At 35.2% G+C, this 142,027-nt stretch overlaps 15 protein-coding genes and 1 long non-coding RNA gene across 25 annotated transcripts in view; 8 read left to right on the top strand and 8 right to left on the bottom strand.

The window, feature by feature from the left end:
• Positions 1-9,260: 9,260 nt before the first annotated feature.
• Positions 9,261-11,758, bottom strand: LOC116178032 (ATP synthase subunit alpha, mitochondrial). 2 transcript variants are annotated; one of them, XM_031497306.1, is made up of 8 exons: positions 11,605-11,758; positions 11,148-11,372; positions 10,937-11,090; positions 10,704-10,890; positions 10,015-10,648; positions 9,697-9,959; positions 9,528-9,649; positions 9,261-9,447 (listed from the first exon to the last, which is right to left on the bottom strand). In XM_031497306.1, exons 1-7 carry the CDS (start codon positions 11,668-11,670, stop codon positions 9,535-9,537), a joined length of 1,644 nt encoding a protein of 547 aa, XP_031353166.1. In that variant the 5' UTR covers positions 11,671-11,758; the 3' UTR covers positions 9,261-9,447; positions 9,528-9,534. The 2 variants fall into 2 exon arrangements, with proteins under 2 accessions (XP_031353166.1, XP_031353158.1); XM_031497298.1 differs by having other exon boundaries at positions 9,261-9,649.
• Positions 11,759-14,609: 2,851 nt separating this feature from the next.
• LOC116159708 (checkpoint protein HUS1-like) lies at positions 14,610-15,892 on the top strand. Of its 2 annotated transcripts, none has more exons than XM_031472753.1 (6): positions 14,610-14,746; positions 14,797-15,003; positions 15,051-15,154; positions 15,199-15,309; positions 15,363-15,540; positions 15,588-15,892. In XM_031472753.1, the coding sequence occupies exons 1-6, from the start codon at positions 14,695-14,697 to the stop codon at positions 15,818-15,820; spliced, it is 885 nt and encodes a 294-aa protein (XP_031328613.1). In that variant the 5' UTR covers positions 14,610-14,694; the 3' UTR covers positions 15,821-15,892. The 2 variants fall into 2 exon arrangements, with proteins under 2 accessions (XP_031328613.1, XP_031328612.1); XM_031472752.1 differs by having other exon boundaries at positions 15,351-15,540.
• A 318-nt stretch (positions 15,893-16,210) lies between these two features.
• Positions 16,211-17,180, bottom strand: LOC116159709 (transmembrane protein 222-like). Its single transcript, XM_031472755.1, has one exon. It carries the CDS (start codon positions 16,904-16,906, stop codon positions 16,367-16,369), a length of 540 nt encoding a protein of 179 aa, XP_031328615.1. The 5' UTR covers positions 16,907-17,180; the 3' UTR covers positions 16,211-16,366.
• An 817-nt stretch (positions 17,181-17,997) lies between these two features.
• LOC116159629 (MAU2 chromatid cohesion factor homolog) lies at positions 17,998-21,470 on the top strand. Its single transcript, XM_031472655.1, has 10 exons — positions 17,998-18,317; positions 18,367-18,546; positions 18,600-18,722; positions 18,775-18,903; positions 18,950-19,046; positions 20,064-20,228; positions 20,276-20,523; positions 20,568-20,773; positions 20,826-21,028; positions 21,074-21,470. The coding sequence occupies exons 1-10, from the start codon at positions 18,093-18,095 to the stop codon at positions 21,265-21,267; spliced, it is 1,770 nt and encodes a 589-aa protein (XP_031328515.1). The 5' UTR covers positions 17,998-18,092; the 3' UTR covers positions 21,268-21,470.
• Positions 21,471-26,066: 4,596 nt separating this feature from the next.
• Positions 26,067-43,401, bottom strand: LOC116180619 (E3 ubiquitin-protein ligase TRIM71). Of its 4 annotated transcripts, none has more exons than XM_031500705.1 (6): positions 43,101-43,400; positions 36,156-36,275; positions 31,531-31,708; positions 31,271-31,480; positions 30,896-31,215; positions 26,067-28,992 (listed from the first exon to the last, which is right to left on the bottom strand). In XM_031500705.1, exons 2-6 carry the CDS (start codon positions 36,245-36,247, stop codon positions 27,651-27,653), a joined length of 2,142 nt encoding a protein of 713 aa, XP_031356565.1. In that variant the 5' UTR covers positions 36,248-36,275; positions 43,101-43,400; the 3' UTR covers positions 26,067-27,650. The 4 variants fall into 4 exon arrangements, with proteins under 4 accessions (XP_031356565.1, XP_031356573.1, XP_031356589.1 ...); XM_031500713.1 differs by lacking the exon at positions 43,101-43,400 and adding an exon at positions 37,259-37,389; XM_031500729.1 differs by lacking the exon at positions 36,156-36,275 and having other exon boundaries at positions 43,101-43,401.
• Positions 43,402-45,135: 1,734 nt separating this feature from the next.
• LOC116159062 (U6 snRNA-associated Sm-like protein LSm6) lies at positions 45,136-45,614 on the bottom strand. Its single transcript, XM_031471955.1, has 2 exons — positions 45,412-45,614; positions 45,136-45,365 (listed from the first exon to the last, which is right to left on the bottom strand). The coding sequence occupies exons 1-2, from the start codon at positions 45,500-45,502 to the stop codon at positions 45,217-45,219; spliced, it is 240 nt and encodes a 79-aa protein (XP_031327815.1). The 5' UTR covers positions 45,503-45,614; the 3' UTR covers positions 45,136-45,216.
• Positions 45,615-46,483: 869 nt separating this feature from the next.
• On the bottom strand, positions 46,484-49,502 carry LOC116160468 (actin-related protein 6). The gene is made up of 8 exons (XM_031473661.1): positions 49,166-49,502; positions 49,035-49,119; positions 48,641-48,984; positions 48,473-48,588; positions 47,786-47,991; positions 47,420-47,734; positions 47,244-47,372; positions 46,484-47,193 (listed from the first exon to the last, which is right to left on the bottom strand). The coding sequence occupies exons 1-8, from the start codon at positions 49,308-49,310 to the stop codon at positions 46,791-46,793; spliced, it is 1,743 nt and encodes a 580-aa protein (XP_031329521.1). The 5' UTR covers positions 49,311-49,502; the 3' UTR covers positions 46,484-46,790.
• A 3,432-nt stretch (positions 49,503-52,934) lies between these two features.
• Positions 52,935-62,035, top strand: LOC116159828 (isoleucine--tRNA ligase, cytoplasmic-like). Its single transcript, XM_031472910.1, has 2 exons — positions 52,935-54,495; positions 59,857-62,035. Exons 1-2 carry the CDS (start codon positions 53,019-53,021, stop codon positions 61,974-61,976), a joined length of 3,597 nt encoding a protein of 1,198 aa, XP_031328770.1. The 5' UTR covers positions 52,935-53,018; the 3' UTR covers positions 61,977-62,035.
• Positions 62,036-63,375: 1,340 nt separating this feature from the next.
• LOC116159623 (casein kinase II subunit alpha-like) lies at positions 63,376-65,131 on the top strand. Its single transcript, XM_031472647.1, has 6 exons — positions 63,376-63,572; positions 63,627-63,889; positions 63,937-64,187; positions 64,236-64,595; positions 64,642-64,790; positions 64,840-65,131. The coding sequence occupies exons 2-6, from the start codon at positions 63,683-63,685 to the stop codon at positions 64,932-64,934; spliced, it is 1,062 nt and encodes a 353-aa protein (XP_031328507.1). The 5' UTR covers positions 63,376-63,572; positions 63,627-63,682; the 3' UTR covers positions 64,935-65,131.
• Positions 65,132-70,928: 5,797 nt separating this feature from the next.
• LOC116158957 lies at positions 70,929-82,678 on the top strand. The gene is made up of 5 exons (XM_031471837.1): positions 70,929-71,026; positions 81,510-81,813; positions 81,869-82,057; positions 82,103-82,327; positions 82,381-82,678. The coding sequence occupies exons 2-5, from the start codon at positions 81,511-81,513 to the stop codon at positions 82,591-82,593; spliced, it is 930 nt and encodes a 309-aa protein (XP_031327697.1). The 5' UTR covers positions 70,929-71,026; position 81,510; the 3' UTR covers positions 82,594-82,678.
• Positions 75,729-83,574, bottom strand: LOC116158958. The gene is made up of 3 exons (XR_004142866.1): positions 83,100-83,574; positions 82,671-82,739; positions 75,729-76,296 (listed from the first exon to the last, which is right to left on the bottom strand). It is a non-coding gene; the product is annotated as an uncharacterized LOC116158958 (long non-coding RNA).
• Positions 83,575-84,287: 713 nt separating this feature from the next.
• Positions 84,288-94,387, top strand: LOC116158956 (O-acyltransferase like protein-like). The gene is made up of 12 exons (XM_031471836.1): positions 84,288-84,463; positions 84,512-84,663; positions 85,026-85,276; positions 87,395-87,501; positions 88,580-88,773; positions 88,821-88,990; positions 89,043-89,211; positions 89,801-89,994; positions 93,474-93,618; positions 93,667-93,856; positions 93,912-94,054; positions 94,112-94,387. The coding sequence occupies exons 1-12, from the start codon at positions 84,394-84,396 to the stop codon at positions 94,304-94,306; spliced, it is 1,980 nt and encodes a 659-aa protein (XP_031327696.1). The 5' UTR covers positions 84,288-84,393; the 3' UTR covers positions 94,307-94,387.
• A 3,593-nt stretch (positions 94,388-97,980) lies between these two features.
• LOC116160109 (O-acyltransferase like protein-like) lies at positions 97,981-105,138 on the top strand. The gene is made up of 12 exons (XM_031473247.1): positions 97,981-98,158; positions 98,205-98,356; positions 98,545-98,795; positions 99,890-99,996; positions 100,989-101,182; positions 101,230-101,399; positions 101,444-101,612; positions 103,622-103,815; positions 104,213-104,357; positions 104,407-104,596; positions 104,646-104,788; positions 104,839-105,138. The coding sequence occupies exons 1-12, from the start codon at positions 98,092-98,094 to the stop codon at positions 105,025-105,027; spliced, it is 1,971 nt and encodes a 656-aa protein (XP_031329107.1). The 5' UTR covers positions 97,981-98,091; the 3' UTR covers positions 105,028-105,138.
• On the bottom strand, positions 101,602-102,902 carry LOC116160110. The gene has a single exon (XM_031473248.1). It carries the CDS (start codon positions 102,698-102,700, stop codon positions 101,636-101,638), a length of 1,065 nt encoding a protein of 354 aa, XP_031329108.1. The 5' UTR covers positions 102,701-102,902; the 3' UTR covers positions 101,602-101,635.
• Positions 105,139-115,510: 10,372 nt separating the features above from the next.
• On the top strand, positions 115,511-125,105 carry LOC116158898 (nose resistant to fluoxetine protein 6-like). 3 transcript variants are annotated; one of them, XM_031471759.1, is made up of 12 exons: positions 115,511-115,604; positions 121,302-121,456; positions 122,278-122,528; positions 123,088-123,194; positions 123,251-123,444; positions 123,494-123,663; positions 123,716-123,884; positions 123,938-124,131; positions 124,182-124,326; positions 124,378-124,567; positions 124,618-124,760; positions 124,810-125,105. In XM_031471759.1, exons 1-12 carry the CDS (start codon positions 115,526-115,528, stop codon positions 125,008-125,010), a joined length of 1,998 nt encoding a protein of 665 aa, XP_031327619.1. In that variant the 5' UTR covers positions 115,511-115,525; the 3' UTR covers positions 125,011-125,105. The 3 variants fall into 3 exon arrangements, with proteins under 3 accessions (XP_031327619.1, XP_031327620.1, XP_031327621.1); XM_031471760.1 differs by lacking the exon at positions 115,511-115,604 and adding an exon at positions 119,798-120,077; XM_031471761.1 differs by lacking the exon at positions 115,511-115,604 and adding an exon at positions 120,554-120,574.
• A 5,119-nt stretch (positions 125,106-130,224) lies between these two features.
• The window catches only part of LOC116160267 (epidermal growth factor receptor substrate 15-like 1), a 22,349-nt gene continuing 10,546 nt past the window's right edge, over positions 130,225-142,027 (bottom strand). Inside the window, exons 8-17 of one of the 3 annotated variants that reach the window (XM_031473434.1) lie at positions 140,818-140,970; positions 140,681-140,770; positions 137,323-137,385; positions 136,953-137,150; positions 136,716-136,904; positions 136,573-136,663; positions 136,457-136,521; positions 136,302-136,406; positions 135,996-136,253; positions 130,225-131,787 (exon numbers count right to left, since the gene is read on the bottom strand). In XM_031473434.1, the coding sequence (XP_031329294.1) occupies positions 131,296-131,787; positions 135,996-136,253; positions 136,302-136,406; positions 136,457-136,521; positions 136,573-136,663; positions 136,716-136,904; positions 136,953-137,150; positions 137,323-137,385; positions 140,681-140,770; positions 140,818-140,970 (1,704 nt within the window). In that variant the 3' untranslated portion in view covers positions 130,225-131,295. Of the gene's footprint in view, positions 131,814-135,995; positions 136,254-136,301; positions 136,407-136,456; positions 136,522-136,572; positions 136,664-136,715; positions 136,905-136,952; positions 137,151-137,322; positions 137,386-140,680; positions 140,771-140,817; positions 140,971-142,027 lie in introns of all 3 variants that reach the window. The other 2 variants (XM_031473436.1, XM_031473435.1) reach the window with 2 other exon arrangements.

The raw sequence follows: 142,027 nt of genomic DNA, 5'->3' as shown, positions 1-142,027 counted from the left end.
CGGCTCGACGTGAATTCCAATAACACAAGTTCAAATCCACCCCACTGACCGTTTCTGCAAGTTTTCTCTCGCGGTTCGACACGAATTCTAACACAAATAACATTCACCCTACGGTAATCTACAGGTGGTTGACTTGACTTCGCTCACGGTTGAACTCCCATTTTTTTAACATGAATCAAACACATCCTGGCCTAAATTACGGGTGGCGACTTAACTGTACTGACCGCTTGAACCTTTGAACCTTCAGGCGCGAGTTTAGAATATTCATTCAAAATATGCATTCCGAATATACACACGTAAAACAGTATTTATTATCTTATTCTATTTACTCTATTTATATCTGAAATAAAATTGCATTTTTTACCCGCTATTGTTATTTTACATAGTTGGTTTCCTTTAAGTTTCCTTACGGTGAAATAAAATACCAACCTGTGCATATTACCCACTCAAAGCAAAATTACATGGGGCACTTCATCAAAAAAGTAAACCATAAAGTGCTGATTATTGAATTCAGAATAAAAATGGCTTTAGGAAATAGTCACTTCTGATGGCACTCACCAAGTGCCACTTCACAATTTTTTTGAACGCAACTTTTAAATAACATACTCCGCTGACTCAAAATTACAACAAGACTCTAAATTTACTGGGTTCTTAAACACACGTGCCAAGTCTAAAAGTAAGCCCTAACTTTACCCAACACTACCTAAATGAAATCTAACTGAAACAAACACTCTTATTTGTTTTTCCCGAGGTTTTTCCCCATTGTTTGTCAATTCCAAATTCTTTGCGTCTTCGAAACCTTAAGATTATATTCTTGAGATTTGGCAAAATCTACCATTCGTTTCAGTTTATAATTTTAACTTTCGAAATTCTTCCGATTTTTGTAATTTACCCACATTCCTCAGATTCGACTCATCTGTCAGATTCTGGAGATTCTTTTTATTATCCATTTTAACGTCCTTGAATTAAAAAAAAATTCTTCAGATTCTGAGAATCCACAAATTCTCTAAATCATTAAGATTTTTCACTTTTTCCGGATGCTTCAGATTAGTTGGAACTTTTTTCATCCCTTAATTTCATCCGCTTCTTTAATCTCTCCGATTCTTTCGGTTTTTCGAGTTCGTCCAACTCTTCAGTTTGTTGAGATCGACAGATTTGTCGGGTTTTTTTTCCAATTTTTACATTTGTTTCCAATTTTCTTCAAATTTCTTAACACAGATCCAGCAGATCTTTCAAATCTAGATCTAGATATATGCGGCTTTGTGAACATTTAAATAGTATATTAAGAGACACGAGCACGCGCAACGAGTTTCATGGCACGTTCCGTAGCGGAGTGCCTTTAAACGTCGCAAGTGCTTTAAAGAACAATTATACACGTGTTTTTTATACTATTTTTTTATTATACTGCAATATACCTAATATAAACATGGGCAAGGGAAATGAAATGAAATCATATTGACGTTATACTCGAATACATATCTAATTAAGTAGGCTGTTTATTCGTGATTCCACGACTTGACGTTTGCTAATTAATAAAAATCACAGTCTTTGTCAATAAAACGATTTCGGTTGGAAAAGATAATACACCGTCCATTAAATGGCTTGTTGCAAAAGCAGAAGAAAAGTGGGTAGGTACAAAATCCAAATCCAGTAATGCCTATTAAAAAGAATACGAAGAGTTATTTTCGTGGACGTGGATGAATAGGAAGCAAGTGCATCGATAATGCGGACATACATTATGAAGGAAATGTCAAAGATATTCAAATCTTTTATCCTTTGGTGCATTCAAACAATCCTGTGAGTAAGAAATGGAACTGATTTGGCAGCATTCCCTAAATTACACGCATTTGTGAAAGCTTCAAACAAAGGAAGGTTTTTTATTTCAGCCCCAGATGACAGTTTCCATGTCCTATTTTAATTAACATGACTTAGTAACCTTTAAAGCACTTGTGTTTTGAAGGCCTGATTTCGCACGCTTTTTGAGTGTACAAACCGGAGATTGTGTAATAAAAAAAATATTAAAACAATGAGTAACAATCAATATTAATAATCTACAGGAAATTCATTCTCATCCTGTAGAATGTCGACAAAATAAGTAATAAAATTCTCTTTATACAGTAACCATTTATGGTTTTACTGTAAGCCCAATAAAATGAGATGCAGTTACTCCAATCTCAGAAAAAAAAACCGTTACAGTACGAACAGTTGTTGGGCAATTTTCAGTCGTAGTGTAACTTCAATAGTGCTAGCAAATATGGTTAATAAACGTATAGTGAGTGAACAGGTATCACGCTCTTTTAAATGAAAAACAAACCTTTACTACTACGCTGAATGGGGGGAGCAGATGAATGAAATATTCGCTTACTACATAATTATAGTTCCAGTTACACCGGAATCTTGTGTACTTAATACATTATAATGCCGCAACCTATTAAATAAAACCGGAAATGCTTTCAGGAAATGCACAACAGGAAACATATTACGCCTTTTGTAGTCATTCTTTGATGACTAATGCGAGGAACTCCATTTAAATCGCGGCCGCGGTGACAACCCAGGTGTTTTATGGATGAGAAAGGTAAACCGTTTTGTGAACTCAAGACAATTCTCCCACCTATTAGAACATTGTTGACATGGATTCGCTTGGCGCCACTTAAATTTCTGCGACGGTTTTGTACAATCATCACCATCACCGGATTCTTTATGAAAAAGCAATTAATTGACAACATTGGTAATTTCGTGACATACCGAACTTTTTAAATTATGCTTTGCTTCTTTTTTTTTCTAAGCGCCAGACCAATCGTCGATCGTCAATTTGGTTGAATGTACCAATATTATTTGCTTTATTTAAGTAATTATAAGTGTAGATTAAGTGCCGATCAAAATCACGAAGTATTATTGTCCGAGAAGTTTAACTTACTTAGTGGAGCTCCCACACTACTTTTTCCCCAGAAAAGCGACTACGTAAAAAAACTGTAGAAGAAGATAGGAAAAACTGAAAAATCGCCACGTTAGTATAACACGCTCGGGGATGGCGCCCAGATGTCGCCGACCCCACATCATGTAGTCCCATCCCCAAAGTTGTTAATTACACGACCCGGTAGGTATAGGTACAGTCCTCGGCTTTCTACAAGCGTTCTTCTGCGGGTCCGCATTTGCTGCTATCCAGCCAGCCGGCCAAACTAAGATTAAAAGCTACCTTTTTACAAATAAATTTGCAAAAATTTGCTAAACCTTATGCTCGAGAGTTTAATATGAAAGATCTCTGTTTCAATCAGAGAAACTACAAAATGATGTCAAGACGATCACAGCGTCGGTGGTAATGAATCTCCGATATGTAAAATAAACTCAACAACAACCAACACAGAACACATTACTATGGATACATTAAAAAATTCCAAATTTATAAACGAATCATTGAAATTTTAAATCTTTGACATTCCAAATTTGTCACGGAACAGTTAATCAAAATTTCAAACGAGAAAAATATAGTGTCGCGCAGGCGTTATTTTGGCCTTAGCACCAGGAATAATAATGGAGTACCCTGTATTATTATTTCAAAAGTACAAATCTGGTGGGTTATTTACGAATAAACACAAAATTGGTTTATTTTACTTGAATTTCTATTTCAATATTTATTTTTCCCTTTAGAAATGGGTAATTTATTTCGGTTTAATTTTTTCGCTTTTGTAAATTATTCAATTTAGATCAGGTGCTAGTAGTAGGCACATCTAGTCAAAGAACAGGTGATATCTACTCGTTGCGATAAGAAGTTTTTTTATTGTTAAGGGAAGTTTAATTAACGCACGTGTTCTTTCGCTGATATGTGTTTAATCGAACTCAAAGTGCGTCCCAGATAAGAGTTTTCATGTCGGATTTTTCTATTCGTGCCCTAGGATTATCTTAGGTGTTAAATAAAAATTTGTGTAGTTAATTCTTTGGAAAAAAGTTGATTGATGCTAGGAGAGAGAGAGAGAGAGAGAGAGAGAGAGAGAGAGGAAAGGACTTCAAAATTCAATTACGACTTCTGTTATCGACTTGTGCGATGAGTCGGGAGTATTGTTTGCTTTATGTGGGGACGTAATATATTTGTTGGATTTGTTTGCAGTGATATTTTTCCACCATCTGATTGTGCCTAAATGCCATATATGCTTATTTCTGAACTTCTGGATATTTATATACTGGAATACTGTTATGTGATGGGTCTCAAAACGCTAGTTTGTATGCAAATATTATACCCCTGTATTATACGAGTATAAGGAGACGAATCACGAACTAAAACCCTAAACATACCCCTATATTGTTATGATGAGTCTTAATGCAGGCGCTTGAACTCGCAACCATAAACAAAAATGGTATATTATGTGTATTCTTCGTACCGTTACATAACAGTCTTATTATAATGTGAAATTTTAAAATGTAAATTAGTAAGAAAGTAAGTGAGTCTATTTCTTGGAAGGTTTTCAGTAGTTCTTTTTCCTTCCCTGTAATCAATGAAGTCGCTAGAGATATTCTGGTGTGATTAGGAGAGGGCAACCCTGATTTGAATTTGGATTTTATTGTTTTTGTTATTAACGTTTTTAATTAAATTTCACCCTCCCCATTTCTTGATCTTATTTGTTAGTTGATCCCTACACTTCCTCGAGTAGGTAACTCGTTTCACAACTCAACGTAGGTCCACTAGACAGGTTTGTTTCTTGACGATCATATGCCGTTTTATTTCCGTTAATTTTGGCGGAAGTTTTGATTTTTTGTTTTCAGTTGCGCAGTCACTGGACGTGGATTATTAACATTATTTAAAAAAGGCAAATTGGAAGAAATTCGAATTTTAAAAATGTCAATAGTTTAAAAACTATGGAAAGGTTAAAGACGATAAATAAGAACAGGATAAGTAAATACACCAAAATGATTCGGTAAGGTAAACAAGAAAATTTAAACGAATTCATCACAACAGGGAACCACCGATTAGCCCCCTCAGAACTGTACAACCTTTGTATGAAACTTTTTTCCAAAAAAGATGATTCCATCAATTATTAAATCGTCTCAAGATAAATGAATCACTTGATATCACCAAACAGAATCACAGCACACACCTACTACACAGAAACTGTACAACTAAAACATACGCGCTTTATATTTTCTAGAAGATTTAAGAAGACGACTTCGTGGGATGAGGTCCAAAGCAAGAATTTTTCGAAATAAACCGTAGGCCCAAAATGTGTTCTTTCCAAACGTGCCAACATTTGCGTTTTCTTCGTTAATATTTTCTCAGGAACCATAACTTGCGACTTTATCGAAGTTTCAAAGTGTGCCTTTTGTGCCCAAAGTAGATTCTGATTTTGAAGAAATTTGGGATTTGGGACTTCTATATCATGAAAATATCAAATCAAAATTAGTTTTTGAAAATTAAAAAAAATTATTGCAATACATATTTCAGAACAAAACGAACACAAAATCGTCCAAGTGATTGCGCATGTGCAAATAGAATTTTCACTAAAAAGAGAGGTTTTTTAATTAACGCAGTTAATTGAATATTAGTGTTCTTCTTCTGCGATGTTTTCGCAATACATTTCTCGTTCTGCCATATTGTATGCTTTTGTAGGCCGGTTGCAAACCCTAGCACAGGATTAAAGTTGCAGAAATTATTTTTGCATAAAAATTTACCACCCTCAATATAGAAATTGACCAGTTTTTGGATTTTTGTTAAAACATTTACTTTGCTGAGTTTTAGGGGAGGGGTTCATTCGAAAAAATTGGGTTATAAGGTTTCTCATACACGCTATGAAATAAAGTTAGCATGTTCATATGTGAAGTTTCGTTAAAAATTTAAATTACCTGAATCTTAATCTAACCTATCGACCTTGAAACCAAGCTCCACCCGCCTAAAACAGTTTTTCATCACACCTATTAACAATTTGGTTTTATTCCAAAAGCGTATTTCACAGTCGGGATAGGTTTCAGCGTCTAAAGGTGAAATGAATTACAGATTTTATTGAATTTAAGAACCGAAGAAAAAGCCGCCACGGGAAAATTCCATTTGCAAGCCCTTCCAAATCCTCTTTAATCAGAACAGCAAAGTAGTAATTTAATTTGTGTTTAAAACTCCAGGAGCCGTGTGTCCTTACCTTCGTAGTCGTACATTTAATTTCCCTTATTTGGTTTCTTGATTGCATTGCTATTCTGAATTATTTCCAGTGACGAAATTGTCCGCTTGCAACTATCAATTACCGCAAGGGAAAAACGACTTTTCCTCGACGGCGGAAAAAGCAAAATTAATGACCGATACGTGATTTTGATTAATTTAGCGGCAGGTAAATGACTAACAGAAATTTTTGTGTAATTTATCAATCGATTGCCTGGGCTTTCGATTGTATTTCCATTTATTGCCGTTTTAGTAGCAATAAATAAAAATAAACCAATCCCCTCACCTACTTTACTTTATGGTTGTATAAAATAACAATTGGCACGTTTATAAAGCGTAAATATAACCTTTCTTTTATCTTCAATGGGCACTTTACGTGCGCATTTGCTACTGACAAATTGAATATTAATAATAATTTGAGATTTAAAACAGGTTTCGCCGTAATAAGCCTGCAAATGGTACATTAACGCATGTTAAAAAGTAGGGGTAGTGCAAACTTTGCAGATACCAGATTTTTACTAACCAGTAGAAATATCTACAAGGCATCATAATTAATTTTAATTGGTTAGAATATAGAAATTAACATATTATCCCAATGCAACATTGAATTAGGCAATTTAACGTATTCATCAATTTGCATATTTACTACCATTTGTTTAAATGCTAGACATGTTTTGACGACCGTTAACAATTTCCTTATGTAAAGTTATCTGTACGAGGAATTTATCAGAAACTGAAAATCACACGTAATTAGCGTGGACAACCAATTCCTTCATCACCGTGAATATGGAGTAGTTTGATTGCGTAAATGTAGATGGTGCTAGATAAAATCCGGCTTTTATGTTAATATCCAAGAATTATTTAAAATACAATTTTATCACAGCTTCTATTATCTTAATGATCATTTTAATTCTACTATTTCAAATTAACAAGATAAAAAAAATAGAAATGATTTTTCAACAAGATACTGAAAATGAATACCTATTTTGTATCTTTCATAATTTGGCCTAATGAAAATTATCTTAATGATAAAGTTTAAACAAACTATGTATTTCAATTTAAGTATAAATGGGAGGATTAATATTATTTACAAGTTAAAATCAAATCATATTCATTATCTTGATAATAATTTTAAATAATTTAATTTATCTTGTTGATCACTTTAAGTAGTAGAATTAAACACGAGGAAAATGAATTTTAAGATCTAAAAAATCAAATGAATCGCAGGAATCAGTTGTTCGCTGATGATGACAGCTTTGCTGCTATAACGCTTTCGAGGTTTTAATATACAGGGTGATTCCTATAGTACCTGCCACCGTTTGGGAGCGTATAGGGGGTGCCTAGGGGAGTATTTGATATAGGACACTTGGGGTCGGAAATCTAAAATAAGGGCGCCAGAACCAAATTATCTTCTGGAATTTCACGCCTGTATGTAGGCAACCCAACCGACCGACGTTTCGCGCGGAGCGATGCAGAGCGAGTTAGCGCGAGGAAGCGACATGGGAGGGAAGGAGGGAAACGACAGTCAAAAGCAACAACGTTTACAAGCGTTCAACGTGGCCACCGTTGTTCTCAATGCACTTCCTACATCTAGCCAACTATTATTATACTATTGCCATAGTGTTTATTCACTTGATACGCGTCTTTGCAGACGGGATTTCGTGGGTTTAAACAAAATTCTGATCAAGTGTCAGCCACACATCGCCGCCTGAGATCGCTCCGTGTGCACCGCCGGCCGGTTGGGTTGCCTACCTACAGGCGCGAAATTCCAGAAGGTAAATTTGGCTCTGGCACCCTTATTTTAGATTTCCGACCCCAAGTGTCCTATATCAAAATACTCCCCTACGCACCACTTACACGCTCCCAAACGGTGGCAGGTACTATAGGAATCACCCTGTATAAACTTCCCTACCCTACACTCAAAAAAATTTTCGTATTTCAAATGCTAAAGGAATAAGTTGTTTGTAATGAAGTGCTTATAGTAGAAACATTTTCTAAAGCGTATCGATTTCGAAATTTATTTCATAATCTAAACTCGCTATAAATACGTAGCTGTAGTTATAAAGAGCATTTCTAATACTTATTTTAAATGAAAAAAGATAAAAAAACAAAAATTTATTAGTTCTCAGTAGAGTTTCCGTATAGTCCCTTAATCTTAATTGTTTAAAATATGGTATTTATTGAATGATACACTTCTTAGTATGATCTTTGGTTGATCTAAGTTTCTGTAATGGTGTTTCAGGTTAAAAGAATACAATCTACCTACAACGGATTTATTTACCCTTTATCGTTCAGAATGTATTTGGTATTTTTGGTGGAATTCTAAAGTTCTGTATAAAATGTAGCATGGCTCTTCCAAGGCACTAAAACTTTTTCTAATGAAGTTTTGCGTTGAACACAAATATAACAAGTTAGATGCTTACTGCATTGATCTTTTGTTGGAAGAAAGCTAGTTTCTCATGTTTCAGCATAAAGTTTAATAATAATAATAATGACATTTATTGGGCACACATTATACAAAGAACAGATATCATTGAATTTATAACTAATTCAATGCAGATATTATACATTACATTACATGATGGGCGATTCAATGGGGCGAAGTTCAGACTGGAATAAACCGTGTTATTCCGTCTGCTCTATCACTCAACCCCCTACATATGAAATTAACTACCCCAATACAAATGAGATTCTGAAAATCTGCCCTATTGTAAAATGGCTGAAAGAAACGAGTCCAATGCAACTTGCTACACCACCTTTCGGCTGATTTGTTTCAGCCGTCTTACAAGACCAGATTTTCGCGAATTAAAAAAAATTCAAGATGGCGGCCGTTCTCAAAATTGTGGTATAATAACAATGTTGCATTGTTATGGAAGGATAGGGGGCAGTGTAAACATTAGGTTTATGTCCTAGCAGAATACCAACTATAAAAACTAAGGATTCTTAAAAGTAGAAATAATAAACATTTTGGAGATGATTTTCAAAAATTTCGCCCCACCAATTACTTCCCCCCCAAATTATGACCCTATTTCTGAAGATTTAATCGAGTTTCAAAAGTATGTCTGAAAAATGATTGTGACTTGTTAATTAATAGGTCTTAATAAAATAAAAACACATCAAATAAAGTGACATTTATATTGAAATAGGTAATATAGGCAATAAACATAATACAGATAACAGTACAATTAAAAAAAAGGGTTATTACTCTTCTTTATTTACGAAATGTTTTCTAATTACAGTAATGATGACTGCCACAATGATCTAAGCTAATTTCATGGGCTTATTTTTAGCCACAGCCACAATACAAACTGTAACAAGTAAGAATCATGTCAAAAAACTGGACTAGCAATAAGCACTTTTAATTTTTTTAAATTATATAATTAACAACCTTGAAATTAACCGGAATATCCCGCCAAGAAATCGACAACAATTTTCTTTAATTTACCATCGGTGGACTCAGAAATGTGGCCCTCTTTTGCGATGGTTTGTAGAACATCTTGGTGACTCGATCTACGACAAACGTACAGAGAGAGTTCTAATATATTTGGGAAGCTTACTTAATGTGTTGAGAGAATTCCTTTTCAAAGCTCGTAATTTTGGATGGGTCCAGTTTGTCAAGATGACCCCTGACACCACAATAAATAATGGCAACTTGTTCTTCGATGGCCATTGGTACATATTGGCCCTGTTTGAGCAATTCTGTTAGACGAACACCTCTGTTTAACAACTGCTGAGTTGCGGCATCTAAATCTGAACCGAACTGGGCGAAAGCTGCTACTTCACGGTATTGAGCCAACTCCAATTTCATGGAACCGGCAACCTTTAAGAATGGAAAAGTTGGAAGAAAAATAATTTTGATTTGAAAGCGAATTTACCTGCTTCATGGCTTTAGTTTGGGCAGCTGATCCTACTCGCGATACAGACAAACCGACGTTGATAGCAGGTCGGATACCTTTGTAAAACAATTCAGTTTCCAAAAAGATTTGACCGTCTGTAATGGAAATGACGTTGGTTGGAATGTAAGCGGATACGTCTCCGGCTTGGGTTTCAATTACTGGAAGAGCAGTTAATGAGCCACCTCCATTAGCATCGCTCATTTTAGCGGCACGTTCAAGTAGACGCGAGTGAAGATAGAAGACATCACCCGGGTAGGCTTCACGACCGGGTGGACGACGAAGCAACAAGGACATTTGACGGTAAGCCACAGCTTGTTTGGATAAATCGTCGTAGATAATCAGGGCGTGCTTGCCATTATCTCTGAAGTATTCTCCCATGGCGCAGCCGGAGTAGGGAGCGAGATATTGCAAAGGAGCAGCATCGGAAGCTGTGGCCGATACAATGATGGTGTACTTATCGGCTCCCGAATCTGTTAACCTCTTCAAAATTTGAGCTACCGTAGATCTCTTTTGACCGATAGCCACGTAGATACAGTACAACTTCTTCTTTTCATCTGTTCCTTCGTTGAAACGCTTTTGGTTGATGATTGTATCAATGGCCAAAGCGGTTTTACTGTGAAATAATAGTTGAACGGTCGCAAATGTGTAAATGTAGGTAATAACCATACCCAGTTTGACGATCTCCAATAATAAGTTCTCGCTGTCCACGACCAATTGGTACAAGCGAGTCTACAGCTTTAATACCGGTTTGCATAGGTTCTTTGACGGAAACTCTGGGAATAATACCGGGCGCCTTTACTCCAACACGGAAACGAGTTTTTGCATTCAATGGCCCCTTACCATCAATAGGATTACCTACAATGTCGTTACTAAAAATTAACTATTAATATTAAAATCAAACCTAAAGCATCAACGACACGTCCTAAGAGCTCGGCGCCGACTGGTACATCGACAATAGCACCAGTTCTCTTCACAATATCACCCTCCTTAATCAATTTGTCATTACCGAACACTACAACACCTACGTTGTCAGGTTCCAAATTAAGGGACATTCCCTAAAATTATCAGCACCCTTTAATTACGCGATTAAACCGTATAATAAGCATCCCTACTTTAAGACCGGATGAAAATTCCACCATCTCCTCCGCTTGTACATTCTTAAGGCCGTACACACGAGCGATACCGTCACCAATACTCAATACTCGTCCGGTTTCGTCGAGATCTGCTTTAGGGGCTGATCCCAAAATACGTTCTTCTAAGATCGAACTAATTTCCGCACCATGATTGCTAGGTGTTACATGGAGCTTACGTGAGGCGACGGCTGCTGGGGCACTAACCTAGATATAACAGATTGGAGTTACATAATGAGTTCAACACTAAGGAGTTGGGTTCTCTTCACATTTTCAATTGTTTAACGTTCTCGTAAATGATTTTATCGAAAATTTGAGGAGTTATGTAAGAATGAAATTGTACCGGTTATGTCACAAGGTTGCAGTGTCAAGAAAAATGTTACAATTGAAGCACATTAAATACTTTCAATAGAAAGAAATAATAAAACGAGAAACTTACCTGCGATACAGCATTTGGTAAACGCCTTGCCGCAGTAGCAGCCAAACGTGCGGATAACAGAGACATTTTTACTTCCCCAGCAGAAATCAAAGATGGAGAGCGGAATACGAGCAGTGCGATCCCACAATGCACGATACAGCGCAATGGCAGTGACGTCACGAGTTGGCACCAATTCAACTTCTTCAAAGTTGTCCGTCGATATCAAAAATCTCGATTAAAAAACGGACAAGATATGCAAAAAGGTTAACATATGAATTTGTTAAAAAAAAGAAGCAGTGTGTATTTAAATATTTACTCAAATAATTCCACAGGGTAATTTATACTTCTACAGGGTGTACGAAAACTCCCATCTAGTTCATTAATCGGGAGTAAATACACAAGAGCTTGATTTTCATTCGGATAATTTTATTTTTACACGAAAGTTTTGTTGCAACAGAAAAAACTAGAGATCAAGTGTGATAAAATCGCGACAGCTTTATATTAGCTGGAGCGATTTTATCATGTGCTTTTGTTCGACAGTTTTTTCCAGGAAGCAACAAAATTTGAGTGAATTAAAAATAAAATTATCCTGATTTAAAACCAAGATCGAGCGTATTTTAGGGAGATTAATAACAATTATATATTTTACGCATTCCTACGCACATTTTTATCGCTGATAAAAAGCTACCTAGCTTTTAATCAGATAAAAATTCATCTGATTGGTTAGAATTTGAAACAATTACCAATCTGATTGGTCGTATATTAATGGAGTATTAATCATCCAAATCGGTTTACGTTAGGGGAGTAAACGGAAGCTTAGCATACTATACGGGGTGGTGACTTGACGAACGCACCATATTTCAATAGTAATTTTTGAATTTCCGATTATTGGCTTCCCTAATTATTTTAGAAATAAAGTCTATTTAGGTTTTTTGTAGAGAAAAAAATTACGAATCCGTACATACTATAGTGTCCTATTTTATAAAGACGGTAATGCCATGGAATTATCAAATCAAACAAAAATTTGTCATTAGTTAGCTTTGTTTGATCTCAAACTGTCATATATGGTAGCACTGATTTTCTTAAAAGCGCCAGTTTTTAATTTCTTGGTTTCAAAGTCCAAAAAATTAAAAGCTATATACATGGATTCGTAATTTTTTCTCTACAAAAAACCTAAATAGACTTTATCTCCAAAATAATTAGGGAAACCAATAATCAGAAATGAAAAAATTACTATTGAAATCCTATGGAAGGAAACGAGTAAAAATCATCACCAAATATGTCTCTTTAGGTGTATCGTATAACGATATCATATTGCGGATCTTTTGAAATGACCCACCCTGCATACTTCGCCATAAAAATAAGTACAGATATTGACTTGTTTGTGTGTTCTGAACTGGTTCTATTGGACATTTTTTTCTAAAAACGCTCGTTTGTAATTGTAACTAGAAAAATTGACCGTTCGTTTGTACTCAGAACCTTGTTCTGGACATGTACTTTCTGTTGCATACATAAATAACGTACGTTGTCCTCACTTTAAAAATTTCCTTGTATTGTTATTACTCCTCATAATTTTGATTTTCCCTGCCGTGTTGTCCGTCCTTGTACTTAGTGCGCACGCAAAAATGTTGGTGGAAGGAACAAACAAGTCGGAATCTTGCTGTTTGCGATGACATGATACTACTACTGTCGTGTGCCGGGCCGAAAGAAAAGTTGGTGAAAACTCTACTCGACCATTCGTTCTGCTCAATAAGCGGCGTAAGTACTCCCTATTTTTTAACGCTCCCAAATATCCAGTACGTTACATAGCTCTATTCTCCGCCGCTAATTGATTCAAACTGCATTTTAATATTACAGTTTTTTTTTTGTCTTAAATTCATTTAACTTCTGATCATACAAAAAAAATTAGGAAGTTCGGTAATTTAATCTCCAGATCAGAAGGATTGAATGTACGTATTTTTCATGATTAAATCATTCTTCCAGCTTTCAGAATATTGTAATAACAAATAAACAATTAGAAATACAAAAAAGAGATTTTGAACGATTACGAAATTTGATACATTTATCTTTTCACGTGCGTAGAGCGTTTTGCGTGAACTGGTAACCGTAGCGTGTAAAAGAGAAAAAAGAAGAAAAGTGGTTCTTTTTAGCAAATAGGTACAATAAGTTTTATCTTTCAAACAATACTTGAAAAGTGAAAACATGATCTGGAGGACAGTGTCCGTGATTGTTAAAGCCGCTTGCCGCTTTACATTAGGCAATTTTAGTACAATGCAAGGCTTGTGCAATGCAATCTAAAATTGCCTTGCATTGCTTATTACGGTTTTACATTTATGCAATTGTGTTGCAACTTTTGTGCAAGTTCAGAAAAGTGTTGCAGTACTGACAACATATTTTTCAAAAATTGAAACTTTTCAGTTTGTTTACACAGAAGGTTATTCTTGAAACTTAATAAAATTGACCATTAGGTATGAGCAAACAAAAGGAAATTAAGCTGGCTACAGTTTGTTATATGGTGGCGCTTGCTATTAAAAAAACACACAAAATAACACACGCGAAACCAAATAAATTGTGGTATTGACAAAATTACTAGAAAAGTTACTAGAACTTGCGCCAAACTTGCAAGTGAAATAGAACTTTCTCTATTTATTTTTCTTGCACCTGAATTGCGTATGAACATGCGCAGTAACGTATCTCTAACTTGCATTGCTCTTGCATTGCACGAAAATTGCCTAATGTAAAGCGGCTTTAAAGCGAATTTAAAATTGCCTATGTAAAGCGGCTTTTAAGCTTAAAGGTTTAGGTCCGATTGGATTAGGTGATTGCATCACGTTGGTTGGATGTTAGATTTTGGCATTTGCATTGGAACATTTTTGAATTTAAAACAAATCAAATTTTTCAATTCTGCAAGTAAAACTAATTTCGTTCAAAATAGGCCTTGATGGTTGCATACTTCACGCACGGTGTTTATTATTGCATGTGAGCTACTTTTAATACCGCCGTCAGAGGTATGTGAAACACGCGCCGTAACACTTTGGCGCCATAATTTTAAAGAAATATTTTAAGGTTATGTAAACAGTTCTTAGTTAGTTTTGTACAATAGTTTTTAAAATGCGGTTCCGTGCGGTGTTGGTAGATAATGCTGCAATGAAAGATTTTTTAAGTATATTTCCTTATGACTACGATTTACATAACTTAATAATATCATTTAAGCGACTGTAAATAGTTTATCAAAGTTATCAAAGGAATGTGTGATGCGAATTACCATTCGACATGTATACTTCATCATTCCCGACGATGATACCGGACCTAGAAGACCTCTAGTATGGTGCGAGTTACCTGTAAACTTTTACTTTAGAGAATTTAATTTGGAGGGTGTTTCGCACGAACAGAATGAAATTTACCTAGGACTTTCTACTGGTATGTTAACATTTTTCAGTATAATCAATTTATCCGCTGTATCTTAGCAATGTTGCTGAAATCCCTATCAACGGTTAAACAAAATGCAAAATCATTAAAGGTGAAACTTACCAACAAACAAGCTCCCTGTCTCACATTAGAAATGGAATTGGTCAGTCGGATACTAATTTTCTGGTGTTAATGATGTTGTTTTAGACATCAACTGAAGGTCTACAAAATCGTCACCTCGTTCATGATATACCAGTTGAAGTCATCGGTAGGAAACATTGGGGCGAATACGCCGAACCTCAGTTTAACGATTTTCATGTAAGATTGTGTTATGATTTAGTGTAATATCGAATTGGCAGGGTTTTCTGCAGGTTTCAATGCAGATGCCTAATTTAAAACCAATTAAAAGCATAGTAGAGCGTATGAAAAACATGGGCCACTCTTTAATCGTCTCCGCAACAAAGTTTGGTAAGCTGAGTTTACGCATCAAAACAGATGTTGTTAGCTTAACTGCTCATTTCTCCAATCTCGGCATTGAATCATTTGCAGGTGAGAATTTGAGTTGTATTTCCCCTGTTTAGAGGTCTTTGTTGTAGTTGCTCATAATACTGAATTGCTTGAGAACACAAATGATGCAGATGCAACTGAAGTTAATTCTGTAGTTACTGCTACCATTGACATAAAGAAGTTTTTAATGTTTTTAGCAGGTATGCAGTTGAATAATTGCCGAACAACATGCAGCATTGTACATGGGAAGATGGTGAAGTTGTCATGTGAACAGCCTGGGGCTCTGTCTTTGCAGTGTTTCTTTACAGAAATTTTAATTTAAGCAATACCATTAGAATTATGATCTACTTGCTGCAAATTTAATTTATAAAAATAGAAGTGGAAAAATTAAGTGGTAGATGTAATTTTTTTTTATATTCTGATATTTTCTTTTGATTAAGCAGGGGAAGGGAATAGTCCATCATAGATATCATATTTTGGACACAGTGTATATTAAAGTACACAACAAACTTTTGTTAAGAAAAGAATTACACATATGGTAATTGAGGGATCAGATTTGCGATTATAATAATGCCTAAGTGAGGTCCTAAAATTCGTCTATAGCTTAGAGCACAACTGCAGTTTGCAAATAATTTAAAATGAATACAGTTGCATCTACTTATTGAATAAATATGACAATGCACATTTTTTAAATTTATTTTTTTTAAGAGGGTAGGGGTTACATTCAAGCCTGCTGTACCAATCCAACCCACTGTAGGTATACTCCATGTATATACTCTTACAAAGATAGATGGACTATTAATTTTTCTACTTTAGATACATTAAACATTTAATATTTACATTACAAAAATACACTTATACACATAAATTACACTTTTAATGATATAACTAAAATAATTGTAAGGAGGACAAGAAATGGCAACCACGTTTTCAAGAATGCCACAAAACTAACATACTTTCCATACACTAACATTAAAAATGCTAACTTTACCATATTCCAATTACTTGAATTATTATACTGCATCAAATTTAATGCTGTGGCTACGTGAGAGTGACAGTTATCACAAAATAGATTATGCATGCGTTCTTTGTAAATATCTGATGCTTCTGTGATTGCACGATCCCAACCGGCACTACCTCCGATTGCATTATTAAACTTCAATTGCCAATACTTTGAAGGATCTCCGAAAGCCATATTGTCTTCGGATACAAAGTAGGGTCCGGCAAAATCTCTAATTATGCCAGAAGATAAAGCTATGCCCATATGCCCAATTACTGGAAATAACCAAGTAAGAAACGGTATTGGAGTCCATACAACGCAGAATGGGTATCGATTCCTGGTGATGTCGATTTGTGTGAATTCCGATGCCATGTCAAGATTCGGGTCTGTCGCCAACGCCTCATACATGTGCAGGTTTTTGGATAGTTGATACAAGAAAGGGATTATTCAAGTGATGTTTGATAAGACCTCTTCCACTTTATGAGAAGCACATCGCAATGTAAAGCTCATTTTCAATAAGCACACGAGAAAATTGCGGGTAATACGAGTTTAACAATTAATGGCATCGAGCCAACCCATTTAAATTTTAAAATTTGATTTCTTATTGAAGACGTTTATTTATTTATGGAAGAGATTGGGAAAATAAACAGCATCAGACATGTGACAGCTGACTGTCGCGTGGTCTGCGCATGCGCCTTACTCAGTGGCGTAGCATGAATAATGAAAAAGATTTCATTTCAATCACGATTTATATATAACATTTCATCATTGTATATGTATTACATACAATGATTTCATGAAAGAGTATGGGTGCCATTGGGCCACAAGACATTAGACCGCAAGACAGTAGACCACAAAGGGAATAAACCGCAGACATTGGGGCGCAGACAATGGGACGCGGACACTACAAGACGCAGATATTACGACGCATACATTTTAATGTGAACTCATTACTTACTTTTGATTCCTCGATACAAATAATCCGTGTAAAAATAAAAACTACGTTTTCTTTTAAAGTTTTACAGTGACTGTACCATTGAATTTATAGATATATAGTAGTTATAAATTCAATGGTAGTACCTACCATAATTTTTCACTTATTGCTTTTTATTAACGGGCCTCGAGGTGGTTTATAATGTTGTATTGCTGTCTGTTTGTCTGTAACTAAACAGCAATTCTTACCTCAATGATTTTATAAATTAATAACAAAACTTATACCGTGAGGTTATTATAAAAACTACTTGGCCAGCGACCTACATAATTATCCATTACGCAATTTGCTTAGTTGCGTGCCTGTTAACTCGCCGCCAATTCGTCGAAAGTTTAATTTCATAAAAAGCTAATTGTAAAGTGATTAAAATGTATGCAGACAAGCTTGTTATAGGCGAACTGTAAATAAAATCTGTTCAGTGTTCGGAGACACCCTGTATATAAAACACTGTTTACAATGTTACCAATAGCTCCAGTTTTAATGAATTAATTATTAAATGTCACTAATAATTATAAACAAGCCGTTTCCTAGATTGCTACAATAATAACAATTTAAAAGGCTCGAATAGTTATTAATTTAAATTAAAATAATTCGTTTTCAACAATGGCGTCATCGCAAGACGCTTGGTATTTATCTCTTTTAGGATTAGCCGAATATTTTCGTACATCTAGCCCTCCTATGATTAAGATGTGCATTCGATGTTTACAAGCGGTCTTTAATTTTAAACCTCCTCCAAGGGTTGAGGCACGAACTCACCTGCAATTAGGCAATATTCTACTTACTCATACGAAGAATGTCGATTTAGCGAAAACACATTTGGAACAGGCTGTAATTTGCAGGTCTTTGTCGTTTGTTTCGGTAATTGTGTAAATTTCAGTGGTTGCTGTCTCAAATGATCAACTCATTCGACGATGTTAAGTTTGAGGCTGCGAGCGTTTTGGCTGAACTGTACGAGCAACAAAAGCAACTAGCACCGTCCAAACACATTTTAAGAAGGGCCGTCGAATTATCTCAGCATAATGTGTATTGGCATTGTAGGTTAATTTTTCAACTTGCTGTAAGTTGTGTGATTCACTTAATGTTTGGTAGTACTTACGTATGATTTTACAGCAAGTACACGCCAGTGAAAAGGATTATCAATTAGCTAGCAGTTTATTAGGTGTAGGAGTTGATTACGCTCACATCTCTAGTGCAAGCTATACACGAGTATTGTTCCTTCTAAGTAAAGCAATGGTAAATCTTTTAGTATTCTCTTATTGAATTCTTGAACGCTTATATTTTTAAGTTACTATTAATTGACAAAAAGCTACAAGAAGTGCAGCCAGTTCTGAACCAAGCTGGACATTTAATTGAAACATGGACGGGAAGTGTGTATCAAAAGGAATACTTGAAGGTTTTCTTTTTGGTTCTTCAGGTATCTTGATCTTTGTATGGGCAAACGTCCTATTTATTGTTTCTAGGTGTGCCACTATTTAATGGCTGGTCAAGTGAAGAGTGTGAAACCGTGTTTAAAACAGTTACAGCAAAGCATACAAACTATTATGGCTACAGATGAAGGTAAATGTCGTCTATTAATTTATTGTACAGGTGGACCAAAGTAAGTTGTAATAAATGCTGGGTAAGGCCAGCAGTACTGCTAGCAACAGTCCAATATAGCTACAAAGTTGAGACATATTCACGTGTGCCTACTTCTTGAGTTTTAAGTTTTTTACTTATACCTAATACCACAGATCTACACATACAACAGATTGCTAACCTTATGCATTTTATGGGAAACACATTTAGGTATACTTAAAAGCGCCCTCTATTGAGCAGCAGATAATGCACGCTTAGTGAAGTGTCAAACGGAAAACGCCAAACGTCAAATAGCGGAAAAACCGTTTTTAGTTGTATCACTTTTTGTGATTTAACGTCGATTTGGGGGGGACCGCTATTGTTCTCACTTTGTCCGTCTGTACCACTACTAGTCCTTGCACTTTTGTCCTTCGTGAGTGACCACGTATTTAACTTGTTTCTTGTGCTCTGTGTGTATTTATGTAGGTAGACAATCAACTTAGCATCTGAATTAGATGCAGCGCTTGCACATGATTCACACGTGTTTAAAGACTCAAAAACTATGCAAAACTAATTTTTAGATGTAATGTAAATTTAATTATATTTCCTATTTTTAAATTATACTGCAGGTATAATAAAAAATACTATAAGATACAAGTGTATAATTGGTCTTTAAAGCACTTGCAACGTTAAAGGCACTCCGCTTTGCGTCGTGCCATTAAACCCGTTGCGCCTGCTTCAAAGACTTGATTATACACTTGTATCTTAATATACTATTTCCTCAAAACCGCTGACGCCTGGACTAGTATTGCATTGATTGCCAACTAACTAACTAACTGATCATCTGTCAATTGTAATCTGACTGCCGGATTAATGCATTAATGCGCGTCCTCCGACTCCTCCCAACACACTCACACATGGATATTGCTTATTGCTAGACACACTTCTTCGTTTCATTACTTAAAATACCGACAACTCTAAGTTCTCCTGTGTAGCAAGCGACTAAGAACATTTTTGCAGTGGTTACAGGACCGAGCGCAGGAGATATGTTCTTATGGATGCCAAAGGAACACCTGTACGTCCTAGTCTATCTGGTGACTGTTATGCACAGCATGCAAGCCGGCTACATGGAAAAAGCGCAAAAATATACAGATAAAGCGTTAATACAAATTGAAAAACTCAAAAGTACGTACTCATCTCATATTGCTTTATTACTGACGTCATTTTTATAGTTGTTGATAACAAACCAATCTTGTCAGTATTCCAATTAATGCTACTCGAGCATATAATCATGTGTCGTTTGGTAATGGGAAATAAAACCCAAGCGTTACAAGAAATTACATCGGCAACTACTCTTTGCAGGCAGCATCCTCAGCTGTTGGAAAGGCATGGACCTCAACTGCACACATTATTAGGTCTCTACGCGATGAGCATGAATTGTATGGAGGCAGCCGAAGCACAATTTTCAGCCGTACTCGCAGTAAGTGTATGTTTTACATCAATCTAACATTGTTGCCTTGTTAGACTTCTAGCGAACGGGAGTTGTGGACTTTCGCCAATCTAAACTTGGCCATAGTTTATTTACGAGCGAAACGGGAGCGAGAGTTTACCGCTTTGCTAGATAGAATTAATCCAGAAAATCTGCCATCACAGTCGCATAGTCTTCGTGCAGCTGCATATTATGTACAAGGATTGCAGGCTTTCTTTCAAGGCCGATACAATGAAGCAAAGTGAGTATTTATGATCGCTAAAGTCGGATCACTTACAGTTTTTTTTTTATAGGAGATACCTACGTGAAACTTTAAAAATGGCAAACTCAGAAGACTTAAACCGTTTAACCTCGTGTTCGTTAGTATTATTAGGTCATATCTTCCTCTCGCTTGGCAATAGCCGAGAAAGTATGAATATGGTTACACCCGCCATGCAATTGGCTAGCAAAATTCCTGATGTTCACGTCCAATTGTGGGCGTCGGCTATTTTAAAAGGTTTATTGCCGAATACTTATACCGTTTTTAATTTCTTAATTGTAGATTTGTATCGTTTGTGTGGAGATCCAAATCGTGAGAATGAAGCCTTCCAGAGACATTTGAATTTTTCGCAGATGTTACTGAAGGATCATTTCCAAGCATCTCAAATGCAAGAACATAATCTCATTCAGTGGACAACTGGACCTTTTCCTAGCTTGCCATCAGACTCGCCGAGTACATCTGGGGCATTATTATAAACGAGTATTTCTATAGGTTTTAAACTTCATTGATCAATTTAAATTATTTATTCCATTACAGTTTTCTCACTTTTGATGTCATTGTAAAACAAATTTATGTGGTCATTGTTATTTCAAAATTACAGTTGCACACAATCATAATGTAGATCTTTGTGTAGGTACTACCTACTAAATCTTTAAAATAAAGTACGTACCTAACTTGATTTTTATTGTGGTAAGTATATGGAAAAATGTGGCAAAACCTATCTATTGAAAGATAAAGCGTTATTGGCGACTTAGGTGTATTAAAAAATATAAAAAATAACCGATTAGAAAACTGACTCTGAAGTTTAGGGCAAAATAAAGTGTTAAATAAAACCTACTTCTCGAGATTTTAATAATCAATAGTATGTTTAATATTATACAGATCACAAAGACTTGTAAAACCAGTTGCCAAATTCTTGACAGAACAGCTTCCTAGCTCAATCCAAAAGTAGCGCTTTTAGAAGAGTATAAAAAAAATAATAAGTTTAGACAAAACCGTTTCCCATGAAAGTTTATTATTTTCCGATGTAGAATAAGGCTTCTATTTGAAAAAATTAAGTTTCCCTACACTACCGGAACTGGTAGTCCAAAAGAAATGATACTATACGCCCTCTGCTACACCCTAATTCTTCTGGTGTATTCAGTTAAACCCCCATAAATCATTCCTGAAACCATTGATTATACACACTCAATGCTGAAACTAATACCTACAATATATTCTATGCAAAAATGCTAGCATCTTGCTTCAAAGCTATCTTAAACCGTATGTATTTTTGTTTATTCCGAATTCTATTGTTATACTTGGGAAAAAAACAAAGTTTATAATATAAAAACTTCTTTTTATTTTTCTTTGTGTTTATTACTAATAATTCATTTATTGGCCCGTATGAACAAAAGGGAGCATATATGCTTATACTTGCAAAATTCAAAGTAAATACTTGTATGTGCCCCTTCATACTGGTCTGTTTAGCAGCGCCGCACTGCGTCCTGTCCTGCTGCTCAGCAGCGCTGCTAAGTCGCCCAGTGTGAAAGAGCACTTACGAGTATTTACTTTGAATTTTGCAAGTATAAGCATATGCTCCCTTTTATTCATATGGGCCAATGTCTACATATACAGTCAAGTAATGTTGCTCTCGGTTAATACTCATATTTGAATGAGTAACCACTCCAAAACTTGGCTCGGTTACTATTTGAAAACTGTTATTTTTCGTTTCCGTATGCCTAATATTATACATATCAAAAGATTTTTACATATGCAAAATTTGAACAAGTCGAGCTGTTATCTCGGAAAATTGCCAACGCACATACTTAACATACACATACAGAAGGAAAATTCGCGGAATTCGCGTGGCGTTTGCATCTTTTTTGTGCGCTCTTTTGGTAAAAAATATTCTACAGTTTTCGTCCGATCACAGAAGTTAAGCAGCGTAAAGCCCACATTACATCTATCAACTAATTCATGAATTTGTCCATGGATTTATTGATGAATTATTTCATGGATTTATTGTTCAGGCAGTTAGTACTTGGATGGGTGACCGCACGTTGTTGTATCTCTTTTTTTAAATTACGCTCATGTTTGTCTATTGATTTTAGATTTTATAGGATGTCACAAGGTAACATATAATCAATAATTGTAATTCCTATTTAGAATTATAGTCTAGCCAAAGTAAAAAAATAGATACAGGGATCGTTAAAAAAATTGCAAGAAAACGTTTCATGGTTTTATTTTGTATTATGAGGTGTCCAAAATGACATACTAAAAGTTGGCAAAAATATATTTACCAGAAGTTGTTCGAATATTGCCCTAAAGTTATATATGTAATTTCGGAATAATTATCAGCAAAACCTAGTTCTCATACTATAAAAAGATTTATTATTTTAACACATTCATGGCTAATAACAAATAACAAGTAGGAATAGCTCTGAAGGAAGGAATAAACAAGGCTAGTGAGTGTTGAAACAACAGTGCATATCGTGCCCAGGGCTGTATAGCTAGATTAGTTATGAAGAGCAGGCAAATAAATCTACAAAGGGGCAGGCGAAATATTAATAATTTCCGCGCAGATACCACCCACTGAATAAATTCGTTTTTAGCGCAACCCACGAACTGGGCGTTATGTCTTCACATTTCCGTCCCTGTGTCTGTCGTTCCGTGCATCAGTTTCTAAACCTCGTATCGACTTCAAGTTTTCGCCATATGAAAGCTTGCGAGTTCCAGGTGCGCAACTATCAAAAATTAACTTAAGTATTCATCATTTTCTTGCGGTCAAAATCGTTATCTTTCTTGGGAAAAAGATCAAAGTCAACTGCTCAATGACCAAGAAATGATACCTGTGTTTTGGTGTCCTAAATATTTTTACCCAAAGGATGTCAAAATCGCTATTTATGCATCAAATTTCTTGGGAAACTCGATTGCTCAATGCTTAAGAAGTGGTCCATATGTATTAATTGTTGGTGATATTTTTTTGGGCAAAAATACCAAAATCGTTATTTATGTATGGGTTTTCTTGGGAGAAGACATTGTATCCACTCAGATTTTCGTTGTATGAATAAGCTTATGAGTTCCAGATGTGCATATAAAAAAATAATTTTGGTAATTATTACTTTAAGGCCTAAAAGCGATATATACACATTTAAGCACCAATTTTCTTAGGAAAAAGACCAAACTCGATTGTTCGATGCCCAAGTCATTTGAAGACTTCATACATGTATATACTATGTTTTGCAGGTGGTAAAAGATACTTAAAATGATAATAATATATTATTTATGCGCTCACAACCTGGGAAACGCAACCACGGAAACACAATAAAACTAACTCATTAATTAAATCCCTCTTTCAACCTGAAACACTTTCTTAATTATGGCGGATTGCCACATAAAACTGTTGAAGTTTTTTATCTCTTCTTTTGTTAATTTGTTTAGGAAATATTTAATCATTTATGAGCATGCTATATTGTGTCATATTAAGAAATTTTCAAGAGCGGACAAAGCGGGTCCCAAGAGCGGACGAAACCTGCTCTTGCCCCCTTCTGGAAATGGCCCTGATCGTGCCGCTTGAACTATATTAACAAGGACATTGAAAAACATAAGAAGGGTATTGTCGATTCTCATAACTTACCCTTGAAGAGAAGTTCATTATTATGTCAGGACTGTTTAATAATAAACGGTTTATATTGTGAAAAAGAAATCATTAGTAGAAAAACTGCTCCTGATTATGTTGACTACAGTTATATTACGACCAAAGCATTTGGAGGCAAGGTGTTGGCCTACTGCCAAGCGCGTGGTGATTTCAGATGAAGAAGACCTTGACAACTCGCCGTAAAATTGACATCTAAAAAGGAAACTATGTCTTTGATTAATTTTATAACAGTGGTAATATAAATAACTCACTGATAATTTTAAACGTTGGTTTATTTATAAATTTAAAAAGAATTTCATGGAAGTAATAGCCTTTTAGATATATGTAGTTTGCAACTAATAGTAGTCCCATATATTTGCCAACTTTTACTACTTTTGTTTTCATACAATTAGCTAACAAAAAAAATAATAAAATAGTTTCTTGCAATTTTGTTACGGTCATATCGTATGTTTCTTCGACTATTAATTTAGTCTTGGCGAAAAAAATACTTTAGTTTTTTAAGAATTGAGGGTATCCATGTTTTCTTGAATTCAAAATGAGGTGGACATCGAAGAAATTAGGGAGAATTAATAACTCAAAACCTTCCCCGTGATTGTGGAATAAATAGTTGCGACTAGTTTCGACGTTACCATCATCTTCTGGCTTTAAAATTAAGGACTAACATTCTATGGTTCTCTGAAGGGTAGAACGAGTAGTTACATATTGAACAAATATAACTTTAGAACTAGGTGCATGGGGAAAAATTAACATAAGGATTAAAACATCAGTAAGGACAACTGCGTTACAAACAGAAAAATTGACCCGAAGGTCTCTTAAACAATTTTAATTTAAACAAAATTCGTCATGATAATGTACGAAGGCCGATACCTCAGAAAATTGCCAACGTACGCACATACAGACAGAAAAGAATTTTATTCTTTAAAGGTTGCTTAAAATGATCTAAAACGTCGACATTTGATGAAATCTTATCATGTCCAAAAAACGGTGATCGCAATAGCCACCTAGCTCAAGCTAGGAAGCTAAAAATCAAAAAATGCTTGTCGAGTAGGCAAATTGTTATTATTAATGACTAACGAGCCACAAAAATTGAATTTATGATTTTGGATTTTCTGTCCGTCCGTCTGTGGACACGATAACTCACTAACGGTTTTGAATTTCTAATTCTGTTTTTAGAAATATGTAGACAATGATCAAGGGACTAATTGATTAAATTTTGGTCACTATTCATCAACCAGAAGTGACTTTGTCCAACGTTTTTTATCTACGGATGTTATTGTTACTGTTATTTAGAATTGCATTTTAGAAACAATCTGAATCTCATCGATTTGAATAAAGAATTATGGTGGTAAAAAAATGAAAAGAGATGACTAACTTATTAGGAACTATTTATTACACAAATTGCACCATTACTACAAGGTGAAACAAACAAACAAAAACATACACAAGTAAGTACCCACTGAGGGATTAACAAATCTGATTAGACTATGTTATTTAAAAGATTAGATAACCATGTAATAATGGCAGATATATTACATCATGCAGTTTTCAAAAAATGGTATCAAAAACAACCAAAATTACGATCGTATGTTGATAAAAAAAATCTAGTACATACTTTGAGGCTATTCTGTAACAATATTCTTAGTATTACACAATCCAAATTGCAGTTGAATTTTTGGATTAGTTTAAAACTACCTAAAACCTAAATTGTGTTGAACAAAAATAAATTCTTACAAAAATTCTTTATATTGCAATTAGCGAAAATCAAAACAATACTTATACAACATCGTTAAATCTTTGATTCTCACCCTCACACTTTTACTTCTTCTGCCCTAAACCTAAATGTAAATTATAAACATCAATGCCACAGAATTACAACTAATGCACCATTATTTTTATTATAAGACATATAAACAGTAATCATTTAAATTTGTCATCGAATAATTCACAATTACTCGCAGTTTAACAACCTAATTAGATGCAACGGAATAATCTTAGTTGACTTTTGGACAATGCTGTCAAATTTACGTCTTACAGACAAAAATATAATCGGAAAATGTGGGAGTATTTTCCAATCATTTGCAGTAACCTATACGTAAAAATAATACAGTACTTACACAATTGCGATATTAAATTTATAAACATCTAATCACAAGAAGCACACTTTACATATAATCATTTTAAATGGAACTTTAAATAACACGCCTCAAAATAAAAACTTTACAAAACAGGTAAGGCCTCTGTTTTTAGATAAAATTTACATAATGGCACATTTCATGCAGACAAAACTTTATTAAATAGAACTACATTGTTTCAAACATTAACTAAAATACAGGGTGGTTAAAAATCTTGCCCCATCTACATTCGTTTCGTACTTTTCAGTGGAATGTCCAACACTATTGTTTATTGCTAAATTTCTTTGCTTTAGGTATTGGTAGAACAAGTTCCGTTGTAAATTTATTTACAACGTTGTTTCAATACAATTTTCGACCTTGGTCAAAAACCAAATTAGTAAAGTACATTATTATGTACAATTATCTAAATATTATAGTATTCGAGGTACGATCCTGTAAATTCCTATAGTCGGAAATAAAATTTTATTTTTACAAATGAAGTTTACAAAATTTTGTATAACGACCCTGTATATTATGTGTATATAATTTTCTATAGTGTCAAATTTTAAACTTGAAATTTTTCCAAGAACATTTGGCGCAACACGGTTTTATGTCGACGGACATTTATCTAATGAAGGTTTAGTTATAGAAAAATCGATTCAGACACGTTTGACTACAAAAATTAAGCTACTTATCAGACTACAAAAAGATCAATCGGTATAGTATGAACACTAGGTACATAACATTCAGTCTTACGTTGCATCATATTTGCCTGGGAGCAATTTTATAAAAATACTTTGTGTAAATAAGTTTAGAAAATTGTAATAGGTAGATCAGTCTTATAGCTCAGTCTGTCAGTTGTCATTCAGTAGACTATATATGGTAACTCAATAGTTCGGTAATCGTAAGGAAATAATACTTAATCGAATAATACGCATGTTTAACAAGTAAAACGATTTTTGAACGTAACAGATCATGCGACCTGTACATTGGCACGTAACCTTAAATCTACAAAAAAAATAAATGTTCCTGAGAAGTAGTAACCCTGAGAATGTGGTAATTGCGATTTTCGTAGGTAAAATTAACTTCCTAAATAACGAGACCAGTATCAAAATATTTGCACTCTATCATTGCCAAAATCAACTACAACAACACGGCCTTCAGGATTTAGACATATACCACTCGGACGGTCCAACTCGCCGGGACCTTTCCCCAGAACTCCAATTTTCCACAAGAAGTGTCCGTTACTCTCGAAAACTTGTATTCGATGATTTCTAGAATCGGCAACTATGATACGCCCTTCATCGTCACATATGATACCTTGGGGACGCAAGAACTGCTTGTAACCGCATCCTTCGCCACCCAAAAATTGTGCTTGCGAAAAGCGTTGATCGATTATTACAATTCTGTGATTGTTAAAATCGGTAACGATTATACTACCCGTCGGTGTAAAACACACTCCTCTAGGGGAATCGAAATGTTTCCACATGGGTGTGGTGCCCTCAAAGCCGTATTTGTTAATAAAAGTACCATCGTTACTAAACACTTGGATGCGATGATTTCGTGTATCTGACACCACAATATTACCCACCGAATTAACCGCAACATCCCACGGATAATTGAAGTGCCCATTGCGACATCCTTTCTCGCCAAACATCAGAACAAAACTACCGTCAAGCGTTAAAATTTGAATGCGATGATTATCTTTGTCGGCGACCACTACTCTACCCTGGGGATCAACGGCGACGCCTGCCGGACGATCGAATTGACCCGCGCCCGTGCCTTGTGTGCCGAATTTATGCGAAAAAGATCCGTTCGGTCTAAAAACCTGAATTCTGTTGTTGCTGCGATCTGCGACTATAATGTTGCCATTTCGATCACAACAGACACCCCACGGTCGACATAACTGCCCGTCTCCTTCCCCTTCTGATCCTATAATAATCGGGCTCGCAGTAGACTCGCGTGCGATCACTCTCGAAACTCCAAGCACAGCGCAACCCCTTGATGCACTACTCATTTGCAAGTCCGGTTCGTCTTTCAGTTCAACTGGCGGTAACAACGGCAAGCTATTCATTTGCATCTCTTTTAAACGATTGTGCATCACCAAACTACTGTTCGGCATACTTAAACTGCCTAACGAAGACACCGCTCGCAGTAGGTTCAGATTTGACGGTACAAATACTATGTTGTCATCTTCACATGGCGCCAAATCCGACTGAATCGTACGTATTTGTTTCAACTCGGTCGATAGCTTTTCATTTATTGAAATAATATCGATTCCAGTTGCTCCCTCTATCGATTCGTTTAACAGATCCGACATCCTGGCCAATTTCGCTAGGGCAACTCGTAGAGCTTCCATTTGATTGTGTAAAGCTTTACCTTTTAGTTGGCGCACGTGTTCAATCCTAGTTAAAAGTTCTCGTTCACGTTCTTCAATAAGGGCAACATATCTGTTGAAATAAATAAAAACACATTTTAGATATAAAATTGCTGTGAAAACAATATTCTCTCACAACATTAAATATTTTACACTATATTTTGCTTAACACGGCCTCGAGCCTGTACGCTGTACGGTTGTTGCTTAGCTTGCTTTTATTTATTTCTCTTATTCACTATACTTATTTTACAATTATTATATTATTTATAACTTATTTACGATCAATCCGGACTCAAGTGCACTTAAAATTGCAAAATATAAACTTTGTAAAATACTTTTGTATAATTTTTATTTTAAAAATCTTAGGACTTTTGGCGCCTAGGGCACTTGCCTGGTTGCCCTACTGGATGCCACGGTCCTGGGTTTTTATATTTTAATCAAGTAGGCTATGATGAATTAAAAAAAAAAAAAATCTATTCGAGGCAACAAAACAATGAAAATAATTAATCAGATGTTTAAAATACTGGCCATTATTAGTGAAACACACTTCAAGACAGTTTATTTTAGGCAACGTGATGCCATTGATATTATAACACACCTTTAAACGGCTTCGCGCAGTTGTGTTATTATTACCTATTAGTATAGTAGTTACTTCCATGTACTTTATTCTTTAATGTACAATGTACACAATTCGAGAGATGTGACCTAGGTAGCCAGTTCAATTGTTGGTAGGAACCATAAACCAACCCTTTCTGTGAAACATAGGTACGTTGTCTAGAAAATCGTTTAAGGAAGTTGATTGGAGGATTTGTAAATAATGGTGAGCAGTTAAAGTTCCATCGAAGATTACCAGTCCAATTACATGACTTCCCATTATGTCATATGTTTTAAAATCTTAAATGATTTCGGCGTGAAACTCATCTAGGTTTTCCTGTGACGAGTAGTGTTCATTATGTCGACGAACACTCCGCAGAAAAATAAGATGCATCTGTCCATATACTCGAACTGGTAAAACTGTTAGTTTCGATATTCTTCCGGATAAACCACCTACAAAATGTGACCTGGGACAATGCATCAATGGTAATATTTTGTGTGAAGTAAATGGAAGTGTCTTGAACTGTGTTTAACTGGATAATGGCATGGCATCTTTTCGAGGGGATAGTTTGTAGTTCTACCAGCATTTTGTAGGTATGTAAGTATGGATAATATGATAGTCAATAAGTGACATCATAAAAGTCAAAATTTTTCTACACCTAGGTACTTATATAAAATTTTGGAGGGAGTTGTAATCCCCAACATTAAACATTGGATGTAATTATTTTTATTCTTTTGTTGCCTCGAATAGATTTTGTTATGTTTTTTTAAAATCATCATAGCCTACTTGATTAAAATATAAAACCCGTTGATATAATTGGTATCTTATTTTCAATCTTATGCTATGATAGCTCATTGAAAAGAGAATTAAATAATCCATCAAATAATCTAAAAATCCAATATGGCGCCTATTTAACTTTAGGAAGTTGGTAAATGTTCCTCAAAGGTAGCCATCTTGAATTTTTTTTACATCAATTCTAAATTGGGCGTATTGACAGTAACTTTTATATAAAACTTTTTTTATATCTCTTGTACTTTCGAAGATATAAAACATTAAAGGAAATGACCAATTTTAGTTTTTTGAATTTACGTCGAACCTATTCGACATTTTGAATTTCCACAAGGAAATTTTAAATAAGCATCTAAAACTGCAAAACATTGTCCATTTAACCAATTCTCTATCTTTAATAATAAGAAAGTTACCCATGCAACCCATCCGATCTGGGACACACTGTATATATCAATTAGTTGTAAATAAGAAAATTAGCAGATCTGTCTATATTATAGTATAACGCAAGGATGCTATATAATATAATGTATATCTTTTTGGATATTTGATTAGCACTATTTGAAAAAATACATTACTTAAAGTAGATACCTACCTTTTAGTAACATTCCGAACTTCAACAGCTGCCTGATGTGTTCTCAGCTCAACAGCTTCACTTTTACGCTGCACATTCTCGATAGCCTCTCGAACCGCTGCAATGGCTGCCCTAGTCTCCGAACTAAGTTTAATAGTATTTGCTCTAGCAGCATCTATTGCATCTTGAATATACACCAGCTGATGACCATTATGCTCAATCAGAGTGCATTCAGTACACACTGCCAAAAGACACGTTTCACAGTAAAGCCTTGCTTCGTGCTGAAGATCACAAAAGTTAATAGTTGCGCCGATACCTGTACTACTTGGACTATTGCTGGCCTGTAATTATTGCGAGTGAATTGAACTGCAAAAAAACGAAACGATTAAGACTGACCTGTGATGAGCCAACCGAACTTAACGAATCAGGTATATTATTCACATCCCTTGCAAATTTTACAATTCTGTGATCTTTGGTAATTCTAACGCGTTGGTGTGCTCGCACACACGGATCACAGAGTAATTCACTACAATCACGACAACGAGATGAAGCCGATGTTCCTTCTTCGCAGCTTGAGCACACCGGAGCATCGTCACCCGTCACAGCCTAAAATAAATGTGGTCAGTCACTCTTAAGCTAAAGTGGACAGAACGTACCTGTAATAAGTCGGTAATAAAGGAATCCACAGAACTAGGTTCGGGAGAGGTGTGTGTTGGTATTGCTAGAGGTAGAGAGCTGGCGTTGTTATTTGGAAATCCTGAAGGACCCAGGCAAGACATTGTGACTTTTAATTTCCTTTCTGGTGTTCTACTTGCACTGGAAACTGGGGCCATACTAAAACAATTAAAAAGAAAATTAAACTTCATAACACTAGAAGGTTCACCTACAAACACATTAACATTTATTTAATATTTACAAAAAATTTTTTATAAGACCACAAGCCCTAAGTTCTATGTAGAATTTTGAATATTGTCATTTAGACAGTCATCTTGACACTCTTAAACTTGGAATTAATTACAAGTACAGAGTGGTTCAAATTTGTGGCTCACAATTGGCAATTGGGATTGGGGCAAAGTTGCCCCGTTTTGTGCTTAAAAAAAAAGAAATTGTTAAAAAATCTTTGAAAATAACTGAAAATGTCAAACTTAGTTTTCATATTCCCTAGCTTAAACGGTTGGAAATGGACGGTTCTCATGACCACCTTCTATATGCACTTTACTTGGAAATCGGAATCTGTTATCAGAACTTCCATAACACGTCCGAGGCCTTCACTATTCTTATAGTTTTTAATATATTTATATATTGAATTCGATGTATAACGTCATGTAGACGTTATTTCGGTAAAAGACCAAAAATAATGACGGGGCATCCTGTATATGAGAATATTGCAATTTAATCTGGGGAATTATTTACGAATAAGCACAAAGTTTGTATATTGTATTTAAATTCGTTATCTCAGTGTCTATTTTTCCTATTGAAATTGGTTGTAATTGCGTAATACTTAGGTTTGTGTACTTAATTGTAAAACGTGAAATTGCGTGCTGAAATGTAGGGACATCTGGTCGTTTGCGATAAGAAGTTTTTATTGGACGAAAATCAAATAATATACGTGCTCTTTTTGCTGTTAGAAGAGATAATGTCTTTTACGATGTGCGAGTTATTTGGGCGTAAGTGGGGACGCGTTCCTGTGAAGCTGGCATTATCAAATCTAATTGTGTTTGTGTTTGGCGGTGTTTGTGAAAATCCTAAGGAAGGAGTTCATTTGCTAGTGGAAGTGGTGTTTCCTTAAATACTAGAATCAAGGTAAAAACGAGGCTACTGCTACTAGCTGTTAGTTTTCGCGACGGTTAAAGAGCCTGTTCATCTGTTTACGCTAAATCTCGAGCAGTTTGCCGTAGTTACTTGAAGACGCCAGTTTGTGAAGTGTGTAAAATTGTTTGTCCGTATTCAGAAAAAGTAGTTCGAGTGTGAGTAAACAAAGCAGTTGTCTGCTTAGTGAAAGTTAAAAGTTTCTACTGTCCGAGCAGCCATCGAAAATCAGAAATTGTGTAATAAATTTTTTGGAATATTCGAAAGACCACCGAGTCTTCCTTATTTAAAAGACTATAAAATTCTAAGTTTCAATTTAGATTTGTTTTCAGCCAGCTGGACAGGTATTCTGTGGGAGGTGTAGTGACCGCATACCATTGTCCACAGCACTATATATTTTTAAATTTTGTCACAGATACATACTTTTGGTAGATGTAAGCACATCTATATCGCATATAGTAAAAATCAAATGTGAGCATGCACAATGTCAACTTATTTAAGGAAATATTTGTTAAAATTTCAACCACAGATGCTTCTAGTAGTATCGCATTTGCGATAAATTAAATGCGCCTATGCGCACACTGCGGAAAATTGAACTGATTCAATTTTAATTTGTGCTGATCTGGAAAATTAGGTTTCCTTGAATTGAATCGCGGGGGCCAACTTCACTCTCAGCCCCCCGGTTTTCTTAAGGAACAAATTCCACTACTACTTTAAGGAGTTGTGCCCGATGCGTATTGGATTGTGCCGTTCAAATTTTCGACAATAGTTTTATGATGCACAGTAGTTCCTGCACTCAAATCTCGGAGGCCAGCTTGACTCTCTGCTCCCCCACCCCGATTTTTTAAATTCATAAATTCCACTACTAGTTTAACGAGTTGTGCTTGATGCATATTGGATTGTGCCGTTCAAATATTCGAAAATGTTTTTATGGTACACGGTAGTTCAAATTTCAGGGGCAAAAAGGTTGGGATCTTATCAATAGATTGAGAAATACGGTAAAAATAATTTTATCATCAAAAATATATTAAACGTTAGATGTGCGCATGCACAGTACCAACTTTCTTATTTATGAAGATATTTCTTTGAAATTTTAACCATAGATGTCTCTAGTAAAGGTAGAAATAGCGCACATAGCTATGGCCTTTTGGGAAGTACTGATCAATGCATGGAAAATGCACCGAAATTTTTTGCGAGGGCTAACTTGATGGAGATTATCCATATATCCTTTCGAGAAATAGTGACCTGGGCATAGAAAATACGCTAAAGTTACTCACCTTCGGGCAAAAATCTGGGTAAGTATAAGGTTTAGACTAAAATGTTAGCACAGTGTTCAGACTTCAGCTCGACCAAAAATTGTCATTCCGATCCTCAACTCATTTTGTGTTGTGTTTTCGATTTGAAAATGTGAAAATCGTGAAGCCCTATTAATGGAAGACGCTCGTCTCCCCATCTGTTTGCTAAATTATACGACTTCTGCATAACATATCTTGTGCAGATTATAAAAAAATGCCTCTGAAATGTTGTCAATCATTTTACTTGTTTCTGTTGTGTTTTCTAAAACTTGTTATAGATATCTTGTAACACAGTTCATATGGCACAATGCGTTCAATGAGATCAAACAAACTTTAGAGAGTTTCACGCATTGAGCATTGAATGGTATCACAGCGTTCATTCAAATTTATTCCCCAGCGAAAATTGAGAAAAAGAGAAAAGAAGTAGAATATCCTTACGACTTTATTCAAAAGAAAGCGATTTGGCATATCAATCGAAACCAAATGTCGCTTAATACAAAGAAAGAATCGTCTATTTCAGGGTCACGTACGTTAAGGGAAACTTGCACGTTTCTCAAAAACATAAGTTGCAAGAAGCAGGATGCATCTTTGGCCTCATTCTCGACCGGTAGATTCTGTATTTAAGTGGATAGGTCACAATCGCTCACTTCCCCAAGTTTGTTAAAATAATTAGGGCCATATGCTCGTAGCTCTCAAATTACAGGATGAACAATTTTGACATAAATCCGAACGTTTATTTACAAAGACACCTTTAACGTCTCCGACTGTTTAAAGTAATTTTTGTGTCGGCGAAGATTTTAATATAAACTAGTTGGTCCACTCTTCGGGGCAACCCTTATATTTTTTATACAATAAAAAACTGGGATAGTACCGTTACTATCCTGTTTTTGTAACTGTACTTTAACCGTATAAAGATATTTTAATAGCGTTTGATTTTTAGATCAACAAAAAAAATGCGTTTGATGTCGCATGATGGCGAGTGGTCATTTTCAAATTTGGTAGGTATTTTTCCACATTTCGCTCGCTAAATTCTTGACAAACAACAATAAAACCTTTAGGACGAGCAGGTAGTTTTAAGTGTACCTGCTTTACAGAGCATTTTATTGGGGTGGCTTTTGTGAGAGTGCAGTGCAAAGTATTTAAGACTAATCCTCTGTTAGAAAGCAGTTATTTTTCAAGTCGCAGGCCTGGTTTTTTGTGTAACATCTGAATAGAATCCCTCTACCCAGACGGGCCTTTATCTAAAATTATTTGTACACCGTATGATATTACCAAGGTTATATTTTTTTGGTTTTCCGCGTACCTTAAATTAGTTTGCATAATTTACTGAAAAGCGCGTTCTGTAAAGTTTGTCCTGGGAACACGTTCGTCGTTCATATCATCGAACGTCCTGTACCTGCAATGTCCTAGTCGGCCATTGGGACTATAGTATTTAAATAAATTTTGATTTCTTCTTTCAAAATTATGCGTAATGATAGGAATGAGTTTACACATAACAGATAATTATTTCAATTAAGTATGAGGCGCGAAACGTCTCCCCAATATGTTCATATACCTGCTCTAAATAAATGAAACTTCCCCTCAATTACATAGTGGACGAAACATGTGTCATTCCGTTCCAGAAAATTCTATGAGCAATTAGGCAGTCAGCGAAATACTAGTAGGCATCCAGAACACTGTAGAATCGATATCTAGATTGTTGGATTGCTTTCGTCCATTTACACGTAAATCTTTGAAATGAAACAAACATTTCATTATAATGTGACTCAAACACAAACATCTGTTAGAATAATCAATTAATAATGTTAATTTCACAAATTGCAATGATTTTTTTTATGCTTCCATGTAATTTTTTAAATTTCACTAATGTTCCCGTTTCCTCAAGCTATTAGATGACATTTTCTCAAAACTAGTCGCTATTTAAATTCACAAATTAAATTAGAAGTATGGGGATGGTTTTATGTTTTACGCATTAACGATTTTTCAATTCTGATTGTTGGTGATATAAATATCGCACTTGTACTTAAGCAAATGTTGACGTAATTTCATAAATTGGTGAAGAAATTATATTTAGACGTTTGTTAAGGTATAAATATCAATTACTTTAAAAGTAAGCCCTAACTATCAACTTTAAATGCGCACAAAGTTTTTTTTTCAAGAATCTATCAATAATTTACCTTTTGGAGTTGCACAGAGGATCATTTGATAACCATTCATAAATATTTATCCGAGCGGGTTTCATAAGAGCTGATTGGAACAAGGAGTCCATTACCTCGATCCGGAAGCTCGCTATAGACCTACAATCAAAATTTTGAAAATAAAAAATCTAACATCCGCTCCAATTTGTTTTTGTGTTAGTCACATTTAAAAAATTAGCTAAAACATAACAGATTTTTAGGCTTGACTTTGATTTCAAAGGCAGCAAATTACAAGTTGGGCTTGGTAGGTGATATAAAAATTGTGCTGGTTCTAAGGTAAATTATGCTTTATGAAAAATTTAAATTAAATTCAAACCAATATAGACAAGGAGCGACAAAAACAGACGGATAGACACAGAAAGTCCAAATGACCAAAATTTAATCAGTTAGTCCCTAGACCATTACTTGAGTATTACTGAAAACAGAATTGGAAAGTTGAAACTGTTCGCGAGTTATCCTGTACACAGACGGATGGACAGAAAGTCCAAAACCATGAACGAACTGTGTCGCCTGTACAGGGTGAGTCAACGATTGCGCGGAGTAGCTTAATGCCTTGAAGATAAGATTTTTCGATAGAGTACTTTTGTATTAAAATATGGTTGAATATTCTCCACATTTTACAGGGGGTTCTATTTAAAAAAAATGTACCATTTGGGCGCCCTACGTTGTAGGCGCACCCTGTATAATTCCAAATATTTTTTAAATGTGGGGAATATTCAACCATATCATAATACAAAAACACTCTATCGAAAAATCTTATCTTCAAGGCATTAAGTTACTCCGCGTAATCGTTAACTCACCCTGTACATACATTTTTACCACCCGCACATTAGTAAGTTGCATTGGGGTAAAAAATACCCCCACCCCCTACTTTTTTAGGGAAATACACGTTTTGAAGCACCAGGAATCCGAATCAAACAAAATCTCTGTGATGTCGGTCTGTCGGCTAAACGGCTAAACCGATTGGAACCTAATTTGCGGTACACATATTCTTAGACATAAAAGGGTAGAATCACGCATGCGCAGGTGGTATATGTGCTAGCCACAGCAAATTTTAATGTTTCTTTAAGTTGAAATCTTACACAATAATAACATCCAACTTCCTCTCACTGTCTCACGTATACCTAACGTTTGGCTTCAAAATCCTCAAGATTTGGAAATGTTGAAAATATTTTGCAAATGACGAATGCTCTGGAAATTTACTGGAAATGTGGAACACCTGTAAGAAATTATCTCGGAAATTATGGAAATATTTTTTATACCTGGAAATTTGGAAAGATACCTACCCGAAATTATACTAACAATATGTGCACGAAATTTTTAAAATGTTGGATGTGTCTGTGAAATATTAGATATTTTCTAAACTTTTACTTAGCACCACTAAAGGCATGCGTATGCAAAATCTGAGATCACGTTTTACTTTCAAAGGCAGTATCTCAGGAAATAATTCGTGGGGGGGGGGGGGGGCTTTTTAGACACAAATTTGATGACCGTCTGGCACACCTTCAAGGTATAGGCTACCTAAGAAGTAGTTCAAAACGGTGGAAGTGGGCCCGGACGGACGGACTAAACGCAAACAATAGCACATTTTTTTTAATTCTTAAAAAATGCGCTATTTGTGGCCACTTTGTACGTCCGTTCGTCTGTCCGTGCGTCCATCCGTTGGGACGCTACTAGTGCTTTATCTTAAGAGCTATTGTTCTACTTTTTTCGCTATTTGGTTCGTTATGGTATCGAGGCTTGCACCAAGGAAAGAATTTTTTTCTGCGTGTATTGCTTAAAAAGTTATTGTTTAAAAACCAACAAACCGTTTTTTACATGTTCTATAATTTTACACTTTTGCCGTTTATTAACGATCCTAGAGATCGTTTATAATTTTGTATTACTGTCTGCCGTCTGTCTGTTGGTTTATCCGTCTGTTCCTTTGTCTGTCTGTCTCTCTATCTGTCCGTGTGAACAATCACTTTGTTTAGAAATGTCCGATCGCTTTGACATCTCCGTTAGTTGTAAACTGAATTGCATGAAATTCAACATGGGTATAGCTTCAGCCATGTATTACGCATTGCCAAAAGTTGAGTCGAATCGATTCACATTGCCCTTTTCACATCTCGACCATTTATAAACCGAATTACAAACTTTTTTATTTATAAAAGTATTCAAATGAAATTTGATACATAGGCACTTGGAATGAAGGAAAATCAAACGCCAGTTTAAAAATTTGGTTTTGAAATTCTTCTTATAAACTGAAATTGAAGTAGCACGTCAAAAATGGATTGCACATTGCAAAGCTATCTTTCATATTTGTGGCCGAATTTTTACGATTTTAACAGAAGTTGTATCTTATAAATGGGAAATGAATGCAAGTGGAAATGCGCTTTTTGTAAATCGTTTATACGATTACTTTTTAACTTGTTTGTTTGGTACGTATTTTCAATTTGTACCGAAAAAAGTAGGACAACAGCTCTTAAGATAAACATTTTATAGTGACAGCCATCGACCAGCGGACAAAGTAACCACAATAGCGGCACATTTTTAGCGCATTTCCACAAAAATAAAAAAAAATGCGCTATTGTGGCCACTTTGTCCGTCCGTCCGCTAACTTTGCGACGCTACTAGTTCTTTATCTTAAGAGCTATTGTTCTACTTTTTTCGCTATTTGGTTCGTTATGGTGTCGAGTCTTGTACCAAGGAAGGAATTTTTTCTGTACCGCTTACAAAAAAAGTTATTGTAAAAAAAACAAAAAACCGTTTTTTACATGTTCCATAATTTTACACTTTTGCCGTTTATTAACGATCCTAGAGATCGTTTATAATTTTGCATTGCTATCTGTCGCCTGCCGGGTGGTCTCTCCGTCTGTTCCTTTGTCTGTCTGTCCATCTATCTGTCCGTGTGAACGATAACTTTGTTTAGAAATGTTCGATCGCTTTTACATCTCCGTTAGTTATGAATTGAATTGCATGAAATTCAATATGGGCATAGCTTTAGCCATATAATACGCAATGGCAAAAGTTGAATCGAATCGATTCAAAATTCACAGTGCCCTTTTCGCATCTCGACCATTTATAAACCGAATTGCAAAATTTTTTACTTATAAAAGTATTTGAATGAAATTTGATACATAGGCACTTGGAATAAAGGAAAATCAAACGCCAATTTCAAAATTTGGTTTTGCGCATGCGCAGTGCCAACTTTTTTATTTATGGAAGAATTTAAACGAAATTTGATACATAGGCACTTGGGATAAAGGAAAATCAAACGCCAATTTCAAAATTTGGTTTTGCGCATGCGCAGTGCCAACTTTTTTATTTATGGAAGAATTTAAACGAAATTTATCCATAGGCACTTGGGATAAAGGAAAATCAAACGCCAATTTCAAAATTTGGTTTTGCGCATGCACAGTGCCAACTTTTTTATTTATGGAAGAATTTAAATGAAATGTGATACATAGGCACTTGGAATAAAGGAAAATCTAGCGCCAGTTTCAAAATTTTATTGTGCGCATGCGCCGTGCCAACTTTTTTATCTATGGAACTATTTAAGTGAAATTTGATACTTAGGCGCTTGGAACAAAGGAAAATCTTAGTTTATTAGTTAGTTATAGTAAATTAGTTTTAAAAATTAGGTTTGCGCATGCGCAGTTCCAACTTTCTTATTTAGAAAAGCATTGAAATGAAATTCTTCTCATAAACTGAAATTGAAGTAGCACGTCAACAATGGATTGCCCATGTGCAACGCTATCTTTCATATTTGTGGGCGGATTTTTACGATTTTAACAGAAGTTGCATCCTACAAATGGGAAATGAATGCAAGTGGAAATGCGCTTTATGTAAATCGTTTACGATTACTTTTTAACTTGTTTCTATATGTGGAGTTGCGCTAAAAAGTAAGTGGGGACTTACTTTTCGAATATCAACTTAGAGAGACGACGGTTTTCAAAAAATAGGAGAGCGGCAAAACGATTTTGATGTTTCTTGGTCATCAAAAATGCGTTAAATAACTTCTTGAGGATTGAAAGAATGCGTTTGGTTTGGGCCTTTTCCCGACAAAATCTGTGCATAAATAAACGTATAAACAAATATAGCAAACGAGCTCCTGGGTTTGGCTATAGCATGCGCAAAACCAAATTTTGAATCTGATGCTACATGCTTTTATTCCAGTGTTTAGTATCAAATTTTATTTAAATGCTTTCGTAAATAAGAAAGTTGGCACACTGCGCATGCGCAAAACCAAATATTTAAACTGGCGTTGCATTTGATTTTATTTCAAGTGCCTATGTATTTAATTTCATTTAAATATCTTCGTAAATAAAAAAATTTGCAATTCGGTTCATAGATGATCGAGTTCCGAAAATGGCACTGTGAATGTTAAATTGATTAGACCTCGGACTAGACTCCACTTTTGGAATTGCGTATTATATGGCTGGCGCTATGCCCATATGGAATTTCCGAGAGAAATTCATGCAATTCATTTCATCAATAACTAAGATGTCAAAAGGGCCTTCCTGATTTGTTGACCTACCCGATCTACATATTTGATCAAGAATCCAGCTACAAAATTTCATCGTAATCGGTCCATTCGTTATCGAGATATCGTGTTAACAGACAGACGAACCGACACCGTAATAGTATTTTACATTATTAGCCAGGTAAGTGAGTTTTTACTGGCGATAGGAGAAATTGACTGGCGAGCCATCAGGCGAGCCTGTCATCTCCTAGAGCCAGTAAAAACTAGTACCTGGCGTATAATGTACAATATTTTATTTGTTACTCATTTGTAAACAATAGTAAACGTAAATAATTAGTTCTTAAATTAATCTTGAAGAAATGTCTAAAATATCATGTTATCCATGTAACAGACTTCGCATTAATTCTGGCCAATGAAATTACTAGATTACTAACTTGTAAAATTTTTACAGGTCTGCTGTCAGTTTTACAAGTCAGTAGCGTTTAAACATGACGTTTACCCGTTTGCGTTTTGTCTTGTTAATCAACGTTTACAACTGAGTAACAAATAAAATTATAAACTCGGTAGGAGCTCGTTCATAAAACTTCTAGATATCTTCGTATAAATAGATTAAGTTAGGTTAATTGCTATACATATTATATTTATAAAAAACTCGAAGTCCATTTCTGTGACGCCTAAGGAGTTGCTGTGGGTTGCAGCAGGTTGACCTCTTGATATTTATAAGTTTTCGTTTGCTACCTATGTGACGTATATAGCAGTTGCACAACACACTCTAACAAATTGCGATAAAGACGGACAGACAGACGAACAAAAGCGCATTTTGTTCAAATTTCTAGCACTAATAGACGAATAGAATAAAACGGTTCCATCGAACTGTGCTATTTGCACCAAAAGTGACATAACAAACATAGGATTTCGAGTACGGTTTGCTATCAATTCATACAGATTTTAGCGATTCTTGCCTTTGCTTTAAGTTCTTCTGTAACTGTATTGTAATACAGCCCGCATAAGGGAAGTTTGAACGGAAGCTCATAGCGCCAACAATATAGTACCTACCTATCTATGTACCTAACTATCAAAACGGCTAATATTACAAAACGATCATCCCTAGTCTGTATAAAAACCCGTGAAATTGCAGGTTGGAACTATTAATTTTATGGCGTCTTAAAATTAGGAAGTGTGGGCCTCAATTTCAAATTTATTGGGGTTCCATTGTATAAATGAGGGCAGGAAGCCCTTCACAATTTTCACAGTTTCCATGTAATTAAACCTAATGGCCGGAATATAATATGAGTAAAATTAATTATAGAGTAATCAGATAGTCTTTGGAAGACCTATTGATAAGTTATTAAAGGAGGGCGACAATAAGCGAGAAAACCCGTATACAGTAACGTTTATTTTATTTCTGAGGGTAAATGGAAGCCATCCCTTTAAGTAAAATAAATCAATGAACATTTGTCGAAAATCTGAATTCCATACGGTCTCCGTTTCTAGGAAATCTACACGAAGGGCGGTGGTAAAGCATGCGCCCTTGAAGTGAAACGGATGTATACGTAAAGCGTGTACGACAAACACAAACATAAAATACCCTACCCGCACATGGCCCTTCTCAATACTAGTTCTGTAGGGTAGGTCAGGCTCCTTTCAATAAACGAACGCTTATGGACTACCGTTATCTATTGTTGTGGCTCGTAATGTTATGCCAAAAAGTTTTGTTCAGCTTAACCCAAATTTAATTTTCACAATTTGTACCGTTTTCCGCGTGGGAGTATTTTCTATTAAACCCATGTTTTATTATCTCAAAATTTACAAATTTCGGTCATGCGCGTCGTTATTAAAACAATTGCGAAATTTCTCGTTTGAAGACAACCGGTATCGGTAGAAAATATTTTCAACAACGTGCTTGCAAGCGCTTTACGCATTTGCAGCCCTTTTGTCATTGCTGATCGATGACTATCCAGGGACAGGCGCCCCTAACCTAGCTCGACTTGTTCCATAATGTAGATCAGAAAATTCCATTTATAAAGGAAACTTGAATTTAATTAACTGCCATTATTATTAACCGTCTAGCCTAAATCCAAACAGTCTGCCGGAGCCGGTGACACATTTTTTTTAATACCCAATGACACACATTACTTATACACATGATGAACAATAAAAAAACATCTAATATACCTATTAAAACCAGATAACATGTCTACATTCCGCTAATATTGCAAAATACAAAGGTTAGTATCAACAATCGAACGTACACAAATCATGCACAGAGTTAATTAATAATTACAAACAAAACTTGAAAAAAATTAAATGAAATGATCGCAAATAAAGGCAAATCGCAAATACTAGCCATAACCTCAAAGTTGGAACACTGTTTATAGTGCGGATTTTGTTTGTAATTACATAAAACAAAACACGATCACATTTATACAGGTATCATTGGTTAATATTAAAACCCCTACCTTAGGCACAATTCGTAAGGTGTGGGTGGAAGAAGTCCATGGCCCGGTTGGGTGATGTCACAACATTTCCACCCTTAAACACTGCGGTGCGGAACAAACTCAATAATATTTTCAGGTTTCGCCGATCAAACTTTACCCCCACTCTCGCATTCTATAGGTGCACTACCCTTACCCAACCAAGGGCTCCATACCCCTCTTAAAGATTTTCTCCCCCTTTTCCTTTAACGTTCGTTAAGATGTTTATTAACGAGCTGAATATATTTGCCACGGTTAGGCAACCAAAGTTACACTACTGCGCGAAGATTTCGAAGCATCTTCTATTGTTTTCGCGTTGCTTTGTGACATGGGCACCTGCAAAAACGCACGTAGGCATAAAATTTCGCCATAGACCATTATACGTATTTACATGTAAGGTGTTAATCAAGTTTGAAGTTAACCTTAAGTCCTTAAAGATCTAGAAGGACGGATCAAGTCAAGATAGCTTTTGTACCATTTTTTTACATTTCTACAACAGTTTTCTGTATATAGGAGAACATTGAAATCTGATATGGGATTGGTATAATTATATAGTATCCAGTTTCTCTATATAACAGATTCCCTTAGGTACCTAACAGTTTCTAGACATAGTTTTGTATTACCTACCTCTATACTATCTATATAAGTAGGTAAGGTACTTATATAATTATATGATCCGATTTTTGCTTTGACAATTTGCACTGCTTGCAAAGACCTGTCCAAGCTGAGACTTTAATACTGATGTTTTTTGTCACCCTATGCTTAGCCTACTTAGCCTATGCGTAAATCCACCCCTTCCCACGACCCGCTAGTTTATTTGTTCAAACAGTCGAATGCGTTTGTAAATGTAATAAATACACCACTTTGTGTAAGTAAAAACCACAGTAGTAGGTATCATTAAAATCTGAATAGGTATGTTATTTTACCTACTTTGCGTTATATATATATTAAAAGAACAGAGAATGATAATGTGATGGAGAAAGAAAGAAAGAGATAAGAAAAAAAGTACAACAGAAAATGTCAAGAAAAAAAGATTGAGAAACAGAAAGAATATGAAGAACAAATCTTGGAAATAAAAACAGAGGATTTTTGGAAGATAACAAACACATATAGCAAAAGGGAAAAACAGAGAAGTGGGGAGAAATATCAATAGAGGACTGAAAGCAATACCTTTTTAAAGTATTAGCAGGAAAGCAGGTGATAGAGGATCTAGGAAGAGAGGAGGTGGAAGGAGACCAAGATTTCAAAAGAGGAGTTTGAGCATCAACTAAAGAGACTGAAAAAGGAGAAAGCGGCAGGGAGGGATGAAGTAAGAAATAAAAGGCTTGAAGAGGGAACTGTGCAGAAAATCTTCAATGCTCTTGGCAATACTCAACAACCAACTGCACATGTCGTAAAAATTTAAAGTAATTATACACCTCCACAAAATTGAGAGTTTGAAGTTCCTCAAGGGATTGCATATCCCTTGCGCCATCATATACTGCTTTCAATTTGAGTGCGTGAAGCTGTGGTGCAGTTCGTTCGGAGCAGCTTACTTTGCACACATTTGAATTGACATTCACAGTATGTAAATAACCACAAACGTCCCCAAGCAAATAGGTGGTGCATGAGAGCACAAGGGAAATCCAATTTCGGACGCGTCAGAGCTCAAAGCTTTCTTAAAAGGAACACAGGGCATTGTGTACGGTACAGCTTAGAGTTCCTCTTTCACTCAAATGGAAAGCAGTAATAGTGTATTCTGTTCTTACACTATGGCGCCATCTAATCACTAATGTATAAGCAGCGGAAGTAGAACACTTTAGTGACATAGTCAACTATTTCTGAGAAGTATGCCTCTGCTCATATTTTATAATGGGCGATCAAAAATGACTTGTTGTTGAGTCGTCTTTGGAAGTTCAAATTAAGTACGATTTCCCATGTAAACAAAAATGTCAAAGGCGGCTCGATAGCAACTCATTTTTGATCGCATAGTACTCCTGAAACTGTACAAAAAAAACAAAACCAACATTCATAACAAAAATTTGCAGGCAAAACAAATGAAAAATTTAATTCCAAAACCTAATAAGTAGTGTAGGTATTCAATATTTTAAGTAACTTAATGTTAAATTCTTCGCTTCTGCGTACTTATGTACAAAACATTGTTTCCGCGAATAAAAGCATCACCGAACTTGTTTTTCAGTTGCCCATTCACATATTCTTCCGTTTGTTCTAAAGCAATGTTCATGTATCCATCTAAGCAAGCCAGGACTCCTGCAAAGTAATTTTCAGGTAAAGGTTAACAAGTGTTGATTAAAACCTCTATAATCAACACCACTGTTGAGCTTAACTACCACCGGCCGTTGATGGATTTGTTGAATAAACGAAGATAATGCTTCTTTTCTGCTCATTTTGTTTAACGTTATCGGTTTCAACGACTACTCCACTCACCAAATGGAAAATATTAAAATCTAAAGCAGAGGTTAGGTTTTTTGAATACACAATAACGCGAGGTTGCCGGACCGTCAGGTCTATTAATTGAATTGAACAACATTGCCATGTTTATTCATTTATCGTCAAATCTTCACTTGACACTTGACCCATTTTCAGACGATGAACAGAGATTTAAGAATACCACTTCACTCTGTTTAGGTATACTGTTTAAATTAAGAGGTCCGATACATAGTTTTCTTTCGTCCATATACAATAGGGAATGGTCCATGACAAAAACCACTCACAGTGGGGTCTATAACGGGTGTTAAGCCACCCCAGTGACCGCTTTGAATATGATTTTGAATTTTTTTTCAAAATTCCTACCACGAAAGCGCGCACCCCTCCTCGGAGGTGCGAAAAAATTCTGATTTCGACAAAATTTGGTATCTCCCATCTCCCTCAGGCCCTGCTCCAAATGTGGGCCACCCATATATCACATTTGTACGCCTCTTTCACGTTTTCTGGTGCCTACTTCCTTTTTCAAGTCTTCCTCACTATTCTCTTACATTTCCTTTTGACCTCATCCCACCATATACCTACTGACAAACCTTCATCATATCTTGTTCATTCCTTTGGTGTGCTTCCTACTCATTCACTCTTCTTTATATCTCTTACTCCTCTCTATCAAGTTTTCTTGGTATATAGTATACTGTTGTGACAAAACCAATCTTAGGGTTCGCTTTGCTTTCCCTATAGGTAGCTTCAAATTCTTTTCCTATTTTCCACGTACAGTATATCTTTATTTGGTGAACAAATAGTCAAATCAATTGAAATAAAATAAAGAAGCATAATTAATTAATAGTAAATTCGCCTTTGAATTTATGAAAAGCTACATATTTTATATTTATATTACATATATATTTTTATTACAAGAAATGGATATAATAACAAAAATTATTATGGTAGGTAGCATTTGACAATCTTGCTATTTACAATGGGTACAGAACATCCATACACAGGGTGTACAACAATCAAGTATGTGAAAAACAACCCATTGTTTTACATACTTAATTGTTACACCATAACTACAAGTATATAGGCAGTACAGCAGGACAATTACGTCACGTGATAGTTCAGAATGTAAAATCAACAACATATATTTAGATACAACACGTATCCACAGGGCTTCATTTCTAAATCTCCACAAACAGTTAAAATGTTTATTGAAAATTGTATAAAATACATTATGCAAAGTCCTACTAGAAACTAAACAAAAGAATTACTAAATATATTAAAATCATATGAAGAAAAACAATGTGTATCAAATGAATCATTTTCATTTGTTTCTAAGAAAAGAGAGCTCTTAAACTTCGCTTTATTACTGTCATCATCTTGATGCACGTCAATATCACGACCTACAATGCTACTTTCACTGCTATCATTGTCTTTTGAATTATCAGCACCGTCTGTTTTTGAATCACTTGTCGTTTCCTTACTTAATTTGTCAGTTGAGTTTGCATTAAGACTCTCACTAAGTTCCTCACTTTCCACTTCATGCTTACCAAAAAGATCAAAACGTGTCAAGTTGCTTTTATTCAAAATGCTACTGGGAACTGTTTCAATTGTAGGTGAAGGGTTTTCTTCGTTACAGGTTTTCTCCGCATGCAACCTTAAAGTAATAGAAATTAGAAAAATGTCAATTATGACCTATGTGCACACCAGTCACTGAATCTTTCATATGTAAATGCAGTTCCACGCTCCTCATATTGCTCCTTTGTAACGAATAGTGATTTTAGTTTAGGATCTGCTGACAGACTTTTCCCACCTTGCCATGCAAAAGTTATGGGGCTAAAAAAATCCACTAATATCATCCCATTAATGACACAGTTAATTACTTTTCGGGTTTATGAACATTGACACTCCAGTGATCGGGCAAGTAGGAACGCAAGTCGAAATATACACGCTCTTTAAACCCAGGGAAATTACAATTCCCACCCATTAGAACGATGTGTTTGGCTAAGTGAGGCCGTTCTTTTTCTGGACACGCATGAATACACTTAACGATGCATTCGGCAATGCCCACACTCTCTATACCAATATCAGACGGATGAAATAGAAGTTCAGGCACAGTAAATCTTTCATTATTCAGTCTTAATATCTGACAACCTTCCGCAATATGATCAGCAGCTCCTTTCGATTCCTGAACATATCTAGAAATTGGGATACTTTCTATCAGAGCCGATTGGGAAAACAATACTTACCCACGTCTGATATTGTTAAAATCTGGCAACACATAACTTTTGACAATTGAATTTGCGTCCCCATGTAAACCTGCAATTCGCATGTCTTCTTTAAAATTGGAAGAAACATAACAGCTATCTTCTTTTACTTGATTAATGACATATGTCTCGTCCATAACATGCAGTTGGCGGTAGGAAATAATCTCCTTTAGGTAGTTGGTAAGCATCTAGAAAAACACTAGTATGAGCCTGGTGTAAAATAATGAAGTGTACGAACTGTGAAGGAACATGGGGGTTCATGCACTCCAAGAAAAAGGCAAATTTAAGTTGATGAGTCTACCGCACCTGCGTTAAACAAATCACAATTGGGGGCATTTGGTGGCCACTGATTCAAACTCAGGATCTCACAAATCATTATTGAAAACTGTAACCATGGTTGGTACATGAACATCCTCATGCTCAAATGATCGAAAAAACCACTTTCACTCAAATGAGTGCAATCATGATTTTCTACAAATACACCTCCATAATCCATTACCAAAAATTCTATACACTCAGGCTATTCACCTATTTTTTTACATTGAATCCACCATGAACTGGATTCACCTTGTTATTATATTACAGACATACCATGGTATGAGCACAGCACCAATGAATGAGATTGTAAGGCAAAAGAACATTATGTTGGGTAACTCACAAAAAACTTACTTTACCACCAACATTGATCCTCCGAGTTGCTGGATAATACTTTTTACCATCAATGTAAGGCACCACTGTAGTGTAACTAAATCCAGAGTCCACTACAATACAAGGAACATTTTTACCTTAAACAAGAAAAGGGCAGTAATCGAATTTAAACCAGCAAAAGAACTTTACCTGCAACACGATTAACATATTCATACTTAGCCAAATCGCAAGGATTAACTCTCAACATAGATTTAATTTCATATTCTTCAAAAAATATTTCGTCAGTAATTTCTTGTATGGTTTTAAAGTTGAAAATCGGCTGTGTCATGATAACACCTTTATCTTCGATGTGTGAAACATTATTGAACATGTAATCCCATACAGGTTTTTGAACAGTCCATTTAACAGTAAAACCTTTCTCGCATGGCAGTAAGTAGTATAAGCCTGAGAGATCACGACATTCTTCAATTTGATTGCCAATAAAAAACCTTTTCCTTTCCGATTTCACTTTCATTATGCAATTTGGTATGATCCTGCAAGTATAGCATTATTACAATAGGAGAAGGTAAGTTGAAACTGGTACTTCGCTGATTCATCTGAAGATACACCAATTTTAGCGGTATATGCGCCATTGTCAAGTATCAAGATCGGTGGACCGGCATACTTTTCTATAATTACAAGTTTAGATTACATGGAAAGGTGTATTAGCCTTGCCTTTATTAGTTTTTGAGGTAGATGGGGAAAGTTCTTCAGTTGTGGGTCTTCTGCTACGAGTTTTATCGCTTCGAGAGCGATTACTGTAGGTTCGTTCTATTTTTAAACGTTTTTCCGGAATTTCATCACCTTTAGAAAGCGACATAATCGTCTTTCTTAATGGAAAATGAGATGAAATTAATAAATTCTACCGGTATGTTTGTTTTTAGGTTATGGTTACACTTGTACTTGAGTAGTGTTTATAAACTGGTACATTGAAACTACTTTTTCACAGAAGGTATCAAATTAACTATTTCAGTACTATACAGGGAGGCCCATGAGCCACATTCAAACAGAATCGTGTGTCGTTTTCAGATCATTGTCGACATTAGCATAAACTGATTCACTTTAATTAAATCATCCTTATTTACCTTTCTTATAATCCTGATGTGCCCTTGTTTAGATACTAGGAATATCTATATCAGGCGTTTCTATTGATTACTACAACTGTCTGATAAAACAGTTGTCTATATAATCCGGCCAAAAATCGAACTTAATCTATTTGTGTTTCAAGAATTTAGTGTCATGGAAGAAAAAAAACGTTCTTGCATTTTTAGTAGAGAGGAAGAGTCGAAAAGTGTTTAAAAATTGATTTATTGGAGACACGCTGTTATTTCTGAAACAGGAATGTATGTGTGAATAAATTTGCATTTGATAAAAAACGATAAAAACTTACACATCGCAGCCCATCTCTATATGCCGATGGTTTAGGGGTGCTCAAATTCCACGGTGCACATGAAAAAGGAAATTTGGAAAAATCCTACGGAGAATACGGGCATTAGAGTATCAGCAAAAATCCTTTACTGAATAGTGTAATTGAACCAACGATCACGGATTACTATAACTTCATTGATGTCTTTGGTCAGAAAATAAAAAGTATTATTAAAAAACAATAGTAGCAAAAAAATGGGACTTTATTGTCACGAATAGTAAAATAAATAATTTTAAGCAAGTGCCCATAAATAAAAATAAATAAATATACGTAGACAAATATTGTATAAACGCAGACGTCCCCTCTGCCCAAAACATTTAGTTTTCTAATATGCGAACTAACAACTGAACAATATCAAAAATGAACAATGTAGAAATCCAAATGCTTCACTTGATAAAGGTGGGTGATACATCCGACTATGATTCTGATTCAAAAATCTTTTCGATCTTTGGTTATTACGCGTATCTACTAATCCATCTTTACGATTTTGCCGGATGGCGTATAGTAGGTGTACACAAGGCTAAATGCTATAAGCATTAAACGCACACATTTTAAAATACAGGTCATTTAGATTAAATTTAAGATAAAGTCCAAGTGTCTAGAGAATTGATGAATAGTGATAATTTGTACCTACTTACTGTATTCGTATTGTAAAAAGCTGTGGGTACCTGAAAAATTATGTAAAACTCTTGAACGTTTTATAAATAAGTACCTATCAGTAGTATTTTAAAGTACAAATAGGTACTTGTTTCCATAAAAAAAAAGTACTTCTTGCAAATTTCAGCACCAGTCAAAATATTTCAAAGGTAGTTGAAGTAAGTTATTTTAAATATGTATTTAATTTACTGATTACCATATTTAAGTAATATTTTGTAATAATGAGCAGCACTGTAAAACTGCCCAACATTACAATTAGCTAGCAGAAAACAAAAGTTTATACTGTAGTGTACTTAACCCCCCAGGTCCTACGCTAACTTCACACTACAAGAACACGTAAATAAAATCAACCCGGCAACGTTTAAAAATGCCCACACGAATTCCCTCTAAAACTAAACAAGATCCCGCTTAAATTTGAAAAGTGGTACGTGATAAAACATCTAAGGCAGGGCCCCCTTACGTTAGTTGTAGACAACGCTTTGACCTGAAGCACAGTAGGGAAGGAACGTTAAATAAAACACTGAAATTGTGAAAAGTTTGTTTAATAATGATCGTAATTATTATGATTGTGAAAACCCGGAAATTTAGTTGATGTACATTAATATAAACAAAACAAACAAAGCCAAAAGGTGTCGTACTCTCGCAAAAGTCACTGCCAAGGATAAAAAGAGTACGACGTAAGAAAAACCTTGCAGTTTGATTAAAACAGTCCAAAAGTTAATTAACAAAATATTTTGTAAAAGTTTTAGCAGTAGTTAACAAAGATAGTAAATGCATATACACAAGGATGGTTACACTCAAGGTTAAAAGCAAGTTTTTGGGGACAATGAGAAGCAGGTACCAAGATTCTGAGAAAGGGTTAAAAATACAGAATGTGACTCATCTTTGGTGCAATAAAGTCCTTTTGTTGAAAGCAAAATGGAAAACTACATGGCCTTGTAGGCAAATTTGACTAAAAAGAAGATATGTGGAAATTATTGAATCGCCACTCATTTAACGCACATAGATTCTAAACTGAAGAGCTTTGATTAGCGTAATCTCGCTCCTGCAAGATTGGTAGTCCGCCCCTGGTTTCGGGGTTTCGAACCTACAGTTGGATGTCGAAGACAGAGCACGGAATTAGGTGCCCTAACACATAATTATAGACTACAGTTTCTTTTTCCACTTCCCCGAGACTGCTTCATTCACGGAGAAAATTGTTAGTAACATACAACAAGTCAGTACATACATCAAACAAATCAGCAATTTCCACATATTAAAATAAAATGAAAACTTACATGAATGTAACTTCAAGGACAAGACCAAGTAATCAACATCAATAAACATAAATTAAGCAAACATTACACCAAAAATGTAAACAATTATAAACAATAGCATAACGGTATCACACATATGATTGCAATGCGGTTAAACCAAGTAAATTTCAAAAACAAATATTGAAACACACAAAAAATATAAAATGCGGCAAACAAAACACAAATACGATATAAAGAAATGCAAAAATTACTACCTGCATTAAATAACACAAAATAACAACAAACATTTATGGAGCGAAACGTTCACTACCGCCATTCAAGACAAGATCTTTACGCATACATCATTTTTACAAAAGTGATCTCTCCCACCAGGCCAAGCTTGTAAAGCAGATGTTTTGAATCGGCATTAGTTTTACTTTTACTCGAGGTGCATATACACAATTTGATTTAAATATCTTAATAAATTAAAGAATTGGATTGCGCATGCGCATTTTTTTAAAATTCATCTGCATAGTTTGAGGTTTACTAACACAGAAAACCGCACATTCATATCTTTGTGATAAGAATTATAAAAGAAGCCATTATTTTGGAGTGTTGGGCAGTTTTGGGCTGTAACTTTTTGACCCGTTAGTCTACCTAGCTGAAAAACAATAGTGACCTTTCTCATATCCTTAACGAACGTACGTGTGGACCAATTTTCAAAGTGATCGTACGTTTCTAAACAAAGTTATTCTGTACACGGACAGACAGAGAGACAGACAGTAATATAAAATTGTAAACGATCTTGTAGATCGTTAATAACACAGTACTTTTAAAAACCCCGCGCGGGAAAGCTTAATTAATGAAGTTGGTAAATTTGTGATTTTGACGGAGTCTAAGACCCACATCTATTATATTGTATTACATAGAAGCTATAGTAATTTGATCTAAAATATATACCTAGTTTGGTATATAAAAAATACCAAAAGAACTATTGTCAGTTTGAGGTTGTATTTAACTCTGGTTAATAGTTCATGAACACCCTGTAAATGAAACTATTTGTTATACGCTATTCTATGTTTCTAAACACGTTACAGTAGCGTTTGCGCGCATTGAATAAATTGAATTTGAAATCTGATGCAACATTTCGTGAATTATTTGCAATTCCAGATAATTTCAATAGTTGGTGTTTAATACGAGTGAACTTACAATGGAGCTTTCTAGTGTTCCCGAAACGATAAATTTTGCGGAAGAAGAAGTAAGCATTTTAGATTATTGGAACGACATTGACGCATTCAAAACGTCATTGAAACAGTCAAAAGGTAAACCCAAGTATTCTTTTTACGATGGCCCTCCTTTCGCGACTGGTTTGCCCCATTATGGGCACATTTTAACCGGTACCGTTAAAGATATCGTTACCCGTTATGCTCATCAACGGGGATATTACGTTGAGCGTAGATTTGGATGGGACTGTCACGGTTTGCCCATAGAAATGGAAGTCGACAAGATGTTGGGTATTAAAGGCCCCCAAGACGTTCATAAGTTAGGTATAAGCTCGTACAATCAAATGTGTAGGGCGATGGTAACCAAATATGCCAAGGAGTGGAAAATTATAATGGGCCGTATTGGACGTTGGATAGATTTCGACCATGATTATAAAACTATGTATCCGTGGTATATGGAAACTGTATGGTGGGTATTTAAACAACTATATTTAAAGGGCTTGGTATACCATGGAACGAAGATAATGCCCTATTCAACTGTGTGTGCTACCCCATTGTCTAACTTCGAATCGGGTCAGAATTACAAGACTGTTACGGATCCCGCCGTTACCGTTTCGTTACCAATTGTTGGTGATACAGAAAATGCCGCTTTCTTAATTTGGACAACAACACCCTGGACGTTACCGTCTAATCTCGCCATTTGTGTCAATCCCCACCTATTGTATGCTCGAGTAAGGGAGATAAGCACAGGTGAAGTTTATGTATTGCTCAAAGCGAGACTCAAAACTGTATTCAAACTTGAGGATTACGAGGTTTTGGAGATTTTTTATGGCAAAGAACTGCGCGGTGTCGCGTACGAGCCTGTTTTTTCGTACTATGAACGTCTAAAATCGAAAGGCGCCTTTCGAGTCCTAACAGATGATTACGTCACCGAAGAATTTGGAACAGGAATCGTCCACCAAGCACCGTATTTCGGTGAAGACGACTATCGCATTTGCTTACAGGCGGGAATAATTAGCGTCGAAGACGAGCCCATTTGTCCCATCGACGTAAAGGGCCGTTTTACGATGCCCATAACGGAATTTAAGGGGAAGTATTTTAAAGATGCGGACCCCAGTATCATAGAGTTACTAAAGGAAAAGAAGCGACTCGTACGACTGTCCCATATACAACATTCTTATCCGTTTTGTTGGCGATCGGACACGCCACTAATTTATAAAGCCGTGCCGTCGTGGTTCATTCGGGTTGAACATTTGTCAAAGTTGCTCCAGGAACACAACTCGAAAACGCACTGGGTGCCGGAATTTGTCAAGGAAAAGAGATTCGGTAATTGGTTGAAGGAAGCAAGAGATTGGGCTGTGAGTCGTAATCGTTGCTGGGGTACACCGATTCCTATATGGATGTCGGAAAGTGGCGGTGAAATACAATGCGTTGGGAGTATTTCTGAATTAAAACGGTTAACAGGTGAGAATACGTTATTCTTAAGTTTAGTTTGAGTACAGGCGGTAAAATAATGCCAATTGAAATATTTCTACCTTCAAGACGTAATAATATTCTCTGAGTGTGAATGAATTAAAATAAGGCGAAACATAAAACTCGTGCCATTACAGCTCCCGCGTTTTATTTCTCAAAATTGTTCACAAACTTTGAAATTTTAAACGTTCTTCTTCTGTAATTTTTAATTTTATCTTGGCGGCAAAAAAATCATATTAACCATGGTAGAAAAGTCCGGCAATACAAAAGTGGCGAAATACCGGTGTGAAATTGCAACAAAGGATCCGATGTTTAAAACAACTGACATATTTTAACCAATGAGAATCTCGATTTGTTGGATATCGGAAAAATGTTTCGAATATGTAAAAATCTCGCGTCGAAGTTGGATGCACTATTGCAGCCAGTTTCTCTCCCACCGTTGATCAAGTGATCTAATGACAAAAAAAATCATTGTACATTCCAATGACATCTGTCATTCTTATTAAAAATGGGACGCGGAGCACGAAAAAAAATGAATATATGAATATTTTCTCATTCTGCTCCAATCACACTCCATTCTATTACATATTCGCTATTGTTGTAACTTGGAGGAAATAAAACTCATCGGATTGCGCTCTATTTGCATACTGCATTTATATTTCTATATTCAAGGATACCCACCTATGTGATAACGTATACAGGTACCTACATTTATCACACCTTCACCCTTATTTGCAAACTTCCTTAAACTAAATACAAATTCTTATTTACATCAAAAAAGAACAACAAAATTTTATTTTCTAGGACGCAATTGATATCGTTCCTGTACAACTGGTTGGGATTGTACTAAATCTACGTCACTTATCACTTGCGATGACGTACTAGGTCCACTATCAACATCGACGCACACTGTCTTATCGGTGAGGTGGGGAACAACTTGTGACGTACTAGGTGACTTATCTACCTCCACTTTTACCTCTTCGTCGTTCTTGTTCCATGTTGAAACCAATAATGAATTTCTGTTATTATTAATCTTTTCAATCACTCGAATTTGGTCCGAATGTCTAATTACATTTTTCCCTGTAGATGTTTCAACATCGAACAAGACGGACCCTCGCTTGTTGGCAATTTTCCCGAACATTCCCACGGGATGGATAGGTGTAGTATAATCTTTAATAATGACCTTATCACCTACCTCAATAACTTTATTTCTTCCGCCAAAATTTTCTACCTGTTTGATTACCTTTTCCTCGACTGTTCTATAACGATTGGGCATAATTAAATCTAGTCGATTTTTAAGATTCCTGCCAAACATGGCTTTGGCTGGGCTAATTCCTGTACTGCTGTGTTCACTATTGCGATAATCTAGCAAAAAACGACATAAAAAAGTATCCGGATTATGCTTTTCTAAATAAGCCTTCTTTAAAGCTTGCTTAATTAATTTGACAGCATTTTCCGCTGCTCCATTGCCTTGTGGATGGTAAGGAGGTGTAAACAATTGCCTGATACCATTATTTTTCAAAAACGTTTTGAAATCTGAGGATGTAAACGGTGGGCCGTTATCTGAGACTACCGAATCTGGCAACCCTAACTGACTAAATAATTTCATCAGCTTCGAAGCAATGTTTTCAGCCGTGGTGGAATTAACCTTAGTAACTTCCAACCACTTTGTGTGAGCATCTATGACAATTAAGTACTTTTGTCCATTTAGCGGACCCAAGAAATCTATATGTAACCTGGACCAAGGTCGATGTGCAATCGGCCACGGATTTAATGTAGTTCTTGAAACATTTGGCCTTATTGTACTACAAACCATACATCGTTTGCACATTTGTTCGATGTCATAATCGATATTGGGCCACCATACATATGATCTCGCCAAAGACTTACATTTATTAATTCCTAAATGACTTAAGTGTAATTCTTTTAAGATATTTGGTCGCAATTGTTGAGGTATTATTATGCGATAACCCCATAGTACACAACCTCGTACGATATGAATCTCATTTAATTTTTGCTTTTCATAAAACGTTGCGAATTCTTTATCCAAGTTGTCCTTATGCGGCCACCCATGTAAACAAAATCCTATAATTCTGTTTAATACAGGATCTTATGATTTATGATCAGTTAGTAATGTAAAGCTTCTACCGTATAAGAATTGATGAAATTTCTTAACGCCATATACAATTGCTAGAGCCTCTTTATCAATTTGGGAATAAGATTTTTCCGCCGACGATAATGTACGTGATGCGTACGCTATCGGTTTTACGTCCCCGTTATCAAATTTATGCGATATGACCGCTGCGATGCCATAAGCACTCGCATCAACTGCTAAAATAATCGGCAATTGGGGGTTGTAATGCACTAACACTTTAGATGACATTAATTGTGATTTAATTTTTTCAAATGCTCTTTGTTGAGCTGTTTGCCATTGAAATGGCTCGTTTTTCCTTATATTAATAATTTATATAAAGGATACAAAATATTAGTGATACCTGGTAAAAACTTGGCGTAATAATTTACTAAGTCTAAAAATGCCCTCAACTGAGTCACATTTTGCGGTACCTTTACCTTTTTAATGGCTTCCATCTTGATCGGATCAGTGTGTATACCTTCTTTGTCGACTAAGTACTGAATTTGTGTCGTTGCGAACGAACATTTATTTACTTGAATTTTTAAATTAACTTGGCTTAATTTGTGGAATACCTCCATAAGTGTTTTTATATGGGTTCCTTCGTTCTCCGATGCGATCAAGATGTCATCCAAAAATATTACCACATTGTCGATGACAGCAAAAATATTTTCAATGAGTTGTTGAAAAATACCTGGGCTGGATGCTACCCCATATGGCAACCTGCTATACTGAAACAGACCCTTATGGGTATTTATAGTGACCAATTTTTTTGATTCGTCGTCTAACTCAATCTGCGCATACGCCTGCGAAAGATCGATCTTACTAAAAATCGCGCAATTTTTTAATGACACCAATAGATCGTCAATTTTAGGAACGGGGTATTTATTGATATGAAGATTGGGATTTAAGGTTATTTTAAAATCGCCACAGATTCTCACTTGGCCATTTTTTTTAAGAACCGGGACAATTGGAGTTGCCCACTCGCTATTATTAACTGGATTTAAAATATCCAATTTGATTAAATTGTTTAATTCCTCCTCCACTTTACAGGTTAGAGCAAATGGTAACGGACGTGGTTTGCGATAAATCGGAACTGTGTTTTCTTTTAAATACAATTTAGCCTTTCCTCCATTAAACTTACCCAAATCGTTACCAAACACGCCGGGAAATTTATCAATTAACATTTTTGAAATCCTGTTCGGTTGATTATTATCAATATGAAAAATGTTATCAATCGAAATATTAACCTTTTTTAACCAATCTCTGCCAATAAGTGGAGGTCCCCCATTTCTTATAACAAATAATTTCAAATTATTTACAGTTGTGTTGTCATACGTGACATTGACTACACAATATCCGATAGGTACATTTAATATCGTTGCCATTATAACTTTTTAAATGGATATCTGAATTTATAAGATTACATTGCGAAAAATGTTGCAAATAAAATTTATCAGAAATCGCCGAAATTCCTGACCCTGTGTCAACTTTCATTGTGATCCATTTATTATTTACCTGTATGCACATTTTTATAGGCTGGTTATTTATCGAGGCAATCGTGAAAATGTTTAAATCATTTAAATCTAAATCCGACTCCTCTAATGAAACATTAACATATTTATGATAATTGCTATTCGCTCGTGATTTACCTTTACAAAATGAAGCGATGTGTCCCTTTCTTTGGCATAGATGGCACTGCGCATTACGAAAAAACAACTATCGTCTACATGATTAGATTTACCACAGTGATTTGAGTGATTGCACCTGCTCCTTCGGTATCCACTGCGCTGACCCTTTTCTTTGGGCTCTTCCTTGCACGCTACCCTTCTCCTCGCCGCCTGCAATTTATGAACCGCCACTACTGACGAAGTTCCGGCGATCAAATGGGAGTTGGTCTCTGCTGCTTCCATCCCCCACAGCAATTTCCTGTGCTTTTTGGAACGTGAGTGACGTCTCCGCGAACAATCGCTGTCGGATGGTTTCACTCTTGAGCCCGAAGACTAATTGGTCTCGCAGATTTTCCTCCAATTTTTCTCCAAATTTGCAATCTTTAAGCTAATTTTTTTAAATTAGCCATGTACACTGCCACTGACTCCCCAACGTCCTGCTTGCGTTGGCGACATTTATATCTTTCCGCTATTTCGGATGGTTGCGGCTGGAGATGGTCTTGCATCAGCTTGACTAGATCTTCAAACTTTTTATCTTCTGGATTGGCGGGGTTGCACAAATCCACCATTAAATCAAACGCTTCCCCTCCGATGACGGTAATTAATATTGGCGTATACTTGCTAGCCTCAATTTCGTTCACCTTAAAATACTGTTTTAATCGCGCGATATATGACGACCAGTTTTTATCTTCGATTTTGTATTCTTGAATTCTACCGAGAAGCGCGGCCATTTTATTTTAATAGGTATATTTATTTGGATTTAATATTAATTTACTTTTAGGTATTTATCAAACGTGTTTACCTTAATTTAATTTAGGATATTTAATTTACTTTAATCCTCGTCGCCACTGTTGTAACTTGGAGGAAATAAAACTCATCGGATTGCGCTCTATTTGCATACTGCATTTATATTTCTGTATTCAAGGATACCCACCTATGTACATGATAATGATAACGTATACAGGTACATTTATCACAGCTATTCGCTTATATTATTTTTTCACTACTAGCGTCTGATGACATGATTATTAACCTTTTTTCCACTTGTAAAGTAGGCTTTCTCGGCATTTGTTCAAAGTGGTTAATAATTTTTTATTATTAACTAGTAGTCAATAATGAGAACTGTCACGCTGTCACTTTTAGAAAACACAGCCCGAAATTTCGCTCAATAAAAGTTTAGACAAGTTCTCTAAAATGAATAATTGCCACCATCCGCCATTTCCAGAGAAATTACATACCGAAAATTATCACATTTTGAGAAAATTCGAACGAAATTACTCTTTGAAAATATCTCAATGACAGAACAAAATACGGCCTGTTTGACTTGTACTTCTACGTACTTGATTGACATGTTAAATTAAGAAACAAAAAATTCTGTCCAACCGCGTTCACTTTCTTATCAATATAAGCCTCGAGATGTAATCTTGGTGCTCAGGCAATAATACTGTACTTCTCTACCTTGATATATAATGTACTATTTTAAATTATTGTTACCATCTGATAAGCTATGAATATATTGAATCAATCGACTTCAATAGCATTTTTGTTTAGGAACAAAAATCGAAGACTTGCACCGTGAAAATATCGATCACTTAACTATTCCATCAAAAACACCAGGGAATCCACCACTCCGACGCATACCTGAAGTATTCGACTGCTGGTTTGAATCGGGATCGATGCCTTATGCTCAGAAACATTTCCCCTTTGAGAATGTGAGCGATTTCTTCGATAGTTTCCCCGTCGACTTCATCGCAGAGGGCATCGATCAAACAAGAGGATGGTTTTACACCTTGCTGGTGATTGCAACAAACTTGTTCGGCGTGGCACCGTTTAAAAATGTAATAGCGACCGGATTAGTTTTGGCAAGTGATGGACAAAAAATGTCCAAACGCAAAAATAATTATCCGGATCCGGTGCAGATAATTTCAAAATACGGCGCGGACGCGCTACGTTTGTATTTAATCAATTCGCCGGTAGTCCGAGCTGAGAATTTGTTTTTTAAGGAGGATGGGGTACGTGATATGGTCAAATACGTACTTCTTCCATGGTTTAATGCGTACAGGTTTCTTGTGCAAAATGTTGAAATGTTCGCTTGTCAAACAAGTGTAACGTTCAAGTTTGAGGATGCTGCGGTTGATGCTACAAATATCATGGACTTATGGGTTTTGTCCTTGACACAAACGTTATTGAAGCAAGTAGAAGAAGAAATGACTTCGTATAATTTATACAGTATAATTCCTCGTGTAATAAAATATTTTGAAAATTTAACGAACTGGTATTTACGAATGAACCGGTCACGTTTGAAGGGCGAAACCGACAAAGAGGACTATATGCGTGCGCTGTTAACGTTGTTTTCAGTTACGCTTACGATGACAAAGGCTTTGGCACCATTCGCTCCTTTCTTTTCCGAATACGTCTATCAGAACTTACGCAAGTGGTGTGCTTCCGGAAACGAAAGCGTCCATTTTTCAATGTATCCCAAGTATCTGGGAATGTATCTCAAGAGCGATACCGAAAGATCCGTGTCACGCATGCAAGAAGTTGTGGAAATGGGCCGAACACTTCGAGACAAGAAATCATTACCTTTAAAATATCCATTACCTGAACTGATCATAATACCCCAAAGTGAAGTATATGTCAATGATATACGATCTCTTCAGAGCTACATCTCTACGGAAATGAATGTTAGAACAATCACTATTTCACGCGATAAGGCCAAGTATGGCATTGGTCTGCAAGCTAAACCGGACTACAAAGCATTGGGGACGAAGTATAAATCGGAATACAAGGCAATTTCCAAAGCCATAGAGTCATTAACGGATGCTGAAATTAACGATTTATTCACCAACAGGCAGTTTAACAAAGATGGTCAATGTATTGACACTTCTCTTGTTCGGTTTGTCTACAAGACCGACGTGTCTGTATCCAAACAATACGAGTTAGGGGTCCACAATGAAGTAATAGTCCTACTTGACGTGCGTCCCACGTCCGACATGCTCGAGGAAGGTACGGCCAGAGAGATTGTCAATCGCATCCAGCGTTTGAGGAAGAAGTCGCATTTATCGCCGATGGATAAAGTAAAAGTATATTATAAAGCTTCCCGGCGGTACCAAGCGATTGCCGAAAAATATCTGGCATTTATTGAAAACGGGATTAAAACGACATTCGAGCCAATTACAGAGCACAATATCGGCAATAATGAAACGATTGTTATTGACCATCAGTCTTCCAAAGATGGAATCCTACAGATAATCTTAGTTAGTCCTAGGGGTAACATTCTTCCGTTTACTAAATGGGTTAATGTGGTTTATAAGGACCGAAAGGGATTGATATTATTGGAAACAGCAGTGAGTTCACTTACATTAAACGAGTTAGTGTTAAATGTAAAATGTTTGTTCGATATTTACGAAGATGTTTCCCTGTGGTCCGCGCGTGGAAGACTACTTCAAGATGAACAAATGTCTATACTGGATGGCGAAACAATTTACGTTTTACCACCCAACAGCGAATGTCAAATGTTCGGAAAAGAGCAACCGTTTTGCAAATTCCTTAATTTTGTGGAACGAGGTGTATCGGGAACTATAATATTGGAAAATCCCGTTGGAACCAAAACTATCGCAGAAAAGGATTATTCAAGTGTAATCAGGAAATGGTTTAAACCGTACCACTAGATAATTTTTTGATGTTTAAAACTTAAGTTGAATTGAAATAAATGTAACGATATACCTAGTGTTTTCAAATGTATTTCAGAAAGATCATTTAGAAGATATCCCCTGTTCATTGTTGTAATCATTTCCATAGTCGTTTTGATTTTATAGGCGTAATTTGGGAGCTGCAATCAGCGACACTGCATCAATTTTTAAACTTTAAAATTTTGAAACAAAAATTACTTTATGTCTTACTAACCTATCATAGCACATTTTATATCTGTGATACGCGGGCATAAAGTACCATTTTATGCCCTAGGGCATTAAGTACCTATCACCATAGTAACTCATTTATACTTAATGACAAAACAAACAAATATTTGCAGGTCATTGAAAATTAGAAACGTCAATTATTAATTGTCAATAGGTACTAAATCACAAGATTGGCCTTATTTCGTATAGTTTCTGGAACTTCTTGCTCATTACGATGAATTGAATTATTTAAAATTACGTTTGACGTTTGGATGGTTTCAATCACATTAACAAATTCGAACCACGCATACTCGATCAAACATAATGAATTATTTTGTAAGCGATTTTTGACGAAGAAAACTGTTTGTAAAACATAAAATTGTGTATGTACCACGGGCATAAACTGATGTTGATACTCTCGGGCGACTAAAAAGCTCTCGGGCCATAGGCCCTCGAGCTTTTTAACTCGTCGCCCTCGAGAATATAAACATCACTATTATGCCCTTAATACATAAATAACTATTAATCCATACACCGTTAGAAAATAAAAACTCTTTAGGCCCTTCAAGTACCTTGAGCCTCTTGAGGACCGTATAAGTTCCCCTCATTAGTCATTATTCTAAATTACGTTCTGAACTTTTCATATAACCAACGGTATTTTCTTCCCCAATACGCTTCTAAACGAAACTTGTGCGAATCGTGCGTAAGCATATGTCGGTTATTGTTTTTTAATTGTCTTTTGTCTTTTTAAATCTCTTCAAAGCTCTTTCCGCTCTGGGCATATTATCGAGAATCCAGACATGTTTGGGAAAGGAGGATTACCAAGTAGGAAACAACTGAGCTAACCCGTTTCTTTTCATTTCACATTTGTATTTTGAAGCGCCGTGGTACCTACATGTAACAGGAACATTTATTATTTTTATTAATATTCATTCATTTTATTTTTATTTGTTTTCCAAAGCGAGGAACTTCAGGTGATCGTAACGTAGCTGGTTACCAAAAAATTTTAGGATTTCTGAGGGTGTATTTTCAAACAAAATAGTTAGACCCTCGCCTGGGCTGAATTTGAAAAAAAAAGATCTTATGTTTTAATCTCCCCTAAAGTAACACCATTTAGACATACACCCTGTATAATAATAACTAAAAAAGCAGCATGTATTGTATTGAAAAGTTAGGTTATGACGCAGCAATCTGACTTCTGAATGAAAACAATGCAGTTTTAGAGGGGTACTCAATATTCGAAAACGCCTTATGAACAAATACGTTTCACGTGCAGTGCATTCTTGGTATGAAACTCCATTAATCCATCTTCAGATTGCATGCGTTACAGGATTAATTTAAACTACATACCCAATTTTTTCTTAACATGTAAGTATTATACAAATACAAATGCCTTTTCCTACTACTAAAAATCTTAAACAGTGAAACTACGCTCATTAGTCAAATATACAAGAAAAAGTGCCTGTAACTAGCAAAATATGGCAGTAGCAAGTCTTGCTCGAGTGTATGCGGATGTAAACTCTCACAAACCCAGAGAGTATTGGGACTATGAGAATTATATCGTCGACTGGGGATTACAGGATAACTACCAATTAATCCGAAAGCTGGGACGGGGAAAATATAGCGAGGTATTTGAGGAAATTAACGTGACAAATAATGAGAAGGGTGTAGTTAAAATATTAAAGGTGAGATGAAGTTTATATCACTTGTAACCGCAGCACTAATTTTTCAGCCTGTTAAAAAGAAAAAAATTAAACGTGAAATTAAGATTTTGGAAAATTTACGTGGTGGAACCAATATTATAACTTTACAGGCTGTAGTTAAAGATCCCGTTTCCCGAACACCAGCTCTAGTTTTTGAACATGTGAACAATACAGATTTTAAAGAGCTGTATCAAAGACTTACTGATTTTGATATTCGCTACTATTTATATGAACTACTTAAAGCCTTGGATTACTGCCACAGTATGGGAATAATGCATAGGTATTCATTTTGTGTGACTACATATGGAGTATATTCTTAATGTTTTAGAGACGTGAAACCGCATAACGTTATGATTGATCACGAAAATCGAAAATTGCGATTGATAGATTGGGGTTTAGCAGAGTTTTATCATCCTGGACAGGAATATAATGTACGGGTCGCCTCGAGATATTTTAAAGCGCCCGAACTTCTAGTTGATTATCAAATGTATGACTATTCCTTGGACATGTGGTCGTTAGGTTGCATGTTAGCTTCTATGATTTTTCGAAAAGAACCATTTTTTCATGGCCACGATAATTATGATCAACTAGTTCGTATTGCCAAAGTACTTGGGACAGATGAATTATTTGAGTACCTTGAAAAATATCACATACAGCTAGATTCTAGATTTAACGATATTCTCGGACGGTAAGTCTTCAAATATTGAAGTGTGTTATTCACTGTAACGCTCTAGACATTCACGTAAACGATGGGAAAGATTTGTACATAGCGAGAATCAGCAATTAGTTTCCGGAGAGGCATTGGACTTTTTAGATAAACTATTACGTTATGATCACATGGAAAGACTCACTGCTCGCGATGCTATGGCGCATCCTTACTTCTGTAAGTAATTGCAGAAAAGAGACGATTTATTGTTATACTGTTTTTTTAGATCCTGTAGTAAAAGATCAAAGTCGATTGCACACCATTGTGTCGCCCCCTCTTACTCCGATGATGGGAAGTATTCCTATTGGGGTAGTGGAATAGAAAATTAATAAACTTGACACACTGCCATTGATTTGCCTCTGTAGCTGCATTGTTCCATTAAGACTTGCCACATTTTACTAAATATTCCGTTCCTGAAAGAACCGTGATAGTTCCCATTTCTTGTTATTTATTCTATGTGATTTGTATTTTAATTAAAACAAAATAAAAATAATGATGTTAATGCATTTTGAAGAAAATATAAGTATATCTTGTAAATCTTTGTGATACCAAAGAGTAATACCTCGAGTAATACTCTTTGGTGATACTTAAAGTCACTAGATATATTTAGTGACTTTAGTGATACTACTAGATGAGAGCCACCTGTTTATCAAAGCTGGTTACTAGGCAGGTTATGAAGAATCTCAGGCAGTACATAACTATTTTACTGTTTGTCTGAATCAGAATAACTATTTATTTATTGAGCCCTGTGCGAGAGTTCAGTTGTCTAAGCTCGTAGTGGACACATTGAGTAATTAATCCTTCACTCAACGGTGGGTTCTAAATATGGCTCCCGTATTTTTGGCGCATTGTCCAACTGTTGGAAGGCGCTATTATGGCCACTTTCTCCGTCCACCCGAGGCCTTAACTACTACAGTTTTCAATACATTTAGTTCGTTCTTTTTGAATTTGGTAGATTATAGCAATGGTACCTGAACCAAGAAAAATCGTGACCATTAATTGTACATATGCTCAGTCTGCCCAGTGCCAAGTTTTTTTATTTATTGAGACATTTTCTTGAAATTTTACCCGCAGATGCTCGTAGTAATGGCAATCACATCGCATATTGTAAACCGCAGGTGTGCGCATGCGCAGGCTGTGTATTCCTAACTTTTTTATTACTTTTTTTGAAATTTCAACCACAGATGCTTAGTCATATGGAGGTAGGTATTTACTTATCTTTTAGCTCCATGCTTCTAGTAAAGGTCAGCACTAGGACTTGGGGTGGTATTTAACTTACTAAAAATCCCCTCCCCGCGGGAGTGGCAACCCTCCAGAAAACCACCCCAAAGGTACATTTTTTAACTTTTTAAGGAATATCTTCTTCATTTTTTTTCCATAAAAAAATACTAGGTAACAAATTTAAAGATTATAAAATTTCCTTTAAAACGGTAAATACTTACTGGTAGATTTTTCGATCTCTCCTGCAGTCTATGTCTAAAGCAGTGCGACTGCTGAGCGCGCGGCATCGCTCCTTTTTCTTGACTCGCGTGCTTTTTGGATGGGATGTGCATTCCGAGAGCGCGGAATGATGTCTGTTTGGCCGTGTTAGATGCTATTTCAAATTATATGGGAAAATGTTTACCAAAATGGAGTAGGTAATTTTAATTAAAGATAAAAATGGGCAACAAATCTTTCCTTTACGGCTACCTGCGATTGCTATTATAATACCTATGTGATACCTGGAGTTCAGACGTGATAACCAGCTTGAACTCTTAAATGTTTTTACTGGTTGCTATCCTGAGTTCTTATCCATCAAATCCTGAAAATCTTCAGGGATAAGGAATACCCATGGGGAAGGGGGGTCTGTACAAAATCATACTTGCAAGCGAGAATTTCTATCGAATCCAAAGGTTCTCCTTCAGTTTTCCTAATTCGTAAGGTAAATATACCGGAGTAGCATAGAACAACTTAAGACCTGCAGGGGCACCTCTAAAAAGCATTATACGAGTCACGTTACTCTAGTTGGGCACTAGCCTGTTGACGGCCCAGAACAAGAGAGGGACAATAAATTAAAAAAAAAATCAATTAGCTATATATAGGTAATTAATCAGAATATTGATTTACATAAAAGACAAAAGTCAGCAAAATGACATATTACCGGTGACGAGGAATTAGTTAAATTAAAAATACCTACTAATCTTCAATGTTAAATGTGCATTGAAAGTGTAATAACCTTTGTGGAATATTACTTTTTCTTGTATTTTAGTAACATTTTATATAGCGACCTGACAACTTTTACAAAATTCGCACATGTTACCGGTGTAGATAATTGCCATGCCCTCGAGTCATGAACGTTTCCAGCAGAAACAAAAATCTGGATCCCTGTGGTCGCACTAAATTAATTGTGAAGGTTTATTAGATTTTTTTCATTTTTTCTTGCTTGACAAGACTTAATTGGGAATTATAATATGGTACCTAATCTCTTCAGGAAAAAGTGTAATGATTCATTTCACCAATCACATCAGAGTTTTAATTTGAAACTTTGCTATTCCATTATCTCCTTTTGTATTTTTGCGTCTGGGTCAACATGGGAAATGTAATTGAATCCAGCTTGCTTCTTAAATGCGTTCATGCGTGCTGTATGAAAACAGATGTTCGTGACCGGGACACTTTCACTCTTAATACTCGTATCTGGTTTATCGCATAATTTGTATGCATCTAAAGCACCTGGTTTTAACAGTTGAACAAATCCTCAATGGCGTGTTCATTTCACTACGCACGGAATCTGTGGCCTTACGTGGCAAAGTCTATACCTATACAATGCGTACCTAATTATAATAATTAAGTACTTTGTATTGGCATTATATTATAAATCAACTTATGTTCATAACAATATATTCCCAAAGTAGTAAAGCTACTATTGGAAAGGTGAACAGAAATAGCTACCCATAAATTATGTCATTCGATCCGGAACCATGACATTCAGTAAAGAAGTACTCTTCTACTCGTCTTTTCAGAATTCGACCTATACCAAGCCTGTTAATTGAACTGGACAGATTAATTTGAATTGTTGAATTTTAAAGGTTCGTTACATGGTCAGTAATTTCGTAGGAATTCGTGAAAGCTTAAATGCTCTAAAAGTGAGAAAATAATCATTTATACTGGAAACCGAGTGGCGGATTTTCAAATTTCCCGCCAGTAGGCTGTAGGAAGAGAAATAGTTTTTGGAGGTAACTTCTGAGCTAAAAAAAGCTCAATCATGTTCATGTACCTACTGAGTAAGTACCTATAAGGTGCAGTAAGGTAGGTATGTAGGTAAGTATAATATTGAATGTTATTCAAAAAAACGGTTATTTTGCTTTCCGGTTAAAAATTTGGCAGTGTTCATTAGATATAAAGGATGTAACACTGTCAAAATCATTTTTCAATATCTGGTTTGGGCTAGGAATCTGTTCTGTCAAGAATTTGGTACCTACTTTTCATTTTTTTTCATTTTCACTTGTAAACCGAAGAGATACAAAGATGCTATAGGCAAAGTTGTCCAGAACTTTATGCTAATTAATTTTCGTTACAAAATTTCTTATAACTAACAAATTGCGAAGTTCTGGCGTTCATTTATTTTCAAAGATATAAAAAATGGTTTAACAAACCCTCATCTTTCTACATCAACTTTCTTATTTCTTGTAGATTTTTACGTTACTAGAAAAATTCAGAAATTAATCTTGAATTTTTGCATTGAAGTTTACAATGTATTTCTTTATAGCAATCATTCCACGGCTTTCTTATAATTATTTAACATTTTTCGTTTATTGTCTGTCAAGTGTCATACCTAGTATCCATCAACACAGCCATGGAATTATGGCCATAAGAAATACATTGTAAGCTTCAATGCAAAAATTCAAGATTAATTTCCTAATGAAATACTTACTAAGCATTTGGTACCTTCGATTTTGTAATTTCTTTCTCTACCTAGTGTAATCCAATATGGCGTCCATAACGAATAAGAAGGTTGATGTGATTGACTCGATACCCACAAGTCATAAAAATTTGATTTTAGCATCGCCAGAAAGCTTAGAAAAAAACACAAAGTGATGTTGGTCACCACTCACCATTATTTTTTGATATCTTTGTAAATAAATGAACCCTGCGCGTTCTCGGAAATGACATTTTTCGGTTTTTTTGATCATAACGCTATTTGTAAAAGTACAAGAGACTTAGAAAGGGAAAATTAATCAGCATGAAATTTTGCATAACTTCGCCCATTTAAGCGATTTTGTATCTCATACGGTTTACAAGATACCCATAGTCAACACCCATTTGGGTTACTGTAATCCTCTGCTACTTAGTCACCCTGGAGAAACTTAGTCACTTATAACTTCGTTTTTGTTGTTTTTTTCTTCGGTATGCGTCCAGGTTTTCGTGTGTTTTAGGTAAGTGTGTAAAAGGGGTGCGTATCAAAGTCCTACCAGGACTATGAAAATCTTGCAACAGCGATAGATTTGCTGTACGGGGGGGGGGGGGGTTAATAAAATAGCATCGGAAGCTTATCAGATATATCCCACACAACGTTGGGTAGGAAGACTCTTTGAGATAATCTTGGAACAGTAGGCCGTCCACCGAAGAGGAAACCAGTATTGCTGAGTTACTTGGAGGGGTGGTTAGTTGCCTTTAACCAAGTTGGATGTACGAAATTATTACTTTTGTACAATAAAAATAAAGATTTGTAGTTTTTTGTTATTATTCTCCAAAAAAATGAAAAAAATTAAACTACCTATATCAGATCGCATTATTTTTCTTTTTAGTAAATCCGAGGTACTATAGGCAAAAAATCATTAATAATGGCACTTTATTTTATTTTTTTATTGTATTGATACAATTTTGCCCAATGAATATACAGTGTGTTCGAGATAAGAGAGTCAATATCTCTTTTATTTTGGAGCTACGAAAAATTTGTCAAATACTATTTTATATATGTCATTATGATCTAACCGATCGCATATTGAAACGTCCGGTATCAGTTCCGGTTTAACCGAAAATCGATGCAACTTTTGTTTTTCAAATGCAATGCTTATGTTTTTTTCAGATCATGGAAAAGAGCATTCAATCTGATGCACGACAATTTAAAATATGCATATCGTTGATATACAAAAAAAGGAGAAATGCGTGATTCGATATTTCAAAAACTCATGAAATTTAGCATCCCGTGCGTGCTGGCAGGATGCGCGGGTCTGTTGTGTTACATGGGTAGATCGTATCACGCAAAAGTAAAGTCGAAACATTGAACAAGTTGATGTAGGTCTTTTCTGTGTGATATGGTGCATGTTATGCTAGATTTCATAAGTTTTTTAAATATAAGTATTGAATCACGAATTTCTCAATTTTTAATATATCAACCATTAGTCCAGACAACGAAACACAAAAAAGGCTAAATAGAGAATAAAAATCATGTAGAAGCTAATTTTGGCACAGATGTAGGGGAATGTATCCTGAACAACAAGGAGAGGGGAGGGGTTAAAGGTCCCTTTTTTTTTAGTTTTTCGTGAATAATTTTAGCAACGGTAGACAGATTTAAAGAACAAGATTTACCTAAAGATCCTGTTTTCCAATAAGTATCTGGCTAGAATGAATGCACATGATATCTTTGCTACTGACCATCATTACGGACAGTTGCACTTATATCACACTCACACATGCTCTATCTCTATCATTACCATCTCATGATTAAAAATTACATTGCGATTGGATGCAGATTTAGGGTTTCAATAGCTTTGCAATTGATAGGAATTCCCGATTCCTATGGCGATATCGCCATCGCTGGCCTATAAACGGCAAACCACATACAATGGGTAATAAAATTGAAATAGTTGTCTCGTCGCAATGAATCTCCAATTTTGACCCACTTATCCTTTGGCACAATCACCAGTTTTAAATCTAAATAACCGAAAACGCCTATTAAAATTAATATAAAGATGTACTTTCTGAGCGTAGGTATAAGATTTCACCCGCAACAATTCACTAATGCGGCCTAATTGACCACTGGTCGAGATGATAATAATCAATAAATTAAAAAAAAAACTAAAGGTAAGTATGTATATAATTCTAATAATTAGTGCAAAATTAACATCTACCGGCATAATTAAAGAATGTTTGGAGCGTCTTACGTAAACCCCTGACATTATTTCTTTCGTTTAAAAATAAAGATTGATTTGAATAACTAAATTATTCATTATCTTCCAAATTCAATTAATTAGATTTATCGGAACTGGCAAATAAAACTGAATATTTTATGCGTGCTCCCCCACTTGTCCGTGAGAAAGAAATTATACTGGGTAGGGGTTCGAGAATTCAATAAAAGGCTTTCATTTTTAAGATAAGAAATTTAGTTTGGTTTTAAGTGTTTTCAACTGCAGTGATTGTTCAAGCTGCATTAAGTAAGTTAATCGATTTATAATATTAATGAGTAGGTATCTACCGTTTTACGAAATTTCTTTTGTTGCAAACACACTAATTTAGTTCTTTCATCAAATCGAATCGGAAATCGTATTTCGAGTTAGAAGATGATTTGTGTTGCACCATTTAGATTGATGATATTAAATTTCATACATGCTTTCTCTTTCCAAATTTCTTTCAATTAAGACTATTTGCCAATAAAAGTAACACCTGCGGCTGATATTTTTTAACACCTACTGGATGCATAAAGTAAATACATTAAAAAAAGGCGATTGCTTGTAACCTGATGCTAAAGTGAAAGTAGCCAATTTTTCGCTTGTAATCGAAAGTAACATTGCCGACAATGATTTCAGAACATAAATTGGTGTATTTTTGTTAAGCTGACATGCCGGTTCGGCGCCTTACATTAAATTGTTATGTAAGTTTGTATGTTGGGCGTTGGCCCAAAGTTGCGTAAAAATACGACTCGTAATGGTCATATTATTTTTAATAAGTGTGATATAATGATGCTCACCTGTATACGAGACTTCGACTACTGCCGCTAAGAAATGAAACTGGAGCAATCTTTACATAATTTATTTATTTCCTGATTTTATATGGAAGTTTAACATTTATTCATTTTTAAACAATTGCTTTTGATTTGATTTTAATTTTTTTTTGTTTTCGCTGTTTCCTTCAAATTTATCTGCTTTTTATGAACTACAAATAGATATACCAGAGCCACAGATTAACTAGAGCTGAACAAATACCGCACCAAAACAGGAGTACAATTCATAAATCAAACTGCAATTTATTTATTAGTTCGGAATTACAATTTATTTAATAACGAATAGTCTTTATTGAGCTAGGATCTGGATACAGACAATAAATTATGAGAGTTTTTTGAACTACCTACCTGTAGGTATATATTCAGCATTATTTTACAACAATCACAAGCATGTTTGGGACTTTTTTTATTCATTCAAAATATTCGAGCTGCTGATTTAGTTTGTTTGAAAAGATTTACATCCTTTTTTACATCAACTCGCCATTGTAATTACGGTTAATCGGGTTAATATGTTAATATCATCTGGATCTCATTTATACGAAATGGAATTAAATAACGTACTAATTCCTTTCTGAGTTACTTCCTGCTCATCAGCTCTGGTTATTAATTGAAAAATTAGGCTTTGTCTTTTAACTTTTAGCTTCAGCATACTTTACAATTTGAGTAAAACTATAGAAACAAACAACATATATTTAAAAAAGAAATACTTACACCATTCTAAAACTCTGAACCCTTTACAAAAGAATTTGCGAATCACAAACCAAAATTCGTTTATAGTGCAGTCATGGAAGATACGGCGACACCGTATAATTTTGTTAAAATGCATAAAATCGTAGATTCGAGCATTTAATTGGTCGAAGTAATCTTTAAAACAGTTTAATGAAGGTCAAATTACATTAAAGGGCATAATTTATGATTTTGTTAACAACTAAATGTCTCCTCCTATTGATTATTAAAAACATATCTTCATAATGTTCCAGCTACTTGAAATGTCACCGATAAATATCACTGATTCGCAGAAAATTTGGATTCGGATTCTACTTACCTACCCCCTGCTTCAAATATGAACTTATTTTGTTGCTTTAGTTTAGTCGCACTTGTCGTACCGCAACATTGTTTGCGGAAAATGCGCTAACTTATTAGAGGATTTTTGCACTCCAAAGAAAGGCCGTCCAAATAGTAGGTCATTGGGATTTTTGGTGGTGTATTTTTGCTTAGTCGAGATCAAGACTCTTGATTTATAAAAATTGCCCCCTGTAAAAAATCGAAATCGAACAATTGTACCTATTTTAGTTCATGACATAATACCTACCATCTTTTCATTATTTAAAGTGTACTGTCCTTATTTGATCAATTTTTACAAAAACCAAGTCCTACTGATAAAAATTTACAATCAAATATACGAAAAATAAATTATTAAGTGAAAAAATTGACCTCGCAGTTTCAATTTGTATTTTGTTTGAGATATACTCGATGTTGAAAACCAATCTGGCATGCAATCTTTTGTTTTTGAGTTATGGTTAAATGTTGCATTTTTCAATTTTTGTATAAAAGCTTATAACTTCTTTGTTTATTAGGTTATTGGAAACGTGTTTATTACAAAAGTTTGCTTGTAATGATTATTGCATCTGCCGTTTTAATCCGGGGTTAAGAAGATAATTATCGGACCTAACTTCATTTTTTAACTGAAACACCCTGTATATGTCAATCTAAACATACATCATATTGACTTCTTTTTCCAAAAACATAGCACCCCAGGAACCATATTAAAAAAAGATTCAGGTGATTCAAAAAAATTCGAAAAAGATTCAATAAGATTGAAAACAGCTTTAAAATATTTAAAAAGGTTTAAATGATTAAAAAAAAATGTACGTTTTTGAATTAAAAAAAATCTTTTTTGAATCTCTTTGAATCATTAATTTTCTTGAATTTTTGGAATGTTATGTTTTTGAAAAGAGAATTTGATATGCTGCGTTTTAAATTGAAATATACAAAAAAATGAGATTAGTCCGACAACGTTTTTACCTGACACAATTCCTATAATTTAATAAGCAAAGAAGTTATAGACTTTTACCTGAAGATCGAAGAACTTTTTCCGAACTAAAAAAAGACGTGTAGGTATACCTACTAGTTTGGTTTCCAACATCGAGTTTATCTAAAAACAAATACATCGAAACTGCGAGGTCAATGTTACTCCACTAACCAACTTTGTGTAACCATGACCTCTGACAAAATCAGAGATCTCATGCGAGCAAAGTTAAATAAAAAGCCTGGAAGGCGACCTCTCTTATAACAGACCTGTTTTATTGCAGACACATTAGGTTCAATGGATGCCGCTCGGGGGATTTTGGTCTTGCATGGTTAGCGTCGAGTTGTTAACGGAGGCCCGCACCCTGGCGGGATAAACATATCATTTGAATATGGCTAACAGTAGAACGCCTCGCTTAACAACTCGACGCTAAAACTTAATTGAACTGTCAAAAAACAACATTAAATAATTACTCATAAGTTAATTGTATAGGTACTAAAGAAAATTCTAAAAACGTATACGAGCAGGAAAATTTTTTCCACATGATCTCAGTAAAATTCCATGACGAGGACGACACGTATTCTCCCCCCCCCCTCCCCCCATTGCCATGTGTCAATTTCTTTAACCACCTCTTTGTCGCCTTTAAATGACCTCAGTGGGCGAAAAAATAATAATTTGAGGTTACCAAATGGATCATATGGGGTGCTACTACAAACGATGCTGTGGAATTCCATAAATAAATTTAATGATTGATCATCTTCCCGTGATTCACACGTTCCTCCTGGCTATTCACTGGTGACCGCCCCTTTTAGTTTGAATGTTCTTAACACCACAAGTCGATTTTATTTTCACTTATGTAATAACTAGATATCAGCGGCGGTTTCGTATCAATCGCCGTTTTTTATTGGTTTACCGTTGGGTAAAATTTCGTTTTATTCGATTGGCTGTAATGCAGTTTTGGTTGTTTTAAGTGTCGTTGGAATATTCTAAGAGGCGAAAAAACACAAAAAAAATGATTCGGCTCAAAAAAGGACCGATATAGATGGGCTCTTTTTGAGTAAATATCATTTTAAGATTCCGCTAGAGTGATTTTTCACTTATAATTGCACAAGAGGTTTGTATTTTACCGAGTAAATTTGGGTTGTTTTTAGGTAATGAAAATCTGTTTCCTAGCAATTAGACGAGAAAAACTGTCAAGTAATACAGGATTTGACAGTTTTTCGAGTACATTTGCTAATAGGAAAATCACATTGACTCAGGGGTGACGGGGGGAGGGGGAGGGTTACCAAATACTTAATCTGATGATCCTCCTCACTGATGTCAAGAACGGATTGTCGGAAGAGGGTACTCACAAAGATTGAGACGTCTGCAAGAAATATATCCATTAGTTATCTATTTCGGTGCACTCTCTGCACAAGAGTTGTGCACAATTTGTATGTACTTGATATAAAAGTATGCAAAATTATCAAAATGAGAAAGTCAAAACAGGATATTTTGTATAAGGCGATGGAGATAGGTACTGTTGAGTTGAGACGGACATTTGAAATCCAAATTTGACACACTCCATTCACTACTGGCATACAAATGTGTAAAATACACAGAAAATTTGGTTTTGATTATAATCCTTCACATTGAATTGACCAACACGTCGCTGGGACACCAATTTTACACTTCTCCCGAATATTCCACATTCTAGTCAAAAATGCTGCGGCTGACCTGCAGTTGTCTAAACACCTCTTACGAAACGCAGTACACTCTGCGGTAGGGGTATTGTTTCCCGCCCCCTACATGGGAAAACCGAACAGTCAGCAAGAAACAAAATAGGAAATTGTTATTATCAATCCCACATTTAGCTCATTTTCGGATGCCTCGGGAATTACCGCAATTTGGCAATATGGACTTTTTTGTAAGTAAACATATTTAAAATTTTTAAGTATCGGTTTTAATCAATTACATTTCAATTTCTTTCAACTTGCACATATTTTCAACGTGAAATCCTGTAAAGGGGAGATCGAATGCATTCGTGCACAATGCAATTTCTAAAAGTAAAAACATCGTTCACTGAAGCACTAAATTCATTTCTTTTGCCAATCAATAAAATTCCTTATGTAAATTAAATAATACAAAATTAAACAGACTGTTTGAATTAACAAGCAATTATAACCAAACGGAAAGACAAGGTTACGTGATTTTCTCGGTCAAGTTTCTACTTTTATTTTTGTAAGTCAGGTGCAAGGTTGGTTTTTACACTTTTATAATGAAAGAAAAAGCTTGTGAATGGCCTACATTTGCAGTGGACATCTATTTGATAACTATAGAATAACTTTTACTACCATTTACAAATCATTGACCTCAGGTAATAATTTAATCGAATTCGATAAACTATCAGTAATGACATGTATCCAGAATCCATATAGATAGTTGAGATGCGCAAGTAGTTGTATGGTCGTGTAGATCAAGGTGCACATGTCTTGAACTACTTTTAACTAGTTGTCTTACTAGAGTAGATGATGGATGGCCATCGCTGCACCCTTTCTAGTCATGTAAATGAAGTAAAAAATACATTCAGTTTTGCAATTACTGGTACGGGTCGAGCATCACACGGAATGATACATCCTTCCTGAAAAACGACGCACTCGAACAGTCTGGTAACAGGAACAGTTTTTCAAGAATCTCTGAAACGTGAATAAATTAGCATTACTTTCTAAATAACTATATCGCTACAAAAAAGGTTTAAATTAGTTTTTGAGACGGAAGCGATTATTCTCGAAATGACAACTAAAATGACCTTTCTCCAACTAATTTCCATAATATACGCCTCACCTTACGTAACCGAACACAGTTTTTCACTCGGGAATTTATACTACATTTCTCAACGAAATAAGGACAAACATATGAAAAATGACAACTAAAATAGTTAAAACGCGAAGACGGAAAGTTGTTTTGCATATTAAAAGGAATTGTAAATTAGATAGAAATGACACACAATGTACAGTGATCGTCGTAAAATAGTCGAGAGAAATTTGTTTTAATTCCATATATAGAAAAATTTGTTAACCCCAATGTAAGCCAAATCCGTATAATAGAAGTGCAATGAAAAAAATTCAAAAAGTAAAAGTCCACTTTGTATATTGGTTATGGAAAGAGCAAAAATGGTAATTGAACTTTACAGTGGGTACATAATCGACAACATCCTTTCAAGAAATGAAATGCTAAATAAACATTTGTTTTGAATTTAATTACCCACGATCGGATCTAAAGCGGGCGCATAATCATCTACGTCCGTGCTACTTAACAAATTATTGTTTATGCTTCTATAATTTTTATAACAACTTGCGGTTGAATTTTTCCAAATAAAAATGTCTGAAACTACAACTACTATATTTCAAACTTTACAATTGGCCCTTAGACTGGGACGGTTTAATTTAGTAATACCTACAAATAATAAATGAAAATCAAAGCTTTATTTGTATAAATGAAAAATTGATTCTAGATAACAATAAATTATGCATACAGAGTAAATTGTCTATTAATGAATTGTACAAAACAGTCTTCTTCTTCACCGAGTTAGTTGTAGTAAGGTGTTATTGTAAACGCGAATCTCACAATAGATCTTTGGGAGACAAATCTAAATAAGGAGTATAAGGTCGAGCTCCTAGTGAAAAACTTAGTTAAAAAAAACTGTACTTTGGACATTAAACCGGTCCAATTAACATACGTCAATTATGACATTAAAATTTCGAAAACTCATTTTAGTTAATGCACAATTTTATCTTTACCAGTTCTATATTATTTATTGATAAACTAAAGGTGCAAACCCCTGTGCAAACTCCTCCAGGGACGCCGATTTGCTCGTCCGTTCAGATTTGTTACCGTGATAACTTCAGAAGTATACAAATTTGTTTTTTCACTACTAGCGTCTGATGACATGATTATCTATTAACCTTTTTTCCACTTGTAAATTAGGCTTTCTCGGCATTTGTTCAAAGTGGTTAATAATGTGAACATTATTAACTAGTAGTCAATAATGAGAACTGTCATGCTGCCACTTTTAGAAAACACAACCCGAAATTTCGCTCAATAAACGTTTAGACAAGTTCTCTAAAATGAATAATTGCCACCATCCGCCATTTCCAGAGAAATTACATACCTAAAATTATCACATTTTGAAAAAATTCGAACGAAATTACTCTTTGAAAATATCTCAATGACAGAACAAAATACGGCCTGTTTGACTTGTACTTCCACGTACTTGATTGACATGTTAAATTAAGAAACAAACAATTCTGTCTAACCGTTAACTCTCTTATCAATATAATATGTTAATTTAGAGGATTTCAAGTGCTAGTAGTGAAAAAAATAGTATATATACCACGGTAGAGAAGTCTATTATTGCCTTCGCACCTTACACCCCTCGGCGCAAGCGCCTCGAGATGTAATCTTGGTGCTCAGGCAATAATACTGTACTTCTCTACCTTGATATATAATGTACTATTATTCTACTTTATAAAACCAGGGGTCTAGATCAGCCGGCCACGGTCATCCCGGCGATCATTTACTTCCCGGCTTCGGTTATCATATGGAAACAATTCACCGGAATTAAGCTTTGCTATTTTATAGAGTGTGATTTTTCCTTTTTAGATACAATACAATCTGAATAGGGACTATAAAAATTGAAATTATGCCATTGATAGGTAGGTAAAGTTTTCTGGTATCTACCTGCGTAGGTAAATGGTAAAACGCAATTTTTTAAAAATGGGTCCTTTGCACCGATGTCAATTGTGTAAATAACACAACTTATTTGAGCTTCCTTGCATATTTCGGTCTCCTGCGAGTATACCTATTTCTAAGCAGTAATTACAATGCATCCAGGCACAGCTACTTTCGGTACAAAATTTGATATCCGCTTCTAAAGCATATCATTATTTATGTCAAAACAGAAATGAGGTTGGACAGACGGCGTTAGGAAAGTGTGCATTGCCGTGATAACCGATGCCTGGAAAGCAATAGTCGCCGAGATAGGTTGTCGCCGGGTATAAATCGCCGGGATGATCGATACCAGGATGGGTTGTCCCCTGGAAAATGGTGCCGGGATGTACGTCGCCGGGATTTACATCGCCGGTATGGTATGCACCGAGATCAGCCTATTGGATGAGTTCGTAAATGCGGGGTTTATAAAAGATTTTAAAATCATAAATTATATATTTATGTAAATAAAATTATTATTTGTGCACCAATTTCATTATAAAAACGCTGAAATGCATACAGCATTGGGTCCATATTTAAAAATTTCATGCGTTTTGGTCGCTATACGTGCGTCACTTTGTGTTCCAAGATAATATCCGAGAATACTAAAATAATATCGGCAATACTTTGTCTGGAGCCCCAAAATTCTTCCAAAATTTTTTGAGATTTTCAGAATGATTTTAAAGAACCTATCCTGGAAATCTGGAAATATTTTAAGGAAAGTCCTAAAAAATGATTTCCAAGATATTTTGGTATTTTGGGACCGGTAAGGCGTCCTGCTGGTCGACTAGCTGAAAGGAGGTACAATAATCTCTGCAGCAAGGTACGAGTACATACTTCGAGACGCTAAGTCGGGCTATATTGCACAAACGGGGAGGTCAGTTCACAAAGGAATTTCGTTTACATCCTGACAACGCCCGCCCCATTCGATTATAGATTTCAGAAGCACTCACATTTTCCGCCGTTAAAAATTGCACGATCGCGGGTTGAGGGACCTTTTTATAAGGTTATTTTAAAGAAAACTGTATTATTATAAGGGATATTTAAAAAGTGCGCGTCTCGATAAAGAAAAATGAAAAGAGATATTATCACCTTCTAAATCAAAGAAATTTTGAATAGCCTCAAGAGCATGTTACAAGTATATTGCATTGGGATAAAAATGATCTCCCACTATTTTGACGTTTTGAAGTAGGTACCAGAAATCCGAATCAAACAACATCTCGCTGATGTCGGTGTGTCTGTCGGTCTTTCTGTCTGCAATCTCATTTCCGGCTAAACGACTGAACCGATTGGAACCAAATTTGGTACACGTATTCTTTAGACATAAAAGGAAGGGCAGAATCGCCCATGTGCAGCTGTGTGGGTGGTATGTGTGCTAATCATTTTTTTGTGGTGTAAGGTGCTGCAATGCATCAAAGCACGTGGGGCGCACGTTACGTATAAAACCGTAGACTATTTTGCATCTTTTCCGCTATTTCCTTCACCTAATAAAAATAGCTACGTTGTGGTGTTTGCCTTTTCCGCTAATTGCGGCAAAATGAAAGCGGATTCCGCTCCCAAAATTGTTTCTGCAGTACCTTAAGCAAGGATAGTACAACCTAAAACCCAAAGTGTACGATTGAGAAATAATAGTATATTAAGATACAAGTGTATAATCAAGTCTTTAAAGCACGCGCAACGAGTTTAAGGGCACGACGCAAAGCGGAGTGCCTTTAACGTTGCAAGTGCTTTAAAGACCAATTATACACGTGTATCTTATAGTATTTTTTATTATACCTGCAGTATAATTTAAAAATAGGAAATACAATGAAATCATATTGACGTTATACTCGAATACATGTCTAATTAAGTGGGCTGGGTGTTCGTAATTTCACGATTGCCATGGAAATGTCACTTGACGTTTGCTTATAAAAATCGTCGTCTTTGTGAATAAAACGATTTCCGTTGAAAAAGATAATACACCGTCCATTAAATCGCTTGTTGTAAAATCTAAACAAACGTTGGTAGGTGTAAAATCCAAATCCAGTAAAGCCTATTATAAAGAATATGAAAAGTTGTTTCCATGGATGAAAAGGAAGTTACTTACGAATAAAGTCTTAAATGCATCGATAATGCTGGGATATATGAAGGAAATGCCAAAGGTATTTAAATCTCCTATCTTTTGGTGCATTAACTCAAAACTTCAAACAATGCTGCGATTAAAAGTGGAACAGATTTGGAAGCATACCCTAAATTACGCGCGTTTGTGAAACCTTCAACCAAAGGATAGGTACAAGCCAAAGAAATGTTCTGCATTTACAGACAGCGACCTAAGAGGATCTTTTATTTCAGCCCCAGATGACAGTTTCAAAAGTCATACTTGAAGTATCGTTACTTAGCAACTTTAAAGCACGTGTGTTTTAAAGGCCTTTTTTCGCACGCATTTGAGTGTTTAAAACGGAGATTGTGATTCAGGTATAATAAAAAATAACTATTTATTTGTCGAGCTATAAAGCTGTGTACTGAGAAAAATTCTCAGTTTTGCAGGAACTAGTGAGAAGTAAGAAAATTCGATTCCGTAAAAGTTCCCACAAACAAAATTCTGTATAAGCATTATAACAAGGAAGCTACCACCAAATTTCAACCTTTAATTATGAGATTTTACCCTTTAACGTAAAGTGAGCGGACTATACATTCTTCTAGCAACCTTTTCATGAAATTTGTCATTTCCAAACACAAGCATGCCAACGACAATATATTGTAGACATGTAAAAGAGAAAAGGGTAGTAATGCGTGACATTATACTTACTTACATCCAGGTATAGAAATTCTTGAATTTAATTAACTTCGCACACAATCGAACCATATTTTCACTCCATATTATATTTCAAATAAAGAAATCACCCAAATTTGAAACTACCTAGTTAAGTTCAATGTACCAAACTTTCTTAATTTTTTTCGCAATCCTGTTCTCGTAGGCATATAACCACTTTCAACACCAAAAATGAGTATTTTTGGACTGGAGGTTACTTTTGTGAAGAAAGCATTATTTATGTAATTATTGTACTTTTTTTACATTTTGGATCCCTCGGGGAGTTTCACCTGTTTAAATGGAGAAAGTATAGCCTTACGTAATGTTAACACTACGCTGTGTTTGTTACAGAATGCGAGCCACGCCAATTCTACTTTTATTCGTCTGCATAAGGTCGACATTAAGTTTTCCGCAATTTAATGGGCACGAAAAAGCGCAAGGAACTTCGTTCCGGCCAACGACAATAGCGTATCAATATGATAGTCAATCTTCTCCGTCTCAAGCCATTCCGACGAGAACTTCCATATATAGCGACGACTTATACCAGTTCCGTAACATTTTACCCGTTGTTCAACAACGTCCCCATCCACGCACCGAAGCACCACCAAGAAAGCCTCAAGAATTTAGACGGCCAGGTCCTAATGAAATTGAAGAGGTAAGCTTTCCATAGGTAATCAATGATTGATGGGCCAGGACTTTAACATTTGTAGGATTCAAAAGAGAAGGAGATAGAGGAACCGGACCGATTAACAATCCTCCTTCCTCAATCCAAATTTGATTGTAATGGTAAAAATACAGGTTATTACGCCGATGAGGGTTTGGGATGTGAAGTTTTCCATTATTGCCAAGATAATGCGAAACACTCATGGGTCTGCCCTGAGGGATTTACTTTCCACCAGGTAAGTTATATAGTTTCAAAGAAAAATTTAACGAACATTGCTTAGGTGCACTTGATCTGCATGCCGACGGGACACGATAACATTTGTCAGCAATCCACCAAATATCACTTTGTCAATGATTACTTGTACAAACCTGTCAATTTGGAGGAACACCAAACTAAACCCAATATCACCTTGCGATACTCAGACCGTTACTACCCCGACAATTACAGCTACCTCACTGATTATGGTGATGAAAATGAAGAGCCAAGACCGCAATATAAACAACCAGTAAGTGGAAGCATCGTATGACTTTAACTTGAAGTTGATGTACCTACTTTTAGGTACGCCCCGCTGTCCCAGTACATTCAACACCAAATCCATATCGCACTGTAACTGTACACAGAAGACCTGTACCGACACAATTCGCTCCAACGTATAGACCTGAATCGCTTCCTCAAGTCTTCAGGTCACCCGAAGAAGTTAACATCTCATTACAGCAAAGGCGACCACCGTTTGTTGCTCAAAGATACAGTAATTCTGAGGAAGACTATTAATGGATATAAGTGTTTAAGTTTTATCTCTTGTACATTCAAGTAGTTATTTATTCTATATTCGTTTTTATAATACATACCTATAATTACGTATCCTAGCGAAAAGATGTTTCTCCGTTTCCATTCCTTAAGGCCATCGTAAAAAGACTCTGAAAAAGAAAAACCTAATTATGAAACTCGATTTGGCGAGTTAATCGATTTCAATCTATGCACTATACAGAGACAAAAACCCATATAGGGTTACTAAGGAACGTGTAAGGGAGGTAAGTATTGCATTGGGGTAAAAAAAGACCCCCCCTCCCCTCCCTTGAAGGAAACATACGTTTTGAAGCACCAGGAATCAAAAATAAATAAATAAATAAAAATAAATGCATCCAAGAGTTAAAATTTACAACAGAAATAGCGTGACATCATTCCTGTGATAGCGTAAAAGGACAGGATATTCGTTACTACTCCCTTTGGCCAGTTCCTCTGGACATCATTATGGATAGGAACAAAGACTATCTTACTTGAAGTACCGCTCAGCAATCAAGCTTAGTTTGCCAGTATTTTCTCGAAGTGATGAAGAAGTAACAGAAATACATCTGTATCTGTAACGTTATCCTAGTATCCTCTTCCTTGTGGAAAGCTTCTGAGGAGGAAATCTGTGTCGTTTGACGGTTACAGAAAACTTTTCTTTCATATCACTGAAGCCTCCAGCAATCACAAGTACGCCGTCAAATGAGGCCTCTTCAAGGTGATGCGACAAGAACTCGATCATATTTCTTTTGTTTTCCTCTAATGAAAGGAAATTCCTCCAAATGTGAGGTAATGTAACATCGCGGATATCTATCACACGACGGCCGACGCACAGGAACTAAAATGCTTGCCAAAACAGAAATAATTTAATAATTACACGATGTGAAGAAATTTAAACAGTAGCCATAGTACTATGAAAAAAAGGTTTCCACTTTTACGCAACTTTAACGTTAGAAAAACTATGAGATCATTGTTTAAACATTTCTTCACTATTTCTCGTGCCGTATACCTTCGTCAGGAATAACATTATAATCCGTTTTTAGATCGAAAAAATCGGTCGCATGAGTGAAAAGATCAACATTTTCGGAAATTGGCCGCCATCTTGAATTCTGAATTTCCTGTTCAGATTTCGAGATGCCAACATCGATATTCGTGTTCAGCAGGTCCAAATTAGTAAAAAACGCCTATTTGTTAAATGGCTGTTTTTTATAAAAGTGAACCAGTATAGTATAAAGGTACTTATCTATATTTGGTAGAAGAGAGTAAAGAATCAAGACTCAAGAGTACCTACTTTATTTATATTTACCACGACTAAAGATACAGGCGTGGGGCGAAAGACCTTTTTTTAGATCTTTGCAAACTGCAGATGATTTTACACTTTGACTAAAAAATCCATCCACCTCATAAGTGGTTTTTGGTTTTAAGACAAACAACAAACGCGAGCAGCATCCTCAAGGATATTCATCCATTCATTCGAACTGAATATTTGACCCGCATTCAACAATCGCAATATCCATTGGGGAAGGGACAAAATATCTACAAATTTAATTTGAATTAAAAAAATTAATGTGCGAAGATTATTATTGCAATTTAAAAAACTAAGGTGTTATCTATAGTGACGCATAACATATACGTACGCGTAAATTGGCGACATTATAATAAAACTTCATACACTTGTTTTCCTTCACCCGCTTTATAAATAAATGGAATACTTCCATTGCATTTAGGTAACTCCAGTAACATTGTTTACTATAAAATTGATTCGTTATAAGTGTGTAAGTAACCATGCGGGTTATACGAATAGTACTTTTTTTGAGTGCGTTAGTTTTTTGCGAATGTGTGGAACAAGTTACAGGTTTGCGCTCCTCGGGAAGGAATTGGGATTTAAAAATTTATGTTGCAGACGAAGAATACGCCTTAATGCCAGATCTATTCCATTTGGATGATTTTGATCGATGTTTAATGTTGGGAAAAAATGCGCTATATTGCACGGTCAAGCTACAGATAGCCCCAATCAGAAATTCGACGAATTTGCGTATATGGAAAATTATACAGGTAGAGTCATTAATCCAGTAGATCAGTATTAATTTCAACGGTCAAAGAGCACAAAATGGAATTCAGGGAAACGCAAATCATGCTCGCTAGTTATTTTGGTATAGTTGGAAATTGATACTCACACTTCGGCTGAGATTTTTGCATAAACAATACCCTTCCATACAACGCATATTCTTCCAAAGAAATTGTAAAGGGGAATTGAAACTGATGGCGTTTTTTTTTGCTTTTATGACAACAACCTGTAACTTTCTGCCTTTAACAGTCAAGTTCAACTAAACCAAAGATCAGTATGATCTTTGACTAAGCTATCGAATAGAAGAAGTTGATTAATATGTTAAGAACTAGGTAAATTTGGTTTTCAGAAAACAATTTCAAACGTGAAGAACTATCGTCATGATTGGCTAAGGCACGGAATTTGCATACCGCTCTCATGTCCAAAGATGGCGAGCAACATTTCAAATTATATTAATAATGAAAGAAGCTTGAGGGAAGGAATTGTAGAATGCTATTCGTCGAAACTCCAAGAATTGGGCTTAACGAGTTCCGTAATGGAAATGCATTGCGAAACTGAAAAACCTTTTTACGGCATTGACAATTACGATATTGCTGTAGCGTAAGTTATGCTTTATATCATTGATTATAAATAATTAGGTATCCCTACTGCGAACATAAGTACCTATAATAATAACCTACGCTAAATCCCCACTGTTGGGTGCCATTTTGCAGCGGAGGCGTTTCTGCAAATAATTTTGACAATTTCCTTTGTTTTTTTTGAAACGGGAATTGCAACAAGAAAACTGCATCATTAAACAATTACTAAACAATGACGTAGGCCAGCCCTTATTATTCTTGACTAAAACCTTACCTCCTAAATCCTAACTCCCCTTGCTTACGAGAGATCACCATTGATCATGTCTGTAATCTGAAAATTCGCTACAAATGGTTTTTTTTCTTTTCACTTTCCAGCAAAATAACAATACCAAAAGGCCATATACAGGGTGACAATTTGAAAACTTACCACCCCCCATATCTTAGTAAATAAACGAGATATTTAAAAAAATCAAAATCCGTTTCGGTAATTCGGAGGGGGAATCACAATGACATAGTTGGCGACGCACCCCCTCACACCCCCTGCGCCCTAGCCACCCCAACTTTTAAATCTTAAATAGGGACTCCCCATGTGTGATACGTCATTGGAAAGCTCTGAAAAAATGCTTTCCAACCATACCAAATAGCATTACATTTAGGTTAGTAATTATCGTGCAAATCAAAAAATAAACATGGAAAATCGTATTTAACTTGAACTTCCAAAGCCGACTCGACAGCAACTCATTTTTGATCGCCAGTTATAATCTATTCTCAAACTCTTGTCGAACCTTTTCAAATGTTGGTTTTGCAATATTTCGACATTCTTGAATTATTCTCTGTCTTAGTTCGTCTATGTTCGCCGGTTGCGTTTTAAATACGACAGATTTCAAATGTATCATATTAGTTTATTTTTTGATTTGCACGATAATTACTAACCTAAATGTAATGCTATTTGGTATGGTTGGAAAGCATTTTTTCAGAGCTTTCCAACGACGTATCACACATGGGGGGTCACTATTTAAGATTTAAAAGTTGGGGTGGCTGGGGCGCAGGGGGTTGGAGGGGGTGCGTCGCCAACTATGTCATTGTGATTCCCCCTCCGAATTACCGAAACGGATTTTGATTTTTTTAAATATCTCGTTTATTTACTAAGATATGGGGGGTGGTAAGTTTTCAAATTGTCACCCTGTATATAATTGTATATTGAGAAAAATCAGAAAATGTTAAATATTGTTTAAGAATGCATCTCCTTTTTTACATTAAATTTTCATTTACCCATAAGTCTACCTGTCATAATTTAGGTAGGTAATAAACATTTACTTTGAAATGGTCACCTCATTTCATTACCTTTTATAACTTAATTGTTTGAAATTTAACTTCAGAGGTCATCATAAGTATCTACATTTATACCTTAACCACACCTTAATTTGTGATTACCGTGACAAATTATGTAATAAATAAACCAGCTTGAACTTGGTTTTATTCGATATAAGGTTTACGGAATACCTTTCTGAGAAAAATATGAACTATATAGGACTGACTAAATTCAGCAAAATACATTGAAAATACAAGATATTAATATTTATTTGAATCCTTTAACATCTTTCATTGAATATTTTTTAACAATGGACCTCAAAGGTATCGATTACTTGGCGAACTAATTAATTACAACTTTTCTGGATCATGGGCGGTCTGGAATTTTTGGGTTGATATCAGTTGTTTTCTAAAGAAACTGCATACTTAAACTCTCCGGTATGGCAAAATCTCTCGACTATAATTCTCTGGGCTGGAATTTGAAAATCGAACGGACAATAAAGGCCTGCTGTTAATGTTGATTTGTTTGCAGATCTATTAAACTTGGTCCAATAAACCGCATTTTGCATACGCACTCACATTAACTTGACTTTATCACGGTTTTAATTTAAATTCGGGGAGATCTCTTATTATCTCTTATTATATCAGCGGCACTTTATTTATATTTGATTTTACAAACAGTTTTCTTTGTTGTAATTCCGTTCGCCGAAAGAATTCATTTCATCTCCTTTTTATTTTATCATTAAACTGCAGAAATATGAAATAAGTTATAAAGGAATTAGTTCCTTTCATATGAAGCATTGTACTAAAAACTGTATTTTATTTTCAGAATATGCTTCATAGTACTGATAATAATAGTACTAAGTTCATCTTTTTATGAGGGACTTGCAAGATATAAATCTCAGGCTTATTACAACAAAATAACTTCGACTACACGTGAGTAAATAATAGTTATTTATTATACAAGTCGATAACTTTTACCAGATGGTTAGTTTCATCCCTTTATGGTCGTGTATAAAACAAAACTTTATAGCAGAAGACACATAATTCATTATAACCCTTTTGAAAATTCTGAATTTAATTAAGACCTCAAAAATAACAAGCTTGGGTATTGTTTTCTGTTCTGAACTTCATTTTATTTCGTGTTCAAAGTCCCATTTGTCTCAATGTCAGTTTAACAACTGCTATAAAATAAAACAATGTACTTAACAGTTCCATAAAATTCAGTTGATGTTAAAAACCTTCAAAACAGATTCAATCAAGGTATAGAAACAGACCTACTTTAAGGAAGACTGAGATATAAAACCCCGAAATGGTTAAATTTCGAATTATAAGCAGGTTGTTTTGCATATAAACTCGAAAATTGTTTAGCAGAATTTTTAACTGACCAACGGCTAGCTCTATACGAAATAATTTTTTCATATCTGGTAATACTCCGATTGAAAAAACTGCTTATTTCCATTTTTACTTGGAACTTTGTTTAGTTTGATTTCTGATTTCCTGGTTAATAGACAATGAATATTCCAACGTAATATTACAAATATATTGATAAATAATACAAAATCTCAATCCGAAATCCACGTCGTTTACAATTTTTTTGTATCCGTAACTTTTTGTCAAACTTTTTTAGTTCGTGGCCATCCCTGTTAATAGTTTCTTAAAAAAATACACTGCATATAATCATTGAATAAAAATTTTATTCAATGATATAATTCCTGAATGTTTTCATAAACCAATCTACACAAATTGGTTACTATTTTACATTAATTTTTCTCTTGATGATTTATATTATTAAAGGGATCTAAACAAATCAATTTCATTTACCTATACAAATAGCCTGAAATGATGAGCTGTAATGGTAAACTGCCCTAGCTCTTGAATCTCGAAAATAATTCAACTTTACGTATCTCTATAATATTCGAAGAAATAAATTCAAACTTAGAGCTACCGTTATAGTTTTGAGCATAGAGCATTACATAGAGTATATATATCTAATACTACTTTCTTTATCAAGATGGAAGAATTATAGCTTGCTTTTCAATACCGAAAAACTGGGAGCGTCTTAAAGCAGAGAGTAAAGATCCCAATGTGCAGCAGCTGAAGTTCATAAACGGCATACGCGTCTACACAATGCTGCTAGTAGTTATTACACACGCTAGCATGGTTGGATTTATAACATTTGCCGCAAACCCAAAATTTCCAGAAACCGTAAGTATAAAAGAAAACATTGAACATTATAAACTTTAAGTTTCTAGATGACCTTAGATCCAATAAATATGTTATTTGTAAACGGAAATTATTCCATGCAAATGTTTATGTTAATATCAAGCGGGTTATTGACTTACAGTTTTTTCTTAGTTTTCGAAAAGCAGCCAAAATTTAAGCTGGGGTACATACTATATGCGTTTATTCACAGATATATTAGGTAATTTGCCGTAATTGTACTAAACCAAATGTTGTAACGGGAATGTGTTTAGATTGACGGTACCTTTAATTGCGGTGCTTGCATTTAATGCAACATGGTTGCAGCATATTACCAGAGGGCCATTATGGGATAAAGTTGTAGGTGTCGAATACCGCAACTGCAGGAAGAATTGGTGGGTAAATTTGTTGTACATTAACAACTACTACGATGTCAAAAACATGGTAAGTGATTTGAAACTATATTACCTACCTAGGTACATTATTTGGGTCTGTTCGATTTTCCAAATCTATTCAAGAATACGTTGGAGTTGGGTAATTGGGTTGAAGTTTCATTAGTTTCTCTTATCATGCTATATTATTCCGTCGTCATTAGTTCGGTATTCAGTTTCTGACATATGTATATTATTCCTGTTCATAAATACGGAAGCTAATATAGCATATGGATCTCACCATTTTAGTAGTTTATGTTGTTCGATATTGACGCTTATGGTTTCCTTCGTTGTTTATTTTAAATTATCCCTCTTACTTTGGTTTATTTTCTATTCCAAACTCTTTTCATTTATATCTTTTATTAAATTCTCTTTGGCGTAAGTATACGTTGTTCTTCGTACAATTTCCTAATCATAGGTGGATAGCTGGATTAGTAGAATTTTATACGAGGCTCCATTTTAATATCGAAACTGTAATATTGATGAAATTCCTATTGTTGGTTAATAGTTCCATGGTAGCACATTAATGATATCTTGGAGCAACTTTTTTCCAAATACTTAAACGTATGTGTTATGTATAATCAGTTTTTTTTATATTTTAGTGCATGCTGCAAACTTGGTACATAGCAGCGGACACTCAATTATTTATTGTCACTTTAACCGTTCTCGCAATTGTTTGGAAGTACAAAAAGCTTGCACCGTTTCTATTTGGCAGCCTTCTGGTAATAGGAATGGTGTCGCCGGGAGTTGCCAGCTATGTGAACGAATTTGACATATTACAACGTAATTATCCTGAGTAAGTAGTTACAACGATACATTTCGTTAGGGTCTTAAAATGCTTAATGTTTATATATGTGGAAATTCGCTTCACGCGAATAGTGATCTCGAGTAGGTTTAAAATTAGAGCAGCATGTGTGAGATACGTCATGATTCATATGGGTAACGGCGACAACCAGAAGGGTGTCGTTGGTAGTGGTTATTGATATTGATAACGAACCGTTGCGTTGGTGGTTCACAAGATTAGTCCCATTCCGTACGTTCCGTTTCCGTTTTCCTAGCTGACACAGCTTTCGAAGAGGGATGCTGGTATACGCAACGAGAAGTCGCGAGTTTGGGGCCGCACAAACGAGTTTCTGGTTACGTTTCGGTTTTTCTAGTGGGCGTTTTGGAGAAAGGAACAAGATGGGGAAGAAGAGCGGCAGCTTGAGCGCAAAGGCCGTCTAAAAATTCGATCGCGAAAAAGTTAAGTTTTGAACCCTCAAACACGTATAAGGGTTGTTTTTATAACCAAAATAGACTCGTTCCCACAGGACTATGATAAATTTCGCGCAGGGTCGTAAATCATTTATGAAGAAGAATAAGCCATTGCAGAGAGGATACTTATTTTGCATTTGTATAGATCTTCGAATTTTATTACTCGCGCTTAACAAACCAAATTCGATTAAATTTGAGGTGGGTTACGTACAAATAATTTAATAGGTATAGGCAATTACGCGATTAAATGCATAAAGTAACATTGTTAGTCTGGCAGATTTCAGTAAAAATTGCGCATTAGATGAAGAAAGCATGAAACTCTCAGGTATTGATTAGAGTATAGTCCTGATGATTTTAAGATCGGGAGGCCTACAAAATGTTATCAAAAAACAAAATGGCGGCCGTTCAAAGATTAGGCCTTACTTAATATGGGGAGTGCCTTATTCTGCAGAAACTATAAGTTTTTATGGAAACATGCTTCTGATCTTTTTTATAGCTCTTAAAAATACCTTTAAAGCGATATATTACACGACTACTTCCTACTTCCGGTTATCGGAAATGACGTCAAAATCCGAGGTTTTCGTATTCATGCAGTTGCGTACTTTGGTTATAATTCAATAACCCCTGGTTTTAAGAAAACCTTTTATAGCTCTTAAAAATTATTATATTGTACAAAATTCTAGTTTTTAAAACTTTAACTACGCTAAACGCGAAAGAAACGGATACGGCCCAAAACGTGTCAGCTCCGATACGTGTGTAACGTTCATTGCCACATATATTTTTTCTTTTGTTTACAGATAAAGGGAGTAATAATAATAATTGACTTTATTCCCATACATATTGTTATACACGAGCATTGATAACATGAGTAATATAAAAAAAATTTTTTTTTAAGATATCTACAAGAAAAACAAGAGGAGAAAAGAGACAGAAAGAAAGTGAATTTTTTAACATCAAAAAGAAATATAATAGGGAAAGGGATTCTCTATGCACTAAGCATACAGCCCTGAGTTAAAGTGTAGCTTTAGTAAAATCTCATTATTCTTTTTTTATTAAATCAACAAAAGAATTTTGCTTTTAATTTTTTTTCATTACGTTTATTGTTCTATTTTCAGCAAACGTGACTTAGTTATGCAAAAATAATTAATATACTGTCCAGAAGTGTCGTTTGAGTCATCATCCATTTTTGAATATTTTTGAATAGATTTTTCGTTAATCTTACATTTTTAAAATTACTCGGTAAAACATTATATAATTTTGGTCCAAGATATAACGGCGACCGTTGAAATAGGGTAAGTACAGTTAATTTAAGTCAGATAAAGAAAAGTAAGAATAGAAGGAGAAGAATAGGACAAGAAAAGAATAAGGATAAGAAAAGAAGGGAGAGAGGGATAGAAGGAATATGGATTGTAACGCACTTAACGCGTCAGTTATGGACTGGGAAAAATGTGCCCTTTGTCAATGTGTTTCATCCGAAAAACTAACTGACCCGGGGAAGAGCAAAGGTCTGACTCCCGAAGCCTGCTACAAGATCCTGGAGGAAGTCATTAATTCATTCAAGAGCCTAGGAACCGTCCCGGTAAAGATCGACATACCACTACTAGATGAAGGGCGGGGATACGTTAATGAACCACAACGCAAAGTGGCACAAGTCGTGCCGCCTAAAGCTGATGAACGCAAAGACAATGGAAGCGCTAATTAAAAAAAGGCTCAGGGAACCGGAACCGAATGCCCTTCAAGACTTCTGCTAATTGTGCGTTGTGGTTCATTAACGTATCTCCTCCGCCCTCTATCTTTACCGGGACGGTTCCTAGGCTCTTGAATGAATTAATGACTTCTTCCTAGATCTTGTAGCAGTCTTCGACCTTTGCTCTTTCCCGAGTCCATTAGTTTTTCGGATGAAACACATTGACAAACGGCACATTTTTCCCAGTCCATAACTGACGCTTTAAGTGCATTACAATCCACATTCCTTCCATTCTTCTCCTCCTTCTATCCATCTCCCTCTTCTTTTCGTATCCTTATTTTCTTATCTTTATTCTTTTCTTGTCCTATTCTTCTCCTTCTATTCTTTATCGGACTTAAATTAACTGTACTCCCTTTATATCTGTAAACAAAAGAAAAAATATGTGGCAATGAACGTTACACAAATACCTACACACGTAACGGAGCTGACACGTTTTGGGCCGTATCCGTTTCTTTCGCGTTTAGCGGAGTTAAAATACTAAAAACTAGGATTTTGTGCAATATAATAATTTTTAAGAGCTATTAGAAAGGCTAGACGCATGGTTTTCTTAAAACCAGTGGTTATTGAATTATAACCAAAGTACGCAACTGCATGAATACGAAAACCTCGGATTTTGACGTCATTTCCGAAAACCGGAAGTAGGAAGTAGTCGTGTAATATATCGCTGTAAAGGTATTTTTAAGAGCTATAAAAAAGATCAGAAGCATGTTTCCATAAAAACTCATAGTTCCTGCAGAATAAGGCACTCCCTATATTAAGTAAGGTTTAATCTTTGAACGGCCGCCATTTTGTTTTTTGATAACTTTTTGTAGGCCTCCCGATCTTAAAATCATCAGGACTATACCCTGATCAATACCTGTGAGTTTCATGCTTTCTTCATCTAATGCGCAATTGTTGCTATTTTTTACTGAAATCTGCCAGACTATGTTATTTATTCGTGTATATTTGTGAACTTTTATCTTCGTCATATATTTTTTTTCGAGAGTAAAAACGTAATTCCCTACATAAGGTACAGTTATATTACAAGTTCATATGACCACACCTAAAAAATTTGCTTCTTCTTACGCATTTTATGTGAGAATGCGATCAAAAAGGAGTTGCTGTCGAGTTACCTTTGGAATTTTTGTTTACATGGGAAATCATATTTAACTTGAACTTCCAAAGGCGACTCGATGTCAATCCTTTTTTGATCGCTCGTTGTGCTCATTTTTCGTTCAACGTTGATTACTTACTGGAATACTTCGCGTTAACGTTTAGCAATTGTCTGCTTCCAGAGGTCTCTACACGATTTTACTAGATATACCAGAATGGTTATACATGACGATACCAGGCCATACCAACGTGAGTGGTTGTGCAATAGGATTAATTGTTGGATACATCTTCTACAAATATAAAAATAAGAAGTTGTTTACAACAAAGGTAAATATAAATAAAATGCACTCGAATGATCCAGCCACCAGTTTTAAGTATCATCACGTGTTGTGGTGGATTACAGTTTGGACGCTGCCACTCTCCGTTATATTTGTTGGGATACCTTTATATGATGATAGTTACGTACCCACACGGTTGGGAGCTGCCGTTTATGCGAGCTTTGCAAGAACATCCTACGCATTCGCGATGGGAGTCGCGTGTATTGGATTCACCAAAAACGTGGGATGTAAGTATTAATTCTGGAGTTCAACTACGTTATTTCCTTCGTTTCTTGTCCTTAGGGTTGCTAAGGGACGCAATTATGATACCCCCTCTACAATTTTTAGGAAGACTTACATATTGTATATATTTGGTGCACGTCGTAGTGGTTCGCATCCGCTCTGGTCAAACTAGAACAAAAACATACATGACCGTATTCAATTTCGTAAGTTTTGCTACAGATGAAATGGTTCCTAAACAAATTACATTTTTTGCATTGTAGTTGTCTCAATCTTGTGGCGACTTAATGTTTGGCTACGTTGTTGGTCTCCTGCTTTGTTTATTTGTAGAAATGCCCACATCAGCACTACAGAAACTAATGATGCCGAAGTTAAAAGACGAAACCCCCAAGAATGTTAACGATTTACAAAATTCTGATAATCAAAAGAACGGCGAGACGGAAATATCTAAAATTTAGATTGTGATAATGGTGTAAATACATAATTACTAATAAATGTACCATTGAGAATGCATATGAACCAAAATAAAGTTAAGTTAGTCGAAATTTTAAGCATTACCTATTAATAGTGAAGACACTGTAAAATGGTTCTTTGTACCATGGACCACTTCTTGGGTATGGGTATATTCCAGAATTATTTACATATATTACATATTTACATACTCGCATTAAGGCGAGTAAGTAGTGCATTTTCCATGAATTGATCAGTACTACCCGAAAGGCCAGATAACGCACTATTTACAAAGGTGCAGTGTACTTAACCCCCAGGTTCTACGCTAACTTCACTCTACAACAGCACGGAAATAAAGTCAACCCTGAACCCGGTAACGTTTAAAAATGGCCACCCCGACTATTCCCTCCAAAACTAAACAAGATCTCGGTTAAATTTGAAGAGTGGCACGTGATCAATCATCTAAGGCAGGGCCCCCTTACGTTAGTTGTAAACAACGCTATGACCTGAAGCACAGTAGGGAAGGAACGTAAAATAAAACACTTACATTGCAAAAATAAACTTTGAAAATGATAGTTCACCGAATAAAAATAGAAATAGGCTCTGAAAAAAAGAACTTACCAATAAAAAAACCAGCCGTCAAATTAATATTAAATTGTGTAGTAAAATTGTTGTAATGATGTGAATGCGTAACATAAAATTCTAACATCACAAAAAGTAGCATGTAAGACTTCAAGAGGTAACAAACAGGTTAAAAACAAGTTTTGGGAATTATGGGTCAAGTAAGCAGGTACCAAGATTCAAAGAAAGGGTGAAATACACAGGATATGACTCATCTTTGGTGCAATAAAGTCCTTTTGTTAAAAGCAAGATGGAAAATTACATGGCCTTGTAGGCAAATTTAACTAAAAACCTCGCTAAAAACAAAATATGTGGAAATTACGAATCGTAACTCATTTATCGCACATAGATTCTAAACTGAAGAACATTGATTAACGTACTCCTGCTCCGGCAAGTTAGGTAACCCACTCCTGGTTTCGGCTTTCCGAGCCTACAGTTGAATCACGGAATTAGGTGTCGTAGCTCAATTTTGACACAGTTTTTACCACCCTCGTGACTGCTTCATTCCCGGAGAAAATTGTTAGTTACAAACAAGTCAGTACATACATCAAACGAATCGGTAATTTCCACATATTAAAATAAAACGATTAATACTTATATGAATGTTATTTCACGGACAAGACCAGGTAATCAACATCAATAAACATAAATTAAGCAAGCATTACACCAAAAACGTAAACAATTACAAACAAAAGATAACGGTATTAAACTGCGGTTAAACCAAGTAAATTTCAAAAACAAAGATTGAAGCACGCAAAAAATATAAAATGCGACATACAAAACACAAATACGATATAAAGAAATGCAAAAGTTACTGCCTGCACTGCATTAAATAACACAAAATAACAACAAATATTTATGGAGCGATGCGTTGCGCGTTCACGACCGCCATTCAACACAAGATTCCAAACGTAACCCCCGTTCGTGCTCTCCAGATGGCGCAAATCACTTTCCCCTCCTAAAAATTGCGTGGTTGCCAACTCTCAAAAATGTGTGCATCGTCGTAAGTTGTAGGTATATACAGGGTGGAACCTTTCAAAGGAAAATATGTTATGGCATAAATATTGTTATAAACAAGAAACACATCTGATTTTTACAATATACAATATGCTTGTCTTTACTAGAAGCATCTGTGGTTAAAATTTCACAGAAATATCTCTATAAAGAAGAAAGTTGACATTGCACAGACTACGAATGTGCACATTAATCATCAAGATTTTTTTTGGTTGAGGTCCCAAAGCTATTAATTGCCGAATGTAAAAAGAACGAACTAAATATATTTATTTATTGATCCTCTCTTATTCTGGGCCCTCAGCAGGCTTGCGCCCAATTACTAAGTGACCTGCATAATGCTTTTTAGAGGTGCCCCTGCAGAAGGCCTTAAGTTGGTTTATACTACTCCGGTATATTTACCTTACAAACTGCGGGAAAATCTAATTTTAAAAATTGTAGGAATAGTTAAGGTCCCGGACGGACGGAGAAAGTGGCGGTGGTCACAATAGCGCCTTCCACCATGAGTTGGACAATGCTCTAAAAATGGAGAAAGAACATTAAGGAACAGGAGTATAAGCCGCAGAGCAAATATATGACGAATGTCTTCGAGCTGTTTAAAGTAAACGACCAATTCCTTCCGCATCCGGTGATGAAAAAAGGATAGAAGGAGAAGAGCAATGGATTATAAGATGCCCAGAAGAAAAGAGAGCGGCCGCATTAAGAAGGGCGCTTTAGAGAGATAAACCAAGTCGCAAGAATTGAAGAATGGTACAAATAATGGAAAAACTGATGGATGGCGTGGAGATGGAAATAAGATAAACGGTAGAAAGAAAGAGCAAAGGAGAAAATGATGAAAGCAATAAGGGAAGTAATTAAGGGAATAGAAGAGTAAAGAGAAAAGGAAAACAAAAACATTAAGGAAAACGATCGCAAGACCAGAACAGACAGAGCATAAAGAACAATATTTTTTCGATGTAGCGCTACGAAGAATAAAACCAGTTTCCCCACACAACCAATTCATCTCGATGGGACCTTTCATTACAATACCAAGATCTTTTTTGATATCTTGTATATTTATTGTTGAAAATAACTTTCAGGAAGATTTAGGCTTCGCAGAATGATACAAATTTTATTATTAAAAAAATATGATTAATTGACAGACTTTTACTCACTTGATAAATTAAAAAATACAATATCATGAATCATTTACAACATTTATTATGTTTGGAGCTGACTGCCGCTCACACTCTTGCTAATTTAGTACGTATTGTTATTAATTGATTTTGACCGCATTGTTTTTTAGTCTGACTCGACTATAGTTCTAGGATGGGCAAAATCTCCCTCAAATACGAGTAAGTTGAAGACCTTTGTTGGGGAACCGAGTTGCGGATATACAAAGCCTAACCACAGTTGGCATGCACCTTCACACTCCAACCCGGTCGATTTGGGTCGAGAGGTCTGAAACCCATAGGTAGTATATAAGTACACATATATTTTTGTCCAAAGAAAGAACTGTACTTGTTTACAACATGACACCATCAGAAGATCCTTTACCACTCCACTCCCAATGGAAGCAGGGATAATATGGACGCCGAGGTTGTGCTAGTGGTAATTTTTAAAAGGTGGGTGGCACATTAATGTTTCTATGGTTTTTTTAAAATTATTAACTAATTCGAAAGAAGGGCGTATTTTGCTGTCATGCTTATCTAAACTACAATATCATGTATAAGAATTACTGTTCATTAAAAACAAGAAGTGTCGTTGTTATTTATATCGTATAACAGAAACAATGACCGATCCTAACTGCCGGTAACTACCTACATCTCCGAATATAAATACGTGTGTTCATAGGTGTATGAAGTATAGGTACCTAGCAATTGACCTGAATTGATGAGATCGTAATTTTATAATTCAGAAAAGCAGTAACATTTTAATAGCGGTGTAGTAATGATGTTACTATAACTATTTCGTTTTGTCATATAAACTCTAATTTAAGCAAATACACATTGTTTACACTTAGGTACGCATAACGTACAACATATGTAAATTCGCAAAATTGTAATAGAACTTCATGACACTGGTTTTCCTTCACCCGCTTTGTAAATAAATGGAATAGTACTACTTAGTAGGATTATTTAAAATAAAAGAATAGATAAGTAGCATAGTTTCAGTACGCATAATGTGGGTGATACGAATTGTAATTGTTTTAAGTGCGTTATTTTTCTGCGTCTGTGTTAAAATTACAGGTTGTGTTCCTAAGAAAGCACAAGAATTTTTAAATTTAAGTTGCAGACGAAGAATACGCATTAATGCCAGAAATATTTCATTTGGATGATTTTGATCGTTGTTTAATGTTGGGGAAGGACGCCTTATATTGTACGGTACAAATGCAATTAGCACCTATAAGGAATTCTACAAGTTCTCGTGTGTGGGCAATTATACAGGTAATTCCTACTTTATTTTCCAATTTCAAAATAAAATCCAATATATCTGCTAATGCTAATAGTAGGTAGGTACCTATACTTATGTATGTAGGTACATGTAGCTAACATGAAGTGGGTTCAAAAGTGGTTTTGTAATAAGTAACTCAATTCGTGTGTTACGATAACCGAATGTTTGCATTTGTTTTCAGAAAATCATTTCAAATCCGAAGAACTATAGACACGATTGGCTAAGACATGGTATTTGTGTCCCTCTATCATGTCCAGATATGGCAAATGACATTTTAAACTATATCGACAATGAGACAAGCTTGATGGATGCAATTGATCGGTGTTATTCTTCGAAACTGCAAAGTTTGGGTTTACAGAGTTCCGTAATGGAAATGCATTGTGAAACTGAAAAGCCTTTCTATGATATTGATAACTATGATATTGCAGTGGCGTAAGTTTTCCTTTTGCACTAAAACAATTTCTTAAGTTGTGCCCAAGGTTCGATGCTCACAGAGACCAAAGTTTACGCTAGCAAAGTTTTGCAGAATTCTAAACCAATTTCAATATTACCTCTGTGGAAAAAATCAACATCGTTCTTTTAGTTCGTTTTTCATTTGTTTTGCAACTTTATGATGCCGTTGGCCAACAAACAAAAGTTATTAAGTACGGTGCCTCATTTGAGTTTTGCACACGTCAGTTTTTTGTTTGTGTGTTTGATTCCTCATTATGTGGCGATGATGTAATTTTGAAATATGTCGCCACGGGGTCTGATACCGATGCTAGCGACTCCATGAACGAAATGCATAGTTGTAACGGGAGCTCTTTCGCGTTTTAGATTTTTTAGATTTTTCTTCCAATTTTCATGTTAGGACACATTATGGGTGCGGGTGAGTTTTATGAAATTTTGGTAGTTGGGACGAGTTTTAAGATGATTTTTCAAATAAAGTGTAGAGTTGAATTGCATTAGTGTTGCGTGGTTTTTTGAGTGAGTTATTATGAGAGATACAGAGTGGTCCATTAGTTAGAGGGTTGGTTATTCCTAAATGTTATTTTCAAAATTTTCAATAGTTTCCGAACGAGTTTGGCGCCAGTTTGATGAGCTGTAATACAATTTTATGTGTTTTATGTGATTTTATGTGTACCTACTCTTTGATAATATGTTGGCTCCATTGAATGATTGAATTAGAAATTCAACGATGTCATAAAAACATCGTATCAAAGCTCGCATGGTTTATTAGAAGCCATAGTTTCTGAAAAGCGGTGATTCGTGGTGAAAAGAAAAAATACTCTCATTTCTTTTTCTTAAAACAAATATCGCGAGAGTGTGCCGCTACCGACAAGTTTTAAATACCTAACCGAAATAAAAGTTACAATACTCGTTTTTCTGATTCTTTTTTGCTGTTTCTTTTCAAGCCATAAGTTTCTTTGCAAGTAAAAATGAAAGGAGTGCAAAACTTACAAAATCGATCAGAACCAAAACAAAAACAGGATAAAATTATGCTTGCATGAAAATATGTGGTAAAGTAGGTAATATTTTACTTTCAGGATATGCTTCATAGTGTTAATAATAACAGTGCTATGTGCATCATTCTACGAGGGTTTTGCAAGATACAAATCTAAAGCTTATTACCGCCGAATAACTTCAACTAAACGTAAGTAAATAAGTATAGGTATTACACTTTTACTACCCGCACATTACTAAGGGAGGTAGGTATTGCATTGGGATAAAAAATGACCCCCACTTTTTTACAGAAATACACGTTTTGAAGCACCAAGAATTTGAATAAAACAAAATCTCTATAATGACGGTGTCTGTCGGTTCGTCTTTACTCTCATTTCCGGCTAAACGGCTGAACCGTATTTATAACCCTCTATAAAGTATTGAAATTAATGAAACACTGTCCTAGCTGGTGGTATATCAACTTCCACTAAACATGAATTTATTTCCATACATGCAACTTTCACATTATTTTTCAATAGTTATAAGAATAAGTCGGACGTGGTTATCCCAAAGTAAATCTGCCCGAACTAATGTTAAAACTTAGGGATGTAACAGAAAGTGGTTATATGGGAACCGAATTCGGAAGCGGAGTTTTTAAATCTGGTTTATCGGAACCGTAAAGAAGAGACATGCCACATCTTAAACAATCCTAATATGTAAATAGATCAAAAAGTGACAAGTGAAAAAGTAGTCAACAGAAGGCACGAGGTGATGAAGGTTCCCGCGCAACAAGATAAACGTATTTGTACGCGAACGCACTGACTGTGGGTGTGGCCGCACCGACCCTGTCCATCAACCTCCGATATAACATCCGATTAAAATTTGTTGGAACCGAAAGTGCAAAATTAATCGGAAGTTCCGCTCTTTCGGAATCATCCGAAGCTCCGTATGTTCTAAGAAGCTGACAAGGATGCAGTGTTCTGTTTCAGTCGCTAGTGTGCAATCCAGGATTTATGGTACCTTGATGCGTGTAAAATAAAAATAGTTTCAATTAAATATCTTCATAAATAAAAAAGTTAGCCTTATTGCACATGCGTTAAACCAAATTTTTGATACTGCGCATGCGCAAAACCAAAAAATCTTGTGATTGTTTAAATACTTACATGTCTATTTATTTCCATTATTTTATTATTTTTTTCATAGGTGGACGAATTATTGCATGTTTTTCAATACCTAAAAACTGGGACCGGCTCAAAGCAAATAGTTCAGATCCCAATGCAGAGCCACTAAAATGTATAAATGGTCTACGTTTTTATACGATAGTGCTCGTGGTAATGGCACACACTAGTATGGTGGGATTTCTAACTTATGCATCCAACCCAAAATTTGGAGAAACCGTAGGTAGAAATGAGAATTACGCATTAACAATTTTGAGAACTTGTAGATGACTTCAGATCCAATCAACATGTTATTTGTTAATGGCAGTTATTCAATACAACTGTTTATGATAATATCAAGTTGGTTATTGTGTTACAATTTTTTCTTAGTTTTTGAAAAGCAGCCAAAGTTCAAGCTGGGATACATATTGTATGCCTTTATTCACAGATATATCAGGTAATTAACATAATATTGAATTAGTTTACCATTAACAAATTTAGATTAAGCGTACCCTTACTTGCTGTGATCGCATTTAATGCAACATGGTTACAGCATATCAACAGAGGTCCATTATGGGATAAAGTTGTCGGTACAGAATACCGAAACTGTAGAAAAAATTGGTGGGTAAATTTATTGTACATAAATAACTATTACGACGTTAAAAACATGGTGAGTATTTATTATTCACATTTTTAGAGTTCATTTAACATTTTTATGGATTTGTCATAAACACTATCAGTCCGTTGTAAACTACATTCAAGTTTTTTGTTTAACTCACGAAACCTTTCGATTTCGTTTTTCAAATGGTCTTCACTGGTTGGTTTCACTTCCAAACATTTCTGCTCGGCTAGAAAATTAAAACTGTCCAATAGGCTTGTGAGATTCAAATTGTTATTTTCTATGCGTACTTTCCTCATTAGGTCGGTGATCGACGACAGTTCTCCATTATACGACAACTGCAAGGGGCTTTCCAAGTACGAATTTAACTTTTTGGCTTTCTCTACTTTCTCCTTTAGTAAACGTAAGCGTTTTAGCGTAGCTGGAATGTCGATGCCAATCGTGACTGTTTCAGTACGTTTCTTGTTTGATAATTTTTCCTTTAGTAAAGCTAGCTTTGATTCATGTGCTTCGTGTAAGTCAGTAGTTGCACATAATTCGCTCATCATTTTGTGTGCGATTACTTTGGCAGTGTCAAATTTTTCATTAAATGCAGTCATTATATCAACTACAGACTTATTAATTGTAGATGCAACCCTTACAATTTTGTCAGTGTCCTCCCTAATGATGTCATCTCTCTTACTCGGTTGTAACGGTAACAACATAGTAGGGCAAACATTATTACGCTGTAGATGTTGATATAAAACAAACATTGAGAGTTTACACATGAACTTAATGAACTTTAAACCACCTGGCATTATTAAATGAGAAGTTGCGATAATTGGAATATTAGCATCTTCGTATATCCCATTCAATTCGTTCATGTACTTCATAATTTCATTGCGGAATTCATTTTCGCTTCGCACATCATACAGCGGCCATGTAGGAATTTTCTGTTTTAGAACGTTTTTATCCAAAATGTCCAATAGGTAATATGTGACCTGTTGAAAACCGACCTTGTTATTTTTTACAAACATATCCTTCTTAAACACTGCAGTAAACGCCTCTGAAGGTGGGTAACTAAATGTTAATAAATGCACATTCGTGTAAAACTGTTCGTGGATCCGCATTTCAAATTCTTTTTGTATTTTTAATGCCATTTTTATTAATTAAAGTCACTAAACTACTAGAACAAAGTTTCAAAGGAAATGAAATTTACATTTAAAGTTAGGTTAGTTTTCAACAACTTTTCAAACAAAAGCCGTTGTATTTATGCTACCATCTAGTGGCATATTACGTAACTGTTACTTTCCATTGGCGTATCAATATATTTTTTTCCATAAGGGGCTTCACAATCGGTCACTACGGAGGGGCAAATTACCGAGGAGTACAAGAACGAGGAATACAAAGAAATATTGAGGGTGTAAAGGAAGTAGTCATGAAGTAGGTATAGGCAAAGGAATAATCTGGAATGTGGAATACGGGGAGATATTATCATTGAAATAAATTCAATGATATTATGTATACAATGGGACTTACAGTGCACCGTATTCTGTACACGCCTCCACCCAGTGGCGGCGTGTAGTGGTATGTCTTGGAGGTGTACAATTAAAAAAAGGGGAAAAAATGGGGCCACGGGCCAAACGGCGGTGGCGAAAATTTTTTGGGTGTCACCGCAACAAAGTTTTTTAGGCCTATTAAATGGCATAAAAAAGCTTGTTGAGTTACAAATTTAAAAAAAACTCACGTGTTGAGTAGGTGCCTCGCCAAGCACCTTATTGTTTTTATTGTTTGTAGTAATATTTTTATAGTGTCTAAATTTCACAAACACGTTTTATATTACAATTGAAGTCGTCTATCCTTCTTTTTGATAAATTCTTCAATAACCAATTCGTTAAAATTTGGAATTTCGTTAATTATTTGTTTCTCAATAGATAACATTGCTAGGGCAGTTAGTCTATCCTCACACACGTTGCTTCTCTACATTAAAACTGATAAAAACTTTTCTTAGAAGCACTTATTTATAATTAAGATTTACATTTTCCGGATCACTATTCTGATGATTTTTATACATTTTTTAGTGCATGCTGCAAACTTGGTACTTGGCAGCGGACACTCAATTATTTGTGCTTTCTTTAGTGGTTCTCGCTATTATTTGGAACCACAAAAATCGAGCACCAATCATACTTGGTACATTTTTGGGAGTTGGCCTAGCGGTTCCGGTAATCGTTAATTACGTAAACGACTACAATATATTACTGCGACAATATCCTGAGTAAGTATACTTTTGCGGTACTTGTTTATATATAAAAAAAACATGCATTCATTATGTTACGCATTTCTGTGGGTATATCATGTTCATTGTCTACCAACTGTAACGGGAGTCCGCCAAAGCATTTGTATTTTTTCTATTTTTATATTATGTACATTTAGATAGTGGTAGATACAATTGCGTAAAATTTCATATGTACCGCCTCGTGCGATATTAATCGAGAGTAGGTTTATCGGCGAGAATTTTGATCGCGGGTGAAGCAAAGTTGGTTTAAAAGTTAGCGTAACCGCAATTATACATGTAGAGATCGCGTAACAATTTGAGATGGATAAACGTGAATCTAAAATGTCTACTGAACATCATAATTTGGAAATAAAACAAGAAATTATGTTTTTTATAGGAATCTCTACAAGATAATGTTAGAAGTTCCAGAGTGGTTATATATGACCATTCCAGGCCATACAAACATCAGCGGGTTTGCAATTGGATTGATTGTTGGTTACGTGATATACAAATACAGAAATAGGAAGTTGTTTACAAGAACGGTAGATATAATTTAAAACACTCACAAATAAGTAATCCACCAGTTTTAAGCATCATCACGTCTTGTGGTGGGTTACAACTTTTGGCCTGCCACTGACCGTTGTATACGTTGGAATACCTTTATATGACGATGAATACGTGGCCACACCATTTGGAGCTGCGCTATATGTGTCACTTGGTAAGGCAGCATACGGACTGGGGATGGGCGTGGCTTGTTTTGGTTTAAGTCAAAACGTTGGCTGTAAGTATACAATATTTGCTTTTAATTCAACTGAAGCATATGTTTTAAGGGTTGCTGAGAGATGCAGTTATGCTACCTCCCCTACAAGTCTTAGGAAGACTCACATACTGTATATATTTGGTACACGTTGCATTGATTCGTATTCGTTCTGGTCAAGCTAGATCAAAATCGTATCTCACCGTTCACACTTTTGTAGGTTTTTTAGAAATGCCTAATGATCAGTTACACGTTCTGAATTTTAGGCGATTCAATCATGCGGTGACCTAATCTTAGGCTACGTTATTGGCCTTGTGCTTTGTTTGTTCGTAGAGATGCCCACTTCGGCACTGCAAAAGCTAATGATGCCAAAATTAAAAAAGGACTCGAAGAATGTAAACGATCTACAAATGCAGAATGGCGATAACGACAAAGTCGTTGAGACAAATATCTAAAGTTTAGAAAACTTTCGACAAGATACATTAGATTTTATTAAATTAATGCAGATTTCAGAAAGTACCTACCTAAGTATATTGAAATAAAAATCAACATTAAATTGGTAAAGATCAAACCACCTAAAATTGTAGTCTGTGGTCTGTGCCCCTGCACCTAATATTACTCCTGCCATTCGAGCTTCCTTTCAACTGAAGAAGAATTCCTAGTGGGATTAATTTGTACACACCTTTATTACGGTGTTTTAATGAAATCCCGAAACAAAGCCGTTTTTTACAAATCTCTCTCGTCTCACGGGACATTCTGTCATGAACTCATGAAACGTAGAACCGCTTTTTGAACATTCAGTTTCTTAGGTCATAGCATACCACATACCTAGACCATGCTCGCCCTTGCGACAATGAAAGCGCGTGTTTCACAGGTAAACAACTTGGTGACCTCATCCCCTGCTCGATTGAAGAAAACATGATATAGAATCTGGCGAACTAGCAAAGTCAGCCAAAGTTCTCCACTAAGAGAGTGAGCCCCTCTTCGCAGGTAGTGGCAGACCTTTTACTACCAGGTGTCGAACACACCACGGAGGGACAATGCATTAGTCCCACTTATGTATTTGTAATTTGTAATCCTTTGTAACGGGAGCACATTTAAATTTTTTTCAATTTTTAAAACTATTGAGTACGAATGTGTAAAACTGAATAGTGTCAGTCAGTCGGTTTGACGGCGATAATCAGGGCGTGTTTAGAATGCGTGAATTTTGCGATATTATAAGCATGCCGCCAAGGTTGCGTCGGTTCCATCTACATAGAGCCGCAGCAACGTAAGTAGACATGAATGGCAGCGCTTGGTGGAAAAGGGACGCTGGTAGCGAACGTGTGTTGGTTCCGCTTTGGCATAACAGCATAGCAATATGAGCAAGGAGACAGTCGTGCATCGGCCGTCTTAGCGAAATAAAAGACTTTAGTGTAAAAAAATTATCAAAGTCCTCGTGTGAGATCGAAGGGACTTGAGCGCATTTTTGTGTGGCAGATCAGTATTCTATTAGCCACTTTTGACTCAACCATCAATAAAAGATCTTGTCGAAGGCTACTACATTTACTTTGTCGGTACCCGCTTCCCACTTTCCGCGTGCACCCGCAATTCGCGTTTAAAGTTTTGCCTCCACCCTCAGTAAAATCTTGTCGGGGGCTACCATATTCCCTTTGTCGATATCCACATCCGATGTCCTATTCCCTTCCAATGCGCGTTTGAATATTTGACTCCACCATCAGTAAGATCGTGTTGGGGGCTAACACATTTCCTTTGACGGTACCCACCTCCGACTTCCCGTTCACCCGCAATTCGCGTTTGAAGATTTGACTACACCATCAGGAAGATCGTGTCGCGGGCTACCACATTCCTTTTGACGGTACCCACTTCCGACGCCCCGTTCACCCCAAATTCGCGTTTGAAGTTTTCACTCCACCATCAGTTAGATCTTGTCGGAGGCTACCACATTTCCTTTTTCGGTGCATACTTATATTACGCCCACATTTTGGTGGATTTCGCTAAAAATCTTCCACAAGATAATACTTAATTTTTGGGGCACTTTTCATTACTCCAGCTTCTATTGGCGACACGAGAAAGAGAGACAGCGATTCGAGATTTACGAAACGTTAAACCGCGTGACAAAATTCGCAACGGAAGGTAAAAGGCGCCCGAAGTTGACTACCTCTCGAAGACGCGCGCGCGCCTTGAAAAAGGTCGTTAATTTCGCCCCTAGGACAAAAAAACAAAATTCCGACGACACCAATTTGAAAAGAATCGGACCAAAACTGTAGTAGAAGATTGGAAAAAACTGAAAAACGTTGACGTTAGTAAACTACGCTCGAAGATGACGCCAACCCCACATCATGTAGCCTGTCCCTAAGGTTGACAAATTACACGGCCTTGTAGATACACGTACACCTGTTGCCTTTCTACAAGAGTTCATCTACGTGCCCATATTTGCTGCCAACCAGCCAGCCAGCCAGCCAGACAAAGTGAGATTAAAAGGTACTTTTTACAAATAAATTTGCAAAAATGCGTTAAAAATATAAGTGAAAGAGAGACGAGTAACATTTTCCTAAGTACAGTTGTTCCGCTAAAATTTTTTTTAAGAATCACAGACGTACCGCCAAAGAAGTAATTTAACGCTACAGATTCATAGTGAATGGAGCAGTGCCGACAGGGAAGCATGGTCGCCCGTTTTGGTAACCCCGTTTGGAGAAAATGGTGAAAAGTTGCGAGTTCATAAACTGTTTTCGACCAGATACGCAGTACGCACACGTGCAAATTTGTATTGGGAACTATCGTATAAATCTATACATTTAAAAACGAATCGCTTCTGGCAAATAAATCATACTTAAAGTATTGTTATTGATCTGAAATTTTAGGTTGCAGCAAAATATCTGTGCGAAGTGCGAAGGGGCACTTAAGTCGTATTTACTTTGAATTTTGCAAGTATAAGCATATGCTCCCTTTTATTCATGTGGGCAATTAACTCAAATTTCAGTGTTTAAATCTGTGATAGTAATTAATCATTATAAAAACTGCAGTATATATATGTTACCGGCAAACTGCGATATCCGGCATTTTACAAAATCCCTAGGCATTTCGCGAAATGACCAATGCAGCAGGCAAAGTGAGAAATGGAGCTCGTGTTCGCACTTTGCCTGCCTCTCTTTAGGGATTTCGCGAAATGCCCATACATGCAGGCAAAGTGCAAAGGCTTCGTCATTTCCCGCAGATTGTGCGTACAACGTTGCCATTTGATTGTACGACGAGTGCGATTTTATATAAGTAGGTACATATTTTTTCTCGATCGAACATCAATATGGTTGAAAAAAAATATTGTAATTTACACTAACGTATTGGGTGTTTGAATGCAATTACAATCTGTACTACTTCTGTTACGGCTAACCGGTAGGTGCGTGGTAAAAGAAATAGAATAGAATTAATACTAAAGAGAATATAATTTTCCACTTAGTATGTTTGCTGGTTTAAAATGGCCAAGAAAAATATATTAGTATATTTGTAAACAATATTTAGTTGCAAAAATAAAGCCATGCGTGGAGAATATATCAGATGGGGGAAGGTATACCAACGCGACAGGTTTACGTTTGACACCGCTGTACACGCAATCTGTGGAAAATGGTAGAGCATTCTCACTTTGCCTGAATGTTTGGGCATTTTGCGAAATCCCTAAAGAAGAGCAGGCAAAGTACGAATTCGAGCTCCATTTCTCACTTTGCCTGTGGCATTAGTCATTTCGCAAAATGCCTAGGGATTTTGCAAAATGCTGGATTTCGCAGTTTGCCGGTAACATATACATGTACACATATTTTAACATAGGTATTGATATCTTACCTTAGTTCCTTGGATTAAAACCAAAAAGAATGCAACGAACGAACTTCTGCAATCGCTCATTGAAAAAAAAGTTGTATAATGTCACGGTGCTAAAAACTTAAATATTAAAAAAAATTTTTGACAGTACATCATTTATAATGCCTAATGTACATTCGCAAAATTTTAACGAAATCATAGTAACCGTTTTGGCGTAAAATTTTTTAAAGTTTTTTTACTTTGACATTTTTTTTCCCAGTTTTTTTGTAATAAAACCTGGCAAAATATTTGTAGGTTGTACACAGAAAAATAAAGTCTTTCGAATAACTTAATAAAAATTTTAGGTTGCTATTTGAAAAAAAAGGTCGATGCCGTTGAGGCGCTCCAAATTTTTTTATCAAAAATCCGGCTCGTTATTTTTCGTTTCAGTATGCCTAATATACATATCCAAAATTTGAACAAAATCCGTCGAACCGTTACTTCGGAAAATTGTCAACGTACGCACGTACATACAGACGGAAAACCAGGTGTCAAATTCTTGACAGAATAGCTTCCTAGCTGAAACCAAAAATTGCCAACATATGTACGCACTTAGAGACGGGAAAAATTTATTCTTTAAAAGTTGCTTAAAATGATCTAAAACGTCAATTTTTACGCATGCATTTTGTTTGCTTTTATTAGAGGGACCTACCATCCAAATTTCGTTAAAATTGCTCCATAAATAAGAAAGTTGGATGTTGCACATGCGCAACACTATTTTTTGCGCATGCATTTTGTTAGCTTTTATTAAAAGGACCTACCATCTAAATTTCGTTAAAATTGTTCCATAAATAAGAAAGTTGCATTTCTGCGCATGCGCAACACGATTTTTGCGCATGCATTTTGTTTGCTTTTATTAGAGGGACCTACCATCCAATTTTCGTTAAAATTGCTCCATAAATAAGAAAGTTGGATGTTGCACATGCGCAACTCGATTTTTTGCGCATGCATTTTGTTTTCTTTTATTAGGAGAACCTACCATCCAAATTTCGTGTTAATTGTTCCATAAATAAGAAAATTGCATTTCTGCGCATGCGCAACACGATTTTTGCGCATGAATTTTGTTTGCTTTTATTAAAGGGACTTACCATAGAAATTTCGTTTAAATTGCTTCAGAAATAATAAAAATAATTGCACTGTTCCTAAAATATGGAAATCGGCACTTATTACTCCCGTTCCTAAAACTAAAGATGCAGCAAGAATTGAGCAATATCGTCCGATTAGAATCCTTCCGGCGATGTCAAAGATTGTCGAGAAGATAGTTCATAAGCAAGTGCATACATTTTTAGAAGAACGAAAACTGTATTATGAAAAACAATCGGGCTTTAGAAAAGGATACAGCACAACAACAGCATTACTCCACACTATAAGTACCCTGAAGTATAACATCGATTGTGGAAAAGTTACACTGTTATGCCTATTAGACTTTTCAAAAGCCTTCGACACCATTAGCCACTCCCTATTACTCTCAAAAATAAAATCCTTTGGACTTTCAAATAAATCGGTTGCGTGGTTTAAGCAATACCTATCTAGCAGGAGTCACAGAACAAGAATAAAGTCGGAAGGTAGCTTTATTGTATCAGATGCCCTCAGCGTTGGGTCTGGTGTTCCACAAGGAAGCATCTTGGGTCCTTTATTATTTAACATTTACGTATCTGGATTACATCGATATATCAAATTTAGCGATATACATCAATATGCCGATGACGTACAAATAATGAAAAGTATTTCCCTCGATAATGTTAATCAAGAGATTGAGCAACTCAACATCGATCTACAATCAATCTCTCAGTGGGCAACTACAAACAATTTAAAGCTTAACCCGTCCAAAACAGTGGTTATACCAGTGGGGACACGAAAAGGCATCCAGAAGTTTCTTCAACGACAGAGGCAAAAGGTGGAAGTGGGAGGTACCACTGTGGACTTTGCAACTTCTGCTAAAGTTCTTGGAATGACTGTTGACCAAAATTTGTCGTGGGAACCACATGTTAAACTTATATGCAGAAGATCCATACATAAGCTTAGAAGTTTATATAAAGCCAAAAATCTTTTACCTACAAATATTAAATTAAACTTAATTAAACAGTTAATATTTCCTTATGTAAATTACGGTGATGTGTGCTACCACGGACTAACAAAGCAACTTAGCCAAAAAATACAAAAAATCCAAAACCACTGTGTGCGATTCGCATGTGACATTAAAAGGCATGAACATATAACGCCCGTTCTTAACTACCACAACATACTTAACATGACTCACGCCCGTCTATACCACATGCTAAAAATGATGCACAAAATCATTGTGAATCAGAAGCCGTCGTACCTATTTACACAATTTTCGTCCTTGAAAAGTTTTCACCGGTACTCTACGCGAAACTCAAACTTGTTGATCCCAAAGGCAGCTACAAGTATGGGTGCATCATCCTTCCACGTGCAAGCCGCGAAACTGTGGAACAAGTTGCCAGTGGAACTACGTAGTTCGTCGTCGAGCTTAGTCTTTTCGCGAGGCTGTCTACGATTCTTAAACACATTGGTCATGGACTAATATTATATTTTTTTTTAATATGAACGAAAGTCAATTTACGTTACATTTATCACTTTTTTTTTTTGTATGTTTTGTACCGACTGAATGTGTATCATATTAATATGTAGAGGGGGGTTAAATTGGCCTTAATTGGCTTCGCCTAATCCTTAATAAAGAAAGATTATTATTATTATTATAGAAACAAGATCGTTGCGTTTTGCACATATGCAACACAATTTTTTGACTTTGACAATTTTTTTCTCCGTTTTTTGATAATATAACCCGGCCCAATTTTTTGTAGGTTGTACACAGGAAAATAAGGTCTTCCAAATAATAGAATAAAAATTTTAGGTTGCTATTTGAAAAAAAAAGTTCGATGCCGTTACGGCGCTCCAAAATTTTTTTTCAAAAATCCGGCCGGTTATTTTTCTGTTCGGTATGCCTAAAACATATATACAAAATTTCAACAAAATCCGTCGAGCCGTTTTCTCATTGCCAACAAACGTACGTACGTACGTACGTACATACAGACGGAAAAACATTTTATTCTTTAAAAGTTGCTTAAAATGGTCTAAAACGTCGACATTTGATGAAATTTTGAAATGTTCAAAAAACGGCTATCGCAATAGCTACCTAGCACATGCTAGGAAGCTAAAAATTTTATTCTTTAAAAGTTGCTTAAAAAGATCTAAAACGTCGACATTTGATGAAATATAGGTAATGATGTCCAAAAAACGGTGATCGCAATTCGCAATAGCCACCTAGCTAAGGCTAGGCTAATAATAAGAAAAGCAAACATAATTTATTGGAATTAACAAATACAAAAAAAGCCATACCCAACGAAATATGCACTCCTGAAGTGATATATACCTACTCGCACAGTCGTGCACCCTTTCTCAATCGCAGGTATATCTTCCAATCCCAATCTACCATTCGACATCCCCAACCCTGAAAAGCACGAACACTAGGTAAATAAGCATCGCTCCAAAGTAATTTGTTTCTGTCAGCTGTGTCGTAACTACTTTCTTTGATGTTTGAACTTTGAATGTTGAAATATATTTATTTAACTTTAAAATCAACAAATACATTTATTATATTCTTTTATGTGTACATTTTTACTACAAACAATTACCATTGCGCAAGGTTGCTTAATTTGTAAATCATCGCAAGTTACTCCCGATACAAATTTGGTAAAAGTAGGTAATTCTCTTTCAAGAACACGTAAGTATATGTCCTCAGAGTTTTAATCATATATCACTATCAAAATAACCAAATGGAAACGTGTGGGTAGGTAAGGTCAGAACGAATAACATTGTGGAAAATTTTCACTTTGTTTTGGTTACTGAAATTGAACATAAAAGGTATGTTGATTACCTACTTGAATTGATGGTAGGTACTAACCCCGAAATTTGCGCTCACTCTCTTTTTGTAATATTCTATGTATGTGAAAAATGAAATTATGATTTGAAATTATCGATCGATCCTGTAGATAAAATGATTTTTTTCTACAATCGATATCCAAAGTAGGCATTTGCGCTCGTATTTGACAACGCAAACGTCATCTTTTTCGAGGAATGTCACTTTGTCGCTTATAAGCGACAAAATAGAAAAAACGCTCGCTCTCCCAATTATTTACTATAAATCAAATAATATTTATTTCATACTGTCCGGTAGATGTTCGATTACACTATCATTTTGAGTCCGGTAGGTGAGTTATTACAGCATCAGAGCCGGTAAGTGTCGCTAAGCAACACTTACCGGACTGTTATTTGTATACATCAAATTTGACATCTTCACACAATTAATTAAAAACCCCAACATAAATTTGGCTGTAATTCTTTATTTCAAACATTAACATTGATTGTAATGAAACAATTTGTATTGCCCTCAACACTACGCCTGGGTTATTACTGTATGTCGAGTTAGTAATGTTTGATTCCTTCTGCTGTAGAACTTCAATGAAATTTTCGCCGCCTTGTATCAATTGTATCATACGGGCAATCTTAACTTTTCCTTCTACCGAGCCTTCGATGTATTTTTCTGCCGTCGACGAGCTTTTCCATGCTCCATGACGCTTTTAACACCGAAACCCAGGCAAAAAAATCTCAATTCAAAAACTTACTGCGTCCAAAAAGTATGCCAACATGACTTTTTCCTCTACTTGTTTCGCCCCATGTTCGTTCCTCAATTGGCAAAACACTTAGTACTCTTTTTCATCCCTTGCGGCCGACTTCTTAGGAACCAACTTTTCGGTTGCTTCATGAGATTTCGACAGGATTGTATCGGGAACAGTGGAACATCCCACACGTTTATAACGTCAATTTTTCAGTGAAAAAAATTCAATTGTCAACAAACTACAAACTATAGCAACGGCCGTTGCCACAGAAACAAGGTAATGCGATTTTTACAATATGATGAAATTTTGTAATCTTTGAAATGAAATAATGATACAAAACAGACTTACAGTATGAAATAAAATACGTTACGATATACGTCCGGTAGTACTTGTAACAGTACTCGTTTAAGACATTCTTGACTCGGCTCCTGACGTCGCCTCGTCCATAATGTCTAACTCGTACTGTTACAAGTAACCTACCGGACTTATAACGTAAATAACTATTGATTTATAGTAAATAATTGGGAGAGCATATGCATATTATGCATTGCTCAGAGTATCCAATGACAACGAGTAAATGACATCTTTCATTTGGGCATAAGATTAAAATGATTTGAGTGAAAAATTTAAATTTCTGGAAATATGTGAACTGATCGATTGTAGAAAAAATCTTGTGTGTAATTCGAGCGCAAATTGATTGTCGATTTCAAGAGATTGCCGCGCTCCTTCGTCGCGCGTCAACTGTCTCTTTCAATCGACAATATATCATTTTGCGCTCTTAATACACAAATAGCTATTTATATTGTAAAGTAATATACCTACGATTTATCAACATTTTTACCGTGAAAGATTCTTCTCATCAGAAACAGCCCTTTTTGTTTATTGTTGCTGCCTAACTTTCTAATTTAAGTTTGAATTTTATGGATATTTTGTGCCCGTATTCTATACCAACTGGTTAAAAATCGTGTACATACAAATAGCTTCAGTTGTATTTATGAAGATATTTCTTTGAAATTTTAACCACATCTGCTTCTAGTAAAGGCAAACATATCGCAAAATGCAAAATTAATATGCGCGAATGCGTAGATTGCTTATTTATTGAGATATTTGTTTGAAATTTTAACCATAGGCGCTTTTAGTAAAGCAAAACAGCCATAGCCTTTTGGGAGATACCTGATGCATGGAAAAAGCATGAAAGTTACTCGCCTTATGGTGAAAACCTTTTTTCTTGTTTGATTTCCACTGTACCGTAACTTGCTCAGGTTTCGCATTGCTGACAGCCTCCCAACATTCCTTTATCAATAGCAATTTCGTTTTGAAGCTCCATAGTCATAGTTAGAAGCATGCAACTTGCCGAACGACACCAGCTTTTCAGTCATGGCAGACCAGACCGTAACAATTACAAAAATCCTCGAAATTTATTCGCGACATTTTGGAGCAGAGAGACGGACATGAGAACACAGTAGGAATGAGATAAAATGAAATATTTTCTCCTATTACTTCTCATAAACCTACATTGACAAAAATTACATTAAAACAATTACAAAAATATCAATATAATTCACTGACCAAACTATATGATACACCAAATATCAAACAAAGTAGTGTTGCTACTAATCTCCACAGCAGGGCAAATAAATAAAGTTATAAAGAAAAAAAAATTGTCAGTCAACAAATATGAGGTTTATAATTTCTACTTAATTTACTAAGCAGTTACTTACTACTCGTATTGTGGCAGCTAAGAGCTTGCACTATTCAGTTTAATAGTATTTTTCTTTTCTCCACAAAGAAGTAACAGAATTTGGGATTCAATTCCAGTTAGATTTAAAAACGGTTTAACCTGTGCCACTAAGATGTGTGAACTGGGGGTTGTGGATTTCACGGTCAGAGTACCTACCTTTAAATAGAAATTACATAAGTCACATTGGCAATTCTTCTATTTAAAAAGTAAATTTGCACATTCGGCTATACGAAACGGGGTGAAATATTAAAATTATTACAAAAGAGTTATCTTTTCTGTTACATTTTTACAACACTCAAGGTTGTCGAATTATTTTCGGTTAAATAGAAAAGTTGATCGCAACTAATAGTGACAAAAACATTTTTTTCAACTGACTGCTTCTCGTTACAACACATCAATTGACACGCTAAAATCGTAACAATACATTTTACATTGCGTGAAATACAAAGAAAACTTTCAACCTGTCTTGGAAAAGAAGTAGTTCTGTCGTAAAAATTTAAAAATTGAATTCGCAACCTTCGCAGACTTCATCTGACCCTCAGTAGGTAAGTTTAAACCACCATCGGTTATTATAATACCTTGTTGCTTACTGGACATTATGCACCAAAATTTTTAATTCCCAATTTTTAATTTTATGCGAGGTCACAAACTTATTTGTTCTAAACGAATTTCTTATGCAGGTATTCAGTTTAGTTGCGTATCGGCGATTTTGCCTGCAAGATGATGGGGTTCTCGGTGATCTTTGAAATAGTTTTGATTGTGATATCCTTGATCAGTGCATCGACACAAGAAACAAGTAGTAAGTACAGATTACACTTTTCTTTCTCAATTAATTGCATTTCTGTTCTTGGTTCGTGGTTTTTGCACCGATTTTCAAAAGTTAGCAGTGATTTTTCTTAAGCTGTTAAAAGTCAATAGGATGTTTATGAACAAAGACCAGAAAAAATCAGTAAATAACAACAGAAAGTAATTAACCTTAATAAAATTTTCCTATTTTTCCACAAAATTTGTATAATTTAATGTAATTATATAAGCCAAATTGGAATCCAGTTTCCTACACTTATGTATAAGGCGAGCTTCTACAGCGTTTACCTTCGTAATTTGGATTAAGAAAACATGTGAAAAACACTGCGAATTAGATAGGAAGGTAATTATTCCAAATTATCTTCCTTGTCTTTACCAAAAAAATTGTTATTGACCACTTACATATACATATATGTTTCGGCTATACGATAAAATTTTTTTTGGGAAAGACAAGAAAGATAATTTTGAAAAATTACCAATAGATAAGAAGGGTTAAGTTTTATGAGAAGTTTATACCTTTTCTGAAGCATTTCTCCTCGCACCCTTAGATATTCGGCGCTGAAAAATTGTATTACCTATATATACGCACCATCGAGTATAAAGTCATATCATTCTCTTTACAAGAAATAATTTAAGAAAATCACGAAAATAGACTCGCACTACGCACTCGCACCGCTCGGTAATTAAGGGAGGTATTGCCCCCCCCCCCTTTTACGGAAATAGACATTTTGAAGGATGAGGTCGCTCTGCCTGCCTGTACTCTCATTTGGGGCTTAACGACTCAATCGGTTTCTATTGGCGACACGAGCGAGAGAGACCGCGATTTGAGCTTTAAGAAGCTTTTGGGCGCCCGAAGTCGACTACCCCTCGAAAACGCGCGCCTTGCAAAAGGTGGTTAATTTCGCCTCTAGGAAAAAAAATTTCGCCACGCAGAAATTGTTGGACTAAAACTGTAGAAGAAGATAGGAAAAAACTGAAAAAATCACCACGTTAGTATAACACGCTCGGGGATGGCACCAAGATGTCGGCGACGCCACATCATGTAGCCCCAAAGCTAAACATTGCTCAGCAACGATTGCGTCACATGCGATCCCAATTTTGTCTTGCAATTCGTAACTCAAAAACGAAGCAAGATAGGACGTATCTTTATCTAACAATTTATGCTTACTTTGAAGTACTGTATTTGCTATTACTGGATGGGCCTTGAAATTTGGGACACCTTGTACATCTCTACTCAATAATGGGACGTAATTGTGGACTCACGGATATTTTGGAATTTGTGCTGGAAGTAAGGATAATAAGACATTCTCATTTGTGTAACCCTGAGGATCTTGGTTCTTCTATATTTGATAAGATTGTTTTTCATGTTTTTCATTTGGGGGCCAATAATATACCAAGGGACTAAACTGGACGTTTTAATACCGAGGGTGCAGTCAACTACGTTTCGGGCAATAATGATGGGGTGTTCCGAAATATGGAAAGGGATAATTGTTAGGCTTATTTTATGGTTAAAAGTTCATATAAATAATAAACATAGGTTCGCAAACGCTTCCACATTTTTTTAATTGGATTGGGAAGCTGGAGGGGGGGGGGCTAATAATCAATTATTCGAAACTTGAAACTAATTCTTCTAAAGTGGGTGCCAGTTAATCGAAGTGAATGGCAGAAATAAATTTTGTTAAAAATAACTTTCTTTACTCTTACCTTTAGTTTTTGTATAAAGTTAATCATTGGAAATTTGATTTGCACCTCGTAACAATGAATAAATAATAACTAATGGTCGTGCGCTATCCCACCAATAAGCCTGTAAAAAATCAAAAGTGTTAATTATTTAGTTCGTGCACTATAAGTGCATGTTTAATTGTTTATTGCTTCAAAGTAAAGCTTTTTAGTTCGGTAGGTTATATTCAAAATTATTTAACAAGGTCTAATTTCCCTTGACATCGTGATTACAATTAAGCCGCCATTGCTTTTCGAAAAATTGGTAATCAAATAATTGATATTCCAAAAATTGAATCCGAAAAACTGGGCTCAACTGAGATATTTTCATTTTTTGTTTTTATTTTGCAATGAGTGATGGGTTTTACTTCATTGACGTTGATGCTATAAATTTGGATTTTTCGAAATGTTATGTTATTACAGAAAAGTACAGTTTCCCTTATTAGTACAATTAACGTTAAACTGTGTGATTACAATCGATGAATGAAGATATTACCTACTAATTCGGATCGGGAATTTTAGTAGTTTTTTCAACATTATAAAACACTAGTAATTTACCTGTGTTGCTTTCTTTTATCCGAAAATTGAGAAATTTCTGTTTATAGACTATTTATTACCTAATTCGAGTACCTAATGGGCAGTGACTTGCCTCAGAAGGTGCAAAACCAGAAATAGCAGAATCTATTAAAACTACTGTTCATTCACTAATTTTGAAAATTGATGGATGGCTTCGATTTACAATTAATAGAAACAATAAACATGAACACTTTATTAGCGAATGAAAAATCATTCAAAACGAAATTTGAAGGTAAACAACGCGAGTAGGATGTTGTCTGGTCATTGTCAAGGTTTTGGTGTACGTACGTAAATGATTCAATTGCGACAGGAATGGTCTTGTGCATTCACTAACGTTTAGTATGACTTCGCCGATTTTTTCTTGTAAAATCATAAAATAATTTGTTCAAGGTATTACTTATTCATTACTTAAGTAAGACAGTAAATCATCATTTTCAGTAATTCATAAAAACTCCAAGAAGGTTTGAAGGTGCATGTGCATGAATTTTATCTCAAACGAATTGATAAAAAAAGACAAAAACTGCAAAAACACGTTCATTTAGATATCCAGGGGGAAGTTTAATGAAAGCTTTATCTTAGTGATACCATTTATCTCCGCAACCCTAAATACCACAGTTTACCTAAAATAAAATTCTAATTTGCATCCCCCTTCGTATGACACATCATTTATGTAAAGGTCATAAAACTCTCCTTACAAAAATACCAAATAACCCAAATTTGGATTGTAGTTAATCTGTGGCAATGGATATGTCTTGTCCAGACAATTCATTTTGCCTTTGTGGATACTTTTCTCCGACAAAGTGTTTTCTAGATATTCGCTCGTAAAGTTTTGACATCACCAATAGACATATCTTCCAAACGTCCCGATCGCCTTTGTGAGTATACCATCCTCCGACAATCTGTTCTTAGGAATTATTTATATCCGATCACGATAAGGAGTCAAGGAAGATGCCATATGGTTGATATAAATTAATTCTTTTCTTTGAGAGATAAAACCAATACCCCCCCAAATTCCCTCTTTTGATAAGGAGTGGGAAAGTAAGGCGGTAGTTTGTAGAAAACAGATCTTTTTGTTGAGACCTTCAGTTGGAATACCATGAAAGATAAAATTAATTTCTACAATATGATTGTATATGGAAAAGTTTGCTTGGAGGTTAATTCCTCTCAGTAACAGTTTTGAAACATTCATTTCCTTTAACCTGTGAGCCGTGAAGACCGTCTTTTTCAATCAGTCCTTCCGTATATTGATTTTAATTCTACAGAGACTACCATTGGTTTGAAATGTCTATATTTGACTTTTACGAGCTCTATGTGGTGAATAGAGACATCGAAAATAAATCTGTGATGATTATCCCGTAAAGAAACAAAATACTTCCTTGATTGTAACATCATACCTCCTGGTATGTTGTGATCATCTCTGGAAAATATGATCCCATTAATGCGACGAATTAATGACACGAAAAAACATATAGTGCAACGACCAAAAGTGTCATTCATCTCCGGAAGAAGTGGAAATAACCCTGGTAGGTAGGTACCTAATTTGCAAATCTTTCGAGGTAACGTGCATGACCAATCAATTCGATTACCTGATTCATTGACACGTATAAGTACATGCAATCGAAATTAAATTTTAACGATGTTGTGACCAATTTGGTAATACTAACCACGCGTTTCGGCGGCAGATGAAATTGCCCAAGGTACTATAGTTGGAAGTACCAATAGTTGTATTATTAAAATTACCTGATATTGCTTCAAGAACGTTTTAATCACTCTTTATCACCAATCAGTCCGTGACATTTAATTAGGTACATAATCAATGTGTAGGTACCTACGTAAATGCGCCCAACCTAAGTCACATTTTCAGTGTAAAAAATTGCTGAAAAGTATAACCTTCCGCAGCAAGTTTTAAAAAACCTGATTAAGGATGACGATTTTTCCAAATTTATTGTTATAATATATTCAGAGTATTTTGTTAATTGCATCCAGTCTTCAAATCAATGCGCGCGGTCTATTATCTAGACCAAAGAAAACCGATATTCTGACTTTAACATGCTACAAAGTTGCTGTTGGGCACAAGTGATTTTTTAAATTTACCCCTTAAAAATGTACTACTGTGTATTATTTTTGTGCATTTTTGTAATTGTGCCATCTGAAGCAGATATAAAGTCTTCAGGTTTGTACTTTACTACTACCTATTTGAAAAAGTTCCCAATAAATTTGTTAAAAAAACACGCGCGCCTAAGTCTTCAATTGCCGAAATTACGCAATCAAAAAGATAAGATTAACAATTTTAATTAATACGTGTACCTATGTGATGCTTATGGCGGGTGCTTAAAACTCCATTAGACCAACGGAAAACCATGATGAGTATTGGTCAGAGCAATGGATTTTTAATGAACTCTTAACGCAATTTTAAAAAACACCAGTTTTACATTTGTAACCAATTTTCTTAATTAAACTAATAAAGTAATTAGGACGGAAAAGCGAATCAAAGAAAAATTACCTAAATGTTTCTTTCTTGCCTCCGAAAGCTGAATCCATTTGTTTACAAAATATACTTACGGGGTACCTATAACGTGATTATGATGATGATTTATAAATCAAATAATGTAATTGACTAGTGCGGTATACAGGGTGGTGACTTGCGTACCGCATCATAGGGATTTCAATGTAAGATTCATAACATGTGATTATTGGCTCCCCAAATTATTTTAGAGCAAAAATGTATTAAGGTTTTTTGTAGGAAAAATTTTTTTACGTCAATCAACTGTATATTAGTTTTCAATTTTTTTCATAATAAAGACGGGAAATTGGAAAAATAAAATCCGCATTTTTTTCAATAATCTGCGATGCCATGGTATTTTCTAAAACAAAAAGATATCCAGTTATCAATTAGTGGCAGTTCGAAATGTATTTTATGATCGACTTGGTTACCGTCTTGCAGTTAATGGTGACTTCTTATTCGAACATTTGTTGTAAATTGTTATATTAGGAAACCGTTTTTAGTAATTTGGTCTTTCTTTATGTTGAATTCGGTGTTCTAAATATAATACTTTTTGATATAATTTGATTTGTTTTATAGCAGACATTCCATGGCATGACGGATATTGGCGTAGTTTTTGTTAAAGCAATTGCATTTTGTTGTTTTGTTTTAAAATTTAGTTATTTTGGCTTTTTGAGGTCATCTTCAGTGACGAATAGTTACGCTTTACTACTTAAGAGATCTTTGAATCGGCTACTTACTAAATAAGATATTGTAACGCCTGTTACATTAAAATAGGATAGGTAAATGTCATCATGTTCATGATTTTGAAATAAGATTTGTATTTATGACTTTTCTTATTGTAATTCCTCGAGAAGCTCCAACTTTACTTACTTACTCAATATTTTTTTTTAGTTTCAGATGCAGACTACAATGAAATGCCCCTCTTGTTCCACGTGGACGACTATGATCGTTGCATGGCATTGAAACAAAAAGCTCTATACTGCTCTGTTACGATACAACTGAGTCCTTTCCACACGAATCACTCGAAAGTTTGGAAAACAATAGAGGTACGTAACGCATATGAAATGGGAACATTAATATCGTTTTTATATGACTTTCGTTCAAAATTTAGTTCACCTGTCATAAAATGCAGCCGAAAACAAAACGTACACGTACTTTTGTCTTTCTCATAAGGGCTTGCGCATAGGAAAATAAAACGCGTACCTATGTCCGTATATATCAAATAATTAGTCAACGTTGACAATATCCCCGTTCGTTTATAAGTGAAGATATTCCATAAATTCTAATGACATTATTAGGAAAAATATAGTTCATACAACTGTCTTGAAACCACCGTTTCATATACTTATGTGAAATATATCGCTTTCAACGATCGTTGTATAATATACCTACTATTTTCAAACGGTATACAACTTGATAGCTATTTTTGTAAATAAATTATGGCCTATAATGGAATTAATTATGTTCCGGAAGCAGGTTGCATTTCAAACCGCTTTTATTAATTCATTGTTGAAATATACAGAGAGCGGCTAAAATATAGAATAAATTCATTTAAAAATCAGGTGTTGGGTTTTTCAAAAATGCTCGCACACGTCTATAATAATTTTTTCTGGAGACTTTTTTGCATTAAAGAGAAAAAATACAAGGTGCGTCAAAAAGTACATTACCAAAATAGATTTTTTTAAACAGTATTTTTAAAATGCATTTTCAAATTCTGCGTCAAATTCTACGCATAATAAAAATAACAAGTTAGGATAATTATGAATCTTTTTGGATTTGAAGCATTTTTGAAGTACCTACATTTTAGCTAGAAAGTGTCCTTGGCAATACTTTAAAAACTACAGGTAATTAAAACTTTATATTCCAGAAAGTCATCAGTAATGAAAAATATTATCGCCACGATAGGCTTCGGCACATGATATGTGTACGTCAGTTCTGCCCGTCGACATCCAAAAAGATTTCCATTTTAAAACATGACGAAACTTCGTTAAAAGATGAAATATCCGAATGCTATAGCGATAAATACGCACATTTAGACCTAAACGGATCGGTGACGCAAATACGATGCGAAACGGATCAGCCTCGTTATAGTCTCGACTTGCTCGACATTTGTATAGCGTAAGTTACCTTGTGAATTACTTTTTGTTAGCATCATGTTCAGTGGTCTGTTTAAATTCCGATTTCTTAGAAGGTTTTTAGTTTAGAGGTAATGGTTGATCATATAAAGAAATATCCATATAGTAACGTAATAGTTATTTACCATATAAAAGGGATATTTTAACCCTTAAGTGAAACTTTCACGAGATGGTCAGTTTTTTGTTATCATCGTGTATAATACAAAACTTTATTTTATAGCAGAAGCCATACAAATCATTGTAAAAAGCTTCTGACAATCATGATCATATAGAAACAGCATTGTCGTATCTTCTGAACGTCATTTTATATAGAGCTCCTCGTCCCATTTGAAATATGAAAGACGTGATTAGAATGCACAATCATCTGTTTCACTCTATCTATCCTTGCGGTTAAAGTGATCACTTTATCTACCCTTACGGTTAAAAAGCGCCTTAGTTTACTCATTCAAAAACCTATTAAAGAGTCACTGCAACATAGACTATAAAATAAAAGCTTTGTAAACCATTCAAATGCAATTGACACATAAATACTGTAATTTCAGGGCACTCTATGGAGTGATTTTATTGTTTTTAATAATTGGAACTGTTTACGAAGGAACTGCCAGGTTAAAAACTAAAGAAGAATATGAAGCTCTTACTACATCTACATGTAAGTATCATATTTGTCATCGTATCAATTTAATTTGTTTTCTTTAACGAACGCAGGTGGATCTATAATCTCTTGCTTCTCCCTTATCAAAAACTGGAAAAGACTCGCGGGCAAATCCACCAATGTTGATGTAAGACCACTGAAATGTATGAACGGGCTACGAACTTGCAATATAATGGCAGTCATACTCTCACATACATTCATCTTATCGCTCGCAGTTCCAAGTGTGAACCCTACGTTTTTGGAAACGGTAACCTAAGCAAATTTGTTGCAAAAATTTAAAATACAGTCCCTAATAGGCCTCCGAAAAACCAGTCTACATGCTTGTGATGAATGGAACGGTAGTTATACAAACTTACTTTGTAATGGCCGGATGGCTTTTGTCTTACAACTTTTTCAAAATCTTCGAAAAAGAGAAACGACTGAAGATATCCTACATTATTCTTGCTTTTGTGCAACGATACATCAGGTAACTGTCGACTTGCAGCTTAAGTGACATATTGACCATAAAATGTTTCCAGATTAACTCCTTGTTTGGCACTAGTCATAGCGTTTAACGCAACTTGGTTGTATCACCTTGGTAGCGGGCCATTTTGGGATAAGATTGTTGGTGACGAGTATCGAAATTGTCGAAACAATTGGTGGGTAAACCTTTTATATATCAACAATTATTACGACTTCCAAAATACGGTAAGTGTAAATAATACTTTTCCATCATTTTCTTACCTATATAAACATTTCAGTGCATGCTCCACACATGGTATTTAGGAGCAGATACTCAACTATTTATACTAGCTTTATTAGTAATGGCTTTAATATGGAAATGTAAAAAATACTTGAAAGTAATTTTTGGAACCTGCCTGATTGTGAGTTTCATAGTTCCTGGTGTCGTTAACTATATTTATGACTATGATATTATCGTTCGGTACTACCCAGAGTAAGTGTCATGCTTTCTTTTTGAAATTTGCTTATCGCTTACTTTTTTAGGCCACTTTACAGAATAGTACTGCACGTTAACGAATTTCGACTGATGTACATCACTGCACATACAAATATCGGTGGTTACGTCATTGGCATGATATTTGGGTACATATACTACGCATATAAAGACATAAACGTCTTTAATAAAAGGGTATGGTGAAAAAAAATTTCGTTACAAAACAATAACCACAGTCTATTTTAGTTCTATCAACTGTTGTGGTGGCTATTTATTTGGGGAGTACCACTGACGGTTATCTTCATTGCCCATTCATTTTACCAAGAAACTTATGTGCCCTCTAGGATAGGAGCGGCGATATACACGACGGTGGGAAGAAACTTCTTTGCATTGGCCATTGCGCTGGCAACGTTTGGAGTTACTCAAAAAATTGGATGTGCGTATCTCACTGTAGTTAATTCTTTAATTTCTACGGTAATATTTTAGGGTTCTTGCGCAGTTGCATTGTATGGTCACCGTTCCAAATAATGGGACGCATAACCTACTGCGTTTATTTGGTTCATTTGAGCTTAATACGTATACGCATAGGTCAAGGTAGAACTCCAGTGTATTCCTCGGTTTACACACTGGTAAGTTTTACAATATGCGGGAATGCATATCGAATTTCTTTCATTGCAGTTGACCAGCACGTTAACAGACATATTTATGTCATTCATATTTGGTCTATTCCTGTGCCTCTTTGTGGAGTTACCTACATCAGCACTTCAAAAGCTAATGTTACCCGAAATGAAAAACAAAGTCGATCGGAATGCACAAAAACAAAAAAATATATCCATTGCCATAATTAGCAACAACGATCACCAAATTTCGAAAATGTGAATTATTCGGAAGATACGAAGTACCTAATCCATTCTCACCAAAAATGTTCCATGCGTTCTGTAATAATTGTTTATTGCAATATAGTTTTTTATTAATTCATGTTTTCTTATTTTCATCGCGGAATTACCTACTGGTCAAGGTTATCGCAGGTCTAGTTCTGTAATTTTCTACAAAATTATGGGATGTAACCTAATAATGCCTCGGTCTGACACTAAATTACAACAGTTATATAATTAAGTAATACGCAAAGGAAAGTCCTCATAGTTGAATGAAATAACCTACGAGTAAAAAATAAAAGGAGAGAACCTTGCATTAAAAGGGGACTTGACGGAAATGGATAAAAAGGAAGTGATAAAAGTGCGAGAAGAGTGGGGAGAAACGCATCATTATTGGCAGTGGTGTAATAAAACACAGCTGACATCGTCTCTTCTGTTTTATGATAAGTCAAGTCGACATAATTGACCAGCGCAAAGGAAGTGATATTTTGACGACTTCCGTCGCGTGTTATGCTATTTCCCACCACCGTTATATTCTCTTCTCTTATTTTTTACTCTTAGAAAATATCTCTCCTCACTACCCCTATTATTCGCAGAAATATATGCGTGGATTTGCGTACGCCACTGGCGTGTATGTTATAAAGTCAACCGATTTGCCCAAATTTCTTGTTTTTGGTGCAGGTTAACGACAGTAATGATGTAACTTATGGCTAACAAAATTTAGCTCATTTATGATTTAAATGACAATACAGTTTCAAAGGAATAAAAACGATCAAAATTCCTTCTAAATGAGTCGAAACATTCGATACCAATAGCATTCAGAATCAGTGGCGTAGCGTAGGGGGAGCGGTCCGCCCCGGGCGCCTCTTTAGTAGGGGGGGCAACGCTGGACATTTTTTTAATTTTCACTGTTAGGATCTCGTAAACCGTAAAACAAATTCAATTAAATAGGAAAAGTTATGAGTGAACTGTATGCTGATTAATTTTCCTATTCATAGTTTCTTCTAGCTCTACTAGTATAGCGAAGTTATGACTAAAAAACCAAAAATCTCAGTTTCGAAAATGCGCTGACAATCATTTATTTTCAAAGATATCAAAAAATAATGTTAACAAAGCTGTACTAATTTTTTCTCAACTTTCTGATGATGCTGAATTAAAATTTTTATGACTTGTGGTTTTCGAGTAAATCACATCAACTTCATCTGATTTCAAAGAAAGTTATACTTTGCCAAGATTATATTATCGTTGGGTACGTACCGGGATTTAAATTCAAAAGATTTCAAAGTAGTCAAGATTGTAATTTTCCATTTTAGACGTAAAAACAAATCTCCGAAAAACTCATCAATCTTTCACCACCCTTAGACCCTTGTACACGTCTTTATGGCTCTCAATAATAATTCTACTACGCTTTTTTTAATTTGAATGATCTGATCGTGACGTCTTCTTTGCTTCACATGATGTAAGCATCGTTTCTTATTTTAATAAACCAGCTATATACTAAAATTTAGACTGTCAACTAGTTTTTGAGAATGTAATAAGTATGAAGTAAACCCTCTTACCGACACTGAAGATGCAAACAATACCATGTTGACAACTGACTTGACCGATGGTCGGACAGACATTATTCCCCCACTCCTCTGTCGAACCTGGGCCGAGGTAAGAATTTTTCATCCATGGCAGAGATGGGAATTTCCTTAGATCTGTTTCAAACATTCTGCTGGCTACTCCGAGTTAGGTTTTCTTAATTCGTTAGGTAAATACCGGAGTAGTATAGAACAACTGAAGATCTTCTGCAGGGACACCTCTAAAAAGCATTATGCTGGTCACTCTGTAATTGAGCGTAAGCCTGTTGAGGGCCCAGTATAAGAGGGATAATAATTTAATAGGTGCAGATTAAAAAATCAAGCTGACCCGTAACGCACCATCAGGAGGCGTGACTGTGGCAGCCAATCCCACACAGGATTGCTTATTCAAGCCCGCCTAATGTGTAAACATTCATGTGTGAAATTGGTTACCATAGTTTGGCTGCCGCAGTGCGTTACTGACCTGAGTCATTAATTATGTTTGATTAATTTGAATGAAAAGAATTTAAGATTCAAAAATGAGTACAAACCTGCTTGGGTTTGTTCGGTTCCATAACATACGTTCTCACCATTATGTTTTCCAGCAAGAGTACTAAAAAATCAAGGGACATTGACAATAATAAAAACAATTAGACCTGTTATCTGCGTTCGATTATTATTAGGATTTATTATGCTTGGGTATGAATGCTTCTCAAATTTGCAATCCCTTTAAGTACTGTGCACTCTTGCTCGCAATGCATCAAAAATAGCTTACTCCTCTAAAAGATCTAAAAAATGAAAGTGAATGATGTAAAATACAGTTTGGTATTAATATTAACCGTCTAAACGGTACTTAAATCAGTCAGCTCCCACATAACAAACTATGTACCTACCATTACAATTTATATAATACTGCAAAAATTAATACAAAAACATGTTAGCATTTATAACTGTATTAGATGAAGATGTGTACTTAGTGACAGTGCGAATACTTACATTATGATTCAATGAAATCTTTAAAAATACATTGAGTATGAAGCTACACATCCAACAATTAGCAGCTAACCTACTCTGCATATTACAATGTATATTACATGTGTACGACTGTATGCGTGCTATATACTTAAAAATCTTTTAGTATGACGAAACAATTTCAGTCGGTTCAAATACATTAACTAATTTAAGTAAAAATATAAATACATATTCTAATACCTCGGAATTAACAAAGTAAAGAAAAATTGGGTGCTTATATATTTACACGTGCAACATTTATCTTAATAAATCTATGTAAACATAACACTCGGAATTGTCAGCAATAACACTATACACATTGTGAAACGCACATACATATTGTAAGATTACTGGGGATTCGTTTTCTTGATTTACAAAATATAAATTCGATACATATTGAACCAAATTACTTATTATGTACAAGTAGATAGGTATACATTATTCCCATATAATTTGTAAACATGGTTTCAACGAGAAAACATTTATGAACAGAATACTGCTAATACAGATTAAGCACCTTTATCTCGTTGCTGTGCTTTCTTTTGCAACATTGATTTTTATATTTATAATGTACGAAAAATAATAACGTTTAACCGACTATGAAAGTACAGTAGGCACATATATTATGTTTGGTTTTCTATAGCGACACATGGATAGGAAGAGTAGACACTATTATACAATTTGTGATCATTTTGAGACTGCATTTAACAACTTTTATACAAGACAAGCCATTTCTGTACATTAATAGGTAAGTACATCATAAGCACATGGCATTGTTAACCCCATAATCTCTTAGACTATGGGTGTAATAAGTTTCGATAACAAGTTGATCAACCAATTCTACTGTAATATGCTACCATCGAGTACAATTACACAATTAATATTGTCGGGAATTAACATTATTAGTATGTAGAAGAAATAAATGGCAACATTATGATAAGTAACAACTTTTTACATGTTTACAGTGATTGGAAGAATTGATTTACATTAAACTTTATATACTAGTTTTTATTTAGTATTACATTTAGCGAGTACTTGAAATAGCTGATAAAGTATCTCAGTTGGTCAATACTTCTATGATTGTTAATAACTGTCTTGATCTATGTAACATATATATACTTACTAGGTAACAATTGTTAATACATCAGATATGTTAATACGAAAAATGTCCTACAAATACATCAATTAAAAGATCCATAAAACACACTTGCATTTCCATACAGCGTAACTGTTAAAAAAATAGTTCAGTACTATAGCATCGATATCGGCGAAAAAGGTGAGTGAATAATTTCAAAATAAAGATCAAAGAACACAACTATGTAAGCGTAATTGTGGTCGGTGCATTCTGCTTGAAATCTCAAATGTCATACTAGAGCAATCCTACAAAAATATGGTACCTACTTTATATATTGGCAGCATTACGTGGCGTACTTGATATTTTACAGTTTAATATTTCCATTTAATTATTCTGTTTTTATGATTAGCCACTGAAACTTAAATTGCAATAATAGGATCCGTGTATATTTCTTTACATTTTAAATAAATACTGTGAATTTTATTTCAAGAAATACAACATTAATTAAATTGGACGTAAAACTAATATCCAAATTTTAAAATTAAATAAATTTGGTGCTCTTTTAGTGACGAAAAGTTGGTAATTAGTCCTGCAATATGGTAATACCAAATCCCAATTCCATTTTGTAGATTCAGAACCGAGGTAAAAAAATCTTGTTGAGAACTTTTAAGGAAGACTTTGTGAAATATTATAGAACATGTATGTGGAAAAGAATGAATCTTTCAACGTACAAGAGAGAGCAATGTTTTAATTAAGAACACGATAAAATATACATATAGTATTATTTGGAAGAAAGAAAGCAAGTAAACCCAATTGCGCATAGGAGTGTATAGAATATGGACCAAATAAAGACATGCATCGAAAAGACTGTTATAGGGACAGCAGCAGATTGGTAAGATATTGATTACAATAAACATCAGATGGTGCTTGAATTCATAAAAGAAAAAAGTTTGAAAACTAAAAAAGCTTGAAGAACAAGTAAAAAAATTTCAACTGAAGAACTACCACAAAATCAAGGGAAGGAAAGAATAAAAGGGAAAATGTAGAAATACAGAGCGAAGACAATCTAAAATTGTTTGTAACCGTAATCTACCATTTCAATTTTTATGATTTAAAAATTTTTTTCAATAATAAACTTTTACATGATCATTTTGCGATAAATCCTTTCCTAATGAGTTATCTTAGTAACACGTTCCTATAGGTATGTTCAAAAATTTGAATTGCTACAACAGCAGTCATAAAGTTTGATATTATGTTCATTCATTTTAACACAAAAGCTATCAAATTATGATTCCTTCATTACCATAAAAAACTGGCTATACTATAACTATAAACAATTAATTGATTAAGCATTACAAATTATATTACAACCATTTTCATTTAATGTAGTTTATACCACTAGTTAGAAAATATTAAACTGTAAAACACAACTAATATGTATATCCTCAGACTGTCAGGTATATTTAGGACCTCAACTAACTCATATTAGGCACATTATAAATAGTTAAACGCACAGGAAACAGTAAAAAGAAAACAAATAAAGTGTGAAGGAAATAAAACTGAACACAAATAAGAACAAAACATAAAAAAGATATATTCAAATAAATACATAACTTTACAACTTAACATTAATATATGTACATATCCTTTGTACATTAAAAAAGTAAACATTATGTAACACGCTAACTAATCACTTGAAACTTAACAGAAAACCTATCTCAATACTGACAAGGCATTTTGTAGATTATTTGCTTGTTTCGCCTATACATCGAAATGCTTCATAAACATTATGGCTATCACATATCCACAGTATGAAATATAGTAAAGCTAAATACAAAACTAGTTTTAAAAACGTGTTTCACATACTCTCCAGGTACTGTAATAAAATAAATGAAACTATACCTTAAATTCATTAAAAACTTGTCAATCATTCAACACGATCAAACTCTACAACACCTACAGGAAGAACCCTACATCTAAACATAACAATAGATATTTGTAACGCACAGAATTAAAACGCTGATATGTAATAGCCTTTAGTAACCATATCAATTCAAGTAGATTATAATGTAATGGTAACACATCAACATCTACTTCAATAAAAAAAACTTTCAAAATGTTACGTTCAGTTGGTTATTGATTAAAAGTATAAACTGATGTTTGTTATTTTTTCATCTTTGGTAAAGTAAGTAGTCTTACATGTAAAGAACTTAAAATACAGAATTATCTCATAATACCGTGTTCGTTTGGATTTTCCGTTCAATATTAACACTTAAGACCATTGTATACAGACAGCTACTCAAAGCGATATTTTGGAATGGAGATTTAGAATAGCATCAGGCGGAATGAGCATTACAAATAATGATGAAATTTAAACCGAGACGATTCTTAAGACTAAAAAATGTACAGATGCATTATTGCCATTTCTATACTCAATCTCCACACTTCCCAAGATATGTGGCCTGAGAAATTTTAAAAAGATTGTGCATAATAATATATGGTTAACGAATGCCAAATGTAAGAAATTATAGCAATAAAGGATATGTGTAGTTTGCATAACGAATGCAGAATAAGCCATAATTTACTTAAGTTCACGAACAAATACCGCTAAATTTAGTTTTTCTACATCACCACTCACCAACTAATTTTTCTGTTGTTCAGCCTTACTCAACGCTATAGCTAATTCTAAATCGGCTTGTTCCTGTATTAGTCTCTGCTTACGTAAATCCTCATTCTTTTTACTCTCTTTAGTGGCCCATGCAACTTGATCCTTTTCCGAAAATCGATTCAAAGGAGCAGAAGCACGGCCACTGGAATTCAAAAACGCATCGGAGGTCGCCAAGGGTGCGGATTGACGTCCGCTTAAACCGGATGACTCCCCCCGGCTACTTCTACCATCTAATTGTTCTGTTCCGAACGGATCAAATTTACTTTCCAAAGGTTTAGATATATTCGAGGTTGATACACTACGGGCGTCGAGACTACTAGTGCTTTTACCAATATCAGAAGGCTCGTCGTCGAAGGCAATATTGAATGGATCTTCGTATCGATAGTCTCGAAAGGGGTCATCTGTGAAATCCAGGGTCTTGTTTGTTGAACTTGTATTTGAGGTTGTGGTCGGTTTATCAGAAAACTGAAGAGGAGACGAAATTATTAAGGCTGCAAAATTAGGGTTTTCAATGTTAGTAATAATCCTCGGTCACCGCTCCTATAAATGTTATTAATCACGTCTACCTACGCTTGCCGTGAAACACACAGCCTTGCAGTGCCTTGGATAAATAATAAATCGTGCAACTAGAGCATAATTTGTAGCTGAAATAATAAAGCAAAGACATAATGATAATTTCAACAGATCTACTACCTTTATTAATTTAAAGCGGTAGGATGCTTAGGACAGGATTTCACTTTTATGTGTAAATTAAAAAGTAATATTTATAGTAGAGTTGTTAGGAGCACAAAAATCATGAATAATGACACTATGTACTATAAACCTAAGTTGTATAGGAGAGACCCCCAAAAAGTTGTTCTATAAGGCCCAAGAGCAACAATTTTTGGAAAAATATAATTATGCATCTTTTGGGCCAACGTCCTTAAAAACATGACACTGATTTTCATTGCTTGCTGGATAAGTTTATTTCATAACTGAGAGATAGTAAATATTTCCTTAAATTAAAGTAGGCCGTATTATTGAGTATTAAACTGACCCACCACAAAACAAAAAATATTATAAATACGATGGTATGGGGCTGTTTAATGTTCTGTGTGAAAGAGAAAGACACAGTGCAACAGCTCCTCGTGATGTAGGCATCAAATGTAAGAGAGTACGCATGCGGTTTCTCCATGTGATGGAAGACTGATAACACTATGCCGTATACCAAAATTCATTTTGGAGAATTTAGTTTCTTACTCTGATTTTAGATTGATTTTGTTTGGTTTATAGATGAGCGTAAAAGTTAAAAAATGTTAATTACATCAATTTTAAGTAAGAGTAGCCTTGACTTAATTTTTTAGTAACCCATTTGCAATGTTTGTTTACATATTAAGATTGCTAAAAAATAATTTTACTCACTAAACAGATGGGCGAAGATTGTTCTTATGTGCAATTGACAAAAACATGTTACTTTGCAGTGTTTGCTAATAAATAATTTATTTACTTTTCAATGTGTAAATCGAAATCGATAGCACATAAAAACGCAAAAACAAATAAATTATATTAGCAAACACCGCAAGATAACCCGTTTTTGTCAATATTTTTTTAAAATTTTAATTTATTTATTTATTTGCTCAACAGATAATAATCCAATTACAGGACAAAATGCACAAATGTGCCTAAGCATAACCAGTGGCGGCTCGTAAGCTGCGTAGAAGGTAGTGCCAAATTGTGTCCCCCTCCCCATTATTTTAATAGTTACAAATTTTTATTTTCATATTATTCCAGTTATTTAGATTTTGAGTATAATTCGAATATTTATAATGCAAGTGACAGAAACAAATCTAGCCCTTTAATTTCTTTGGAGACTTGTTTCATAAGTATACTTCAAGTATGCATTCCAGTAATTCATTTTGTGTTGTTTTAGATGAGAATTAGCGGATTTTTTTTGACAAAAAATCGTATGGAAAAGTGTTACTTTTTTCACGATTTGTACTATCCGTTTCCATGGCGTTTAGTCCGATCTATAAACAATAGCAACATTTTATTTGCAGTTTTATTAATGAGGCCGAAGTATCATTTTCAACAATAGTTGTACAAATAACTATTCAAATCTTTATCTAAACAAGTACCGAAATTTATTAATTCCCTGAATACCTACTCCTTTATTTTCGGATTTGTCGCTATTGTCGTGTCCTCTTAAAGAAGATTCAGACACATTTCGTTTTCTAACAATATTTAAGTCCGGTAACGGCCTGTTTATTGCTTTATTTAAAGTCTATCTACCAGAGAATGCATGCAAAAAGGTTTATTTAAATGATTTTTTAATTTGTGTATTTTACGTAACAATTAATCTGGGAAGTGTAATCTTACACAAAAATAAAAAAAAATGTTTGACTTATTACAACTGAAACAAGGAAAACGGCGCAAAGCATAGTAATACCCGTACACATTATTCAATTGTACTTATGAGCCAAACTTCTGATGGCTCAAGTTGTACGTATAAAACGCTACTTCGGTTTCGCTCCTCCCACCCCTCTACTCCCCGCGGAAGTCAACACTTGTAGGAAAATACGAGCCAGTTTCAGTTTGGCACGGCTCGACCGTATTTACGTCCACGGATAAGCACAAATGAATTATTCTTAATTTATCAAATCATTTACTTTTTTGGTTTTAAGTTTTAAAACACAATTATGTACTCTAGTGAGCACAATTAATAATAGTTAATTATATTTTAACAATTGATAATTAGCAGGTTCCTTGAGGTAGTGCCATGGCTCCTTGGCTCTTTATAGAGAGCCGCCCCTGAGCATAACAATAACAACCCCAATACATAACAAAAACAAAAAACACAAACAAAATACATTATTACAACTAACATATAAACAATGGAAACCTTCATCAAACGTACTTATATGGGATCTTGTACTATAATAACAGAGCTACAGCAATTTGATGCAAAGTTGAAAAATCATTTTTTTAAAATATCTAGCAATTCATGAATATGTTTGACAAAATAAAAGGTGAACTGATCAAGACACATAAAACTGCAATTTTTTCCCCATTTAACCTAATTCGTATCTCTTACACTTTCCTAAATCAAGATATCATTAATTCTGAGAAAATACACATTTGAAAATTATTGGGTGCCAAGGTTATATAGGAGTAGAGTCCAAATCATTTTTTTACTAATTACTGCAAATTCATGAAAAAAAGACACTTTCAAAACAATGATTTTTTATAAACACAAAAATGTTTATTCATAACACGATTTTAAATTCAAAAACAAAATGTTGATTTTGCACAACAAAACGGTTAGTATTACAAAAAAATTGAAAGTTAACAAAAACGTCGCAAATTGTTTGTTATTTAATTTTGTATAGATGCATTTTTCTATAACAATTAATAATAAGCCAGATAATTGCAAAAAACATAATATAACCGCCATTTTTTCAATATGGTGGCCGAAGCTCCGCCTATATTTTTAAGAAACTTCATATTTAAAAGAGTTCAGCAATACGAATATTTTAAGCCATAAATCAGTTTTTTGCGAATTAGTTCAGGGTTAAAACCTATTTTATCTGGGCTAAATAGTAAAATGGTGAACAAAAGTAACACCTTCCATATGATCTGGTAAATTGATCACCATGCAAAAAAATTTACTTGCAATGTAGTAACCAATAATGAAGTTGGAATACGCCTGCGCAGAAACTGAAATTGTGTCAATAAAATTCTGTTTTCCATCCGCTCTATGCAACTACTAAATTAATTTGGAAAAAACAGCTTTACACATACATATTCTAAGATCTCAAACTCACAGACGGACGAAATTCAGGTATAAACAGTATCTTTCTTAAAAAGCAAGCTAAAAAAATAGCCAACTGTAAACTGTAAAAAAAACCTATGAAGTTGCAAAGTAGAGTTAATATCTTAAGAGTCTTCTTTACCCAAGCGCAACTTTTTTACATTATAGTATATAGACGATTATAGTTGCAAGAGACAAGATGGTATTTTTGCTTTGTCAACTCCTGTCTTGGTCCTTAGTTAGTTCCCACCGACACTGAGCAGCGGCGCCACTTGTTACACTGAAATTGTTGATTTACCGCCCGCCAAGATACAGACTTTATTTACAAAAAATATGATTTCATTTTTTGGGGTAATGTTTAGAAGGAACTTAAGTTCTTAAAAAAAAATTTTTTTTGAAAAACAACTAGAGTTTTTATGGCGGGCGCTCTTATGGAAATTTACATTGGGTGCAGTGGGTACAGAAGACTCTTAAAAACCGTTATATTGTTCATATCTCATGTTTTCTCAGGTAAACTCGCTTGGTTGACAGTAGTTAAAAAAATACTTAGATTTCATTCTATATGTACACAATATTTGAGCAACACTGTCGTGCCATGCACAATAATCTTTTCTTGATTATGCAATATAGTTTTAAGATGAAAATCTTAATTAGTAACCAGCTCGAACAATAATTAGTAAATCTTTTATAGAAAGTATTATAAAACTTGTTAAAAAAACAAATTATAGAAGGGATATTGTAAGGATAAACTTACCTAATGGTACTTACAGGTTTGTTTTCTACACATTGGAAAGGATAGGTTAAGGAAATGAGGTTATCATACAGCACACTGACATGACAACACTAAAAAACCGTTATACACTACACCCTCTAATCCGAATCTTACCTTAGAGTCAAAATCTGCAAAATTTGCAAAACCTCCCCCACCGGATGAGGAAAAGGGATCCGAAGAGCCAAAATCGTCCGCTTGCTGTTTGGCGCCAGGTGGTGCGGGACGTGGTGGTGCAGGCCTGGGAGGAGGTTGTTTCCCTTTTTTAGGAGGCAATGCGGGACTAGGGCTAGTAGGTCTAGGAGGAGGTGCGCTATCTCTAGTAGGTGCATGTAAAATGGCAAACGGATCACACCCAAAAGGATCCTTCGAATTCTAAAATTGCGACCATCAATTAAAGCAACTAACTAAGCATCAACATACTTCAGTATTTTGGACATTACTCTCTCCTTCCTCTCCAAAAGCAACAAATGGATCAGTTTTAGCAGGGGCATTAAACGAATTGAACGGGTCTGATGAAAATCCATCCTGCATTATGAAAAAAATTAAGTAACTTTACTAATCAAAATTTTACTTACAGTCTTTGTAAAGGCAGCATTGAAAGAATCGTTTATACTAAAGGCATCTTGATTTTTAAACGGATCTAAATTAAAAAGTTGTTAATTGAAAGCTAGTCAACATTTTAGTCGCATACCTGATTTAAATGGATCATCTTGAAATGTCGAAAAAGTAGTGGTCGAATTACTTCGTTCATTAAATGGATCGTGCTTCTCCTCGAATCCGTTCTAATAAAAAATAAATGTAACATTCTTAAATAAAAATTATAAACGCATTTACTTGTTGCGATGTGTCGCCGTTTACGAGGCCAATTTTATTATATTTTGAATCTCTAAACTCAGGTTCAAGTCGAAGTGCCGTGTCAGGTACGGTGACGACATCAGAAGCATCTATTGCAGAATCACAAGTTGTTATTGCGTCATTCATTTGTCTAGTTTGTTCTTCTAGTTGAGTTATCATCGCTTTCGCCTGAAACGTTTTATGAAATTTACAGACTAAAGACGCAAGTGGACTCACTTGACTAATATTAAGTTGTGTATCACTCAGCTTCGTCGCAAGTGAATCTAACTTTTTTACATGTTCATTTTTCTGATCTTCCAGTCTTTGCTCTTCTTGTCTGAGACCTTCTAGTTGCTGTTTTTTACTTGACAGTTCCGATTCTTGTGTCGCAACTGCTTCCGCTTGCTCAGTCGCTTGTGTTCTCAATTTGTCAACCTAAAATTTCGAAGTATACTAACCGTCGAAAAGCAGCAAGCGCAAAACTATGTACAGACACTTAAAACAAAATCTTAATGTGAAAGTTTACACCTCAACCAAATGCAACAGCAATGCAGAGCACATCAAAAAGTAGAAGTATATACAAAATGAACAAATATATAAGACGTACCTTTCCTTCTTGCTGGGCTAGTTCAGTATTTACCTCCTCCATTTCCTTGTCAACTTCGGACCACTAATAATTGCAAAAATAAATGCAACATGCCAATTCTAAACTAATTCTACAAACTCAAATTTGCAAAATTAAGTACAATAAATCAAAACAAACGACATGACATGGTATGCTTGTGTATCATTACAGATTGTTTCATCAAGCTCAATTATAATATTTAGACTCTCTACTCTTAGTATAATTTTCTACAGGCATCAAATGTATTATTTGTACTGTAGCGCCGTTTTGAGGATAGGCAGACAAGATGATGGCGAGAGAAGGAAACAAATTAGCCAAATTCTTGACAGAACAGCTTCCTAGCCCAAACCAAAAATCGCGTTTAGAAGTCTTCAAAAAATAGTAAGTGTAGGAAAAAAATGTTTCCCACGAAATTGTCCGATGTAAAATAAGAATATTCAATAAAAAGTATGAATTTCTATTTGAAAAAAATAGTTGCCCTACAGTTGACCCTTAAGGGACAGTTATGTGAAAATGTGCATAGCAGAGAGATTGGCAATCTACGGCTCTTTTGATGTAAAGTTCGCATTTATCTAAAAATAAAACTAATTCATCTTTTAATTGGTGACATATGTTTACCTACTTTTTAGAAATCTTTTCTTTTTTATTATCACAGCCGAATCCGCTGTATAAACATGTAATTGATTAATGGGGACGAGAGCACAAAAGACAATCGAATAGCGACATAAAATAGTGATAGTTCCATTTGAAAAAGAATAGTTTATGACACTTTGAAGTTTGGAAATTGTACCATTTCCTTGTGAACACCCTGTATCACTAAATCCAACTTTCTCATTATCAAAGTGGGTCCCTTTACTCGGATTAACAATATTAATATTAACAAATTATTATCTTATCTTCAAAATCAAGGAGGCTACGATTCATCAAAGTGAGACTTTCTTATGGGAAATTATTCAGAAAAAAATTAATATGTTGGCAACGTTGACAAAAAAATGAATAGGTTTCCATAACTTATAGAGGTTAACAAATGACATTGAAACAATTCAAAATATACAGGGTGTTCTATTTAAAAAAATGAGTTATTTATAGACACCGTAAAAATGGGACACCCTGTACAATCAAAAATAATTTCTGTAGATGTGCAACGATCTATAGTTGACATTTGCACAAAAGATTTTTTCTGTGGAACTTAACTGCAAACAGCCTCCTCTGTCATCTCAATGACTGTGGCTACTATACGCTCAGTGCAAGAAAAGTTCTTATGCATAACATAAAGAATCTCTAGTGACAGCAGGGCTGCCCTGCAGGCATTTGGTCACTGTAAAATTACCTCTAGGTTGGTTTCCGAACTAGAGCAAGTAGCAAGCAGCAATACTTTTGAGCTTGCTGGAACAGAAAGTAAGGAGAAAGCCGATAACTCAGCCGGACTGGTCTCAAAACTTAAGACACCTAAACCCAGCACAGAGCTAGGTGGAACATGATGGTAAATTGTTGCCAAGCGAGAGAAGCCTTCAAAGAACCATCTTGCAGCCTGGGGGTTGATTTTTGGCCGTACGTTTCCTTAAAACGTATACGTAGTCGTAAAGAAACGTATATTTGCAATTTTTGACCATACGTTTATATTGCGTATACGTTCAATTGTGTTCGTTTTTCTGCGAGCGAGTAAATGGCGTTCGCAAACGCTCGCAACTGACGTTTGGTGGGTTATGTATTGGTTAGTGTTGAAGTTTTGACTCTTGAGACTTGAAAGGTATCTATTAACAACAATGGATGAAGCTGTGAATGTGTTTGTAGTAGACAATTTAGAGAATGCCGAACGCAATTATCGCCCGAATAGGAACCGTAATCCTTGCAACCCCATAGAAGTCTTAAATGAAGCACAATTTATCAAAATGTATCGGCTACTTCTTCCCTGCTATTATATCGGGGTGTTTTTTTAGCAAACTCCACAAGCCACCTTTTTTGGTTTTGCGTGGTATTGCACCCTCCCTTTGGCGTGTCCATCGTGTTTTGAGTATTCATGCTAATCAGTGCCTAAAATATTATTATTCTTTAATTTGAAATAACTGAGCAATATCTTCACCTAACCAGCTACATAAGCTCAAACCCAAACGTCAAATAGTCCGCTTTAGTTCTAATCACGCAACAAAGGCGACGTTGTCATATGCACTGTACGTTTCGGTTCCAAGCAGTTACGAACAGTAGTCAAAAATTGCATTTGGAAAACGTATACGTTTTTAAAGTCTTCGCATCTAAGCGTATACGAATAGATGCGACTGGTTTCAAAAATCGACCCCCTGGCGCGTTTTTGCATAGGGCTATAAAGGAAAATCTTGAGGTTACTCGTGGACATACTTTCTGGGCATTACAAACTAAACAAAACAAATGTTTTTACATTCATTTATGAACAAACCATCTGCGGGTAACTAGATCTTGCTGAATTTCTCTTTTGTCCTCTATCTCATTCCATAAAAATCCATTATGGTGTCTATAAGAAATAAGAATATAGTAGCCTGTAGCTTTCACATCTAGTGTGTTATGGAAATACTGATAACATTCAGATTCTCCAAAAGAAAAGTAGATGCCAATGGGGACCGTCCATTTCCAACCATTCAAGCTAGGGAAAATACGTGAAATTTCAGTTTTTCGGTGATATCTCAGTTATTTTCCAAGGTTTTCAAAAAATTTCAAATGCGTTTTTTTAGTCACGAAAAAGATGGGTGACCCACGAGTTTGAACCACCCTGTACGTACAGACAAAAACAATTTATTCTTTAAAAGTTGCTTGAAATGATATAAAACGTCAACATTTGATGAAATTTTAACAATTTTTGAACATGAACGGGTGTGTATAAAGTATAACCTTGACCTATGGAAGACCATTCAGTACAAAAAGACTATTAAAATCCTACTTTTAGACTCATTACTTTTAAACCACTCTCGCCACTCTGTATACTTAATCAAAATTATTTTTAAATTGTGGTTTCTGTATTTACGCTAAATTTCCAAGATTTCAATAAATTTCCCTCACTATCTGTAAGTTTAATAATGCTCAAGTTTTTGGCAATATTGCTAATTTTTGTTTAAAATCATTGGATTAAAAATTCAACACAACACTGTAGGTGCACATACATACCATAACATGCCCCAAAGGTAAACTGTAAATGTCACACTATCACGGATCATTTACAACTTATCTAAAGTAAGTAAAAAGAAAGGAAAAAAATTAATGTGTTTAGGTACATAACGCATATAGCATTAACATTAAATGCACAAAACAAAACAATCACAAAAGCGCAGCAAAGCAATAACGGCACATGTCAGTTTCTCTAGATAGATACCTGTAACTTTAGATCGTTTAACCTTTTTTGAGCTTCTCCCTTCTGGTTTTCTAATTGTTTAAGAGTGGCAGCTAGTGTATCTAATTCACTCTGAAACGATACAATTAATTACCTTTAGCTACACTACCTATACTTACCTGTAAACTTTTTATCTCTCCACTTTTTATCTTAATATCAGCTTCTTTTTGGGTAATATCTGCTTCTAAGGCAAGTTTTTCTCTTGATAATTCTTCAATATCTTTACTAATCATATCCAATTCCGGATTTGAATATGGAGTATTATTATTTTCCTAAAATAGAATCGTCTGCACTTTTGTTCGCAATTTAAAAACAAAAAACAGATAGTCATAATCACATTCAGCCAACTATACTTCACCAGCAATCCTGTTTTATTACATTGACAAATGTGTCATATATCAATCAACATGAAAGCTAGCGAATTAGTTATTATTTACATTCTTCTCTCTCAATGTTCAGCGTTATTCCAATCGAATTACAAAAAAATGCTAAACAAAGCTAAAAAATATTACAAAACGAAATTTAAACATCAAACAGTGAACATAATGGGCTATGACAGTTCGGAATATCCTGGTACGAGCCAAAAACATCGAGAAATCAACAAGCAAAAGTGGGATGAGTATTACGAGTGCCTCAAAATACAAAACTCCAATTTGGGAAGCACCAACTCTCTAAATCCTTCTGCTGTTGTCGGTTTTGAAGGTGGGCTTGTCAGGTTTTCACCATTACATTCAGTAAGACATAAATTACCCAGTGTTAAAGTTTTGATTGCAAGGTTTGCCTGAGTCCAATTGAGCGAGACAGTATCGAATCAGTGGAATGGTTTTGGGCAGCTATAGAGAGCGAATCACTAGTGCCAGTCGAATATACAGAACACGTTATTTTAACGCCGGATGACAAAACGTTAACATTGTACAAATTGGAAGAAAGTCAGAGTGGGCAATACATATGCAAACTAGGAGACGCGTTAACAGCACCCTACTTTTTAACTGTAATACAAAGTACCTCCGAGATTATAGAGGTTAGACTAAAATACCGTTACACGTAGTTAAATTGTTAAGGAACATGCATTTGTAGGTGCACGCCAATTCTGCAAGAACGGGGCCATATCCAACCATACCAAAGTACATTCCAAAGTACAATTTAGTACTAGATACAGTATGGGGTGTATGGTCACATTGTAATAGGTGCGGAAAAGTGGGAAAACGGCACAAACTAGGCTATTGCGTTATTTACATAGGCAACAATCAACCAAACAAATTTGTAAAGGTAAAGTACTTGAACAACAATGTAAATTGTACGTACAGTGCTTCTACAAAGCAACCAAAA

The sequence above is a fragment of the Photinus pyralis genome, unplaced genomic scaffold, assembly GCF_008802855.1.
Source record: "Photinus pyralis isolate 1611_PpyrPB1 unplaced genomic scaffold, Ppyr1.3 Ppyr1.4_LG1, whole genome shotgun sequence".
Classification (NCBI taxonomy): domain Eukaryota; kingdom Metazoa; phylum Arthropoda; class Insecta; order Coleoptera; family Lampyridae; genus Photinus; species Photinus pyralis.
This window is presented reverse-complemented; position numbering and strand designations above follow the sequence as displayed.

Coding starts and splice junctions, on each gene's coding strand:
- LOC116178032 (XM_031497298.1), bottom strand. CDS start 11,670: ATGTCTCTGTTATCCGCACGTTTGGCTGCTACTGCGGCAAGGCGTTTA. Junction 11,373..11,604: donor TACCAAATGCTGTATCGCAG/GTAAGTTTCTCG, acceptor TGTTATATCTAG/GTTAGTGCCCCAGCAGCCGT. Junction 9,650..9,696: donor GAATTCTCTCAACACATTAA/GTAAGCTTCCCA, acceptor CGTTTGTCGTAG/ATCGAGTCACCAAGATGTTC.
- LOC116159708 (XM_031472752.1), top strand. CDS start 14,695: ATGCGGTTCCGTGCGGTGTTGGTAGATAATGCTGCAATGAAAGATTTT. Junction 14,747..14,796: donor TGCAATGAAAGATTTTTTAA/GTATATTTCCTT, acceptor ATATCATTTAAG/CGACTGTAAATAGTTTATCA. Junction 15,155..15,198: donor TCACATTAGAAATGGAATTG/GTCAGTCGGATA, acceptor ATGTTGTTTTAG/ACATCAACTGAAGGTCTACA.
- LOC116159709 (XM_031472755.1), bottom strand. CDS start 16,906: ATGTATGAGGCGTTGGCGACAGACCCGAATCTTGACATGGCATCGGAA.
- LOC116159629 (XM_031472655.1), top strand. CDS start 18,093: ATGGCGTCATCGCAAGACGCTTGGTATTTATCTCTTTTAGGATTAGCC. Junction 18,547..18,599: donor GGTTAATTTTTCAACTTGCT/GTAAGTTGTGTG, acceptor ATGATTTTACAG/CAAGTACACGCCAGTGAAAA. Junction 18,723..18,774: donor TCCTTCTAAGTAAAGCAATG/GTAAATCTTTTA, acceptor TATATTTTTAAG/TTACTATTAATTGACAAAAA.
- LOC116180619 (XM_031500705.1), bottom strand. CDS start 36,247: ATGGACTCCTTGTTCCAATCAGCTCTTATGAAACCCGCTCGGATAAAT. Junction 31,709..36,155: donor CCTCTGTGCAACTCCAAAAG/GTAAATTATTGA, acceptor TAATTGTTTTAG/TATGGCCCCAGTTTCCAGTG. Junction 31,216..31,270: donor GTTCGGTTGGCTCATCACAG/GTCAGTCTTAAT, acceptor CAATAATTACAG/GCCAGCAATAGTCCAAGTAG.
- LOC116159062 (XM_031471955.1), bottom strand. CDS start 45,502: ATGAGCAGAAAAGAAGCATTATCTTCGTTTATTCAACAAATCCATCAA. Junction 45,366..45,411: donor CAGTGGTGTTGATTATAGAG/GTTTTAATCAAC, acceptor ATTACTTTGCAG/GAGTCCTGGCTTGCTTAGAT.
- LOC116160468 (XM_031473661.1), bottom strand. CDS start 49,310: ATGTCGCTTTCTAAAGGTGATGAAATTCCGGAAAAACGTTTAAAAATA. Junction 47,735..47,785: donor TTTAACAATATCAGACGTGG/GTAAGTATTGTT, acceptor CCCAATTTCTAG/ATATGTTCAGGAATCGAAAG. Junction 47,373..47,419: donor AATGTTCATAAACCCGAAAA/GTAATTAACTGT, acceptor GGATTTTTTTAG/CCCCATAACTTTTGCATGGC.
- LOC116159828 (XM_031472910.1), top strand. CDS start 53,019: ATGGAGCTTTCTAGTGTTCCCGAAACGATAAATTTTGCGGAAGAAGAA. Junction 54,496..59,856: donor TGAATTAAAACGGTTAACAG/GTGAGAATACGT, acceptor ATTTTTGTTTAG/GAACAAAAATCGAAGACTTG.
- LOC116159623 (XM_031472647.1), top strand. CDS start 63,683: ATGGCAGTAGCAAGTCTTGCTCGAGTGTATGCGGATGTAAACTCTCAC. Junction 64,188..64,235: donor AGTATGGGAATAATGCATAG/GTATTCATTTTG, acceptor TTAATGTTTTAG/AGACGTGAAACCGCATAACG. Junction 64,791..64,839: donor TATGGCGCATCCTTACTTCT/GTAAGTAATTGC, acceptor CTGTTTTTTTAG/ATCCTGTAGTAAAAGATCAA.
- LOC116158957 (XM_031471837.1), top strand. CDS start 81,511: ATGCGAGCCACGCCAATTCTACTTTTATTCGTCTGCATAAGGTCGACA. Junction 81,814..81,868: donor GTCCTAATGAAATTGAAGAG/GTAAGCTTTCCA, acceptor TAACATTTGTAG/GATTCAAAAGAGAAGGAGAT. Junction 82,058..82,102: donor AGGGATTTACTTTCCACCAG/GTAAGTTATATA, acceptor AACATTGCTTAG/GTGCACTTGATCTGCATGCC.
- LOC116158956 (XM_031471836.1), top strand. CDS start 84,394: ATGCGGGTTATACGAATAGTACTTTTTTTGAGTGCGTTAGTTTTTTGC. Junction 85,277..87,394: donor AATTACGATATTGCTGTAGC/GTAAGTTATGCT, acceptor TTTTATTTTCAG/AATATGCTTCATAGTACTGA. Junction 93,857..93,911: donor ATTCACCAAAAACGTGGGAT/GTAAGTATTAAT, acceptor TCTTGTCCTTAG/GGTTGCTAAGGGACGCAATT.
- LOC116160109 (XM_031473247.1), top strand. CDS start 98,092: ATGTGGGTGATACGAATTGTAATTGTTTTAAGTGCGTTATTTTTCTGC. Junction 98,159..98,204: donor CGTCTGTGTTAAAATTACAG/GTTGTGTTCCTA, acceptor TTTAAGTTGCAG/ACGAAGAATACGCATTAATG. Junction 101,183..101,229: donor ACCCAAAATTTGGAGAAACC/GTAGGTAGAAAT, acceptor GAGAACTTGTAG/ATGACTTCAGATCCAATCAA.
- LOC116160110 (XM_031473248.1), bottom strand. CDS start 102,700: ATGGCATTAAAAATACAAAAAGAATTTGAAATGCGGATCCACGAACAG.
- LOC116158898 (XM_031471759.1), top strand. CDS start 115,526: ATGATGGGGTTCTCGGTGATCTTTGAAATAGTTTTGATTGTGATATCC. Junction 122,529..123,087: donor TTGCTCGACATTTGTATAGC/GTAAGTTACCTT, acceptor CTGTAATTTCAG/GGCACTCTATGGAGTGATTT. Junction 123,664..123,715: donor TTTGTGCAACGATACATCAG/GTAACTGTCGAC, acceptor AAATGTTTCCAG/ATTAACTCCTTGTTTGGCAC.